Below are 144,179 nucleotides of genomic sequence, written 5' to 3'. Positions count from 1 at the left end.
GCTCCAGCCTGAACTGTCCCCATGCCACTCTGTCCTCAAGAACAGGAAGCAAGTCTGATTGGTCCCAGTCCCTGCCTCTGTTCAGCCAGTGTGCCCTGAAGGAGTGACTGTGGACTAGGCGACACACAAGATCTCATGCAAGGATCAGTGCACCCATTTGCAGGTGTGAATGGCCCCAGTAGAGGCCCCAGGGCCTCTTGGCTGCTTCTTTTGACAAATGGAGCTCCCTGAATGGCCAAAGGGCCCTCTGGGTATATCAACAAAGGTTTTAGTCCTGGGACAGAGGGATGGCAGCACCCCTGGTGCTGAGCCCTTGAGACCCCTCCCCCATCAGGTTCTGTGCTTGGGGCTAAGCCTGAACCTGGAAGAGGGACAGGTTCAGCTGGGTTAGTCTACAAGAGTCCACTCGGTGGAGACTCCCATCATATGGGTCACACAGGCTTGCATAGCCTGGAAAGGGGCCTTTCCAGTGTCTTCAGGGCTGTCCTGGGGCCAGGGAGAAGTGAGATCTAGGGAGCCAGGAGGGAGGAGGAGGCAAGGGCACAGGAGGAGAGTGTGCTACACTGGGGCTGGGGTGAGGGGAACCTAGAGATCCTGACTGGGGCAGTGTGTTCCCACCCTCTTGGTTAGCTGATGGATGAGTAAAAGAAATCTTTCTTGGCTCCATTTATAGATAAGGAAGTGGAGGAATGGGGAGAATAGTCTTGCCCAAATCAAAAGACATTGTGGACCAGACCCCTGGATTGCTGACTTGCAGCCTCCAGAGACCTGGTCCCATCCAATGCCCCCTCCTCTCCTGATCAAGGGATGCAGACAGGAGCCTAGGCTGAGGCCACTGCTGGGCCCCTATTGTACAGAGACGCAAATACACGTGTTTCTTTGCTTCCTCCCGGCACCAGAGTCTGCTGCCCCGGGAAGCCCTCCTCCAGAGCCTCGCGGTGTCCTGTGCCCCCAGCATTCACCTGGAATTGAAGCTCCTCAGTGAGGTCTAAGAGACATAAGAGGTCGACAGCAGGTAATGGGCTCCCCGGCCCTGTGCCAGAGCTGAGTGTGGGGTCAGGGCAGAAAATAAGAGCCTTCCCAGTCTCAGCACCAAACCTGTAAGACCAGCTTTTGAACCCCCTCCTCACTGGGGCTGTCACAAGGCTGAGATGTGGCCCACGCAGCCTTCCTCAGAGTGCCTTGCACATGCCGAGGGTTTACGTGGGGCAGGACATGGCCATCCTTTCTTCAACTTGGGGTGCAGGTCCGTGACATGAGCCCCATGCAGAGGTGCAGCTCTACTGAAGGGTCTAGTGAGCACCCTGAGAAAAGAGGAGGGGAGGGGTGGGTGGGTAAACAGTGGGACACTGGGAATGTCCTTTCAGAAGAAGAACAATTTAAAGGAATGACAGGGTCCAGGATGCGAGCACAGGAGGGTAAAGTGAGTCAAAGGAGTGAGAGACTAGACTGCAAGTGACAAAAACCAATTGACGTGAGCCAACATAAAAAGCAATGGATCAGCTCACGTGGTGGTCAAGTCTAAACTATTTTCAGGCATGGCTAGATCCAGAGGCTCTGTTCATGTTCTCAGGTGTCTGTCTCTCCATTTCATGGGTCCAGCTTTCTGTCCTGGCTCCTTTTTCAGGTGGGCTGTCCCTGTGTATTGAGAAAGATGGCTTCTGGCAACTCTGGCCCCCTGTCCCTGCCTGGGAAAGAGCACCTCTTTCCCAGAAGCTCCAGGAAGAGTCCCAGGATTGACTCCGATTGAACTCACTGGGGTCAAGAACCATTTCTTTAATTTTTTTTTTTAAAGATTTTATTTATTTATTTGACAGACAGAGATCACAAGTAGGCAGAGAGGCAGGCAGAGAGAGAGAGAGAGGAGGAAGCAGGCTCCCCGCTGAGCAGAGAGCCCGATGCGGGACTCGATCCCGGGACCCCGAGATCATGACCCGAGCCGAAGGCAGCGGCTTAACCCACTGAGCCACCCAGGCGCCCTCAAGAACCATTTCTGACCCAGAGGTTGTGGCACAGTCAACAACTGAACACTCACTGGCCGGGTCTTCAGTCACATAAACCTCCCTGGGACTAGACAGTCAAATCCCCAGAGCCGGGTGGCTTGGGTCCCCAGAAAAATATGACAGTGTTCTTCACTAAGAGAGAGGCTTGCCCCACGGGGAGCTGTTCCACAGGTGCTGCCATGCTCCTGGAAAAGGCAGGTCTCAGGATAGAGAGAACAGCCAGCTAGGGGCCCAAGTGTGCAAGGGATGGAGACAGAAGACAGGAGAGTGGTGGGGGCAGCAGCACCAAAGTGGGAGGCCACTGGGATGGGCCACCAGATGATATGAGCAACTAAGGGTGGATTTGGGTGGAAAATAGGGAAAGGCAATGTGGAATACGAAGGACCTGAAGGACACTTTGGGGCCATGGAGCTCATGAGATGTCTGCAAAGGACGGATGGTCGGCGGTGGGGGCCTCTTGTTAGGAGGGGCTCAGAGGAAGGGAGGGTGCCCAGTGTGATCATTGCACAGAAAGTGCAGGGTCCATGTGCCTGGGGCCCCCGTAGCAGCCCTTCTGAACCCTGTTGGAACCTGAGTCACCAGGGAGCTGAGCAAAAAGCTAAGGTCTGGGTCCAGGCCTCGGGACTGCGACTTAGACCACTGGGGTGAGCCTAGGTGGCATCTGGGCTTGGGTTTCCAATTTAGGGAAAGGGGGTGGAATCTGAGGGATCACGTTCAGCTGGTCAGGAGCACCATCCCCTCTAATCCTGGGTAGGCCTCGGCCTCTCCTGACTTCTAGCTGCTGCTGTCCTATTAGCTGGCCCTGCGGACAGGAGCTGGGCTGGCACAACGGCCCTGCAGCATGGCACTGGGCATCCCCCCAACCCCGCACACTGCCAGTAGCTGAAACTGGTACTGATCACCAAGTGGCAGACCTGGGCTGGCAGGGTGGGTGCAGCGGTCAGGCCTGAACCACCATGGTCCTGCTGTCTCCAGCCCAGATCTCCTGCCTGCCCCCTGGATGCCCACAGTTGCCCAGAACCAGAATAGCCTCAGCCAAGGCTAGCATCCCATTTTGTCCTTGGCCCTAATGACAGGGCCTCCTAACTGCCATCAGTCACAGGTCTCCATACTTGGGAGGTGGTTCATCTTATTCTCAAACCTTCTGCCTAGAGGACAATGACGGGCAGAGGAACTTGGCTTCCTTCTTCTCTGCTGGCAGGGAAGCTTGGGTGGGGCAGGCACCTGTGCTGGCTGTGCCCACCATCGTGTCCTCCCTCACAGCCCAGGCCAGGACAAGGTGGGGGAGACTCATGCTGGCACTGGGCCCTGCAGTTCCCAGAGGCAGGAGGCAATGGGCAGCAGGGAGACCCAGCCAAGACTTTAAAAAACTGAAAGAGCATGTGGAGTGACCACTTGCCCCAAGGGTCTGCAGGGTGGTAGGTGGCTGAAGGGTTTGCCCTGTGACCCCACTCTTTGCGCTGGGGCAGGATAGTGGCTGCCGGCCTGGGTCAGGGATATGGGCAGGCCAGAGGGGCTTCTCCAGTGATGCTCCCTCCCCTCCCCTAGCGTCCTTCTCCCCACCACCTGTAGTCTCTAAGAGAGATCATCTCCCATCTGTCACTGACCCCTAGCCCAGGCTCATGTAGCTTAGTATATGCACATATACCCACTGTTCTAGAACATTCCCTAGCTTCCCACTGCCCCAGAGCCTTCCTTTTACATGGCTGTCTTCATAGGAACATCCATCAAAGGCTCACTTGGTCTTAAGTACAACTATCACACATACTGGACGCCAGGGTGTCTCAGGGCAGAGGATCATTCTTCCCAACTTGTCCAATAACCCTCTGGTCCCGTGTGCACTTCAGACCGGCCAACAAGCAGAGGATCAACGCCTTGCTCAGGCCACACCTCGGGCTGTGCTCAGTGAGCCAGAGCCCAAGGCCTCTACATTTCCAATATCGTTGTCGCATCAACACAAAGTCTCAGTGAATCCAGAATAACTAACCTCTGCAAAGGCCCAGCCTGGTGTGACCTTGTACGTGCTGAGGGGCCCTGCTCAGCAAACCCGGAAAAGCCAGGGCTGCGCCCCCACCCCACCGCCCCCCCACCAGCGATCTCCAGCATCTTTCCACCTCTGCTCACAGAGGGAGAGATCGGTCGGTCCCTCGAGGGTCCCCGGCGGTTACCACTCCCGCGCGGGTAACTCCAACCTCCAGGCCTACCTCGCTAACATCCCGGGTCCCCTGGACCCTTGGGACCCCATCCAACCCAAGCCGCGCGCCGACCGCGCCCATCCCTACTCCACTCGGAAGAAAACGAGAGCGGTTCAAAGGTTTAAACAATTTATTGTGCCCCAAAAAGGCCGGCGGGATGAAGGAAGGCCGCGCGGCCCGCGCCCCGAGCGATTGTTTGTCGCACACCCAAAGGCGGAGGGTGGGGAGTGGGGAAAGGCGGCGGTGGCGGCCGCGTCCCTGCACACCAGGGCCTGGCCACCCCGAGGCCCCCGCCCAGGAAGGCAGGCGCGGCCGCGGCCATTGGCGCCTAGGGGCCGGTAGCCATGGCGACGGCCGTTGCCAAGGGCGAGAGCCAATAGGGGCGTCGCCAGGCCGTTTCAAAAATCTAAAGCAAAAGCAACAACAACAAAAAAACACACTCTACGGCGGCGGGGGGGGGGGGCCTAGGAGGGGATGGAGCGGGCCCGGGCCCTCCGTGCGGCTCAGAGCGGGGGCGGCGGCGGCCGGGCCGGACAACCGTACAAAACCTACATACACTCGGGGTAGAAAAACCGAAGGCCGGGAAGACCCGGCAGGCCGGCGCGCTCACTTGCGGCCCTTGGGCACCTTGGGGACGCTGGGCTTGGCCGCCTTCTTCACCTTCTTGCCCCCGGCGGCCGCCGCCTTCTTAGCCTTGCTGCCTTTGTCCTTCTTGGAGGCGGCGCCCTTCTTGTGCGAGCGCTTTTCGGGCTTCTGGCCCTTGGCCGGTTTCTTGTCCGCGCGCCGGGGGCCGGCCGCGCCCGGGGCCGCTTTCTTGGCCTTGTGCGCGGCGGGCGCCGGGGCGGTGGCGGCCGCCGTGGCTCCGCGCCGCTCGCCGCCGCCCTCCAGCTTCTTACGGTTGAGCTTGAACGAGCCGTTGGCGCCGGTGCCCTTCACCTGCAGGAGCGTGTCGTTCTGCACCAGCGCCTTGATGGAGTACTTGAGGTAGGTGCGCCCGTTCTGCTGGTCGAACCACGCCACCTTCTTGGCCTCCGTGTAGATCTTGGCCAGCGACGAACCGTTGCGCTCGCCCAGCCTGCGGATGGTCTCCACCACCAGCTGGCTATACTTGCCCGGCTGGTTCTTCTTCTTGTTGTTCTTTTTCTTCTTCGACGGGGACAGCGCCGCCGAGCCGCCAGCCTTGGCCGCCTTCTTGGCCGCCCCCTCGGCGGTTGTCAGCGGCAGGGCCTCCTCCAGCTCCACAGACATGGTGGCGAGCGGGTTGGTGGCGGGCGGGGCGCGAAAGCCCGGGGGCCGCGCCGGGAAGAGGAAGGCGAGGGGCCGAGGGGGCGCCGGGGGACTGGGGGCGCGCGGCGGCTCCAGGCGGGAGCGGCCGCGGCCGGGCCTGGGGCCGGGCGGCAGGGCTGGGGCGGGGGCCGGGCCGGCCGGAGCAGGAGGTCCCGGGCCGGAGCCGGGGCCGGAGCGGAAGGGGGTGTCGGGGCGGAGAGGGCCGGAGCCGGGACCCGGCCGGAGCGGAGAGATCCGCCAAGAGAGCGCCGCGGCTGCTGCTACCGCTGCCGTCGCCGAAGCTCGCTGGGCGTGCGCGCTGCGCTCTGGTGAGGAGGGCGCTCCGCTCCCCTTTTATAGCTCCATGGCGGACCACGTTGAGAACAACAACAGCCTGGTCTGGAGCCAGCGCCAACTTGTGCTTCTTGGAGCCCCTTCCTCGGCCGCTGGCTTCCCGCATCGCGCCTCCCGGGCACCACCAAACCCTCGGCCGAGCGCCCCGAACAGGGCCCGAGCCTGCGGCGCAACGGAGAGACGGCCTGCGCCCGGGAAGGGCTCAGCAGAGGGGAACAGAGGGGTGCACCCTATGCTGCGGGAGCGCTAGAGGAGGGGGGCACCCCGTTTGGGGGCAAATAGCGAGGGCCCCGGGGGAGGCCACGCGGCCCGGAGCTTTGCGGCCGGCAGCCAAGAGTGCGCCACAGCCATCCAAGCCCTGAGCGCGGTCTGGGAGCCCCCGGCCTGCCCGCAGGACGAGATTTAATTTGTCCGAACTAACACAGGGCACGCCCTCACGTGGTCGGCTGGGGCAATGTGAAATGTGCTAGGACATCTTCGAGGGGGGTCTCCGCCCGAGTCGGAGGGGATGGCGGCTTGAGGCTCCCTCCGGCTGCGCACCCGGGGTCTTGTTATACCTCGGGGGTCTGAGCCCCGCCTGGGAGGAAGTGGGGGACGACCGCAGGTGTCTCTCTGTGGACATTTCCAACCCGCACCCCGCCCTCCGCCCCCGCCAAACTGACGCTGATGCTCCCAGTGCCCCATTTCGTGGTGCGCAAGTAGCCGCCACCGTTCGCCCCAGAGCCAAATGGCGGTTCCACGGTGGAGCTAGTGGAGCGAGTGACAGGCTGCGAACCCCGAAGGAGTTCTCGGACGGGATGGGGGAGGGGAGGTGCTGCGGCCACACCCCTCCCCTTGTCGTGAGGGAAGGGCGATGGAGAGCGGGTCCTGGAGACTCCTCTTCTAGCCCCCCTCCCTCTCGTCGCCCGGCGAAGTCCTCCGCAGGGGCTTGTGCAAGTCTGGCGGCTCTGAGCTGGTCGGGGTGCAGCGTAACTGCTGCAGAGGAGGCGCCGAACAGCCTTTCTCGAAGCCGAAGAAGCCTCTACTTGGGGAAGCTGAGACCATGGGGAGACACCCCGGAGGAGAGCGGATCCCTTGGGAATAAGTGGTTTTTAGGCTCGAGCATGAATGGGACAGGGACGGTAGAAAATTGGGGTTCCTGGGGAGAGAGAGCTGGAAGCCGTGAAGTCCAGGAAGGGGGAAGCTGGCGTGGGGGTGGGGGATCCAGGCCTTCTATTCCAAGAGGCCCCTGTCCACACGCACCCTTTTCCCAGAGCAGGCACAGACCCCATTGGCCCCTCAGACAAATTAGTGAATAAGGCCCCAGAGAGGAGGAAATTGAGGCTGGGAAAGGTGAGACAGGATGGGGTTCCTTTGCAGTGGGGGGTGATCAGTGGCATTGACCCAGAGGAGGGCTCGTCTCCCAGGGCAGTGAATACAGCCCATAGGAGGAGGAAGATAAGCCCAGGTCCCTGCAAAGAAAGCCAAGTCCCTCTCCCAGGAAGGAGGACACACCCCCCCCCCGCCACACACACACACACACACACACACACACGAGTGAACTGTCTGTCAAGCTGGGGAAACTTGGCCAGCCTAAGACCTCAGCCAAGGCGAGAAAAGACCATTAGGAGTCTCCTAGCAGAGACTGTGGGTTTCTGAAAGTGGTGCTGGCTGAGCCCCGGGGGGGCGCCTGGGGAGCAAAAAGGTCTTGCAGAGAGGGCATGGCCTGAGCGAAAAATCACAGGTTCCGGAAATGCAGAGGCTGTAATGCAGTGAGAGAGAGAGAGATGGAGGAGTGTCCATCCAGGAGCCGAAGCCACCCAAGACGGAGCAGAAGGCACGGAGGTGGGTATGGCGACCCCCTAGCATGGTGGACCGGGTGCTCAGAGCTGGGGCTGGAACAGGGACACCAGGAAGAGAGCTGGCCCCAGGGACCAGCTGCAGGGGGAGGCAGCCCAGTGACTGGCCTGGAGGGGCTCCAGCTTGGTCTCTGAAGGGTCAGAGAAAGAGTAGAGGATGGTGCCCTTGCTGATACCCCAGCCTGGCCAGCAGGGGCACCCCCAGACTGCTGTTTGCCCAGCCATCCCAGAGAGAAGGTCGCTGGAAATGTGAATCTGGAGAGTTGGTGGCAGCAGCCTGGGTCAGGGATGTCTTCCCCAAGGTCCTTGCGCAGGGAAGAGGAGGATGTGGAAGTGGTAGGAAAGGGAGGGGTACTCGATGGGAGACAGGGGAAGAATGGTCAGAGAGGAAGGAGGGAACCAGTGGTGGCTGGTGTCATGGAAGCTAAGGAGGAGAGAGTTTCAAGAAAGAAGGGCTGGCCTGTCACAGTGCAGCCCATTCAGAAAGTGGATCAATCTATCGATCAGCAGAATGGACAGGTTCAGCAGAGCTGGAGAGACTGGCAAGTCTCCAGCCTCTGAGCCCCTCTGGCTGGAATCTGCCTGTTTTGCCCAGTGTTTTGGGGTGTGTGTGTGTGTGTGTGTGTGTGTGTTTAAAGATTTTTTTAATATATTTATTGGCAGAGAGATAGAGATCACAAGTAGGCAGAGAAGAAGCAGGCAGAGGGAAAGGGAGAAGAAGGGTCTCCAATCAGCAGGGAGCCCATGCGGGGCTCTATCCCAGAACCCCGGGATCATGACTGGAGTGGAAGGCAGTCGCTTAACCAACTGAGCCACCCAGGTGCCCCTTACCCAGTGTTTTATTTTTATTTTATTTTTTATTTATTTTTAAAAAATTATTTATTTATTTATTTATTTGACAGACAGAGATCACAAGTAGGCAGAGAGGCAGGCAGAGAGAGAGAGGAGAAAGCAGACTCCCCGCTGAGCAGAGAGCCTGATGTGGGGGTCGATCCCAGGACCCTGAGATCATGACCTGAGCTGAAGGCAGAGGCTTAACCCACTGAGCCACCCAGGCACCCTTGCCCAGTGTTTTAAAAACAAAAACAAAACAACTAAATTAGGTCCAGGATTGAAAAATCAGCCGATTTCAGATAAAAATGTGTCCAGATCTCAGCTTTCCTTTAAAAACAAACAAACAAACAAAAACAAAACAAAACAAAAAAAACCTGAAGATTCACCCTAGGTGGAGCCATGAGGAACGGGGCCTGAGTAACCATTACCCTTCTAGCTGGGCTAGACTTCCAGCACCTGGTCAGTATGGGGAGTGTGGCCAGTGTGGGGCAGACAGAAATTTCTCTAGCCCCTGTTGGCAGAGCCTAGCTGTGCCACCTAGCTGGAGGCCTATCTGTGATTGGAGAGGAGAAGGAATCAGGGGCGGGGGCAGACGTGTAGGCAAGGCGGTGTGACCCAGGCCATGGGGAGGATGCAGAGGACAGGGCTCGGAAGTTCACACCACCCCTGGTGGGCTCTCTGGCCTGCTGGTGGAGCAGGTGCTTTTGCTGGCGGGGAGAGAGTTGCTGCCTGTGCACCTGTGGAGCAGGGCTCCGGGAGACTAATTTTAGGGCCTTGGGAACTGGCAGAGACCAAATGGTTTCATCCCACTTGCCTGATACAGAGGTGGCCACAGGCTTGGGGGATGGAGGATAGTGGGTTCATCCAATTAGCCAGGATTCCAGGCCTGGGGTCCTGCCAGCTTTCAGGGATGCTTCTCAGAGCCCACACTCCCAGGTAGCCCTGCTATGACCCCTCTAAGGAAATGTAGATGGGGAAGGCCTCAAGTAACTAAGGAAAAATGATGGAGAAAGAAACATCAGAAGTGGCCAGGGCCTAGCAGAGATGAGCCCCTCCCACATCAGCCCTCCGGCTGGGCCAGTCTTGGGAGTTAAGTGGGAGGGGGCGGTGCAGAATCAGCGTGGGTAGGTGGGTCCTTCCTCCTTAGTGAGCTCCTCCTCCTTCAGTCCTGTGGCTCCAGAGGCCATCTAGACACCGATGACACCCCGTTTATGTCAGCCCTCATTCCTGTCTCTCTCCCACCCAACAGACTGGCCGCCAGCTGCCAACTCTACTGGGATGTCCAAGCATAGCTCTCTCCGGGTGGTGACCAAAACAGGCCTCTGTTCTCTCTTGAAAACCTGCTCCTCCCCAAGGTTTCACAGACAGTTCTAGCCCCAAAGCATAGGCTTGGCCTCGATTTCTTTTTCCCTCTACTCTCTCATTCAACCTATAGATTTCTTTCTCCTCTATTCCCAAACAGGTTCCTCCCCAAGCCCTGGAGTTCTCCACCCTTCCACTCTGGGGTCTCCAAGCCTCTCCACACAGCAGCAGCAGCAGCAGCAGCAGCAGCAGCAGATGAAGCCGCTAACACAGAAGTATGACTTCCTGCATTTCCCCTCTGCCCAAGGGCCTCAGGCAGCTTCTCACCGCACTAGGATGCGTCTACACTCAGCCACACTGGCCTTTTTGTTCCTCACACAGACCGCGGGGGTGGGGGGGCTTGTTCCACCACAGGGCCTTTGCACTTGCTATGTGGCTGACAGCAGTTATTCTCATCTCAGTCCTTGAGAGCCTCTTCAGGGTAGCCGCCACCTAGCCAGCCTGGCTGAATGAATACCTCTGGAGAATTCCTGTATCACATCACCCTGCTTGATTTTCTTCATAGCACTTATCATCACCAGACTCCATTTGGTTTAAAATATATATATTTTTTAGATTTTTATTTATTTGACAGAGATCATAAGTAAGCAGAGAGGCAGGCAGAGAGAGAGAGGAGGAAGCAGGCTCCCCGCTGAGCAGAGAGCCCAATTCGGGACTCGATCCCAGGACCCTAAGATCACGACCTGAGCCGAAGGCAGAGGCTTAACCCACTGAGCCACCCAGGCACCCCATCTGTTTATGTGTGTACCAGCGCTCTGTAAGAACAGAGTTGGGTCTGCCTTGCTCCCCACTGCACCCCAGCCCTGGGCACACTCCCCTACCCCCACCTGGTTGGCGCCCTGCTCACTGCCCTCTGCCACCTGAAGACAGTGCAGGTTTGCCCACAGCTGCCGCTCCAGGAAAAGTGGGCTGGGAGGCAGGAGTTCTGGTGGGGTTGGACCCCGGCACTCCCACAAACTTCACGTGTGACCCACTGCTCCCCCCGCAATGACTCTGCCCTCAGTTCCACAGTTTGTGAAAAGATGCTGGATGTGTGCAGCGCTCTCCAGCTTTGGCAGCCCAAGTCCAGACTTCTGAACAGAGAGGTCCTCAAGAGAAGGGAGGACCCGCAAGAATACAGCCTTCCTGGAGAATGAAACACAAAACAAAAGACCCCGGTGTAGAGCAGAGTGTGGAGAGTCTGGGTCTAGGATGCAGAACCCTGGGGCTCTGGGTGGGCTTCTGTGCTTCCGTCGGCCTCAGTGTTATCATGTGTAAAAGGGGTGTCCACCCTAGAGCTCCAGCAGAGGCACCTCTGCGCGGGAGGGTTTCCAGAAGGCCTGGGTGGGAGTAACCAGCCTCAGGGACAGGATTCTGAGGCCCTGCCGCCTGAGGGCCCCTCCCCAGGGAAGGCCCCGTTGGCTGTTAACCTGTTGAAGGCCAAAGAGTCTGTCTCCCCAAAACCTGTTTTAAACCGAGGGGTTGGCTCCATCCTAGGCCTGGACTGGGAGGAAGGGTGGCAGGGCCCAGTTTGGGATTTAAAATCTAGAGAAGCACTAATTACTTTTCAGCATTTAAAGGGAGACCAAGGGAAATTCACACAGCGAGACTGTGGGAAGGGTTGCCTTCAAGATGCAAACGTGTACTGTGAAGCCCTGAATGGGGACATTGTTAGGGGCCCTGACCCCTCTCCGCCTGTGGCTGGGCAGTGGGCTCTGAAGGGCTGGTGGGTCTGAGGAACCCCAGAGAAGCGGCCAGGGATCAAAGGAGCGGACAAGTCCGTGCTGAGGCTGAAAGGGTGCGAAATGTGGGGACAGAGAGGCCTCGCTTGGAGGGAACCGGCTGGCCCCTCTGGCCCGGGAGCGTCCCGGAGGAGGAGCTGGGCTCCAGCTCTGCAGGGAGAATGGGACACGGCCATGGGGCTGGTTCCTAAGCGCAGAAGGCCTGTGCTTTGGGCACCAGCAAAGCAGGAGCCCCACAAAGGGTTCTGATAGGATACGCATTGTATGAGGATAGAGCAAGTAGTGCTCATCAGGGAAGAAGCCAGAACTTGTGGGACCTCACGCCGGCCGCTTCAAGTGCTGTTTTCATTCTGAATTGCATTAAGGGAGAAGGGACGGCTGGCCCACGTGCACACACCTAATGATAAGGCCCACCGAGGTGACATTGCTGAGGGTGATCGGAGGTTTGAACCTGTCTCCAGAATTGAGGCATTCTCAATTCTCCCCGTCCATTCTCCAAGAGCCGTGAAGGCTGCTGGACCGAGCAGGGAGGGGGTGGGAGCCGGAGTAAAGGGAGCTGGGGGACTGGGCAGACCCTGATGTAAGTCACGCTGCCTTTCCCAGGCCTTCTTTTCCGCTATTTAAAAGTCCATTAGTTATTTGTGGTCTAAAATCCAACGATGGGAAGTGTGAACCCTGCCCGGCAGCCCCACGGCCCATACAGAGCCCAGCTCCCCGCAGCCCCTAGCTGGGCCAGGCTTGATTCGAGTGGCCCCGCTGGTGGGTGTGCAGTGCCGTTTCAATGCTTCCAGGACTTTCTTCACTAGCCAGGAAATGCCTAAGGTATTCATCCCATGACTGGGGTTTCTCTGTCAGAGAATTGTTCATTTTTGGTGACCTGTGGCCAGGGTGTCCTCAGAACCTGCCCCTGTGTCCCTATTTCCTCGACCCCTGCCCTGTGCCCCCATCTGGGGCCTGTTGCTGCAAGCCAGTGCCACCCCAGGGGGGGCACTCGGACCTCGGGGTTCGTTTTTCTTCCTTTTCATGTTCTGTAACTCCCAGCTTGTGTGTATGTGCTCTCCCCGGGGCCCCCCATCTCAGGGGCTGCCAGGACTCCTCAGGGCCTCCCCCCCCGCAACACCCTGCCACCCCCCTGTCCCCTCCAGTGAGCTGTGGGTCTGTGAGCTGTGGTCCAGCAGTCTGCCTTCTGCCAGCTTTTCTACCTTCCTATCCCATTCTTCATCCCTGTCAGAAGCCTCAGCCGCCTGCCCATCTGCCTGCCTGCCCCGGGCTCTGCGTCCTGGGGCCCTTGGGGCTTAGAAGTGGGGTCTCTGGCCAGCCCTCCAGCCCATGTGTGGCACAGACAGGGCCTGGCAGAGGCGCTCAGAACTTGAATGAGGGTTTGTGGGTTCGAAGGAGGGAAGGAGCCCTGGAAAAGCTGGAAAAAGGCTTCTCCTGGCCCCGCCTCTGCAGAGCTGTCCCCACCCAGGCTCACCCTTGGGTGAGGACCGAGGAGAGACGCTCAGAGGAGCTGGACCCCTAGTGTTAGGGAGGCAAGGCCAGGGTGAGAGGAGGGTAGCTTCCCACTGGAAGCCTTCAGGGGAATTCCTTTCCTTGGGGGCAGTCCTGGACCCCACCACCACTGCCCCAGGGCCAGCTTAGAGGCTGAGAGGCAGGGAACTGGCCTGGCTGGGGCTTGGGGACCCTGCAGCCTCGCCTCTGCACCGCCCCCCAAACCAGGGAAGTGCTGGCTCTGAAGGGGGCCTGCCCAGCAGAGCTTGGTTTCCTGAGGCAGGAGATGCCCGAACCGCCTCCCAGCCTCAGACCTGTAGTAGAGCTTGACCTCTCTTCCCCTGAAGCCTCTGTCCGAGGCCTGAGGAGCTGGGATGGGGTCAAAAAACTATTCTGGGAGGGGACCCCAGACAGCCAGGACAAAACCTGACCCACAAACCCCCTTCCTAGGTCTTCCTACGCCGTTAGCCTTGGAGGCCTGCTTCAGCCGCCACTGCAGCGCGATCCATTGGCTGAGGTGCAGGCGAGGGGATCTTGGCTTTATCTCCCTTTCTTAGAAGCAGTCTGTCTGTGGACCAACTTTCTTCCTGGGGAAGAACCGAAAGCCCTAACGGGTGGCAGAGCAGCCTGTGGCCCCCTGCTTAACAGATGAAGCCCGGGCGCCACGCTTGCCAGGAATCGAACATTCCTGGCATTGGGGGTAGGGGGTGGTGTATTTCTACCTCCACTGTCCAGATGAGGAAACTGAGGCTTCAGAGAGGTTCGGTAATGTCCCTAATGATATCGGGCCAGGAAAAGATGGCAAAGCATTTGCTGTTTACCCCATTGCCCGCCCCCACCCCCGACACTTTCTCATACTTGGCTTTATACCGCTGATCACTTTCTGGGATTATCCTGTCTCATGTCTGTTGTCCCCGCTAGAGCAGGGACCCTATCTAACTCACGGCTGCATAGGGCCTGGCACATAGTAGGCCCTCAATAAATATTTGTTGAATGAATGAGATGGGATTCAAACCCAGATCTGGCTGGGAGGCTTGTGCTTCCTGCACGCAGAGTTGTGAACTACACGGGTCACAACTCAAAAGTTGTGCACTGAGCCTGCTAAGCCACCTGGCAGAGCGGGCAGGGACCCCACAGTGTTGTGACCCCTTTGAAAACCCTAGTGGAATCTTTGATCATCTACTGTGATCTTTGTAATGCTCACAGAATTTTATTTCATACTCATTTGCTTGTCCCATTTGGGGATCCTGAAATTGGTCAGGAACAAGTTAATAAATGCCCTGGAAGTTCCCTCATGAGATGAGGCACAGCTTCAACCTAGACTCTGCTCCCTAACTGCCATTATCTGAGGGGGGCAGCAAAGAGTGGGGACGTTATGGCTGCACTGGGTAGCAGGTAGCAAAGATGGGCCACTTTGGACAGCCACATACCACCTGGCTCTGGTATGGCCTCCTCCTCCCCCAAGCTCAATCCAGTCCTTTTTCCACTTAGAGGCAGCCACAGAAGCTTTAAAAAGGCCAACTAGAGCTTCTTGTCCTGCTTGGACCCTTTGGCAGCCCCCTGCCAGGCTCTGCAGCCCTCAGGCCCTGCTGACCTCTTCGACTTTATCCCCCAGCGCTCCTGCCCTCTTTGCTGGGCACGGCTTTGGCGCCAGGCATCCTGCTTCCTGGCCCCCTTTCCTGACAGCCCCCCCCCAATCTGCACTAGCTCCCTCAATCCTGTCATCCTGATTCCTTTTCTCATAAGTTTCCTCTAGTTCTGTGAGCTTTTACTTGCTTGCTTCCTATCTGTCCCCTTGCCTCCAAGACCTTGTCTGTCTTGTGTAGCATCAAATGATGAGAATCTAGAAATGAATCCAACTCCTGGGCCTAGTCAGGTTCCAAAATGTTATCTGGGGAGGAGAAAAAAAGCCCAACCAAACCAATGCCTAATGTAGAGCCTGACAAATAGCTCTCAGAAAATGTGTTCCCTTCCTTTACTCCCCTCTCCTCAGGTAATCTGTCTGGAAAGATGTGGCCTTTGAGGAATGCTTTGGGACCATCAGGGATTGAATGGGAAGATTCTTAGCCCTGTCTTGTAGTCCCATCTGCCCTGCAGTACCCGTCCCCCCCAACCCCCACCTCATTTTACATGAAGAAGCTGAGGTCCAGAGAAGATGCAGGACCCACTCGGGCTGTTTGGATTATACTCCAAGTCTGATTCCCAGTCCAGTGCTCTTGCCCCACCTGACCCCCTTGTCTGTCCAGTTGAGAAAGCCTCAAAGTGAGTCTCCCTGTTGCTAATCTTCACAGAAGCCAGGTTTTCCCCAAGCCCCCATCAGATCCTGCCCACCCCTGCTGAAACAGGGCAGCTTCCCATCACACTTAGAATAAAATCCAAATGTCTCCCCAGAGCCGGTGTGTGGTCTGCGCCCTGCTGGTCTCACTCCTGTTCCTACCCCGGCTCCCCTTAGCTGCTGGCCTCTCTGTCCACGCCTCAGCCAGCCCAGCCACAGGCCAGGGCAGTGCCTTTGTGCTGCTGTTACCTCTCTTGGTAGACTTTCACAGGCTTTGTCCCTTTGTGCCAATCAAATTAATGTCCTCATGGAAGCCCTCCCTAAACACCCCATCTGAAGTAGGGTTACACGCCCCCCCACTCTTGCATCTTTCACAAATACTTTTCCACGTTTTCCTTCATAGCACTTAACATTACTTGAGAATTTTTGGATTGATCGACCTAGTTTCCCTGCCCCACCCTAAGGTCAGCCGGTCTAGCGTGTCTTCAGATCTTTTGTACCTGGCACACAATAGATGCTCAATAAACATTTGTTTGAACAAGTGAAATAAAAAGGGCCCTCCTGGGGTACAGAGATTTGGCCCGATCAAATCTCTTGGGGCAGAAAATGTCCCAAGTGTTAAACTAGGTGTCTGGAGCTCCAGGTGGCGGCGTTGAAGGCTAAGACCGCCTCTTCCCGCCCAACCCCAGCCCTCTTGACTGGCAGGGCTGCGAGAGCAGTTGGTACCCCGAGCTAGCATCTGCATGGGCCGCGACGGCTGGCAGCGGTGTGTGCGGTGCATCCTGGCTCCCCGCGCCCGGGCCGGGGCGTGTGGGCGGGACGGGCATGCCAGCCGGGGCCGAGGGACGGCTTGAGGTCTGGGGCGTGGAAAGGACCCCAACGCCAGGGTTAAAAAACACCCGTGGGGATGTGGCGACGACCGAGGCCACGGTCCACGGTGGGGCAGAACGAAGAGGGTTCCCGGACACGCTGGAAAGCTGCTCAGGGCTGGCTCCCGCGCTCCCGGCCCTACTCTACGGGGGAAGGAGCGGCGAGTGCCCGGCCCTTTGCGTGTTGAGCGGCCTCGGTCAGGGCCGCTCCAGAGCGGGAGTGGAGTGGCACCCCCCGCAACAGCCCCTCCGTTTCACGGGGGTCCCGGGCACTCGGGGCGCGCCTCCGTTCCCGGCCTCTCTGCCCCCGCGCTGCCGCGGGGCCCTCTGTTTGCCGGCGGCCGCCCTTCCTTCCCTCCCCGGTCCGCCCCGCCACCCCAGTCGCCCCCGTCGCCACCACCGCTGCCAGAAGTCAGACCCGCGCAGCGGCGGCTGCGAAGATGCAGCCCCCGCACTGCGCTCTGGGCGGCCGTTGGACGTTGGGCACGCGACCCGCCCCTGACGTCACCGTTACGGCGGCTCGGCCCCGCCCTCGTCTCCATGGAGACCAGCACGCTTCCCGGCGCCCTCCTGCCAACTGCGGTAGCGCGGCTGCTACTGCCGGCGCCTGGCGCTGCTGTGGACGCAGTGAGCCAGGGTCTCCCAGACCCTTATTAACATGCAGACTCGCAGACGGCCTTCTCTGAAGAGTGAGGCAATAGGTTCAGGGAGGGTCATGGGAATCCCTCCTTTATCAGGGTGATTCTTTTGCTCGATGAGGATCGTCAGCCTTGGGAATGGAATTAACCGAAGCCTAGGGAGTTTAGACCCTTGGGTATTGTTACTAGCAATCCAGGGCCTGCATTAGAACTTCGCTGCAGCTCGGTGCTCCTGAAACGTTGCTGATGTTTCCCTGGGGTGCAGCCGAAGCCGACTCCAGGGGTTTGCAGCCCTGGGCACAGATCACACAGATAACTTGCCCCGCCCCTCCCCCATGGAGCTGCAGTGGAGGTTCTGAGAGGGTGTTGTGTAAAGGGCCAATCTCCCCTCTGCTCCCCCAGGAAAGCCCCGGCAAAGACACTGCTTTGGGGACTGCCAATGAGCAACGAATCTTAGCCAGGCTATCACAGAAGCTCTGCAAAGCAGACACTGTCTTTGATCTTGAACTGGGAGGCTGAGAGAATATTCGAGCGCCCTCTGGTCTCTTCCACTTCAGGCTAGGCCACATCTAAACCTGCCCAGACAGTGCTCGCTTCGGCAGCACATATACTAAACCTGCCCAGACAAACGGCTGGTCTGGGAACACCCCCAGAATAGATTTTTAGCTGTTTAGAGTCCCAGCAGAGGAACCCATGGGTTAAAAATATACATACTGGGTGGGGCAGGCTGACCTGAAAGGTGACTTCTAGAGTGACATGGTGAAATGAAAGCTGGTGCACACCTGACTTAATGCAGCGCCAGCCAGCAAAGCTAGCCTCCAGAATGACCTTTTAGCTGATCCCCACTGACCACAGGCTGAAGGCACCATTCCTGATGCTGTCTTCAAGGCCTGTGCAACAAGCACCTGCTGGCGTCTCCACCTTTAGAATCTGTGTGGCCAGCCCCAGTGGTTATAATGAACGCTGGGGACCAGTGCTTCCCAGACCTGCCTGATCATAAAACCACCGGAGACATAATCACATGTAGAACATCACACTCTGTGGGTCTCAGTACCTGGCTCACACCCAGCTGTGAGATGCCCAGACTAAGCTCAAAAAAGCTGCAGCTAATTCATAAAGGGCTGAAGCCCCTTTCTGGCTGGCTTATGTGCTACTTATAACAACCTGCCTTTGTCAGTAACCCAGCATCCTACTTGGGCACACCAGTGATCAGGGTCCAAATTGTTCTGGGGAATCTGTGCCTCCTTCCTATCCAGGCGAGGCTTCCCGAAGGGCTGGGGTAGTCACAATTTCCTCCGTGACCATATTCATGTGCATACAATAGGGGCATGTGAAGAACAGCTCTGTGGGCTTCAGGCCTTGATTAAGAAAGGAAAAGGGGTTTTTCTTTTCCTACATAGAAATGCACAAAGTAGGAATAGAAATAAACCTCCGTGCCCACTAATACCAGTCTCTTGCCAACCTGTCATCTTACGGGGCCAGCAATGCGGGACTACAGTGACTCCTGGCTCCTTTCCTAGTTCAGAGGCTTTTGGCTCAAGGTTCCACCCAGAAGTATGGTTCTCAACTACACACTCAGATCACATGGTACACTCAAAAAAAAAAAAAAAATACCAGTGCCTTCTCTCAGACCAATTGAATCTGAAGTGCTGAAGGTAGGGAACTGGCATGACGATGTTTTAAAGTTCTAGCTCTCGGGACAAGTCTTAAGCATCACCGAGGGAGAGAATGACTATTTGGGGACATGTGTTAAATATTGTCTTGGCAGCTCAAGGTCTGGAGCCCAACAGAAGGAGATAAACTCCAGGGGCAGCCAGTGGTCGAAGGGGCAGGTTTCTGGGCAGCCCAGCTTCTGGAATGGCTGTGGGAGCCACTCCCAAGAGTAGAGAGAGATCTGAAGCTGGGATAAAAGGGAAGCACGGGGTGGGGGGAATCTCACTTCTCTGGACCACTTCACAGGGGAGAGAAGAGTGTCCCAAAGGCCTCCTCTCTCTTTTTAGATTTTTTAATTTTTATTTTTATTTGACAGAGACAGAGCGAGAGAGAGAGAACACAAGCAGGGGGAGTGGGAGAGGGAGAAGCAGGCTTCCCGAGGAGCAGGGAGACCCATGTGGGGCTTGATCATGACCTGCTGAAAGCAGACACTTAACGACTAAGCCACCCAGGCGCCCCCAAAGGGCTTCTCTTTTCCCTTCTTATACCTCCTTCCAGGAGCAAACCTGGCAGGTGTGGCCCATAGGCTCTCTTAAAGCATCATGGCCAAAGAAATCATCCCTCCTCATTCCTCCCCAACACGGCAAAATGCTCACCCTCTCTTCACACAAGGGAGTTGCAAGCAGAAGGCTACAAGAACTCAGAACTTGAAAGCTGCCAACCTGCTCTGAGAGCTGAGTTTATATCCCTTTGTCTTGCATGCCCTGTGACTTCCCAGGACTCACAGCCAGCCTCTGTTGCAGCTGGGAGGAGGGCTGATACCAAAGAGGTGGCCTTTGTGGGGAGCCGTGGGGTTTCTGTGAGGCTAAGCCCTATTTTTTTTTAAATTATTTATTTTTTTGACAAAGAGATCACAAGCAGGCAGAGAGGCAGGCGGGGGTGGGGGGAAGCAGGCTCCCCATTGAGCAGAGAGCCGATTTGGGGCTTGATCCCAGGACCCTGAGATCATGACCTGAGCGGAAGGCAGAGGCTTTAACCCACTGAGCCACGCAGGCGCCCCTTAGCCCTATTTTCAGGTTTGTGGATTTTAGGTACTAATTGCCTTTGACCTTTTCACATTAACCGGTGTCCTTTTTTAAATAAAATACACATAACATAAAATTTACCATTTTAATCATGCTTAGTGTACAGTTTAGTTCATCAAATATATTCACAATATTGTGCAACTGTCATCACTATTTATTTCCAGAGTGTTTCCATCGCCCTAAATAGAAACTGTACCAACTGCACCAACCAACCAAATATTAACTCTCTATTCCCCCTGCTCCCCAATTTTTTTTCCTTTCCTCTTTCCTCCCTCCCTCCCTCCTCCTCCTTCCCCCTTCCCTCCCTCCCTTTCCTTCCTTCCTTCTTCCTTCCCTCCCTCTCTCCCTCCCTTCCCTTCCCTTCCTTCTTTCCTTTCTCTTGACAGCTTGAGCGTGCAAGTGGGGATGGGGTTAGGGGCAGGGAGAAAGCTCCACGCCCAGTGTGGAGCCTGATGTGGGGCTCTCTCTCATGACTCTGTGATTGGGACTCCAGCTGAAATCAAGGGTCAGATGCTTAACCAACTGGGCCACCCAGGTGCCCCAGGAGCCCTTGCTTTTAGATGATCTTGACTAATAGGAATGTTTCTCAAAGAGACCATTGTAATTCTAGGTTGCTAGATTTCATCGTGTTTGGAAATATCCATAGATTCTGTCACACTTACCTATTTAAATTTAAAAGATTCCATTTCTTTTAGCTAAGCCTCTTTGGGTCCTTAGAGCCTGAGGGATGTGTCATGGAGTTGGGCATTCTGTGGGGTTTTATAGTGTACCTTGTTGTGCAGAAATTTTCTTGAGGTTGGCAGGAGACCCAGTGTCCATCTATTCTGTTCCATGGCCAATAACATATCCTAACATGGGAAGCTTTGGGTTAGGTGGTGAGCATTCTAACAACTTTTATTTTTATTTTTTAAGATTTAATTTATGTATTTGACAGAGAGATCACAAGTAGGCAGAGAGGCAGGCAGAGTGAGAGGGGGAAGCAGGCTCCCCGCTGAGCAGAGAGCCCGATGTGGGGCTCGATCCAGGACCCCAAGACCAGGACCTGAGCCGAAGGCAAAGGCTTTAACCCACAGAGCCACCCAGGCACCCCTCTAACAGTTTTTAAATGTTCAACCTGTGCCCACCAATTTGTGGCTGCTTCTGAGGTTCCTCTTAGCCACAGACTTTATCTACAAAAAAAAAAAAAAAAAAGACAAACATGCAAGTTAATATTTCAACAGTAACCAAAGGAGGTCATGGCTTCCTGGCCAAGAGAAGGCCCTTGTATATATCACCTCCAGCTTCCACCATGGGAACTCGCACTGGAGAAAGGAATCAGCAGACTGAATTCAGTCTGAATCAGCAGACCTCAACACATGGAGACTTCAGACTGCAGGCTCCACCTGAATGAAGAACTATACACTGTCACTAACCGTTCCCGTGTGGATCTTTGGACAGAATCCCGGCCTAGGGTTTGCCATTCATTAAACAAGAATTGTGGTCTGAAATAAACACGAGGGTGTTGGGCTCTGGGCAGAACGGTGTGACAGCCCAAGTTCACCTGCCCTGAACTCCCCCTGCCCCCAACTTCTATTCTACTTTCAGCTTCTTTTATTTAGCATAATGTTTTCAAGTTTCAAGGTGCACCCATGTCATGAACTTTATTCCTTTTTATGGCTGAATAGTAGTCCATTATATATTCCACAGAATACTACTCAGCCATAAAAAAGAGAAGAAGTATCTCATTTTGTTTATCCATTCATCCACTGAGGGCACTTGGATTGTTACCAGCCTTTGACGCTTGTAAATAATGCTGTTGGGAGTATGATGTAGGAGCGTCTCTCTCAGAGTCCCAGGTTTCAATTATTTCGGGTCTGCATCTAGTAGTGGAATTGCTGGGTCGTATGGTAATTCTCCGTTTATCTTTCAACACGTTAAGTCTTTGAACAATGCTAAGTATTTTCCACAGCAGCTGCACCATTTTACATTCCCTCCAGCATGCACAAGCGTTTCAGCTTCTCCACATCACTATGGGCCCTTATTTTTTATTTTGTGTAATAGCTATACTTGTGGATGTGTGGTGCTTTGGATTTGCACTCCCCAAGTGACTAATGACATTGAACTTCTTTCTCATGCGCTTATTGGCCATCTGCTTATCTTTGGAGAAATGTCATTCAGTCATTTTTGAATTGCATTGTTGTTTTAAGATTTTATTCACTTACTTGACAGAGAGAGAGAGACATCACAAGTAGGCCGAGAGGCAGGCAAAGAGAGGTTCGGGAAGCAGGCTCCCCGCTGAGCAGAGAGCCTGATGCAGGGCTTGATCCCAGGACCCTGGGATCATGACCTGAGCCGAAGGCAGCGGCTTAACCCACTGAGCCACCCAGGCACCCCAGAATTGCATTGTTTTGTTGTTGAGCCATCCAGCATCCTAAGATTTTGATAAAGACCGCACTGAATCTGTATGGCTTTGGGTAAAGTACTGTCGCCTTAATATTAAGGCTTCCAATCCATGAAGATGGGATAACTTCCCATTTATTTAGGCCTTTAATTTTTATCAGCAATGTTCTATACTTTTCAGTGTATAATTCTTTCACCTACCTGGTTAAGTTTATTTTTAGTATTTCTTACTGGGGCGCCTGGGTGGCTCAGTGGGTTAAGCTGCTGCCTTCGGCTCAGGTCATGATCCCAGGGTCCTGGGATCGAGTCCCGCGTCGGCTCCTTGCCCGGCAGGGAGCCTGCTTCTCTCTCCATCTCTGCCTGCCTCTCTGCCTGCTTGTGCGCTCGCGCACTCTTTCTCTCTCTGACAAATAAAATCTTTAATATTTCTTACTGATACTACTGTAAATGGAATTATTTTCTTAAATTTGCTTTTTGAATTGTTCATTATTAGTGTATAGAAATGCAACTAGGGATGCCTGGGTGGCTCAGTTGGAAAGCATCTTTCTTTGGCTCAGGCCATGGGATCAAGCCAGGGCATCAGGCTCCTTACTAGTGGGACGCCTGCGTCTCCCTCTGCCTGCTGCTATGCCTACTTGTGTCCTCGCTCAGTATCTCTGTCAAAATCTTAAAGAAAAAAAAAACGCAACTTAATTTTTGTGTATTGATTTTGTTTTGCAACGTCATTAAGTTTGTTACTTCTAACACTGTATATATTTCAAGGTTTTCTATGTGTAAGGTTGTGTCACCTGTCAGAGATACTACATTTCTTCCTTTCCAATTTTTAAGTCTTTACTTCTGGGGCGCCTGGGTGGCTCAGTTGTTCAGCATCTGCCTTTGGCTCAGGTCATGATCCCAGAGTCCTGGGACTGAGCCCCACTTCAGGCTCCCTGCTCAGCCAGAAGCCTGCTTCTCCCTTTCCCCCTGCCACTCCACCTGTGATCACTCTTTCTCTCTCTGTGTCAAATAAATAATAAAATCCTTTTTTTGGGGAAGTCTTTTACTTCTTTTTCTTGCCTAATTATTCTACATAGAACCTCCAGTACTATGTTGAATAAAGTGAGCATCCTTGTTTTGTTCCTAATTTTAGGGAAAAAGCTTTAAGGCTTTCACCACTGAGTATGATGCTTGCTGTTGGGTTTTCATATATGGCCCTTGTTATGTAAAAAAAAGTTTCCATCAATGCTAGTTTATTCAGTGTTCTTATCATGAAATGGTATGATGTTGAACTTTTTATTTTGAGCCATGATTGACACGTTTTGTCAGTTTCAGGAGTAGAGCATAACGGTTTGGTATTTGTATATACTGCAAAATGATCACAGTAAATCTAGTTAACATCCATTGACACAATTATAAATTTTTTTCTTCTGATGCAGGGTGGGGGAAGGGCAGAGGGAGAGGGACAAGCAGACTCCCTGCTGAGCAGGGAGCCCCATATGGTGCTCGATCCCAGGACCCTGGAATCATCACCTGAGTCAAAGGCAGATGTTCAACCAACCGAGTGACCCAGGTGCCCTGTGATGAAAACTTTTAAGATGTACTCTTTTGCAACCTTCAAATGTATAATACAGTATTAGCTATAGTCACCATGCTGTCCATCAGTTACATCACAGGCTTCTAACTGGAAGAATGTACCTTTGACCACCTTCACTTATTTCACCCACTGCCTGCCTCTGCCAACTACCAATCTGTTCAACTTTAAGAGTTTTTTTTTTTTTTTAAAGATTCCACATGTAAGTAAGATTGTATGATATTGTCTTCTTCTGACTTATACTTAGCACAATGCCTTCAAGGTCTACCTATGCTGTAATGAATGACAAAAATTTCCCTTTTTGCAGCTGTGTGTACACACACACACGGACCACATCCTATCCATTTATCCATCGATGGACACTTAGGTTGCGTCCATGTCTGGACGATCATAAATGCTGCTGCAGTGAACGTTGGGGTGCATGTCTTTTGAACTTGTATTTTCAGTTCCTTTGGATAAATACCCAGAAGTGGGACTGCTAGATCGTGTGGCAGTTCTGTTTTTTAATTTCTTGAGGAACCTCCACACTGTTTTCCCTAGTGGCTACCCAAGGGTTCCCTTTTCTCCACATCCTCACCAAATTTGTTATTTCTCAGCTTTTTGGTTTTAGCCATTCTGACTGGTGATAGCTCACTGCGGTTTTGATTTGCATTTCCCTGATGATGAGTATTGGTGAGCACCTTTTCTCATAGCTATTAGCCATCTATCTTTGGAAAAAGTCTATTCAGCTCCTCTGCCCATTAAAAAATTTTTTTGGCTATTGAGTTATATGTGAGCTCTGTGTGTGTGTGTGTGTGTGTGTGTGTATATGATATTAATCCATTGTCAGATGTATAAATATTTTCTCCATTATTTCTTCAATTCTTGAATAGTTCTCAAATGCTTTTTCTACATCAATTGATTCAAATGTGATCAACTGATCAAATTCTAGGATTTCATCAGAGAGAGAACACAAACAGGGGGAGCAGCAGGCAGAACAGGCAGAGAGAGAAGCAGGCTCCCCAATGAGTGGGAAGCTCAAGGCAGGACTTGATCCCAGGACCTCGGGATCATGACCTGAGCCGAAGGCAGTCAACTTAACCGAGGAGCCACCCAGGCGTCCCTAAGGGGTACTATTTAAACAAATCTGTATTAGTGTAACAAATTCATTCCCATTCTTCTCAAAAGTAACTTGTTAGCGCAAACTGAGATGAATGGAAACAGCAACACACATTTGTCTCCATTTATAATTCACTTTTTAAAAATATTTATTTGTGAGAGCAAGAGTAAGAGCACACAGGCAGTGGGGGGGAGCAGCAGAGGGAGAGGGAGAAGCAGGCTCCCTGCTGAGCAGGGAGGCTGACTCAGGGCTCAATCCCAGGATCTGGATATACCCATCTAAGGCGAAAGCAAGAGCTGGGCACTCAGCAGTCAGCTCAGCCACCCAGGCACCCCTTAGCCATCAGCTGTTAACTGTAAGTGGTTATCTCAGCGTCAGGATGGTTATCAGTTTTGGACGGATGGTTGTGAACAGAGGTCAAGGTCCACTTCCATGTCAGATTTAAGGTTAGGACCAGAGAATATGATCGTGGAAAAGGAGTTTGGTTTGTAGAAGTGAGGGTCACACATGTCCATAAACCAGAGATCTAGGCCATGAGGTACTAGCCATGGTGGAATTGTAATTGTGAGCTTCTGTTTTTGTTTAAAGATTTATTTATTTGAGAGCAACAGCGAGGGGCGGGGGGAAGTGACAGAGGAAGAGAATATCCAAGCTGACTTTTGCCCAGCGCACAGCCTGATGGTAGGGCTTGATCTCACGAACCATGAGATCATGACGTGAGCTGAAATCAAGTAGGGTGCTTTACCGACTGAGCCACCCAGGCACCCCAGTTGGGAGCTTCTAAAAATGCTACTGGTAACACATAAATGGGAGCCAAGAGCAGGCATGAGGAAAGGAACCCACTGAGGAACCGGAGCAGTGGAAATGTAGAAAAGTGGAGCGAAGTAGAATCCAAGGGTTTAGTCATGGGGGCATCTCTAGAAGCAATACCTACACCACGTCTCTGACTGAAGCACTACTATTCTATAAATTTGGTTCTAGGTGGCATACATTCAGTCCCAGCTAGAATACTGGGATGCAGGGCACCCTATTGCCACCCCCTCCTCTTCTGTGAGAAATCAGAAATCCAGAGCTATGGTATCTAAGTGTCAGCAACTATAAAACATAAGAGCGCAAAGTCCAAGTTAGCGCTCATACGCAGTTCACAGTTGGTCCTCTATAGGGACAGTGTTTTCTCCATTCAGCGTCCCCACATCCCATCACTGTGATCAAAAAACCAAAACCAAAAACTAGGGACAGGCACTGCAGGGCTGGACGTGACACGGCCTTTCTGCCTCAAAGGCACCCCATGTGCCCAGTTACGGAGGGCTCTTCGGCTTGATAAAGCACTGGCCGGGATTAGCTAACATGGTCTCTACTGAGCCAAGGGTCCAGAAGAAGGAAAAAAGACAGGGCAAAGGCAGATGATCTTTGTTCTTGTTACATTTTATTGGCATCACGTTCATCTCTTTACAGAAGAACTTGGCCCACACCCTAGAATGTAGACCTTTGGAAAAAGGGGAAGTGCTCCGTTAAGCAAGCTACAATGCAGGGGCAGATCCTAGGGAGGGGGCAGAACTGCCAGGGTTCCATACCAAAGAAACAGGTTAATGAATAGTGGGCAATACTGGGAGTTGGTGGGGAAAAGGAGAAAAAGGTTTGCTAACCTAAGGATACCACAACCCTGAAAGGAGTGCCTTCTAGAACAAAGGTAAAATCACTAGGACAGATCTGTTAGGATTTTCCTTTTCCTCTTATCAGTAGGATGCTGACCTAATAGCGGAGTTTCCAAGTATGGGGGGGGCAGGGGGAGGAAAAAATGAGAATTTTAGTTTCTGAAACAACGGCCATTTATCCATTGCACACACCACTGTATTATGCAAATCAACCTTTTGGAAAATTTAGACACAGAAGGGAACTAGACAGTTTTCCCCCTGGAGAGATGAAAAGCTTTTTGGCTCTTAAGTCTTTGATAAAAGGCGTACATAATTCTTGTGTCTACTGTACAGAATACTGCCTCTAGCTGGATTTCTGAATTCTGAGTAGCTAACACTCTGCAATCCAGACAGGGTTCAACCCTCCATCCTACACGCCTGCATTACAGGACTTAAACACATAATCCAAGAATTTCTTACACTAATTTATACATTTTTAATTGGTTGCATATATTAACATGTACTATAAGATTCTTTTCTAAGAAGCATTACATAATAAATGGATACTGTAAAAAGATCTGATTAGTTAAAAGTAACAAGCATTAACAGATACATACAAAACTCAGTCTGATCAGACTGGGTGTGAGCCTGTAATGAAGCATGGGGCACCAGCCTTCCCAAGTGGTAGCCTTCACAGGAGGAGGGGGTTGGGGTGGGGGGTAAAAAGACCACAAGACCGTTAAAAAAATCAGATAACTAATTAGACACAGATTAACTGTAAACAGTTCTCTCTCCCCAGTAGACGAAAAGAATAAGCTTCCGATGCCGACTCCACACCAGAACGTTTTCTACGGCTTGCCTGTCCCGCTGCCATACGAGGGCTGATGTGGTGGGTGGGCAGACCCCGATGGAGTCATCACAGGCCTGGGCTGGAGTCTGTCTGCTTGTGTCAGGGCTGTGTGTGTGTGTGTGTGTGTGTGTGTAAGGGTGTGTTTGATGGGGTTTCTTTTGGCAGCTGGATTCGAGAGATGACTTTATGTTTTGTTTGGAAGAGGAGAGGGGGCTTGTGTTGGAAGGCCTAAGTGTGTTCTTTGTTTGTGAAGGACTCTGCGCTCTGCTCTCACTGCCCCTTCAGCAACTGCAGCTCTCCGCCGAGGCCTTAGCCCGGTCGTTCTTGTCCAGTTTGATGGGCTCGGGGAATTCATTGTACAGCTCCACCTCTGTTTCCTGCACAGAGAGAGAGCGGGAGAGAGGTCTGTTACTGAGGCTATGGGGAAGCTCCGAGCTCTGCGGCAGCCTCAGTGGTGCTCTCCCACGGCTCTCGTGGGGCAGGGGGCTGGGGCAGACATAGCGGTGAAGGGAGGGCTCTGGCAGAAGGTGCTCAACTCTCAAGGGCCGAGCGAGGGCAAGACAGGTTTTATGACAACCCTGCGACAACGTGAAGAGAGAAACCGAGCGGAAGAGCAGCGATCGGCGCTGAGCAGTCAGGACACAGCTGACTCACGCTCTCCACCGTCACGATGGAAATCTGGTGGCTTAGGGACCACAGCCAGCTCACAGACGCTTTCTGAGCGCTCCGTAGCGTACCACCGCCAACACTCCGAAGTCAGACTTCAACACGGGCTAGATTTTGGCAGCTCTCAGCACTTCCACAAGGCAAGTGTGGGCTGGAGCATGAGTGCTACCTGCCCTTTCAGTCCCAAAACATTCCTCTAGTCCCGTCTGCCATTCATTTTTCTGGACTAACGGTCCACTTTCTTTTTCTTCTTTATTTATTTGACAGAGAGAGACAGCAAGCAAGAGGGAAAACAAGTAGGGGAAGTGGGAGAAGCAGGCTTCCTGCTGAGCAGGGAGCCCGCTGTAGGGCTCGATCCCAGGACCCTGAGATCATAACCTGAGCCAAAGGCAGACGCTTAATGACTGAGCCACCCAGGTGCCCCCCCCCATTTTCCTTTTCTTCCAAAGGCTTAGGAGGGTTTTGCCTCTAAATGCCCCATACTCAGAAACCAGCTATGGATGAACTGTATCAGCAACCGTGGTGAGAGGTCACAGGAGATGGACCGTGGTCAGTTTAGTGGGACTTTTTGCTGAAATAACATGGGTCCAGTGCACAGCAGCTATCCACTTCCTGGTATAAGAAAACAATTTGTCACTTAAACACTGAGAACCTAAGTGACAGGAACTGTTCTATAAAAGTAAAAACCTCCAAGGAATACACATGGGAAGAAGATCTACTGAGACAGACCACGGAGCGTACAATTCAGTGGTTTTTAGTGTATTCACAAAGTTGAGCAACTACCACCACTAATTCCACAGATTTTCTTCACTCCACGGAAACCCTGCCCCTATTGGCAGTCACACACTCTCAAGCCTTGGCAACCACAGACATCTTCTGTCTTAACAGACTGGCCTATCTTGGATATTTCATTTGATGGACACTTGTTTGTTTCTGCCTTTTGGGTATTATGAGTAATGCTATTATGAATACTCATGTATGAGACTTTGTGTGGACAAGTTTTTGTTTCTCCTGGGTATGCACCTAGGAGCGGAACTGCTGGGTCACAGGGTGACACGTTTAACTTTTTGAGGAACTGTCAGACTGCTTTCCAAAGTGGGTGCATCATTTCACATTCCCACCAGCACCTAGGAGTATATTTAATATGAAAGGCAAAGGATGTGAAAAATGATAGTTTTATTGAAGGACAGCACACAAGACCTAAAATAATAGCTGCTATGGACTGAATGTGTCTCTCCAAAATTTCTATGTTGAAATCCTAATCCCCAGGGTGCCAGTATTATGATTAAGAAAGTAATGAAGGTGAAATGAGGTCATTAAGGGTGGGGTCCTGATTTGACAGGATGAGTGTGTCCTTCTAAGAGGAGACACGGGGAGTGTATGTTTCCCCACTTGCTCGTGCTTGCTCTCGCTCTCTGTCAGCACAGAGGAAAAGCCACACACCAGAGGACACAAGGACAAAGACGGCAGTCTGCAAAAACCGGTGAGAGAGCCCTTAGCAGAAACTGAATTTGCTGGCACCTTGATTTTAAGCTTCTGGCCTCCAGAACTGAGGGAACATAAAGCCTGCTGTTCTGCTACCCAGTCTGCAATACTTTGTAACGGAACCCAAAGCACACTAGTAAGACAGCTCTAATGCAGAATCACAAACAGAATCTCAATAAGATTTTGTATTTGGGAAGGGTAAGGAAAGAAGGTGGAACCGCAATAAAATTCTCAGTCTAAATAGAAAATGCACCAAAATAGCCAAGGAAAAAAAAAACCCAAAAATGTTTTTTTTTGTCAGTCACTAGTCACCTGTCATGGAGGGAGACTTGCCTAGCAGAGGGGATACTACACTGTAATGGCAGTCAAATCACAACAGTCCAGGCAAGGAACACGCACGCTGCCGAACAAACTGGGCAGACCAGAAAAAGTTCCCAATATACACAAGCATTTAGTACACAAAGGTAATGCTTCAATCTACGGGGGAAAGTGGTTTATCTAACAATCTGCTACTAATATTTGAAACAACTGACTACTCTGCTAAAAGAAAAACGTGAGTCCCTAATTTCCTGCCGTAAGCAAAATAAGTTCAATTGAATTAGACAATAATCTAGACGTGGGAAATCCAGACATTTAAAATGACATACCTAACAAAAATTACTTTTTTCTATGCCCCAGGGAGACAACAGAGTTGGAAAAGTCACTTGCAATACCGGTCAAGGTAATTCCCGCTCACGGGAGCGATGGGCACCCGGGCCAGTGCCAGGTGCTGCCGGCGTGCAGCAGGGGCCCAGTGACAGGCAGCGAGGCAGCAGAGTTCCAGATGGCGCTGGCCACTTGCTGCTGAGCAGGGAAGAGAAAGGACTGAAGTACTACCGTCCTCGAGGAAAGCAATCTGGCACCATCTTTTGAAAGCACATATACCTTTCAATCTAACGATCTTACTCCTGAGAGACTAGTGTGTAGGAACAAAAAAGCATTCTAATAAGGCTACTGGGACAGCAATATTCACACCTAGGTGTGAAGGTGGGTTAAAGGAAGGGGGAGAGCAGGTGGCCAACACCTCGGGCCTACATCCTGTTAGCATCAGGGGTGCTCAGCAGGGGCTCCGAGCGTTTTGGGTGCATCGATTCCTTTCATCACAGAACACTCAGTCCAGCCCTTGGAACAACCAAGTTAGTTCCCTGCCCAGAGGTCCAGATGCCCTGGCCTGCTGAGAATCGGTGCTTTCTATAAACCCAGTTTCCTGGAGCTCGCAGAACCGCCTTGCCCTTTATAGCCACCATATGCCTCGTCAAGATGCTCTCCACATCTTCTGGTGTGCGCCTCGCCTCTGATACTCACCCGCTCCCGAGTCTGACATCACAGAGCATGGACGGTACCTCATGATCTGTCTTAACTCACTGGCCCCAAAGAGCTGCTGAATCAACAGAGCATTCCACTCCCTCATGCCAACAAAAACAGGTGAGTAAACAACATAAATGAGAAAGAAAACCTCACTCAAGGAATACAATTCCTAGAACTTCTGGTGATCAAACACAACCACTCAGGAGAACGCCAGGAACGAGCCTGTCTCATTCCATCCTCACAACCACCCTGCGGCAAGTATTATCTGACAGAGGAGGGCATGCAAGCTCAGAGATGAGAAAAACAAAACAAAAACCGAACTGGATCTAATGATGGGTCTGTCCCCTCCTTCAGCAGAGGGAGCCGTCTGACCGAGGGCTCCTAGAGGTCTCATCGGATAGCATGCAAGGGGAACAAGGACGTCCCCAAATAAGGGTGGCCTCAGCGCATCTTCGCTGCCCTTGCACTGTAGAGGGTCTTTACAAGCAAGTGGAATTTTCTGGAAGCTTTAGCGGAATGCCTCATGACCTTCCTAGATAAACACATGGGTTTTTCTGGCTACACAGAAGAAAGAGCTAAGAAAGATTAAGGACAAGAAAGCCAGGCAGGGGCTAGGCCTCCTCCAGAGGGAGCCAGACAGCTGCGAGAGACCCACCTGTTTAAGTGCATTCCGTGCAATTGTCTGGAACGCCTGCTCCACATTGATGGCCTCCTTGGCACTGGTCTCGAAGTAGGGAATGTTGTTTTTGCTGTAGCACCAGGCCTGTGCCCGCTTTGTGGCCACCTGGAAGAGGAAACAGGGTGTACATGTGCTCCTGACAGAAGCCGCTAGCACAGGTGAAAGGAGCAGACTGGATGAGGGTGGCAGGGGTCTGAGGAAGGGGGCGGCAGACCTGTCCAAGGTCACACTGCAGGCTTTGTGTAGCACAGCTAGGCCTCACACCTAAGTCCATTCTATAATCCATAGTTTCTGACCCTTAGCTGCACTTCTAGGCAGATGATGAAAGGAGCTAGCTGGCCTGGGAAGTACAGAACTGTTCCTCTTGGGACCTCAGAGGTCCCAGCCCAGGAAATGCCTGGCAGCTTGGTCTTAAGGTTTGCAGTCCCTTGCCATTACTGCTAGGGTTCCATCACCTGTGCCACAGAATTCGCAGCTCTCACTGACACCCTTGCCTCTCCTACCCGAATTCCTTCCCCACCCCAGCCCACTTTCAGGAACGAGAGGACTGTCACCTAGGAAAGGGAGAAAAAGAGATCAATGGCCAGAAATAAACCAAGCTATAAGAGTCCATGCTCCCAATCCCAAGAGAAATGCTATTTCAAAGTAAACCAGAGCAATTTTACTCAAAGCCCAAAGAGCAATCTTCTACATACACGGAGATCCAGGCAGGCCCCTGAAGTGCAGGAGCACTCGAGAAGGACAAAAACTAATTCCCTCCTTTCGAGTGCAGAAGGAGAACGGAGGCTCACAGGGCAGAGACGATGGCCCGAAGTCACAGCTGGCCTGAGACAGCATGGGCACTTAAACCGAGTCTCCTGGGTTCTGGTCCTCAAAAGGTAGCTGACCGGAAGACCAGTTCACGTTCCCACATGTACTTTTCTGGAGCCACCTGGGCTTCGCACAGAGCCCACCAAACCACAAGTCACCTTAGAAGCCAGTGCCTTTCACAGGAGAAGAAAACAGCAACAGGCCAACCAGAAAGCCACCATTCCCCAAGCTCCTCTAGGTGCCAGGGCTTTTGGGTACACTGTCATCTGATCCCAGAGTGTTCTTGTTACATAAGTCAAGATTCAGACTCCAAGAAATATTCCCAAGTAAAAAGTGCATGAGCCAGGCTTTAAATGGAAAGGTGTGAGGCCTAGCTGTGCTACAGCTTTAAATGGAACTCTGCCTTTAAATCCAAAAGGCCAAAACGCAACCAGCCTGAAGTCAAATTATTTCATGGCAACCGAAACAATGGCCAGCACAGGCAATTCCACAAAATGCACTTGGTACTCTGTTGGCGTAATTTCAAAAGGAATACCACTGCAAACATTCACTGTCCCTGTTTTGCCACAGGGGAAAGCAAAATGGTAGGCCTTGAGCAGATTAGGAAGCAAGGTCAAGGGCTGGGCAGGTAACTAGCTAGTTATCCCTCCCCTCTACCCCACTCTGGAGCCACACACATACACACAGATATACTGGGGACTGGTCCTTAGGCAGCATGGCTTTTTACCAATCAAAGCTAAAACAGTACCTGTCATCTAAAACTTAGCTGCCACTTTCAAAAGGCGGTCCAGAAACCACAACCTAAATGAGGGCAGATTCATAAGCCTCCACACAGAAGATTCCCATTATCCTTCAGCACTTACTTGTCTGTTTTCGAGGTCAATCTTGTTTCCCAACACAACGAAGGGGAAATTTTCAGGATCCCGGGGACTGGCCTGGATGAGAAACTCATCTCTCCAGCTATCGAGAGTTTTGAATGTGTTGGGGGCAGTAACGTCAAACACCAGAACGCAGCAGTCTGCGCCTCTGTAGAAGGCCACACCAAGGGACTGGAACCGCTCCTGGCCTGCTGTGTCCCAGATCTGCGAAGACAGAACATTATTCCTTGGGGGGCCCAGCACTAGGAGTGGGGGACATCAGAGGAAACGCGCTGCATCATGGAGCCACTGAGAGACAAGTGACCGCAGACCGCAGCACTCGGCAAGCAGAGCGCAGCACTGGGTACCCCACCCCGCCCAGACAGAGGGCGCATGTGAGCGCATGTTCTGTGGGGCGCGGGCACCCAAGTCTGAACCCTGCTAGAGAACGTTTTTATCTTGATCTGGGCAGTGGTCCAATTAGGAGACATTTATGTAAAATTCACAATGTGAACTTAAGATCTAGGTACTCTGGGAACTTTCTGCAGGTGATGGATACATAGGGAGGTGATTACATATGAACTGTACATTTAAATCTACATATTTTACCGTATATAAAGTTTAGCTAAAAATCACTTTTATTTATATTATGACTCAATAATAATAAAGCAAACAAAAACACTTGCCAAGATAGGTGAGGGGAAAGAACAAAAACATACTTTAGAATAGAGGCGAAAGCCAGCTTTTAATCGAAAGAACAACCGGGTACTACTGACCAGCTCAAAGAACTTCCTGTCGTTCATTGCCATGCTAAGTTCAAGAGCAAAGATGGATTTCCTTACTGCCCTAGATCCCTAACAAGGCCACCCTGGTCAACCTGAGAGATGATGAGTGTTCTGAGGAGTAGTTTCCACACCACCCAGCAAGTCACCAGGTTTAAGAAAGTGCTTGGGTCAGGGGCGCTGGGTGGCTCAGTGGGTTAAGCCGCTGCCTTCGGCTCAGGTCATGATCCCAGCGTCCTGGGATCGAGTCTCGCATCGGGCTCTCTGCTAAGCGGAGAGCCTGCTTTCCTCCCTCTCTCTCTCTCTGCCTGCCTCTCTGCCTACTTATGATCTCTGTCTGTCAAAGAAAGTGCTTGGGTCAGAAGCAGCAAACCATTACTTATAGCTGACATGGGTCTTTAACTGGTTTATTCACTGTTTGCAGGGAACCCACTGAGCTTCAGAATAACATAAGAACTTAGACCATCCTTTATAACCCAAATAAATGCCAACTTTATGTCTAAATCACCAGCCAACTACCCCAAAAGGCCCAGGTTTAAACCAAAATTGGAGGTGTGGACTGGGCCACTCTAGTTTCATTCCCAGAACCAAATTCTGCAGGATGGTTGAGCTCCCCTGTGAAGCAGTGGTGCCTCCCTCCAGGTGATCCAGAACACGTGGGGAACCTACCCAGTGTCACTAGGCCATACACAAACTGCGCTCCCAGTTCAAGTAGGAAGAGCACCAGAAAGGACGAGGATATGATGCCTGATTAGAATAAGTAAATATGCACAAGAGAAATAACATAGGACAGGGCAATAATATGGAATTTGCCTTTCTTTATCTACCAATGTAATCAAAGCTCATGATCTTCTACTAAATCTCCTAACACCTCCCAAAATATTCTCTGAAAGGAGTCCTAAAACCTAATGTGTCCTAAAAACCAATCCAGACAGTTGACTGGCTCAAATGACACTGCCACAAGCAGGGGCAGAGCCAGAACTTAAATACTGACGGGAGGTCTGGAAACAGCACTCAGAACCCCTAACAAAGGTCTAATGAAGCAATTATGACTACACACGCTAAACTCTGGCCCACAGACTGGGCAAGAACAGCCTGGAAAGGGACTACTGTGGTTACCAATGTTAGGGCCGAGCAAAAGTGCACATTTCAGCTTTTTGTCAAATAGTCAAGAGCCCAAGCGTTACTCTTAAGAGGAGGACAGTTCTGAGAAGCCTGCCTCAGCCTTTTCTCCCAATGTGCATGACCCTCCATAAGCAGTACATGAAACGTGGCTGCCAGGACTCTTGGCCACAACTCCGAGAGCAGAGAGCCTGACCCTGGCAGTCCATTCCGTTCCCAGGAAACCCCAACCACTACATACACTACACATGCACTTCATTCTGGGAAGAACCTTTCTAAACTAGGACTTGCCGTGACAGCCACAGGAGGTCAGTCTGACTGTGGAGTAGAGGTAGGAGGCTGTCATGAATGTCCGTGTGGGGAACAGGAGTGCTGAGGCCACTGGTAAAGGCAGCAGCCACTCAAAGAGAACCAGAAGGAAGTGAGAATGACTTCCATGTAAGCGTGAAGATCCATATGAACAAACTCAAAGGTAATTATTCTACCTGCCTCTCATCGCGATGGGAAACTGCATGCAACTTCCAACACAACAGACAAAGCATATATGTGTAGACAAAACTCGATCTCTGTTGCCAGTGGATAACCAATACAGGGACTGCTGGTGGTGTCTGCCTTTGAGCTTTTCTGCTTTCCCAACGTCCTACAGTGAATATATGTCTCCGAGTGAAAAAAAGGAACCCTTCGTCATTAACAGGGAGGCTGATCAATGGAGCGGGGAACTCAAGAGTTCCTCAAGAGCCTGGTCATACAGTAAGAAAACTAGAAACAGACCACCACTTCTACAAAGAGAAAGGAGGAAAAAACCAGAACTTAAATCTAGACCTTGACAAATTAAAAAAAAAAAAAATTTCCCCCCCATGAGAGGAGTAACACTGTTACTATGTAAACATTTGGGTAAGTAAAGCCAAAGCCAGAAACCCCCTGAAACACTCGGCACCCTCCCACACAGAGACCATCATGTGTCATTCTAGGTATCCACACTGCGGGGTTTTAAGCCGCTGCCTTCGGCTCAGGTCATGATCTCCGAGTCCTGGGATCAAGTCCCGCATCGGGCTCTCCCCTCTCTCTGCCTGCCTCTCTGCCTACTTGTGACCTCTCTCTGTCAAATAAATAAAATAAAAAAAAAAGTATTTAAAAACATATTGCTGCCAAATTTCCACAACTATAAAGACCTCAGTAATGAATGTTAACTTACAGAGCCTCTTCTGTATTTCTGATTGTTTAGGACAGAATCCCAAAAGGAGAATTACGTAAGAACTCTAGGACTCTTGAGAGACCCAAATGGGTACCTGGAATGCTCATACACAGAGAAGATAGAGTAAGGCACTAAGAAGTCAAGTTGAAAAACTGTGGTTATTCTTAACAACTTTTTTTTTTTAAAGATTCTATTTATTTATATGAGAGAGAGAGAAAACATGTGCAGAAGCAGTGGGGTGGGGGTGGGGGGGTTAGAGGTAGAGGGAGAAGCAGGCTTCCCCCCGAGCAGGGAGCCCAAAGCGCGACCCTGAGATCATGAGCCGAAGGCAGATGCTCAACTGACTGAGCCACCCAGGTGGCCTCTTAGCAACTTTCAAAAATTAATTTATCTTCACACCTAGAAAAGTACAGTCCTATGACTGTAATCTTTTAAAAATTTTAATATGAACTTTAATTGAAATATCTTATTTTCTGGGATGCCTGGGTGGCTCAGTCGTTAAGTGTCTGCTTTTAGCTCAGGTCAAAATACCAGGGTCCTGGGACTGAGCCCCAGATCAGGCTCCCTGCTCAGCGGGAAGCCTGTTTCTCCCTCTCTTTCTCCCTCTTCCCTGTGCTTGTGTTCCCCCTTTCCCTAGCTGTCATTAAAAAAAAAAAAAAAGTATTTTATTTTCTACAAAGCATACCCATGTATCTATTTAATACCCATACTCCAATGTGACAAATACTAACACTGCCACCATAATGTCAGTTTGATTTTTTTTTAAAAGATTTTATTGATTTATTTGACAGGCAAAGATCATAAGTAAGCAGAGAGGCAGGCAGAGAGGGAGGGGGAAGCACGCTCCCTGCTGAGCAGACAGCCAGATGTGGGGCTTGATCCCAGATCCCTGGGATCATGACCTGAGCCGAAGGCAGGGGCTTTAACCCACTGAGCCACCCAGGCGCCGCTTTTCTTTTTTTTTTAACAGAAACAGAGTTAACCCTTCCTCACAGAATTCCCTTTCCCTCCCAGACATAAATGGCTCCTGAGGAGTTAAATGCCTACATAATAGTAAGGATCTTGTACATCTTTTTGCAGCTTGCCTTTTTTCCAAAGTGAAGGGCCATATTATGTCTTAATACACATAATCTATTCCCTGGGCATCACAGCAGCAATGAGTTCTCTTCCTATGGCCAGAGCTCAGATTCCCTAGGCTCTCTTCCTAGACAGAGCACTGCACACACTCAACAAGGGAGAACAAAATGGTAGTCTCTACTGATAAGGTCTGCCTGGATACACTCCCACCATCAGCTTGAGAATATTCTACTCCCTATACTCCAGCCAAAGCTTAATTTTTGTCAGCCTTTTTCCCCCCTCCATGTCTGTACATTTATAGCAATATGCTTTATTAACTTTTTTTTTTCTTAAAGATTTTATTTATTTATTTGACAGAGAGAAATCACAAGTAGATGGAGAGGCAGGCAGAGAGAGAGAGAGGGAAGCGGGCTCCCTGCTGAGCAGAGAGCCCAACGAGGGACTCGATCCCAGGACCCTGAGATCACGACCCTAGCTGAAGGCAGCGGCCCAACCCACTGAGCCACCCAGGCGCCCCGCTTTATTAACTTTAAAATGTGGGGCACCTGGGTGGCTCAGTTGGTTAAGTGTCTGTCTTCAGCTCAGGTCATGACCCTGGGGTCCTGGGACTGAGCCCCGAGTCAGGTTCCCTGCGCAGCGGTAAGTCTGCTTCTCCTCCTCCCTTTGCTCCTTTCCGCCACCCCACCCCCACCCTGACCTGTGCACGCTCTTTCAAATAAATAAAATCTTTCTTAAAAAAGATTTTATTAGACGAACCATAAGTGACTCTTAATCTCGCAAAACAAACTGAGGGTTCCTGGGGGGAGGGGGAAGGGAGGGGGATTATGGACATTGGGGAGGGTATGTGCTGTGAAGTGTGTAAACCTGGCGATTCACAGAGCTGTACCCCTGGGGATAAAAATACATTATATGCTTATAAAAAAATAAAAAATGTAATAAAAAAAGAAAAAAAAAGATTTTTTTGAAAGAAAAAGACACAGCGAGAGAGGGAACACAAGCAGGGGGAACGGGAGAGGGAGAAGCAGGCTTCCCATTTGAGCAGGGAGCCCAATGTGGGGCTCGATCCCAGGACCCTGGGATCATGACTTGAGCCGAAAGATGCTTAACGACTGAGCCACCCAGGCACCCTTCAAATAAATAAAATCTTTAAAAAAAAACAAACAAACCTGTGTTGCACATTTAAATGAGTTTAAATAACTCGACATCAACAGATATTTGTAAAAAATGAGGAATATATTAGAATTTAAAGGCTACCTGGGTTTGCATTTTTCTTAAAATGTACATAAATTCTCACTTTCAACTCAGTAACTTTAGTATGTCATGTCTGAGTATTTACTTTTTTTTTTTTCCAATTTATTTATTTTCAGAAAAACAGTATTCATTATTTTTTCACCACACCCAGTGCTCCATGCAAGCTGTGCTCTCTATAATACCCACCACCTGGTACCCCAACCTCCCACACCCCCGCCACTTCAAACCCCTCAGACTGTTTTTCAGAGTCCATAGTCTCTCATGGTTCATCTCCCCTTCCAATTTACCCAAAAGCACATACCCTCCCCAATGTCCATAACCTTCCCCCCTTCTCCCAGCCCCCCTCCCCCCAGCAACCCACAGTTTGTTTCGTGAGATTAAGAGTCACTTATGGTTTGTCTCCCTCCCTATCCCATCTTGTTTCATGGATTCTTCTCCTACCCACTTAAGCCCCCATGTTGCATCACCACTCCCTCATATCAGGGAGATCATATGATTGTTGTCTTTCTCCGCTTGACTTATTTCACTAAGCATGATACGCTCTAGTTCCATCCATGTTGTCGCAAATGGCAAGATTTCGTTTCTTTTGATGGCTGCATAGTGAGTATTTACTTTTTTTTTGAAGGTTTTATTTATTTATTTGACAGAGATCACAAGTAGGCGGAGAGGCAGGCAGAGAGAGAGATGGGAAGCAGGCTCCCTGCTGAGCAGAGAGACTGATGCAGGGCTCGATCCCAGATCCCAGGGATCATGACCTGAGCCGAAGGCAGAGGCTTTAACCCACTGAGCCACCCAGGCGCCCCTGAATATTTACTTTCTACATGAGGGAGTCTTTGCTTTTAAAATGTTGTGGTATGACCACCTTTTAGTTCTACTGATGATAAATATATCTGTTACTATTTATGATCAGTAATTTAAAATAATACTTTATATTGAAACAGGACACTTTTCCCCCATATCCATAATTTACTTATTTTATGAGCAGAAGTTTAATCCCTTTCACCTATTTCTCCCATTTCCCATCCCTACCCCTCTGGCCACCACCAGTTTGTTCTCTGTACTGATGAGTCTGTTTTTGTGTTGTTGTCTGTTCTTTGTTTTTTTAGATTCCAAATATGAGAGAAACCATATAGTATTTGTCTCTGTCTGACCTATTTCACTGGGGATGATACTCTCTAGGTCCACCCATGTCGATACAAACAGCAAGATCTCATTTTTTTTTATGATGAGTACCACATCTTCTCTATCCATTCACCTGCAGACGGACAGCTGGGCTGCTTCCATATGAAATAAGATACTTACCGAATATTATTATTTTACTTCAAGTCTAATTTTAGTTCTAGAGAAGTTGGTGCTATCTCAAAGGCCTGGACAAGGTTTTATTTTTCTCTTATTTCAGGAAGATCACTTAACAGCAAACACTTGAGGTTTCTTTAGTGGTGCACAGCAACACTGCCTGTCTGTGAAACACCCACATGAAATTATTTCCATTTCCAACAAGCTTTTATGTAAATTTTCAAGTTTATGAAGTCTCTCTGAACAGTCAGGCTCAATATAATGACACTTGCACAACCTTGTTTTTCCAGCATGCTGTTATCCCGCCATGTGATCAAATCCAACATTCATGATTGCAGAGCAGTGGTACCACCTGCCTGAATTCTGTCTGTCCAGAGGGCCTGATGAGGTTGCTGCAGTCCTTCTACCAGCTCTCCTGGCCCTCGTGGCACACCACAGCCCTACAGCACAGTCACTCGGATGCCGCCCATCAGGGCAGACATCCACTTTATTCAACCAACCCCAGAAGTATCTGGAGTCACAGGACCACAGGGAATTTCTTTAAGCCACCCAATTGCTGGGATATTTTTCCAAAGAGCATTTTTTGATAGCACTGGGGAGGGAGGCAAGGGAGTATTCCCTGTGTCTACAGCAGTGCCACCTTGCCTCGTCACCTTTTTAAATTTGTAATTCCCTGAAATCAAACTCCTGGACATTAACAGTTTCTTCTGACAGCGGCGTGGTGATGTCTTTTGTCCAGTTTTCCACAGGGCTGATTGTTGACTGGATACTACTACGCATTATCAACATTTTTTCTGGTCTGTGGTTTTATCTGGGAATCTTGTTATTCAAATGTTTAATTTAATGGGGTCTACTATCAATCTTTAATCTTTTATGATTTGTGCTTTCTCTATTTTAAACATTTAAGGTAAAACAATTATTTTCATTTCTGAAGTTTCATTCTTTACTTGTTCCATTCAGGTCTTAAACCCTCTGGTTACTCCCCATCCAAAACAGAAAACCTCTGGCCCACTCCGTTTACTGTGTAACTCCCCCTTTTCCCTACTCTTCTGGAAGCTGACTCTTTACTCAGTGTCCAGCTAGGTGTGCCCTGTCTATGTGCCCTCCGTTCCCTTGATCTGTATGTCTCTGACAATATCACACTGTTTAAACTACCATGGCTTCATAGTAAGTTACCTTTACATTTTTCTTGCATACTTGATACCATCTAATGTTTAATACTGATTCCTAGCTTCTTCCTGAACAATATAAGGAACTGAAAACAAAAACAGAAACAAAAAACCCCCACAGCAACCACTATGCTTCCCCAACACATTAAATTACATAGGTCTAATCCTGGTTTTGTGTGATAGTTTGGAAGTTACATACTCTTACTATTAGGGTCGTAATTCTAACAATAAGTATTTGGATGCAAATAAAGTTTATCTCAGTTTATCTTATCTCAGACCTTTCTAAATGGAGTATTTTCCTTCTGCCTGATGTACATCATTTAGAATTTTCGCCATAGAACCTAAGGAAGTACGATCTCCTTCTCCTTCGAGGATATTTTTAGCAGGGACAGAACACTGTGCTGAAGGTTTCTTTCAGAATATATTCCACCGCCTGTTGATTTCCTCTGTTACTGCTGAGAGTCAACTGTCAGCCTCATTCCTGTTCCTTTTTAAGGTCATCATCTTCCTCTGGATGCTTTCGAGTTTGTCTTTTGTTACTGCAATTTCATTACGGTATGCCGAGTTATTTACCCATCCTGGAATTTGGGCTTCCTGAATCTGCGGACTGGTGCCATATCTATTCTGGAAAATTCTTAGCAAATACCATCTCTGATTCATTCCCTTTATTTTGAGATTAAAAGAAGTCTGACCTATCTACTGAATCCTGTCTGTACCTCTCTTTCCTACCATTCTTCCTTTCAGCCCTCTTCTGGGGTGTCCTCTCTGCTGCTAAAAACATTCTTGGATTTCCACCTTTTTTTTGATTATTGTATTTCATTTTTAGAAATTCTATTAACCTACATCACCTGTTTAGTTTCCTCTCTCCACAGATAACGTAAGACTGCCTTATTCCTTTAAATACAAAAACCACTCTGATAAGGGAGCTTTCCATTGGTTCTTGCCTTGTTTCCTTTCTTTCTTTCTTTCTTTCTTCTTCTTTTTTTTTTTTTTAAGATTTTATTTATGTGACAGAGACAGATACAGTGAGAGAGGGAATAAGCAGAGGGAACGAAAGAAGGAGAAGCAGGCTTCCCGCCAAGGAGGGAGCCCAATGCGGGGCTCGATCCCAGGACCTGCAGATCTTGACCTGAGCCGAAGGCAGACGCTTAACGAATGAGCCACCCAGGCGCCCCTTGCCTTGTTTTCTTATTTGGATTATCTTATTGCACACTGGTAAAAGCCTGTAAAAAATATGAGGATTCCTCAAGATCTAGGAAGATGATGCCTCTATCCAGAGATCATGGTTTTCATTTCCTTCTAAGTCTTTCAAGCTGGTTGCAATAGTACGAGGGTCAGCCTTTTGTTTCACCCTTTCAGAAACATGTTTTCTCCTCTATTGTTTCCAGAGTCTAGTGACTGTGGTTCTCCAGATGGTGTTCACTCCAGCAGTGCGGCGCTGCAGGGTTCCAGCTCAGTAGGGCATGTGGGGCCCTGCACCCAGGAAGAACTGGGCTCTGACTTCGGAATCAGCCCACACTGCTGTCAAAGCCACAGCCTGGCTCCACAGCTGTTCCTGCTGGTACAGGAACCAGCTTTCAGTCTGGCTGGTGCGCATGTTAAATCTGCAGGTAGTACTTTATGCCAGTATCCTGAAGGCATTCCATTTCCTTCTCCCTCCTGATGTCCTCAAGAACTCCTCTAATGTTCCTTTTTAAGTAATTTTTCTTCTCTCTAGTTGCTCTTACAATTTTGCTTTTGGTGTTCTGCAATTTTGAGTCTTCTGGTAATCTCAGTTTTCACAGCTTACTGTTTTCTTCAGTTGTGTTTAATATGCAGGTTAACTGTTCATTTGGTTTACTGCAATGACCACGTTTTCACTTCTTCAAGTTCTAAGTTCTCTATATCCTCATTTTTACAATAGTATCCTTTTTCATTATGGTTTCGATTCCTTTTTTAAAAAAATCTCTAGTCATTGTGAACATTTTTTGTGGTACATTATTTCCTCATGTGGCTATGACCTCATCTTCTGTCCTGTCCTGGCAAGTCTTCCTATAGAATGGTCTTATCTCTGCTTTTGTCAAGAATGACAGTCATTTATGGGTTTATGTCAAGGTCTTTAACATTTCTGTCCAATGTAGAGTATAAGCTCAGAACCAGACATGAGCACAGTAGAACTGAGAGTCTCCAACAAGAAAGCAAAGAGGCAAAGCCTCAAGCATACTTCATACAGGAGCTTTGCCACTTCTTTGGGTTGAGGGTATTTGATCCCGTTTTCAAAACTTTCCACAGTCCTGGATGAGTGTGAGAGTGAATGAGACAGAGTGAGAGTGAGAGAGAGAGAGAGAGAGAGAGACGGAGAGAGAATGTGTGTGTGTCTCCCCAAGGGAGTGTGCTAGTGGGAGTTCTAGCTCCCCAACCTTTTGTAGTCACATCTCCTGCCCCTGGCGAGTAATTAAACTCTAGTCTGGCTATAAACTTGACAAGCATCATGGCAGAAGCCCCCAAGCTTAGCACTAGCTTTCGGTTCACTCTTCTTTCCTGTAACCTGGAAATTTCTTTCTCTCTCAAGCTTGGCTTAGTAAAACTGTAGTCATATTTTGAACATCTCGGTGTATATGCATGGGGGAGGTGAGAAATGAAATCCGTATCAGCCCCATCCTGGATGTGTGAGTCCAGGAACGTCCAGAGTCCTTATCCTCTGGGAGCATGTCACAGCTTTAGTTTCATGTCTGTAAAAATGTCTACCTCTAACACCTGGATCATTCAAACATTTTGGGGCAAGCCTGGTGTTTGCTAGGACTACAGTGGAATAAAAATCACGTCTGTCTCTAGAGGTCTAGTCTGCCAGGGAACTCATTTAACACAGGAAGAAACAAGTGCCGTGGAGATAGGAGTTTCAGAAGACAACCAGGGACAAAAGCTGGAGACTTGGGGTGAAGACAAAGATGGGATGAAAGAGCTGGGATGGAAGCAGACAGGTTCAAGGACAGGTTTGTAAGAGCAGCACATGGTTTAGAAGGACTGACAAAAGACAAAAAAGTGAAGTACAGTTGTAGCCAGAATGAAAAGTCTTTCAAAAGGTCACATGAAGAAATGTGTATTTTAGCCTAATTGTTGCAGGGAAAAACCTTAAACGATTATGGCGATACACAAAAAAGCTAGCTGGCTTAACAGAAACACAACTTTGGTGGCTGTAGATAAGACAAGAGAAGCCAGAAAAATAGGGAAACTACATGAACAGCTACTGTAAGAAACTAGGAGAGACCCAAATATGTTTTGGGTCTCTCCTAGTTTCTAAAATACTATGCAGGGATATTAAGAAAGGAATGAGTTAGACATTTTGGAGACACAGCAAGACAGAGCCTGTAGGCTGGCAAATGCAGCAAAACACACACAAAAAACAAACAACAACAAAAAGGAACTCTAATTAAATTTGAACTTTGGAAAAAACAATGAAAACTTTCTAGTATGTCTCATGCAACATCTGGGTCGTACTTGAAGTCCTGTATTTTACCTGGCAATCCTACTTGCGGCCAATTATCCATGAATATGGTAATGGGAAATGAAGAAAAGGAAGGGAAAATGCCTAGGCATGAACAAAAGTTTCCGACCAAATGAAAAAGGCTTGGCTGGCAAAGTGGCAAAGACGTGTGCTTACCTGCATTGTAACTAGTCTGTCATCCACCATCACCTCCTTTGTCAGAAAGTCTGCTCCTATTGTAGCTTTGTACTGATTACTGAACTTCTTGTTCACATACTGGTTCATGAGTGATGTCTTACCAACTCTGAAATTGGAGGAAAACCACAAATATAGGTCAACTAGGAAGGGACGGAAAACAGATTCTGATACTTGAAGCTCTGAAGACACGGGCCTATCTTAAAGGAGAACAAGAACTGTGATCACAATAGAGAGCTGCCCCAGCCAACTGCCCAGCATTACTCATTCGAGACTGTATTTTCTCCTGGGATGAAAACATGGTGCACAGATGTGGGCCAGATGTTGAAAAGCTGCTTGTAAGTTTTGGTACAAGCAACTCAGATGGTAGAACCTAGTATTACTTTTTTCCTTCCAGAAAGATGTCAGCAAATACTCTCCTTCTAAAAGGAGCTACAGCAGTAAGATCACTCCACCATTCCAAAAATATCTCTGCTGTCTTGGGTGTCTCTCCTTTTAGGGGTTGCTACTCAGTCCAAGAAAGTAACAGCACAGGAGGAAGTCACCGGTTGCGAGCAGACATACACACCAGTCAGCCACCTGCTGCTTCGAAGTTTAAAATCTAAAGTGGAGAAAGAATCAATATTCCACACCAAATCAGAATTTCCTCAGAGTACGCTCCTCCAGAGGTGTTTTTCAGTAAAAAAACTCAGGAAGAGACGACATGTGGGGGGGGGGGTCTTTTGGTGATGAGATTAGTTAGGGCAGGCTGAAGACAATACAAAAGCCTTCAGAGTCAACGGGAACACCTTCCTCTCCCACCAAGGAACATTCATTTTCATATGCAGAGGACAGGGAAGTACATTTATGGCTTAGGGCAGTGTTCTCCAACCCGGGCCGTCTGGATCTGAATTTTCAGGGGGAAAAGCCAGGAGATCTGTAATCAAATAAAGGCCTGGTGATTCTTTCCAGGCAAGTTTGGGGCTAAAACAGTACCTTTCAATCCTGACAGCACACCAGAGTCATCAGGAGTAAGGGAGGGGAAGGGAGGGGAAGGGAGGGACAGAGACAGAGAGATGTGTGTATTTAAGTACTGCTAACTAGGCCCAACCCACTGGTCTGGAAAAATGCTAACTTCTAAAAGGCTCCTCAGGCAATTAAAAAAGCCGCCAGGGTAGAAAAACCATTGCCTTTTTAAAGGGCAGGGAGCTTTGGGATAAGGCGGCACACCTGCATTTATTATTATTATTTAAAAAAAAAAATACACAGCTTCTAGTTGGTCTAAGGTTTCAAAGGTCACTTCAGATGCTGAGTCTGAAAAGTCTTCCACAGAACCATAACAGCTACTGAAGAGCTGGTTACTTACTTAGTGGCAGATCTGGGATCAGAATCCAGTTCTCCAGACCCAGGTTCTTTGGAATATAGGCCCAAATCTGGCACAGCAGTGGGAGGATACTGCACAGCACATCCCAAACCCACAACTGGTAGGCATGAGGTCAGTGGCAACAAATGTACACAAACAGAACTCCCTTGTCTAACCAGCTTGGGAAAAAATTGGGAAAAAAAGGAATTCCATGAGACTAGTCTTGAATTTAAACAGCTACCCTTTCCCCTAAATCATGACAAAGAACAGGAAAGGAAGGGTTACAGAACAAGAGATCATTCAAATTGCTGCTGTGCCTGAAACAGCAGGAGACCTAGGGCCCTACAGCCCTGCTATTAGAGAAGAAACTGCCAAATGTCAGCACGTAGGGCACCAGCTTCCAGGAGGTCACATTTAATCCTAGCCAACACATTAGTTCAAACAGTGAGAAACACTTACCCAGAATCTCCCAGGATGATAACCTTCAGTAACACTTTCTTCCTAGAGGTCATCCTTCAAACTGAAAGGAGAAAGGAGAAAGCACTGTGAGAGTGACAGAAATACCGAGGCAAACCACGCCCCCCAGCGTAGGCATCAAAACCACCAAGAACCATTGAGCCCTGAACCTTCCCCACTGACTATTTCCCTGCCACCCGGGGAGACTGGATGGAGAGCAGTATCAGTCATTAGAACTCTGGCCCAAAGCTGGTTAGAATAGTGAGACAGGCTCATCCTGCCTCTCAGAGCAGTCTAGAAGAACATATTCTCCTCTTGGATGCTGAGGAAATAACTGTTTACAAATAAAAAAGGTAGGTAAGGAAGTGGGTTCAGTAAAGCCTGTTGTTATTCTTCTACAGTTTGGGAGAACAAGGTAGTCAAAACTAGGTCTTAGAAAAGCTACTTTTTAGTTTCATTTTTATTTATTTATTATTTATGTTAAAAGATTTTATTTACTGGGGCGCCTGGGTGGCTCAGTGGGTTAAGCCGCTGCCTTCGGCTCAGGTCATGATCTCGGGGTCCTGGGATCGAGTCCCGCATCAGGCTCTCCGCTCAGCAGGAAGCCTACTTCATCCTCTCTCTCTCTCTCTGTCTGCCTCTCTGCCTACTTGTGATCTCTCTTTGTCAAATAAATAAATAAAGATTTTATTTATTTATTTGACAGAGAGATCACAAGTAGGCAGAAAGGCAGGCAGGGAGATAGGGAAGTAGGCTCCCCACTGAGCAGAGAGCCCGACGCGGGGGCTCAATCCCAGGATTCTGAGATGGTGACCTGAGCTGAAGGCAGAGGCTGAACCCTCTGAGCCACCCAGGCGCTTCTAATTTTTATTTATTTTTAAAAGATGTGTGTGTGTGTGTGTGTGTGTGTGTGTGTGTGTGAGAGAGAGAGAGAGAGCGCGTGCGTGCGCGGGTGTGCGTGCGCACACAACTGAGTTCACACAGTGGGAGCAGCAGGCTCCTTGCTGGGCAAGAAGGCTTATGTGGGTGGGAATCGATCCCAGAACCCTGGGATCATGACCTGAGCCAAAAGCAGATGCTTAATGGAGCCACTCAGGTGTCTCTTAGTTTCTTTTTTAACCACCTAGCTTTTAGACGGCTGAGAGGCTGGCTATATGACTGTGACTTTATCTTGTTGCTAGTATTTGCTTCTGTAATAGTCTTAACATCTAATACTCCTCTGAGTGAATTAAGTGTTTGAACAGTCATTCCTGCCTTTTACTTAATATACCAAAAATCTGGGGAAAGTAATGCTGTAAAGAACATCTTTGAACTTCAGTTCAGGGATCATTTCCTTAGGACCCAGCAACAGCCATGGGGTGGGGTGCGGGTGGGGGGCACAATCTCAGAGTCAAATTCACAAGACTATCACAGGCCATACCCGGCATGCATCTACTGAGAAGGATTGGGACAGGAAAACAGCTTGTTGGCTGTTCTTTCAACAGTCCACACAGCAGATGGCTCAGGTATAGGGAGAGTGTGTGGGTTCAAGCCCTGACTTAAACCTTCACTGTTGAGAGGATCCAATCAGCTCTTTTAATAGCTGTACTGGTCCCTGGTGAGGAACACACACAGCCCAAAAGCCAATGTGCTCTGCAAAGCCCAAGCATGGGGCTCCATCGGGCGCTCACAGCCTCTCCCTGCCCAGATGCAATCACCAACCGGGAGACATTTTACCATGTAAGCCACAGTGCCCAGCAAGAGAAGTTGGCAGTCTGCCTTTATTGAGTTCCCCAGAAACAAAGTTAACCAAAGGTCAAATTTTCACACAGGCAAACGGGTTTTGTTAAACTTAACTTACAGATATTGTTTAGGAATGGGGTTACTGAATCAAAAGTATAAACATTTTCATGACTTCCACTAATTCACTTTCTTGAAGGATTTTCCAAATTTATACTACAACCACTGTTGCAGTGGTTAATAACTGTACAAGACTTAAATAAGAAAATGACAATCTTACTGAAACAAAGGAAATCTGAATAAATGAAGAGCTATCTCCAATAGGAAGACTTAATGCAGAGATGTAAATTCTCCCCTACTGAAACAATCCCAAGGGTTTTTTTGGAACTTGAAATAATTCTTATTTGATGAATAATTTTTTTCATCAAAATAAATTCACAGGAATCCCTCCCATTCCTCTCCTCTAAAAGAATAATGACAAGAGGGGGGCGCCTGGGTGGCTCAGTGGATTAAAGCCTCTGCCTTCAGCTCAGGTCATGATCCCAGGGTCCTGGGATCGAGCCCCGCATCGGGCTCTCTGCTCTGCAGGAAGCCTGCTTCACCCTCTCTCTCTGCCTGCCTCTCTACCTACTTGTGATCTCTGTCTGTCAAATAAATAATAAAAGAAAAATCTAAAAAAAAAAAAAAAAAAAAAAAAAAAGAATAATGACAAGAGGAGAGAGGACTTGCCTTAACAGTCTTGGAAAGTATGTTATAAAAATACAGTATTAAAGTATGGGGCTGGAACAGGACTAAACAGAAAAATAACCCAGAAATGAATAATTTGGACAAATATGGCATTATGAAATTCGGTAGCAAAAGGATGAAAAAAAATTCACAAAGTGAAGGCAGCCAGAAAAATCCTGAGAATTAAGATCCTTACACTTCATCCTCCAAAACAAAATGCCCTAAGGAGTAAATATTTAAATACAAAAATGAAGTTGAAAGGAATACAATTATTAGCAGGTTTTTCCTGGATGGGAGAATTAAAATAGCATTAATTAATTAATTAATTAATTAATTTCTTTATACTACCTTATTGTGACCTTTGGAGGAACACATTACCCTGAAACTGAAAAAGCTATTTCCACTTCGGAGAAAAATGTTAAGGTGCTGATTTTTCAAGTAAGTTTTATCATTACAAAATTAGTCCTTATTCATCATGAAAGATACATGAATGAGGATTTCATTTTCACTTAGGGCATGCACTCAACAGTGGATCTGAAGAAACCCAACACGTGGTTTCATCACCAGGATGTTAACGGCTTTAAATTGGCAAAGTTTAGAGCTAGGTTCCTGCACTTAACTGTTCTCCAGGATCAAGAATGGGACACTGGTTTCTAGAAAAAAGTAAAGAAAAAAACAAACCAAACCAAACCAAACCTGAGCACAACTTTTGCTACAAGAAGCTGCCCAAGCTGCAAGGGCTTTAAAATCTCCACTTGCAGTTTCTTCGCTACTGATTTCCGTCATCACCTTCATCGATTTCGGAAATTACTTCTTGAAATCCTACAAACTTAGGGGACACCTGGCTGGCACAGGTGGTACAGCATGTGACTCGATTTCAGGGTTGTGAGTTCTAGCCCTAGGCTGGGTGCAGAGTTTACTTTAAAAAAAAAAAAAAAGTTCCTACAAACTAGAAACTTGTAACTGGAAAACAGTTTTTAACACAGAGACCACTCCTTTTACAGGAGAATCTGAAACAGGCAAAGAGGAAATAAGAGCTGTACAAGGTCCCTAGCCACTGTGTTCCTTGGAAATGAACATTTCTGATAATACCCATTAATCCATTTACATATATCTTCTAATTTTCAGAATAAGGTGTATTCAGAACACATTTCCTTCCTTCTGCTTTCAAACCAAGCCTCATCAGTGTGTTTTGGAGATATTTCCTTGGAAGAACAAGCAATACTAACTACTTCATAAGCCGAATCCATTCTTTCCCCTCAAGTATAATTTTTTCTCGAATAATAAATCAAAAGCTAGAATCTTCCTGTTAGCCTGGAGCTATCACTCTCTTATCTCTGAAGCAGAGAAACCAACTGGCCATAAAGGCAGACACAACAAAGAAACCCCCATGTAGGTAAAAACGTCAGGAAAATAATATCCAAGAGTCTGGGCTGGGCAGGGCCAATGAGGTCAGAAAGGGTCCCACAGAGAGGTCAGGGGGAGGACAGCGAGAACAAAGAATTGGTCTGGGAAAAAGTGGAGGAGCAGGGAGGGAGTAGAAGTTGGCAGTCAGCAGGCCACTGCAAAGTGTGGCCAGTGCAGCTTTGTGTGGTGATCACAAACTCAAGGTGACTATGCTCCTGTGGAGGTGAGACTAGGGAGTTGCATATCAAGGAGTTGAAAGCAAAGCATGTGCAAAGCCACCACCACAACAGTGTAAAACACAGGAAATGAAGGTGAACCAGGTGTTGTATCATGTCCAAGATCACACAGCAATTGGGTGGCAGAGCTGGAATTGTTGAATGTGTCAGCCCAGGCCCCCAATACTTAACCATGCCACTCTGTAGTATCAGTTCTCACCGCCAAGAGGATTCTGGTTCATCAGGGCTGGGGATCAGTCCTTAAGGTTAGGGATTCTGAAAAGTTCCCTCTGGCAATTGAGGCGCACACACCAGATTTGGAATTACTGACTTGGGGTCTGGAACTGCTGCTCTGATTTACGTATGTGCCTGATACAGTGACGGCACTGACATTAGAGAAGCAAGGCTGCGGCAGTTAAACGGACTAGTGTTCGAGAGCCCATTAACAATTTTATTTGCGTGGTGTTGCCAAGTTGCGTACCTCTCTAGGTGGATCAGCTAGATCCTAATCAAACAACTGACTCTTCTGCTACTCTCTCTCTCTCCCCCACCCCAATTAAAGTACTGAATTATAGAAAATTCAGAAAGGTACACAAAAGAATAAGCCAAAGACAAAAAGGCATCCACAATTTCAACTCTTAGAAACAATCCTATTAGCACCAGGGTTTAGGTCTAATTTTCCTTCAAATAGTTGAGATTATACTGTTGCATCCTGTCTTTCTATATTAAATATCCTCCCATGCTCCTGGCATTAAGGTTACATGATACTGCAGCATATGGATAATCCCACTATTACTGAGCATGCAATTATTTTAAATTATGTATACAATCTGATCACACAAATGTGTTATCACTCAGCAAAACAGTTAAGACTATTTTAAAGGCCCTTGAAATTTACTGACAGAATTATTTTCCAGAACAGCTTTATTAACACCCACGCCATCAGTGAACTAGAATTTCCATTTCGCCATACCTCAGCTATCATTAGCACAAATCATTGTTAATCATATAGCTAGAAAAGAGGGTCAGGTCAGCTGGTTCCATCTGCATCTCTTAGATCAGCAGAGGTCAAGCATTTCAACCAGAAACCTCTCAGTTGTCTGCTGGTCTTTGCCTATTTTACCTAATATAATGTGATTTATTGCATACATAGTCTACATATAGCATTGAGAAGGAAGCATCATGGGGATACAGATTTCAGAAGTTATAGGCTTCTGAGCAGATTCAAAAGTACCATTCTAAACTATAACCAGCATGAAACCTCTCCATCCCATATTCTTCCAAGACTCCGTGCTATAGCTATACCTGACCATTAACCATTAAAGAAGACCCAGAAGGGGTGAATGGGGTGGCTCAGTTGGTGAAACGCCCACCTTCGACTCAGGTCAAGATCCCAGTTTCCTGAGATAGAGCCCCTGTGTCCCCCATATCCGGATCTCTGCTCAGCAGGGAGGCCAGCTTCTCCCTCTGGCCCTCCCCTAGCTTGCACGCATACACACACTCTCAAATTAAATCTTTTTCCCCCCCCCATTATTTATTTTTTATTTCTTTTCAGCGTTAACAGTATTCATTGTTTTTGCACCACACCCAGTGCTCCATGCAATCCGTGCCCTCTCTAATACCCACCACCTGGTTCCCCCAACCTCCCACCCCCCACCCCTTCAAAACCCTCAGATTGTTTTTCAGAGTTCATAGTCTCTCATGGTTCACCTCCCCTTCCAATTTCCCTCAACTCCCTTTTCCTCTCCACGTCCCCTTGTCCTCCATGCTATTTGTTATGCTCCACAACTAAGTGAAACCATATGATAATTGATTCTCTTGGCTTGACTTATTTCACTCTGCATAATCTCTTCCAGTCCCGTCCATGTTGCTACAAAAGTTGGGTATTCATCCTTTCTGAAGGAGGCATAACTCCATAGTGTATATGGACCACATCTAACTTATACATTGAAGGGCATCTTGGTTCTTTCCACAGTCTGGCGACCGTGGCTACTGCTGCTATAAACATTGGGGTACAGATGGCCTTCTTTTCACTACATCTGTATCTTTGGGGTAAATACCCGGTAGTGCAATTGCAGGGTCATAGGGAAGCTCTATTTTTAATTTCTTGAGGAATCTCTACATTGTTTTCCAAAGTGGCTGCACCAACTTGCATTCCCACCCACAGTGTAAGAGGGCTCCCCTTTCTCCACATTCTCTCCAACACGTTTCCTGTCTTGCTAATTCTCAAATTAAATCTTAAAAAAAAAGACAACGCCAACCCCGCAGTCACCCTGCCCTCAAAACCAATGAATTCAAGGCTCAGAGCGAGGTAGGCAAGCAATATGTGCTAAGGTTTTGGAGAAGGTCACAGGGAGGGAGCAGGAAGCCATATACTACCAACTGTGCTGGCCTCCAAGCTGAACAGAGTAACGTCTGCTGGAAGTAGATTCTTTCAACTTTCCAAATGGAGCAATCTTCTTAGGGCCTACAGAGTGGAAAAAGCAGAGCCTATGAAAGATCGAGAAATAAAGACCACTTTCCTGAGTGCTCTGTGCTGGGCACTACACTACAGGTCATGCATTTAATCCTCAAAACGAGGCCGTAAGGTGGAATTCTCATTTAACAGACAAGGAAACAGGAGTTTGCAGGTGGTCCCTGGATCTGTAAAAACACTCAGATACGAGATGGGAGCCCAGGACCGATTACAAAGTGCTTCATCTCAGTCGCTACACTGGGTTGATCACCAAGATCAAAAAGACGTGTCATGCTTCAAAATAATCCACAGGGTGAGACAGAGAGCACAGCCCAAATGCCACGGGCTGGTAACAGGCTGAGCAATGGGTGCAAAGGCTGCCTGCACTGTTCACACTACTTTTGCACGTATTTGAGATTTTCCATAATAAAAAACTGTAAATGCAATTCATACTTATAACAAATTAGAAAAATCTGAAGGAAAAAATAAAATATGTATAAATTTATTTTCATTGCTAAAAATACAGTGACAAACTTTTACGGCAAATGTGTCCCAGATTCAGGCTTGATAATCATCTTTGGTTATCCGTGATAATTAGCCTTTGGTTTGGGGGCAAGCATACTGTTAGTTTTGCCACAATAGAAATCTTAGATTAGAAACATCTGGCACATACCTTCTAAAAAGGAAGCCTAAATAAAAAAATATGTTATGACTTTGGTAATAACCTCTTTTTGAAAAAAATATTTTATTTATATTTTGGTGGTGGTGGGGGAGAGAATGAGCAGGACAGAGTGAGAAGCAGCAGACTCCCTTTTGAAGAGAGAGCCTGTCCAGGGGCCTGATCCCAGGACCCTGATGAGATCATGACCTGAGCTGAAGGCAGCCACTTAAATGACTGAGCCAGTCAGGAGACCAAGAAGGTTTTTTTTGTTTTGTTTTTGTAAGGAGTCTCTATGCCCAACATGGGGTTTGGACCCACAACTCTGAGATCAAGAGTCATGTTCTACCAACTGAGCCAGGCAGGCCCTCCAGAAGTAACTTGTTTTAAGATCAGTTTGAGAGAGAAAGGGAGAGGGATAATACGAATTTGGATTCCTCCAACAGAGCAGCTTAAGATGGAAAGAGAAAAGCTTGAACAAGAGGATTTTTCTTTTTCTTTTTCTTTTTTTTTAAAGTAAACTCTACCCTCGAACTCACGATTCCAAGATCAAGAGTCCCACGCTCTGCTGTGTGAGCCAGCCGGTGCCCCAAGAGCAGATTTTCAACAAACAGTATCACCCGCCAACTCCAATCCCAATGGCTAAAAGGCACTACATAAGGGTTCTAGAGTAGCAGGAGACAGCCATAAAAGGTCATAAAGGTAAATAAAAACAATTCTTAACAGCACCTCTAAGCCAGGAGGTAGAAGGAAGTTATGCTGGCTACAGAAGGTAGGTTTGCTTCACGGGAACAGGAACCACAGGTAACAAGAGAAGGAAAACTAGCTACACAAAGGCCCAAAATAAAAAATTACCAAGTGTGTCTCTTGAAAACTCACAGTGTGCTTGTCTTCAGGCTAAGCATCTTACCTGTATCATCTCATCTGGGTAAGCGTGAAGATTAAGATAACTTAGTGTTACTTTTGGACAGGTTAAGGGTGTTCATTGTGTCCTTTGGGGATGGGAGTTGGGAGCGTGACTACTTTAACAATCCAAGGGTTAGCAAATCCAGGAAATACTCTACTAAAAAAAGTGGGGGTGGGGGGAAAGGACAGGGGCGTAACAGACTGCCTGAGTTAAAAATGGCTTCAAAATTCTAGGCCCAGAAGAAAGGCAAGAAAATAACATCTCAAATGATGTTCTGAAAGCTCCCAAATTAAAACTGAAGCCATAATTTTTTAAAAAAAGATTTTATTTATTTATTTGACAGAGAGAGAGAGACAGGCAGGGAACACAAGCAGGGGGAGTGGAAGAGGGAGAAGAAGGCTTCCCACTAAGCAGGGAGCCCAATATGGGGCTTGATTTCAGGACCCCGGGACCATGACCTCAGCCAAAGGCAGATGTTAACATCTGAGTCACCCAGGTGCCCCTGAAGCCTAATTTCAAATGGTAGCAAAAATGTCCCTCCAATAAGGGAATGAAAAAAATGGAAGTTGGAGTTGTTTGGAAACCCCATGATCAAATGGTCCACATGGACCAGAACTAGGTCCAGGTCCAGCAACATGAATGGGAGAAGAATGCAGGCCACTGCCACATACTTCCAGGAGGGGATGCAAGGTTCCACAGAGGAGGATGCTCATCTGGGCAGGGGCAGGAGTGGAAAGACTGCCAGGCTGGAAGCAGGAGGGCAGAGGATGAGTGGGGGCCTTTGACCAAAACCCTTTCTGTGGAATCATGAAGTCACTTTGGGGGAAGCTTGGGGAAATGCTGGTGTTCTAGAAACTCAGACAACAGGCTCAGATTGGAAAGCAGAACTTATCAACTGGTTGGTATGGATCACTACCTCCGAATGCACAACAGACATTTAAACAAGTGAGGCACCTTTTTACTTTGAACTAGCCTTTGTCTTGTTTTTATTGAATAAAGTCACTTGCCTGGGTCTGGAGCACCTTCCATCCCCTTCAATCGGCTAAGGTCTAATACCCTTCATTCAACACAAGTGTATGTCAGAATAATTCTAAAGTCTTAAACCTAGTTTCTCTACTCCCAGGGTTTGAAGTGAGTTTTTTCTTTCCCTTTCAGGTTGAATGCTGCCTTCAGCAGGAAGCCTACTCTAGCTTCCCCAGGGACCAAGACAGATTCCAGCCTTCCTTCCACCAGTTTCCACTACATCCACCCAATAAATGAAGAGATACTGTGGACAGGGCTAAACTGTGACTAACCCAAAGTGGAATCTGCCCAAAGAGGAAGCCCACACCTGGGACATGGACAGCTAGGGGCAGTGGGCAGGCCCTGTGGAATTTCTTGCCGTGCTGAAGCAGTTTGTACTCTGGAAAGTTTAAGAGTCACTGGTTTAACAGAGTCCAGGATCTGGACTGAAACATGTATTTCCAAGTCTAGGAATAATACAAGCTCAGTTGAATTTTATCATATTCCCCTTTCCTCCTAAATAGAGAGCCTGGAATAATCTTGCAGTCAAATTCTACCCCCCCCCAATTTTTAAGTAAAGGGGTGCACCTGGGTGGCTCAGTCGGTTGTGTCTGCCTCTGGCTTGGCTAAATGATCCCAGGGTTCGGGGACTGACGTGTTTTGTTTTTTTTTTTTTAAGATTTTATTTATTTATTTGACAGACAGAGATCAGAAGTAGGTAGAGAGGCAGGCAGAGAGAGAGAGATGAGGATACAGGCTCCCTGCTGAGCAGAGAGCCCAATGTGGGGCTTGATCCCAGGACCCTGGGATCATGACCCAAGCTGAAGGCAGAGGGTTTAACCCACTGAGCCACCCAGGCACCCCCCACCCCTCCCCGGGACTGAGTTCTACACATCAGCATCCTTGCTCAGCAGGGAGCCTGCTTCTCCCTCTGCCTGACACTGCCCCTGCTTGTGCACTCTCTCACAAATAAATAAAATCTTTATAAAAAGTAAAATACAAATTTTTAGTAAAATCTACCCCAACGTGGGGCTTGACTTCACGACCCCAAGATCAAGAGTCTTGAGCCAGCCAGGTGCCCTTATTTTTTAGAGAGACACTGTATTTAGCTGTATCTCAAATTTCACGGCTAACTGAGGCCTTGTTTTTGCTAGGATTTTATGACTTCGGTCTAGATGCCTGTGCTAAAATGGGAATGTCAGCATTCACCGGACACAGAGGGCTACGGTATAAAGGGCAGTCACGGTATAAAGGGTAGTAACAGATGGATGCGCTTGTCTTCTAGGGTTTGTTGTCTGGCAGGCAAGAAGACCATCATTTCACAGGGCAGTATAAGTAACAGTACTTTAAGGGAGAGAACACTTATCAGCAGAAATACTAGAACATTTTCAAAAGCAAGACTGAACAGCTGTACATGCAATGCCTGAGAAGGAGTGTCCACTGCTGTCAAAACTAATCAGTCAGAATGGTTAACTTGTTTGCCATCTCTTACAAGCTTCAGAGAAGTTCTCAGGAAGCCCAGTGAGAAATGTTACAGGACTGAAGTGAGAAGGAGCAAGGCTCTGAAGCGTCAGGTCTGAGACGCCGGTGGGCCACCAGAGGGATCAAAAGGGGCTGTCTGGGCCTGAGAGCATGAAGTCACCAAGGCTGGAGCTGGCACACAAAAGCTAGAGCCCAGCCTGCCATGGGCACTCTCCACAACCATGCGAGGCAGGTACCTAGCCTAGCCTCGAATTTCTCCAGAACATGCATCATTTCTACCCCATATGCCCTGTATCTCTCGTGTGTATGCCACCCCACCCCCGGGGCCACACCCCCTGCATGTACCCACTTCGTGTACCAGGGGCCTGCTCATCTGGGAGGGGGCGGCAATGTCTAGGCAGTCTGGACAGCCAGTCTTCCTGGGCACCACTCCCCAAACGCCAGAGCATCTGGGTCCCAGGGCCCCCTTTCATCATACTGAATCGTAACTTCCAGCGCATCTGCCTGCCACCGAATGCAGACAGAGAAAGAGAAAAGTTCTCCAAGGCAGTTTCTCCTCCACCCCTGAATCCCCAATTCCAATAGCACGCCCCAAAGGAGGGCCTGGTAAACTACTACTGTATCCAGCACGGTAGTTACTGAGCGCAGGTGGCTACTTAAATGAAGTTAAATAGGGCCAAATACAGTTCCCCAGCCACACTAGCCACATTCTAAGTGTGTGACAGCCATCTGTGGCTGGCACCTACCATACTGGACAATGCAGATATAGCACATTTCCATCAGCATAGGAAGTTCTATAGTATAGTACCAGTCTAAACACTCCTGGAACCTTTCCCTAGGATTAATACACAGTCCTCAAACATCTTAAATCTCAATTTATGGCCATTCCTTGTTTCATTACCACCTTATCTTCTGTCTGCTTTCATTTTTTTAAAGATTTTATTTATTTATTCGAGATAGAGTGTGAGAACAAAGAATAAGTGAGTGTGCGCATGCACACTTGAATGGGGGAGAGGGGGGAAGCAGGCTCCCCATGGAACAGGAAGCCCAATGTGGGGCTCGATCCCAGAACTCTGGGATCATGACCTGAACTGAAGGCAGAGTCTTAACTGACTGAGCCACCCAGGGACCCTGTCTTAAATTCTTAACAACTAATAAAAATACTTGTTCTTCAACAGCAAACTATAGATACTACTTAATGTCTGAATTTTTCATTAGAACACCACAGCAGGATAATGCTGCATCATAACCACTTCAGAGAATCTGTGGCCATTTGTCCTGGCAGACTAGGGGTGCACAAACACTATACGAGGTTCTCTGCAACCCGTCAAGGGGAAAGTTCAGTTAATGGTTTCACACACCAGCTTATAGGAAAGGAAGTGAGTACAGGAACAAAGGAATGCTCAAATCGGAGAATGCAATACTGTCGATAACGTAAGGAACACTGAGGACACGAAACTGAGGGCATTGATCAACTGGAACAGCCCTAACAGATTTCTTGCCCGAGTAAGATGAAATGATGAAACATCAACCAAATCTTAAAATCCTTCTCTGAGAAGGTGGGAAACTCTGCCAGTGACAGTTTAGACAGTTTCATCAGACTGAAGAAGGTCCTGTTAGGAACTGTATGCAATTCTGTGCGGCAGGCACATGTATTTTACTCCCCAGTACTTTCACAGGAACCATGGTGAACTAAGGTGTTTCATATAGTTAGATTTATATTCCAAAACAATTCCTTCCTAACCCCTTCTCGAAACAAGATGTCAAAGTAAAAGAAATGCAGTCTGGCAAATGATAAACTAGCTCCACACTGGAACTTTTAAAAAATTAATTTATTGTTTGAGAGAGAGAGAGAGAGATCGAACATGAGCAGGAGGGTAGAGGAAGACAGACAATCCCAAGCAAACTCTGTGCTCAGGGCAGAGCCCAACTCAGGGCTTGATCTCACAACCCTAAGATCACGACCTGAGCTGAAACCAAGAGTCGGATGCTTAACCTAACTGTGCCACCCAGAGATGCCCCCACACAGGAATTTTTTAAAGCTCTAAAATAAGTATAACAAATAACGTAAATGTAGTATCATACCTGTTCAGATTAGATGTCAAAAAGTTAACTCCCACCACTCAATGGACACACGACCCAGAAGTCCCAAACAGGGAAACCTGGGCAACGCTGTATGGTACTGCCACTAAGAAAGAAGAAGTCAAAGAGGGAGGGTGAGTTACATCAGATGGAAAACAGATGTGTCCTTTTCCCTCCCAGTAGAGGAAGGATGGAGACTAATGGCAGACAGATTCAACCAGAAAGACAAGACAAACCAGGACAAACACTGTTCAAATGCAGGTGAGGTGAAGAGCCTCACTAAAGCCAGGCAGCCTACAGGTTCCCATCTTAACACAAACAGCGGCCAGAAGTCATGGCACACTATACATGTCAAGGCTGCATTAGCACCCTCTCTCCTCTCTAGCATTCCTGCTATTCTCCCATGAACACACCCCAATCAGGGTTCTCTCTGTATGGCAGCCCACTCCTCACACATTTAACTGAAGGGTAAGAGGACTCTCAATGGCTGCTGGGTCTTCAGGATATCCAAGAACCCTTTCAGTACTGAAGGTATTCCTGTTTCGCTGAAAAGGTAAACTTCAATTTCAATTCTTTCACCACCACACCAACCAACCCCACCTCTCCAAAGAATAAGAGCCGTTAAAAAAAGGGGGGGAGTGCCTGGGTGGCTCAGTGAATTGAGCCTCTGCCTTCAGCTTGGGTCATGATCTCAGGGTCCTGGAATCGAGCCCTGCATCGGGCTTTCTGCTCTGTGGGGAGCCTACTTCCCCCCTCTGCCCCTCCCCGCCTACTTGTGATGTCTGTCAAATAAATAAAAATCTTTGAGGGACGCCTGGGTGGCTCAGTTGGTTGGACGACTGCCATGGCTCAGGTCATGATCCCGGAGTCCCGGGATGGAGTCCCACATCAGGCTCCCAGCTCCATGGGGAGTCTGCTTCGCTCTCTGACCTTCTCCTCGCTCATGCTCTCTCTCAAATAAATAAATAAAATCTTAAAAAAAAAAAAATCTTTGAAAAAAAAAAACAAAAAAAAAAACAACAACAAAAAAAACACAACAGGCACAAAATGAAGTCACTTAGGCTAAACCCAGCATCACCAAACTGAGACTTAATTATAGTTCGGGCCGCTCCCAGAAATGGAATCTTAAACCAGTCAGTCCGGAATTACCTGGTCAACACTGGTGAGGTAACCTGCCTGACAGACCCCAGCTGTAGCCCACAGGAGATCTTGTCACAACCAATGCACTTACTACTAGTGTAACTTCCCTGACCCACTCTCTACTGCCTAAAGAAGTCTTTATTTTGTACAGCTCCTTGGAATTCCCTTCTTTGCTAGATGGGACGCTGCCTTATTCATGGCTTCTTGAATAAAGCCAGAAAGATCTTGAAAACTTACTCAGCTGAATTTTCCTTTTAACAGATCAAAGGAATCAGAAACTGTGGCTATATAGCATTTCTCTCTCTCTCTGATATTAGAAGGAGGGTGGGGAAGTTACCCTTAGGGGAAATACAAGTCAGAGCAGCAAACTCTTATCCAATGTGTATGGTTCTACAGACTTTTAAACCCTTGATTCTTTCTTCAAGTCAGAAACTAGGAATGCAGGAGTACCGCAAGTCTGAGAACTTATCTGAAGGGCTGAAGCTCAGTGGCTACCATGCTCAGAAGAGATACTCAAAGTAGAAAATGCTTTTAAGTACATTAGCTTTAAGGGGCGCCTGGATGGCTCAGTCGGTTAAGGGTCCGCATTCGGCTCCGTGTCCTGGGATCGTGCCCGCACTGGCCTCCCTGCTAAGTGGGGAGTCTGCTTCTGCCTCTGCCCCTCCCCTTGTGTGCTCTCTCTCTGACTCTCTCTCTCAAATAGATAAAATCTTTTTTTTTTTTTTAAAGATTTTATTTATTTACTTGACAGAAAGAAATCACAAGTAGATGGAGAGGCAGGCAGAGAGAGAGAGGGAAGCAGGCTCCCTGCTGAGCAGAGAGCCCGACGCGGGACTCGATCCCAGGACCCCGAGATCATGACCTGAGCCGAAGGCAGCAGCTTAACCCACTAAGCCACCCAGGCGCCCCTCCTTTTTTTTTTTTTTAAGATTTTATTTATTTATTTGACAGAGAGAGATCACAAGTAGGCAGAGAGGCAGGCAGAGAGAGAGAGGAGGAAGCAGGCTCCCTGCTGAGCAGAGAGCCCGTCAAATACATAAAATCTTAAAAAAAAAAAAAAAACTTCATATGATGACTCCAAAATACATGAACAGATTAAGCCTAATATGCAATCACTGGGACTTAAATTCAGAAAAGCCTTACTACCCAAACCATTTTTTTTTAAAAATATTTATTTATTTATTTGACAGAGAGAGAGAGATCACAAATAGGCAGAGAGGCAGGCAGAGAGAGAGAGAGGAGGAAGCAGGCTCCCTGCTGAGCAGGGAGCCCGACGCGGGACTCGATCCCAGGACCCTGAGATCATGACCTGAGCCGAAGGCAGTGGCTTAACCCACACTGAGCCACCCAGGCGCCCTACCCAAACCATTTTTAAACAAGCATTCAAAAAGTTGAATGTGGAAGAAAAGAAGTAAAACAGTACTACAGATTCTCACATTCTGTAAGCAAATCTGAAATTAAAAGCAGCATGGGATGTCTCTAGTGGGAAAGTATGCATTATTTAGACTCTAAATCTAGAGCACTTTCTTTTGTGCTGACTCCAGCCCTCCCCTGCGGGTGACCCAACTACAAGTCCTAGAGAACCCCTGTCTATGGATACGCAAATGAATTCTAGCTGGAGAATTCTATTTCCCCTGAGCAAGAGCCAGTTTTGTGCTCACGTGCATATTCCTTTCAACTCTACTGACCTACACTTAATGTCTGTTCTTTGTATTCTTTGGTTATAACATTTTCCCCATTTTCTCAATTAATGAGAGAAAATCTTTGACATGTATTCATTTCATATTTAAATGACAGTATGATCTTACCTTTTCTTGAGAACTACCATAATCTTAACAGCTAACATTTCTAACGAAGTTTTAAGTGTGTTTGGTTTATCTTCAGAGGCAAAAAGCAATACTCGTAAGAAGAGAATGGGGATAGTGTTGAGATTCCTAATACTCCAAAGCTGGTCATACAAAGGTCGGTCGGAATGCTATGACTTCAGGAGTGTTCTCAATACTATTTTCCAAGAGCAGCTCAGATCTGCTCCGTATTCAGATGCAAGACAAACTGGGACAACAGACAAACCAAGGGCTTTGGGACCCAAGAAGACCCGAGAAGCTGTAGTTCAAATCAGGGCTTTGAAACTTACTAGTTGGGCAAGTTGAGGTAAATAATCTGTCCTCCTTGGGCCTTTTATAGTAAATTCCTAAATCTGTAAAAAGTGGATAGTTTTATCTTTCCGTGCTTCTGCGAAGAATGAGAATGAAGATATAAAGGAACTAGAGACACCAACAGCTCATTACTATTAGGCCCAGTATCTCCCCACCTCTTCAATTTCTGGAGCTATTACTGGTTCCTGGTAAAATGGAGTAAGTCCCTTATTCACCCAGTACAACATTCTTCAATTCAATTCTTCAACCAATGCAATTACAGAACATATATTAGTCTTCACTCTTTGTGTTGAGATGAGCCCCACAACTGAGGAAATTTTCCAAATACAGAACTTTAAATTAAAACATATCCTTTCTAATGAGCTCTGTAACTACCTTTCACAAAGGGAGTCCAGCCACACCCAGAGATGGGAGACTCCAGAGGGAAGAAAGCCCAGGCTCAGGAAACTCCTTAAAATCACAAAGTTCTCAAATTTTTCATGGAAAAGAGGAGCCGTGTAATTATTTGCCTTATGTTAAAAAAAAAAAAAGAAAAAAAAAAGTAATGTGTACTTGGATTTTTTAGGAAGAGAAGGATAGAGGATTAGTCTTCCAAATTTTATTTTTCTTAAGTTAACACTGATTCTTTCTTAAGGCATTCATTTGACAGCAGAAAGAGTCAGGTCAGGAAACATGGGAGACAGATGGGGGTGAGGAACCCCCCATCATTTTAGAGCTGGCTAAGTACAGGCATGCTCACATAACGGACAGATGACTGGGCAACTGACTGATAACTGGCTTATTTATGACCCCTACAATTTCTGCCTCTCCAGTGTATCTGGTGAAGGATACAGATGATAAATGTAAATGCCCCCTGGGTATCTAACAGAGACCCTGAGCTTATTTAAAATTTAGTCCTATTTCAAGATTGTCAGAAATGCGGGCTAAGCAGATTTCCTAGGTACCACACCAAAAGCACAACATGTAGGACTGACAGACTTAACTTCATCAGGATTAAGAACTTCTGCTCTTCAAAAGATGCTGTTAATACAGTGAGAAGACAAAGTTGGAGAAAATATGTGCAAACCACGTATCCGACAACAGACTTAGAACTCTAAAACTCAGTAAGAAAACAACCAACTCAATAAATAAGCTAAAGAGTAACCGATAGTTCACCAAAGATCCCATGAGATAAAACTATCAACATGCCTGAATGGCTAAAAAAATATTTTTTAAAAAAAGATTTTGTTTATTTATTTGACAGAGATCACAAGTAGCCAGAGAGGCAGAAAGAGAGAGAGAGAGAGAGAGGGCAGGGAAGAAGGCTCCCCCTGAGCAGAGAGCCCGATGTGGGGCTCGATCCCAGGACTCTGAGATCATGACCTGAGCTGAAGGCAGAGGTTTAACCCACTGAGCCACCCAGGCGCCCCTAGTTAAAAAAAATTTTTATGACCATACCAACTATTGGTGAAGATATGGAACTGGAAGATGTGGAACAATATTGCTGGTGGGAATGTAAGACAGAAAAAACATTTTAAGAATTAAAGATACATTTTGGGGTGATGAAGATATGTTCTGGAATGAAAGAGTTATGTCGGTTGCACAATCCTGTGAATATACTAAAAAGCACTAAAAAAATATACTAAAAAATATACTAAAAAAGCCACCTGGGTGGCTCAGTCAGTTAAGCATCTGCTTTGGCTCAGGTCATGATCCCAGGATCCTGGGATTAAGTCCCATATTGGGCTCTCTCTACTCAGCAGGAGCCTGCTTCTTCTCTGCCAACCACTCCCCCTGCTTGTAATAAAATAAAATAAAAATAAAATCTTTTTTTAAAAAGTGCTAAAATGAACCTTGAAGGAATGGCAACGATTCCCCTCCTAAGTATCTACCATTAAGGCATATGTCCAGACAAAGACTTGTACACAAATGTTCACAGCAGGGTTATACGTAACAGTCAAAAACTGGAAGCAAATGTTCATCACTTGGAGAATAAACTGTGACCCATCTTTATAAAGGAATAAGATTCAGCTACAAAAAGGAATGAACTCTTGACATTTAACATGGACGGAACTCAAAATGATGTTGAGTAAAAGAAGGCAGACAGGGGTGCCTGGGTGGCTCAGTGGGTTAAGCCTCTGCCTTCGGCTCAGGTCATGATCCCAGGGTCCTGGGATCGAGCCCCACATCGGGCTCTCTGCTTGGCAGGGAGTATGCTCCCCCCCCCCCTCTGCCTGCCTCTCTGCCTACTTGTGATCTCTGTCTGTTAAATAAATAAATAAATAATCTTTTTTTAAAAAAAGAAGAAGAAGAAGAAGCCAGACACCTCTCCCCTAAAAGTACATCTACTGTACATGCATGTATACACACACAGATTCCACTTAAATGAAATACCAGAAAATGTAAACTAGAAAGCAAGTCAGTGGTTGTCCGGGAATGGGTAAGGAAGGGGCAGTAGGCAGGAGGGAAGATTTATAAAGGGGCTTAGGAGACTTTTGGGATAACGGATTGATCATCTTGATTGGGGTGACAGTTTCAGAGATAGACGCATACATCAAAACTCAACATGTATAGTGTAAACATGTACAGTTTACTATATGTCAATTATACCTCAATTAAGCTGTTCTATAAAAAAGAGAAGGTGGGGGCACCTGGATGGCTCAGTGGGTTGAAGCCTCTGCCTTCGGCTCAGGTCATGATCCCAGGGTCCTAGGATCAAGCCCTGCATCGGGCTCTCTGCTCCGTGAGGAGCCTGCTTCCTCCTCTCTCTCTGCCTACCTGTGATCTCTGGAATGTCAAATAAATAAATAAATAAAACCTTAAAAAAAAAAAAGGAAGGTGATCAGAGGTTATCTGCAGATATTTGAGGGGATGACATGGAAGAAGCAGTGACCTTGCGACACTTCCCACTTCATTCAGGATGTCAAATCTGAGCTCCAGTAAAGGCTTTTCTTAATTTTCTGCAGCACACACATTTGTCACGTGTTCTGTTAGCAGTTAGAGTCACATTACATACAGAAACCTTCCACCCACCCAAATCTGTCCAAGGGGAACATTCTCTCCTGTTCTCAGACTCAAAACTATTTCCATGTTCCTCTACCCTAAGCATTACATCTGATCTAGTCCTACCCATAACTAATCTTCCCCAAACCTCTTCTTTTCATTTGCACAACTCCAATTTGAATCCTCATTACTTCCTGACTATTTCCTCAGCCTCAGAGCTGCTCTGCTCTAGTTAGCCTGCTTTGCTATAAATACAAGGTGTTCGCTACCACAGTCAGAGCTCCTTGGGCTAACTCTTCCAGCCCTGCCATGCTTGGCCCCAGCTCCCTTTTGGTCTATTTGCTTACCACATCCGACTTCTCCTTCTACCGTAACCTGCCTCTTCGTACTTTCCCCGCCCCAGCATCTACAAGGAGCATCTCTGCTGCACCATGACCCAAACCCAGCAATTCCTGAGAAGACTAGAGGTAAACAACTGATGAAAGAGAATACCCACTAGGATGACTATAATCAAAAGGACAGGCACTAACGAGCGCTGATGGGCAATGCAGAGACACAGAACCCCACACGCTGTTGGGCGAAGGTGAACCGGTGCGGCCACCCTGCACAAGGCTGGCAGTCCCTCAGAAAGTTAAACAGAGTCACCCTATGACCCAGCAATTCCATTTCTGGAGACAAACCCAAGAGAAATGAAACATACATCCCCACAAAAACCTGCATACAAATGTTCACAGTGTCATTATTCACAGTAGCCAAGAAAGAGGAAACCACCTAACTGTGTAGAGCATCTGGCGATGAACAGAGACAAGCTCTGAGTAAGTATAATCACTGGACCCTTGGGGAACCTGAAGAAATCAAAAAGGGAGAGATGAGAACCCATGAGGCGTTCCAGAGAGATGACAACCTTCCCTCCCATTAAGCCGGGCTGGAAATGAATTCCCTAAGATTCTCTCCAGTATCCTTCTGGTAATTCTTTCCAGCCAGTCCACGTGAGTGATGAGTAGTGCCGAGACAGTCTGGACTGCACACACTGTTCCCATCCCCAGAAAGAAACAGCTCTCTTAGCCACAACTTTCTCATTTAGCCTAACTCAGTCCCCTTCCAGTGCTCTAGACTCTTCCACTTCTGACTCTGCCAGGGACACTGCTTCCAAGCGGAAGGGCCTTCCTGCCTCTTTCTCCCACCCACCCTCCCTAACGCACCTCAAAAAACAAGGCCTCCTGGGGCACCTGGGTGGCTCAGTGGGTTGGGCCTCTGCCTCCGGTTCCGGTCATGATCTCAGGGTCCTGGGATCAAACCCCGCATCAGGCTCTCTGCTTGGTGGGGAGCCTGCTCCCCCCGCCCCGCCTGCCTCTCTGCCTACTTGTGACCTCTCTGTCAAATAAATAAATGGAATCTTTAAAAAAAGAAAAGAAAAGCCTCCTAAACTGAACAAATCTGTCATCAGTTGGTCTCTCTACCTAAACAAGCAAAAAATTAACATCAATACTGATGTGCTCCACTGAATACAGACATTTGAAAACGGCAGCCTCGGTACATAAGAAATGTTTATATAGCTGTTTAACAGCTAAGTTCTTAGGGGTCCCTGGGTGGCTCAGTCAGTTGCATGTCTGACTCCTGATTTCAGCTCAGGTCATGATCTCAGGGTCATTGAGTTCAAGCCCTGCACTGGGTGTAGAGTCTACTTTAAAAAAAGAGAAAGAGAAGAAAAAAGAGGAATACAGAAGGAATGACTGAAATTAAAAAAAATCATTTTGCATTCCTTAATGAAAATGAAAGGTTCAGGTCAAGATCATCAATGATGCTAATGCCCCAGGTGAAAGGTGGATGGGAAACTAAAGATTTACATGTCACCAAAACAGCACCTCAAGAGATCACTTCCTAATCACAAGAGGCTGCAAAGGACACATACACAGCTGTCACCATCTTAATATAGTGATTAAACTTACCTTCACTAATAGTGGGACAATCAGACATTATGAAATAGTCTCATCAAAAACATATAACCTAAATTTATCCAAGCTTTTAGATCTAACTTCCAGTGCACAAGAAATAGCAGGGCTAGTGGTGCACATTAAGTATCAAAGGAACATTGTTAAGACAACTGGTTTGGGGGCACCTGGGTGGCTCACTCTGTTGAACGTCTGCCTTTGGCTCAGGTCATGATCCCAGGGTCCTGGAATCAAGCCCCGCATTGGGCTCCCCGCTTATTGGAGAGCCTGCTTCTTCCTCGCCCACTCCCCCTGCTTGTGTTCCCTCTCTAGCTGTCTCTGTCAATTAAATAAATAAAATCTTTAAAAAGAAAAATACAACTGGCTTGATCTTTTCAAAGTTAAAGGTAATGACATAAAAGGAAGGGGGGGAAGGGACCACATCTAGATGAAAAGACTTGAGCATTTACGGGTGAAGTGTCATGATAATATCTAATATACTTTGTTTCTTTTTTTAAAAGGTTTTATTTATTGGGGGGGCATGAGCAGGGGCACAGGGAGAAGGAGAATCCCTGCTGAGCAGAAGTGGGCAGAAGGCAGATGCTTAACTGACTGAACCACCTAGGTGCCCCTCTAATTTACTTTGTTTTAGTTCAACCAAAAAACAGGGAGCAAATAGAGTTGACCCTTGAACAACACGGGTCTGAACTGTGTGGGTCCACTAATATGTGGATTTTTTACAGTATGGTACTTATATGTATTTTCTCTCATTATTCTCTTAACATATTCTTTTCCCTAGCTTACATTATTGTAAAAACACTGTATACAGTACAGTATATATTTAACATACAAGTGTTAATCGACTGCTTATTGGTGAGCCTTCTGGTCAATAGTAGTCTATCAGTACTTAAGTTTTTGGAGAGTCAGAAGTCATACTAGAATTCAACCACAAGGGGGGTTGGTACCCTTAAACCCTGCACTGTTCAAGGGTCAACTGCTGAAATTAGGTAGGAGTTTGTGTGTGTTCGTGTATTTTATGATTCTATTTACTTGAATTTTTTCATAACAGAACATTTAAAAAAGAGACGGCTACTCCACGTTAGAGGAAGGGAAGCTTCCTGAAGCAGTGCTGTTAGGACATGCTCTCTGGTCAGATTACAATCTGGTTAAAGAGTTTCTGATACTGAATCCCCAGGATTCCCCAACTTTACCAGGGGCTGGTAAACCTGCCAGGGAACCTCAATATGCAGAAATGCTTCAAACAAAACCTTCTGAAGTACTTCAAGGTGTGCTTAACCAGCCCTGACTACTAATTCAGATTTAAGTAATCCTGCACGTCATTATATAAGTCCCTCCTGTTTTTTTGTTTTAGAGGGCTGCAGGGTGGTAAGACTTTAGAAAGCTAAGAAGTGTGGGAAAAGTTTGTAATAAAGAATACATAACATCATTTGCTTAGTTTATTGTGTTGGGGCAGAAGGGCCTGAAAAGATATGAATACTGGTAAACATTGTAATTCTTGGGGAAAGGTGAGCAGAAACCTTGAAATTTCCATTTTTGCCCTTCCCTTGCCCTTCCTCCTTACTCTTTTTCATCTTTAATCTTCATACAACAAAACCTACCTGTAGCCTAGAACAAAATGACCCATCCTTTTTAGTTCAATATTGCCAGAAGTATCCTCACCCCAGAGGTTTTCAAATTTACTAACAAAGTTATAGAAAGCATTCTTACTGTATTATAATTTATATTATGATTTACTGTGGCAAAATATAAATAACATAAAATTTACCATTTTAACCTCTTTTAGCTTTATAAACAAATTCTCACAGCTACAATTCAACTTTCTTCCTCGCATGTAAGAAAGACTTCCCAGCCACCTCTTCAGGTTGTAGGGAGGATTCCATGTGCAAATCAGTAAAGCAGCTTCGTAAACAATGAAACACTTTACAGAGATACACAAATTTACCTGAAGTCAATGTAGGACTGACTGTAGTAAATGACACGATTTTGCCTTGCCACCCCCTCCAAAAAGAAGATTGGATTTAGAAAGATTTCAGTTGCCACTAGTCCAAAACATTTTTGAGTTCATTAACCTCGAGAATAAGTGTTCTCCTGCAGTTCTCACTCACCCAAAAGCGACCATCCTTTCATTTCTACATCTCACTTCTGCTACAGTTGCTGAATGACTTCCTCACTTTTACTCAAAGGCTTAACCATCAAAAGCCTGTTGGTTAGGTGACAACGGACTTTCAGAGTCACCCAGCTGTTCACAAACCAGACACTAGTTCTCTGAATTATAAGCTGTATCTGAGAAACACGCCTGGGTGGTTCAGTCAGTTAAATGTCTGCCTTCTGCTCAGGTCGTGATCCCAGGGTCCTGGGATGGAGCTCCCCCTAGGGCTCCCTGCTCAGTGGGGAGCCTGCTTCTCCTCTGCCCTCTGCTGCTCCCCCTGCTTGTGCTTGCTCTTTCTTTGTCAAATAAATAAATAAAATCTTAAAAAAAAAAAAAAGTATCTGAGAAACAGAGGTATATAAAGTATCAGTATAAAGATGCTCTGGGACCTGTCTTTAGGAAAGAGTGACTCTATTATTAATGCCAAATTTATTAGTCAGGGTTTCCAAAGAAAACAGAACCAACAGAACCACCAAGATGGAGGAAGAGAACCTAATGGCTCTGCTGGGACCATATATAAGCTCACAGTTTGCCAATTACCTTCAAGGGAGATTTAAAATATGTTGTTAAATATAAACTTCATACATACAAGATTAACCTATGTAACAATGTATAAGATCACATAAATACATACAGAATTATATATATACACACACATATAGAAAGTTTATATATGTGACATTTATTACATGTAAGTAGCTCACACAATTACAGAGACCAAGAAGTCCCAAGATCTGCAGTCTAAGGGCCTGACAACTAGGACAGCCAATGGTCTAAGATCCAGTCTGAGTTTCACAGCAGGAAAAAACCTTAAAACAGAGGTGAATTCTCTTTTGTTCAAGCTTTTTGCTTTACTCAGGACTCTTCACAACTGGTCAAGGGCAATCTGCTCTGCATAGTCTACAGATTCAAGTGTTAATCTCTTCCAGAAAGACCCTCACAGATACATCCAGAGAATGTTTTAACCAAGTACCTGGGCATCCCTACCCCAGTCAAGCTGCCACGTGAAAGTAAGCAGCCGGCCAGGGCTAGATATGAAAAGCTAACAGAAGCTCAGCCACTTGAGGTTTCAGGTAAAAAAAAAATGCGGAACTGTAACGTTTAAGCACAAGGCCCAGCTCTTCAGGCTGAAAAGGAAATGCTAAAGAACAGAAATGTCCGAAGTTTCACAACACTTTGCTTCTCTTTCAAAAGTTACTGAAAGGAAGGTTTAACAGGACTGAAACTGTGCTAGTTAAGATTTTGGCAAAATAAAGATCCACCTGCCCAACTGGATCACCAATGCACAGCTTGCTCGGACAACATTTTATTTTATTTTATTTTATTTTATTTTATTTTATTTTATTTTTTTAAGATTTTATTTATTTATTTGAGAGAGAGGAGGTGAGAGAGAGCATGAGCGAGGAGAAGGTCAGAGGGAGAAGCAGACTCCCCGTGAAGCTGGGAGCCTGATGTGATCCCGGGACTCCAGGATCATGACCTGAGCCGAAAGCAGTCGTCCAACCAACTGAGCCACCCAGGCGCTCGGACAACATTTTAGAGACGTCATTACGAAGTACTAATTCAAGGTGGAAACACAACACTACCATGAAAACAAGGAAAAAGGATGGACATTTCATATTCCGTAACTCCACATGCTTCCCCACCACATGACACTGCATGGCTGAGCACACTATGAGGTGGTAATAAATACATGATTTACGAATCACATTTCAAGGTCAGAGATCTGTCCATTAAGATGCAGTCTGGATTTGAGGGGAAGAGTTTGGATGAAGAAAAGGTACTGATCTTAATTTCCTCATCTGTAAGAACATCACACTGCGGTGTTGTGGTGATGGCAACATCACCATCTATTTCCAGAACTTTTTCATCACAGCAAACAGAAATTCCATACAGATTAAGCAGTAACAACCGAGGTCCCGCTCCTCTAGCCCTTAATAATCTCTACTCTACTTTCTATGAATTGTCCTTTTCTAAACAGCCCATGGAAGTGGGATTACAAAGTATCTGTCCTCATCTACAGTGTACCTCAGCATGGTGTTTCCCAGGTTCAACACATGGCATGCATCAGAACTTCATTCCTACAGTGACTACCATGCCATTGCATGTAAATAATACCACATCTTGCTTATCCTTTTTTATTAATTTTATTTAAATTCGAGTTAGTTAACATATACTGTATTTTGCTTATTTTTTTATCTGCTGATGTAGGTTGCTTCTACTTTTTGACTCTTATTCTGTCATGAACAACAGTGTATCAGTATCTGTTCTGAGATCCGGTTTTCAAATCTTTTGGGTGTATACCTAAAAGTGAGTTTCCCAAGACATACAGTAACTCAGTTTACATTTTTAAGGAACAACCAAACTGCTTTCCATAGCACCAGCACTGTTTCAACTTAACAGCAATACACAAGGATTCCAATTTTCCAGGTCCTGCCCAACACATGCTTTTTAAATTAATTTATCTGACAGAAAGAAAGCGCAGGAAAAAGCACAAGCAGGGGGAGTGGCAGAGGGAGAAGCAGGCTCCCCAGGGCTCAACCCCAGAACCCCAGGATCATGATTTGAGCCAGAGGCAGACAAAGATGCTAAGGCTTAACTGACTGAGCCACCCAGGTGCCCTCCCCTCCCCAGCTGTCTTTTATTTTTATTTTATTTTTAAAGATTTTATTTATTTATTTGTCAGAGAGAGAGAGGGAGAGAGAGTGAGCACAGGCAGACAGAATGGCAGGCAGAGGCAGAGGCAGAAGCAGGCTTCCTTTTTTTTTTTTTAAGGTTTTATTTTATTTATTTGACAGACAGAGATCACAAGTAGGCAGAGAGGCAGGCAGAGAGAGAGGGAGGAGGAGGCAGGCTCCCCGCTGAGCAGAAAGCCCCGACGCGGGGCTCGATCCCAGGACCCTGGGATCATGACCTGAGCTGAAGGCAGAGGCTTTAACCCACTGAGCCACCCAGGCGCCCCAGAAGCAGGCTCCCTGCTGAGCAAGGAGCCCGATGCAGGACTCGATCCCAGGACGCTGGGATCATGACCTGAGCTGAAAGCAGCTGCTTAACCAACTGAGCCACCCAGGCGTCCCCCCAGCTGTCTTTTAAATAACAATCAGTGTGAAGTGGTATCTCACTGTTGGTTTGATTTGTATTTCCCTAATGACTAGTGACATGCATTTTTGTTGTGTGAATTAGCCATTTGCATACCTTCTTTGAAGAAATGTCCATCCAGGTCTTGTGCCATTTTAAATTGAGTTTTATGTTCTTGAGTTGTAGGAGTTCTTACATATTCTGAATACTAATTCCTTATCAGATATATGATTTACATGTACTTTCTCTTATTCTGATTGTCTTTTTACTCTCTTAATAGTGTCCTTAGAGTTTTTAATTTTGATGAAGTCCAATTTACCTGTTTTTCCTGTCACTGCCTGTGCTTTCAGGGTCATAGCCACAAAATCACTGTCAAATCCAATGTCATAATTTTTCCCCTGTATTTTCTTTCAAGAATTTTATAGTTTTAACTCTTAAAGCCTTTGGTTTGATCTAATTTTTGTACATGGTTAATAGATAAGGGTCAGGGGCGCCTGGGTAGCTCAGTGGGTTAAGCCGCTGAGAGGGAGCCTGCTTCCCTCTCTCTCCCTCTCTCTGCCTCCTTGTGATCTCTGCCTGTCAAATAAATAAATAAATAAAATCTTTAAAAAAAAAAAAAAAAAAAAGATAAGGGTCAAGCTTACTATTTTGCAGGTAGAGTTTCCCAGGACCACTACCATTTGTTGAAGACACTGTCCTTTTACCACTAAATGGACTCAGCACCCCTGTGCAAGTTCAACTGATCCTGTACATGAAGGTCAATTTCTGGGCTCTATATTCCACTGATCTACACATGTGCCCTTATGCCATACCACAACATTTTGATTACTGTAGTTTTGTAGTAAGTTTTGAAATCATGAAGTGGGAAACTTCAACTTTGTTTTGAGCTTTCAACAGTGTTTTCACTATTCAGAGTCCCATGATTTTCTAGCTGAATTTTAGGATGCGTTTTTCTATTTCTGCAATAAACAGTCACTGAAATTTTATTGCAATGAATATGTAAATGGCTTTGGGTAGTATTGTCATCCTAATAAAATTAAGTTTTCTAAGCCAAAAACGTGACCTATCTTTTTATATCTTCTTTAATTTTTCCCAGCAGTTTTATAGCTCTCAGTTTACAGGTCTTTCATACACTGAGTTAATTTTTTAAACTCAGTTTTTAAAAAAACTTCCAGTAGAGTTAACATGCAGTGTTATATTAGCTTCAGATGTATAATATAGTGACTCAACACTTGCATACATCATCAGGTGCTCATCCTAAGTGCACCCCTCAATCCCCATAATCAATTTCACCCACCACCCCACCTGCCTCCCCTCTGGTGACCATGAGTGTGTTCTCTAGAGTTAACAGTCTGTTTCTTGGTTTGTGTCTTTTTTTTTTGCCTTTGCTCATTTGTTTTATTTCCTAGATCCCATATATGAGTGAAATCAGATAGTATGGTCTTTCCCACCAAGCTGATTTTGCTTTTTTTGGTGCTATCGTAAGTGGAACTGTTTTCCTGGTTTCCTCTTTGGCTAGGTTCATTTTAAGTATAAGAAATGCAACTGGTAGGGCGCCTGGGTGGCTCAGTGGGTTAAGCCGCTGCCTTCGGCTCAGGTCATGATCTCAGGGTCCTGGGATCGAGTCCTGCATGGGGCTCTCTGCTCAGCAGGGAGCCTGCTTCCTCCTCTCTCTCTGCCTGACTCTCTGCCTACTTGTGATCTGTCTCTGTCAAATAAATAAATAAAATCTTTAAAAAAAAAAAAAAAAGAAATGCAACTGGTAAAAAAAAAAAAAGAAAAAAAGAAATGCAACTGGTTTTTGTGTGTTCACCTTCTCTCCTGCAACTTTGCTGAATTAGTTTACTAGTGCTGTCACAGGTTTTTATTTTCATTTTTCAGTATGAAATCTTTAGATATTCTACATATGTAAGATCACGTCATCTGCATCTACTCTTTCCTTTCCCATTTGGATGTCTTTTCTCTCTTTTCCTTGCCAAACTGCTCTGGTTAGAAATTCCAGTACAGTTATGAATAGAAGCAGCGGCAGTGGGCATTCCTGCCTTGTCCCTGAACTAAATCAGAGGAAGCACTATCATATCAGTCTTTTACTACTATGATGTTCACTGGGTGCTTTTCGTATATGGCTTTTATCATGCTGAAGTAACAGTGCTCTATTCCTAGTGTTTCGAGTCACGAAAGACTGCTGAACTTCATCAAAGGCTTTTTCTGGATCAGTTGACATGATCATGTGGGTTTTTTTTGTTCCTTTCATTCTATAAATGTGTACTATACTGATCACTTTTTCGATGTGCAATCATCCTAGCATTCCAGGAACAAATCCCACTTACTCGTGGTGTGTATAATCCTTTTAAAGGACTGCTTAATTTGATTTGCTGGTATTTTATTCAAGATTCTCAAATCATTTTATTTTTAAGGGCTACTGACCTGTAGTTTAATTTTTGTAGCATTTGCTTGGTCTTGGTTATCAGAGCAATGTTGGCTCATAGAATGATTTAGTAAGTGTTCCTCCCCTCTTTGATTTCTGGGAAAAACGAGAGGACCAGTTAGTTCTTTAAATGTTAGTTAGCATTCACTAGTGAAAACATCAGGTCCAAGGTTTTTCTTTACCAGTAGATTTCAGGTATTCGATTTGATCTCCTTACATGACAACAAGTACGATTTTCATTGAGTTGGTTTTGGTAGTTTGTGTTTCCAGGAACTTATTAATTTTATCCAGGTTATAAAAATCTGTTGCTGTACAAATGTTCACAGGACTCTCATAATCCTTTTATACCCCCTGTAGAATAGGTAGTAAATTCCCAATAAAGTTCATTTCCAATTTTAGAAACGCGAGTTGTTTTTTTTTTTTTTAAGTCAATCCAGCTGGGACTGTGCTCAGACCAGGGTGTACTTGAGATTCCTTCCTTCTCCTCCCCTTCTGCCCTCCCCACCCCCTACTTGTGTCTGCTCCCTCTTAAATACATAAATAAAATCTTCAAAGAGAGGTTTCTTTTTTCCCCCCAATGTTAGCATTTATCGCTATGAATTCCTCCCTTAGCACTGCTTTACTGTGTCCCATAAGTTTTAGTATATCGTGTTTTCATTTTATTCATCTCTAAGTATTTAAAAATTTCCCTTGTGATTTCATCTTTGGCCCACTCCACTGGATCTTTAAGAGTGTGTTGTTTAACATCTGCAAATCTGTGAATTTTCCAGTTTTCCTCCTGTTACTGATTTCTAACTTCATTTCACTATGGTCCGAAAAGAAATTTGTATGACATCTATCTTGCTACCAAGACTTACACTGTGGCCTAAGAGCAGGTGTGTCCTACAGAAGGTCCCATGTGCACTTGAGAAGAATGCCATGTGCTGTTTCTGGGTGGAGTCCTGTGTGTGTCCCTTAGATCTGGCTGGATTATTGTTACTGAAGTTCTCTATTTCCTCACTTCTGTTCTCTGGTTCTACCCACTCTTGAATATCACTGTAAAATTATCTACTTCTTCCATCAGTTCTGTCAATTTTTGCTTCATAGAATTTTTTTTCATTTTAACTGTTCTTAAAGATTTTATTTATTTGACAGAGAGAGCGAGCATAAGCAAGGGGAGCTGCAGAGGGAGCAGGAGAAGCAGCCCAATGTGGGGCTCAATCCCAGGACCCTGGGATCATGACCCCAGCCAGAGGTAGACACTTAACAGACTCAGCTACCCAGGTGACACTTAGCAGTTTTTATTTAAAGTTGCATATATGATTATTCTACTCCTGCATCTTCTCAATTGTTTCTTTCTTATATATGCCCTTTTCCTTTCCTACTTGGCAAAATCTGGCTTTGTGTTCAAGGACTTTTTGGCGGTCTTTATCCAGTTTTAGTCTAGTGATAACCACCTTGCTAGAGTGAACGCCACACAGAGAGTTGGGCCATCCGCCTTCTCTTGCTGTACCGGTTCAATGTAGAGGACACGTCTCTTCCTGCAAACCTGGGTTAATTTGCCAATTTGCTGACCTTCGTAGTGTCCTCGCACAACCTGCACTCCATCACCCTTTCGGATGGGCACAGATCGAACCTTGTACTTCCATCTCAGCTCTTTGGAAAGAGGGAAAGACATGATCTTCCTGCGAATGTGGGATGGTGCACTTAAATGCCGTTTACAGTTTTTGCTCTGGTCAGAAGTCACAAAGGGATTAAACTTCATGTTGGCCAAGGGCACTTCAGCGATGGCCACAAAGGGAAGGGCTGCTTCATATAATTTCCTGTCATTACATGTGTAAATGTTTACCACTATTTTATCTTCTTGCTGTACTGAACCTTTTATGTTCTTCTTTGTCCTTTGCAAATTTTTCCAATTTAAAATCTATCTTGACTCATCTCAGTACAGCCATCCCAGCCAGCTCTCTTTTGGTTACTATTTATGAGAATTCTCTTTTCCCACTCTTTCATATTCAAATTTTTTGTGTCTTTGGATCTAAACTGAGTCTCTTATAAATAAATAATTGGATCAGGTTTTTCTAGCCAATCTGCCAATCTGTCTTTTTGGAGTTTAATGCATTTATATTTATAGAAACTACTGTTAAGGAAGGACTTAATTCTGTCATTTTGGTGTCTGTGTTCTGTAAGCCTTACAGCTTTTTTGTTATTCTGCACCACTATCTTCTTTTGTGCTCAGCTGATTTTTTTTTGGTAGCAAAACACTTTAAGTCCCTTCTCATTTCCTTTTGTGTGTACTCTACAGCTATTTTATTTGTCATTATCCAGCAGCTTTACAGATGTTAATAATGTACCTTATTGTGTTGTATGCGACAAAACCCTTTCCTACAATACTGTGATGCCAACAGACATTTCATCATTTTGAGACCAGAGTTTAAGCAAAAGGAAATGAATATTTTAAGTGTAAACGGTGAAGTAGTTAAAGCCAGAAATTATTACAGATTTCCAAACTAGAAAGGAAAAGCCCAGTGAAGCACAACAGATTTTAATTTTCTATAAAGTAAATATTACTTTCTAATAATCCACCTAAACAGAAAGCTCTTGGAGTCCCTTGGGTGGGGGAGGCATGGTGAGTGGGTGGCTCAGTCAGTTAAGTGTCTGACTCTTTCATGATCTCAGAGTTTTAAGACTGAGCCCTGCACAGGGCTCCCTGCTCAGCAGGGAGGCTGCTTCTGATTCTCTCCCCACCCCCACTTCCCACTTTCTCTGAGAAATAAACAAATCTTAAAAAAAGAGCAAGAAGTCTTAAGACCAAAAAGTGAGAAAACCCTTGTAGATTATCCCCAGCATTACTAGCCCATTTCTTGCCCTCCATTACTGCAATGAATTACAAACACCTATCTGGTCCCCTGGCTGGGCCTAGGTTTTTGGTCATTAAAGCCCTAAAAGCTGGTTTTTGGTGACCTGATGGACTCTGGTACCTGACAGGTTGTTTTCTCCTTTTTTTTCTTTCCATCTTGTTTTCTTTTTTCTTCATTCTCCATTCTTTTGTTTTTCCCCTTTTTTTTTTTCTATTTTCCTTTTTCTTTTTGGTTCTATTTTCTTCATTGTCTTTTCTCACTTTTTAATTTTATTAGCATAATTAGTAAGCATAATTTTATTTTATATCATTAGTATTAGTGTTGTTAGCACAGTTGGCACTGCCACTTAGAATGCTTAGCAGATCACCATGCAGTAGGGCCTTGCAGCCATCTCTGGTAACTAATTACCCATATCTACAATTATGAGCTCCAATTATGAGACCACTGGGGAAGGTAACTTTGCAATGGTGGAAGTTGGCCCAGCACATCTTGACGGGGACAGAGGCTATGAAGGTCATTAAGGAGAGTCAGCAGAGCTCCTCCAGTTTCCAGGCACTTTTCCATGAAGCACTTTCTATAAAGCACACAGCACAAAGACCCTGAATCACACCAATATTGTAAAGCAGAGGTGACTGACACTGAGGAAGCACTATTCCTTGCCTGGGAGTACGTTAGTGGAGGAGACCTGTTTGATTGTTTACAGTGGACCATGGCCACATGACAGACAAAGAAGCCAGAGGCAAATTCCAGCAGCTAGTAGCCACTGTGCAGTAGGGCATAATCCACAGGGACCTGAAGCAGAGGAACCTGCTCTGTGACACTCGAATGAAAGTAAAAACTGCAGACTTTGGCCTGAGCAATGAGTTCACCACTGGCCATAAGCAGAAAACCTATTTTAAGAGCCTCCCTTATACTACCCCAGAACCCTTCCTGTGCCAAAAGTACAATGATCCCAAGTCACCCTCTGCCCCACACTCCCCCCTTCACCCACACTGATGAATGTGTGAAACATGCTAATCATTCTGTCACCATGGTCACTGGTGTCCCTGCCTTTTGTGGGAGAGAACTTATGAGAGCTATGAAAGCAGATCCTGAAGGGGCAATACCATATTCCAATATCCTTACCTCTTGAATGTGAAAACCTCAAGAAAACTATGACCCTCAACTCCAGCAATAGAGGAACGTTAGAAAATACTATGAGGGATCCATGGATAAATACGGCCAGAAGGAGAAACTCAGATCTTTATACATAAAGTGCCTCATGACAAGAAGGACTTCCAGGGTGACCAAGGTCATGATGAACATGGGCTATGGGTGGGATCCAGGACTCAGGAACAGCACTGAAAGTACCAGAGTGTGATGGCCACCTCAGTGACACCAAAAAACCTAAGGTGGAGGGCCACCCCCATGATAGCAAGTCCCTCCTCCCCTTCTGCTGACCCTAATAACTGCATTCTTCCCCAACCTAGCAGGTTCAGCAGGTGTCTGACAATACAGTAAACAATACATGCGGCAAGCCTGCTATTCCCACCTGGCTCTGCAAGGCGGAAAATCAGTGGTAGAGGAGTACCAGAGCTCAGAGCAGAAGCCCATGGCACCTGCCAGTCCTGCACCTAGTCTGTCAAGGACCACCCTCCCAGCTCAGCCCCCTACCAGTGGCCCTCGGACCTCCTCCACCTATAGCAGCAGGAGCACAGCACCAGAGGGAACCAACTGTCCTCAATGTGTGTCGGTAAGAAGAAATCCTTTGCAAACCAGACAGCCGGATGGCATGACCCAAACCTCTCCCTCCTGTCACAACCAGGGCCAACAGAGACGGCTGCCAGGCTCCTCTTTATTCTAAGACACTTCTGTTTTAGGCTGTCCAGCAAGAATCAGAAAAGCAAACAAAATATAGTGAAGACAACTGAATCTCTCATGGTGGATGGCCAAGGCAGAAATCAAATCAAAGACCATGGAGGTTGACTTGCACTCCCTAAATTTTAGATGAAAAGAAAGAAGATGCTGAACTCCATCGAGCCTGACAACACAGTACAGATCAGCCAGAGACTAGGCACAAAACAGCTGCAGACGGGAGCAATATAAGTAGTACAGGCTGTGTGTGCGAGATGCTTGGGGAAGAGGACTTGGTTATTACTGATAAGGAAAGATTTACTTTTGCCACATACCATTTGTTTTCCGTATGTCTATTTTCCCATTATTCAATTCTTCATTTACAGGTATTTTGTGTATTTAGTTGAATTTTTTTTAAATTTTATTTATTTATCAGAGAGAGAGAGGGAGAGAGCACAGGCAGACAGAATGGCAGGCAGAGGGAGAAGCAGGCTCCCCGCCGAGCAAGGAGCCCGATGTGGGACTCGATCCCAGGACGCCGGGACCACGACCCGAGCCGAAGGCAGCCGCCCAACCAACTGAGCCACCCAGGCGTCCCTTAGTTGAATTTTTAATGTAATTTTTTCCAGGGGCTCTGCATCATTCCTTCTTCAGCTGAAGGAACAGCCACGAAATGGACTTTTGCTGGGTGTCTCCGCGAAGTGAAAACTACTGGGGGGTCTTGCTCCTGCAGTTAAATGTTCCAGCCTAGGATGACACGTCACATCGGCTTACAGCTCACTGGCTAGAATGAGTCACACCATACAAGAAACTGAGGAGTGTGATTCTGTTGTGGACCTGGAAAGCACACAGTTGGAAATATTTGGGAACTAGGGTGAGTTTTACAGTGGCTTGCTGTAGTAATAATAAATGTAATTCTTAAGATATTATTTACCTGAGAGAGAGAGAGATCAAGCATGCACTCAAGTGGGGAGAGGGATACAGGAAGAGAGAGAAGCAGACTCCCTGCTGAGCAGGGAGCCCAACACAGGTCTTGATCCCAGGACCCCAGGATCATGACCTGAACTGAAGGCAGGCACTACATGACTGAGCCACCCAGGTGTCCCTGGCATCCATGATTTCTGATGAGCAATCAAGTGTGAAAATCTTTAGAATTCCTTATATATGACAAGTTGATTCTCTTGCTTTCAAGTTCTTGTTGCTTTGCAAATTCAAGTTACAATTTGACTGTAATGTGTCCTGGCGTAGATTTCTTGAGTTTATCCTCCTTGGAATTCATTAAGCTTCTTCGATGTGTAAATTCATTAAATTCTGGAAGTTTTGGGCCATTTGATTTTCACAAATGTTTTGTTCCTCTCTAAATATTCTACCTCTGGAGCGCCTATGAAGTGTATTGGCATGGATGATGATGTCCTGCAGATCTCTCAGGCTGTGTCATCTTTCGTAATTCTTTCTTTCTTTCTGTTCCTCAGTCTGAATAATTTTGATGGTCTTCAGCTTGCCAATCTTTTCTTCTGTCTGCTCACATCTGCTGCCAAACCCTTCTAATAAATTTCATTTTGGGGCACTTGGGTGGCTCAGTTGGCTGAGTGTCTGACTCTTGGTTTGGGCTCAGGTCATGATCTCAGGTAAGATTGAGCCCTGCACTGGGCTCCCTGCTCAGCAGGGAGTCTGCCTGAGATTCTCTCTCCCTCTCTAAAATAAACGAATAAATCTTTTAAAAAATTTTCATTTCAGTTACTGTACTTTTTTTTCTGCTCCAGAATTTTCCCTTTTTATAATTTCTTTCTTGATGGTCTCATTTTGTGCAGACATTGTATATTCTCAATTGCCTTTAGTTCTTTGTCCATGATTTCCTCTGGCCAAGTATTTTAACACAGTGGATTTAAAGTCTTTTATTTATTTGTTTGTTTTTAAAAAGACTTTATTTATTTATTTGACAGACAGAGATCACAAGTAGGCAGAGAGGCAGGCAGAGAGAGAGGGGAGGAAGCAGGCTCCCTGCGGAGCAGAGGACCTGGGATCACGACCTGAGCCGAAGGCAGAGGCTTTAACCCACTGAGCCACCCAGGCGCCCCTAAAGTCTTTTTTTTTAAACAAGTTATTTACTTATTTATTTTAGAGAGACAGAGAGAGCGCACAAGGGCAAGCAGGGGAGGGGGAGAGGGAGAGAGAAGCAGACTCCTTGCTGAGTATGAAGCCCAAAATGGGGCTTAATCCCACGACCCCAGGATAATGACCTGAGCCAAAAATCAAGAGTTGGGACGGTCAGCTACGCAGGCACCCCAATTTAATGCTTTAATTTTTAATTCCAATGTCTAAGCTTCCTCTGAGATGGCTTCTGTCCAGTTCCTTTTTTTCCTGTGAATGGGTCACGTTTTCCTGTTTCTTCATATGCTTCATTTTTTTTTTCTTGTTGAGAAATGAACATTCTGAGTATTATAATGTGGTATCCTGGAAATCTCACTCCCCTGTTCCTCAGGGATTGCTGATTGTTATTTGCTGAGAGCTGGAATTGTTCATTTGTTAGCGCAGCACTCACTTAGGAAAGATCAGCACTCTATCCCTTCATGAAGTACATCTCCATCCAATCAGGTTCCACAGCTCCAAGATAGTTGATTCCAAAATACTCTTTCCAGGTCAATGGCTGACTTTGTAGAGGGACTGACTTCTAATGCTTCCCCCTCAGTCATCTTGTGTGACATCACTGTAGTCTATAGTCTTTTAATTTAAGTATCAGTGAACTTGTCTAATTTTCACACCCTGACCAAACTTATTAAAGCCTCTGAATCACTGCTAATTCTCTCAGCAGAAAATGCATGCATATTTTTTGGATATAAGTATGATTTGTTTTCTAGTTTTAGTAAAGGATCAGGATGAGTCTTTCTCCTTAAATGTTACCATCTTTCTTGAGGTGCCTGGGTGGCTCAGTCGGTTAGGCATCTGCCTTAGGCTCGGGTTGCGGTCCCAGGGTCATGGGATCCATTGGGCTCCCTGCTCACTAGGAAGCCTGCTTTCCTTGCTTGTGCACTCTCTCTGGCATATAAATAAATAAAATCTTTTTTAAAAAATGTACCATCTTTCTTAAATCTCTTGCGACTACAGAAGACCATCACAGGAAAGGAAATGATAAGCAGCAAAAGACAAAGATCATCTAATAGCACAGATTGAAAATACCAAACTGGTGGCTCCTGGGCTTAAGTACTGTTCAAAATACTAAAAGTGGTATGTGAGTATTAAGAGAGAGGTAGCTGACTGGGAGCATGACACAGAATTTACTTTAGGAGTCTTTTTATTCTGGGTACAACTGTCTGGTGCTCTGAAGTTATACTTCAGAGCTGGAGTTAATACTTCGAACTCTGTGCTCAGAACACATTAGGGACTTGAATATTTGCTAAACTATTTAGCTTCCTTTGTCTTAATAGAGGCAATTTTCTGGAAGCATGCATAAGAAAGGATACAAAGAATGCTCCATACAGGTAAAGTACTTAGTTCTCACTCTAGAAACCCTCTCTCTCTAAAACATGGCTTTTTGGGGGATACCTGGGTAGCTCAATCAGTTGGGCATCCGACTTTTTTTTTTTTTTTAATTTATTTACTTGACTGAGAGAGGGAAAGAAGAAGCAGGCTCCCCACTCATCAGGGAGCTTAATACAGGGCTCAATCCCAGGACCCTGAAATCATGACCTGAACTGAAAGCAGACCCTTTACCAACTGAGCCACCCAGGCGTCCTGGGCATCTGACTCTTGATTTCTGCTCAGGTCATGACACTGGGCCATGCATGGGGCTCCACCTCACCACAGAGTCTGTTTGTCTCTCTCCCTCTGCTCCTCTCCCTCTCAAAAAATCTTTAAAACAAGCCTTTTTTGAAGCAATAAATTATCAGCAGGATATGCTGGGAGTTAAAATGTTTGGGAAATAAGGTTCTAACAGTCAGCAATTTCCCCCAAACACAGTCTTCCTCCAAAAACAGCCAAAATACCTCAACAATTAATCTGTCAATGGCTATGAATATGAACAAGTTTTCACTATGACATTATCATTGGTTAGGAGCAATAGGGGGAAGTTTGGAACTTCTATTCAGTTATCACCAGAAATGGATACAAATAAGGGTACCAAACCATGCCAGCACTGCCCATGCATCTTTGGTTAGCGAGCAATCTTATTTTTTTTGGAGCAGTTAGCTCTGTTTCCTCTTTCACCATTGCTGCTGCGCTTGCAAGCACAAGATGCCTGCCTCCATCTGCACAAAACCTGTCAAATAGGTGTCCCTACTTTTAGAGCCACGGTCACCATCTTAGACGAGGCTTGCACATAACCTACCTATGCTATTTTAGTTGTAAATCCTTTGAACTAGAATAATGTCCCTCATATTTTATTATTTCCTTTCAAATATGTAAATATGGGTGTGCCTGGGTGGCTCAGTGGGTTAAAGCCTCTGCCTTCAGCTCAGGTCATGTTCCCAGGGTCCTGGGATCGAGCCCCACATCAGGCTCTCTCCTCAGTGGGGGACCTGCTTCCCTTCCTCTCTCTGCTTGCCTCTCTGCCTACTTGTGATCTCTATCAAATAAAAAAAAATCATAAAAAAACCAAATATGTAAATATGGACAGATTATCACAATGAAATGTGGTTAATATGAAAATGAAGTACCACAAATATGTCTGCCTTTGTTCACATCACAGTACTTACTACCTCGTCTCTTGAATAATCACATACCCCAAAAAAACAAAGCCTGCCACACCGAGTAGCAGTGTATACCACGCCAGCTTTCTTACTGTATTCAGCCCCAATCTTTCCTCCTCATTTTTGAGGCCTACCATCCTCTCAAATCTATCACCTCCAATCAATCACTGCCAAGAATCTAGACGCCCTACCCAAATTAACATACTGGGAAGGTAATGGGCCCACTTCTCTCCTTTCCTTGATACAACTCTCTCGGCCAAGAAAACCCAAGTGGTAAAAGAACTCTGCCCCTACTTCACAATACATATTCAAAACATAAACACACAAAGGCAGACTTACATGTATGAAGAGTGAATATTCTAAAATGTAGCTAGACATTTTTGAAGTAGGGTAAAGAACAAGACATGCTCCCATTTGTGTTTATTAGGTTGAATCCTATGAAAATGTCATTTTTGTAGGTCAAAACCAAGCAACTTTATAGGGTTCAATGTCTCTATGGTACAGGAGGGATTAAGGTAGGAAAATACTTGTTTTCAATGTTTCATTCTGTACAACTGAATGTATGAAGTTTATCATTACCTCTTCACATCCAAAAACTGAACACCTGTCCAGAAGCCTGCTATCACATCTTTTCACAGTACATCATCCCCTTTTGTGGGTGGCTCCTCATGTGTCACACAGTCAAAAAGAAAAATTCCTTCAGCACAGGAACTATCTTACTCCTCTGGCATTTCCCTAACACAGCACCTGCTACAAAGCATCCTTCGGATGCCTGCAGGTCTGAATGACTACATTTCCACCTCCCCTGTCACTGGGGTAGAACCAGTTCTCCACCACAGCAGCGGGAAGCAGAAAGAACAACTCACTTCTCAGATTCTGACATGCACGGTTTGATCTTCGCCTGTGAACAACCACAGGTAAGGTTATTCATTAACTATATACACCATTTGTCTAGGCCGAGTGTACATTACCAGGCTGACCAACAAGAGCTCCTCACTCCCCTCCCACATCCCCTTCCCAAACTCACAAGGGAAATCTTGCTATTGCTGCACTTCTCCAGTGGGCTAACAGAAGTCTGGCCACAAGTCTTCACAGAAACAGCATGCCTTTCTCTCCCCCAAGTAGATCATGGATGCTCTGTACCTCCAGATGACTTTACGGGCACACAGAACTGCAAGCCACAGAAGACAGCAGGTGTCCAGTCACATGCAGACAGGATTTCATGTTGTTGTCATGCAGAAATGATTAGCTACAACTTTAAAAGATAAAAAGCAAGGGAAAAAAGGGAAGAACTGGCTGACCAAGTGCGCTTTTTTCCTACCTGAAACAATCGTTTCTCTCAATTCAAACTGCTAACATTTTTTCAACATCAACAGCCCTGAAAATAAAGACTGGCCCAATGGTCTACTTTTTTTTTTTTTTTTTTTTTTGACAGAGAGAGATCACAAGTAGGCAGAGAGGCAGGCAGAGAGAGAGAGGACGAAGCAGGCTCCCCGCTGAGCAGAGAGCCCGACGCGGGACTCGATCCCAGGACCCCGAGACCACGACCCGAGCCGAAGGCAGCGGCCCAACCCTCCGAGCCACCCAGGTCTACTTTTTATCTGTAAAAAAATTAACTCCCTTCTTTTGTTTTTTATTTTTTTAAATATTTTATTTATTTATTTGACAAAGAGAAATCACAAGAAGGCAGAGATGCAGGCAGAGGGAGGGGGGGAAGCAGGCTCCCTGCTGAGCAGAAAGCCTGATGCGGGGCTCCATCCCTGAGCCAAAGGCAGAGGCTTTAACCCACTGAGCCACCCAGGCACCCAATTAACTCCCTTCTTATTTGTTACAATTAATTAATAAAAAGAAAAATTTCTGAAACTCATGCCAAGTCTGGGACACTGATACGGAATCGGCTATTAAAACCCTCCACCAGAAGTGACAAAGAAATCTAATATGTCAAAGTTAAACAAGAAAAGTTGGTTAAAAAACCCATCCAGAGCACAGATTATGAATTGTGTATGTTCAAATACTGCAAGAAATGACCAGACATGGCAAAACATGAAATGCATAAAAACTTCATGAACATAAAACCTAATACTTGGTTTCCAAAAGTCTTTTTGCAACCAGTTGGGTTACAAGGACTGAAAGATATGTACCACTGTCCCACCAAAACCAAGGCTCCTTAGGGGTCAGAAACCAGGTTTTCTACTATTTGCAGAGCTACTACCTTGCCCAAGGCTTGGGATATGGTGGTGCTCAAGAAAACTGACTGGATGAACAATTATACATTATTTGTCCCAGATACACAGGGGAGAGAACTGAGCTGCCTCCCTCTGCCAGAACACCTTAGAAAAAGTTTCTTCTAAATTTCTTGATGGAAGAAGCTGCCAGACAAAGTGATTAAGAGCCCAGGACAAGGGGTAGAAAGAAAACCAATTTAATGAGAAGTAAACATATTCTGAGCCTAATGCTGACAGAGTTTTATGACAGACGGAAAACCGCTGAGCTTGTCAAAATGTATTATGAAGCAGAAGCAAGTAAGACAATGATACTACTATCCCAGAGACAAAGAGTGTATCAGAAAAGTTAAAAAGAGATACATGTAGGTAGGTAATCAAGTGTGTGATAAAAAAGATTTAAAAAAAATTTTTAAAAAATAAATAAAAATAAAATTAAAAAAAGATTTTAGTCAGTGAGAAAAGGATGACAATGTAGCGAAATACTGCCACATATTTGGAAAGATTCTGATGTCATACTGCATCATACATAAGAATTTCAATGTGCTAAGTACTCGGGGGGGGGGCACTGTTTTTATTGCCCTTTGGATAGGGAAGGCCTAGTATAGTAACTAACATGAAACCCCCAAATCAAAACAAATCAACCACGTTGACTACAGGAAAGTTTCTTTACTACAAAACACACCATTAACCAAACCAAGCCATGAGAAACAAGCCTGGAATGTTTACAACATGAGAAAGGGTCAATATGCTTGCTATATAAAAAGTTTAGGTTAAAACAAAAACCTGCCTCACTTGGGCTTTAGAGAAAATAGTCAATTCACAGAAGGAAAAAAATGGCTATTATTTTTTCAAAAGCTTAATCTACTCATCAATAAAATGGAAATGAGGTATCATTTAAATCTTTCCCACTAGTTAAACTGGCAGCTATTAAGAAAATCGACAATTGGGGAAGCAAATGGGTGGCTCAGTGGGTTGAGCCTCTGCCTTCAGCTTGGGTCATGATCTCAGGGTCCTGAGATGGAGCACCGTTTTGGGGGATCTCTGCTTGGCGGGGAGCCTGCTCCTCACCCCCCGCCTGCCTGTCTGCCTACTTGTGATCTCTGTCAACTAAATAAATAGATAAAATCTTTTTTCTTAAATAGATAAAATCTTAAAAAAAAGAAAGAAAGAAAGAAAACTGACAGTTGGCAACTACATAAATTGAATTCTCAAGCTACAAATGTTAAGTAGACAACCTTCTTGGAGGCAGTATGGTAATGAATGCCAAATTTTAAGTATGAATAACAACTACAAGGATATGATCACACAAGTGGATGAAGATAAATATTAACTGTCTTCTTAAAAAAATTTATTTTTAAGGAATCTCTAGACATAATGTGGGGCTCTAACTCACAACCCTGAGATCAAGAGTCACAAGCTCCACTGACTGAGCCAGCCAGGAACCCCTTAAATAATTTTCTAAAACAGGAAAGTTGAAAAGTAACTGAAACATTCATTTAGAAGATGGTTAAACTTCAATATTGCAATATTATACAGCCATTTAAAAAAGTATGTACAGGGGGTGCCTTGGTGGTGCCGCTGGTTAAGCATCTGACTCCTGGTTTTGGCTCAGGTTGTGATCTTAGGGTCATTACACTGAGCCTTGCGTGGGCTGTTCTCAGTGCAAAGTCTGCTTGAGATTCTCTCTCCTTCTTCCTCTGCCCATCTCCCCACACACCTGCAGGTGCGCATGCACATACACACACACGCCAATAAATCTTAAAAAAAAAAAAAATCCAACAACAACAGTATGTACTGACAAAGAAAGGTGTGTAGTACATACAGAAAAGTTTTTAAAAAGCAAGTTACAGAAGAGTGTGTACTGTGTCATTCCATTTAAATATGAACATATAAGTCTGGAAGTACAGCCACCAAATTATCCAGAAGGGTGATAAAGAACTATTCACTTGCTTCTCTAATCTAGAAACAAGTTCATTTTAGGAAAAATCTGACCACCTAGGGATTTCTGGGTGGCTCAGTCAGTTAAGCATCTGCCTTCAGCTCAGGTCATGATCCCAGGGTCCTGGGATTGAGCCCCACATCGGGTTTCCCGCCTGTCACTCCCCCTGCTTGTGCCTGTGCTCACAGTATCTCTCTCTCTCTGCCAAATAAATTTGTTAAAGTATATTTTAAAAAATCTAAAAAAAAAAAAAAAACAAAAAAAACCCACAAACCAAAAAACTAACCACCTACAGTGAGCTTACTTTTGCCCCTCATAAAAAAGTGAACAAGCGGGACTCCATGTGGGCTATAGTTTTTGAAATGGCTTAATCGGTCCTCAAAGTTTGGTGTCATCTTGCCAGCTGGGATATTGCAAAGCCACTGCAGTATGATCAAGAGCCAAAGAAAGCCAAAATATGAAAGGATCCTGAGGATAGCCAATGCATTACTCTCATCTTTCAGAAGTGCAAATGGAAGCTTGGTAACTTACCTAGAGAGCCATACTGTGGCCCTGCTTAAAGAAGTCTCCAAAATCCTACTCTTCTGGCCTACTGATTTCAAACAAAAAAACGTGAAGAATTTACAGGTATTTCTTTTTTTCAGCCAGAGAACACAACAGATGCACACACACATACACACACCCCAAAAGCCACTTGGAGAATGTATTTTCATTCTCTCTTTCAAACAATTAAGGAAAATAGATAAATTAGTTTAGTATCTACCCTGAAGCCCCTCTCCTAGGGTAGGGTAGAAAACATATATAAAATGTGTATAAGACACATATATGAAATTCGAATAACAGGCATTCAGTGAAAGCTGAGGAAAGTATGGGCTGAAGTGACCAACAAAAAGCTTTAAAAATTGAGCTGGTGGGGGCACCTGGATGGCTCAGTGGGTTAAGCAGCTCCCTTCTCAGGTCATGATCTCGGGGTCCTGGGATCGAGTCCCGCATCGGCTCTCTGCTCAGCAGGGAGCCTGCTTTCCTCTCTCTCTCTGCCTGCCTATCTACTTGTGATCTCTCTCTGTCAAATAAATAAATAAATAAAATCTTTAAAAAAAAAATTTGAGCTGGCGGTACCTGAGTCAGGCAGGATGCCAAAAGACAACACAGAATGAAGGGAAGTGGCAGGAACCAAGCTGAAGGAAATGGGGCAACAAAGTGTGGTATGAAACAGGTAAGTAAAACAACTTCGGGTTAAGTAAAACAATACAGGGTGTGCGTCAGAGAAAGGACAAAACCAGGAAGACAAGCCAGAGGTGGAATGTGGAGGTACATACCAACGGCAATAGAAAACCAAGGGTTCTGCAGGCAGGGAAGGTAAAGAACCGAAGGAGTATTTTTAAGACTATCTGATAGTACCTTACAAGGAGGACTGCAGGGGTGGGGGTTGGAGTGGGTGGTAGGGGTGAGAAATCAGTAAATCTATAGGTTTGTAGGTTTCCAACACTGAAAATGTGGAAGGCAAGGGACCTCTCAGACTCAATTGTTTCTTTCACACCTAGTTCTGCAAAGGGTATTTTGGAGGCACTTAAATTGAGATTATCACACATCACTTAAAAGAAACATGTCCTAGGATGGAAAGGTGATCTGTGAGTAAGGCAACTTTTGTATCCTTTTCTGCATTTAAACTGCCAGCAACAATCTGCAAATGAGCCACTCCGTTCTCCAAGAGCTATTACTACAGGCAAGTCACTGTAAAACTCACCCTAGTTCCCAAATATTTCCAACTGTGTGCTTTCCAGGTCCACAACAGAATCACACTCCTTAGTTTCTTGTATGGTATGACTCATTCTAGCCAGTGAGCTGTAAGCCAACGTGACGCGTCATCCTGGGCTGGAACATTGAACTGCAGGAGCAAGACCCCCCAGTAGTTTTCACTCCGCGGAGACACCCAGCAACGGTCCATATCGTGGCTGCTCTTTCATCTGAAGAAGGAATGATGCAGAGCCCCTGGAACACTCACGCTGCACACACTGGGTGTGTGCAGAAAATAAAGCTAAGGGGCTTTCAACCGTTTTGAGGTTACTTGTTGCTGCAGAGTAGCCTTACCTATTCAGTCTCATACTGCTGGAAAAATGACTGCCTGAAAACTTGTATTTCAAAAAGAAACAATAATCAAAGCATCTTTCTTTTATTTTTTAGAAGATTTTATTTGAGAGAGAGAGAGCAAGAGAGAGCACAAGCAGGGGGCGGGGCTAAGAGAGGGAAGCAGGCTCCCCACTGAGCAGGGAGCCCACTGTGGGGCTTGATCCCAGGACCCTGGGATCATGACCTGAGCTGAAGGCAGACGCTTAACCAACTGAGCCACAAACCATCCTTGCTCAAGAAAAACAAAAACAAACAAACAAACTCTTAAATAAAACTGAACAATATAATTTACACTGACCTTCCAGATGTGATGTTATTTTTCTCACCACTATTAGGGTTAAAGAAATATCTGACAACTTGGAATATGGAGCACCAATCCCACTGCTGGCCTCCATGATACTGAGCACTTCCTTTTGGGTCATTTCCTCATCTGGAAAGAGATAGTCACAACTCATATGCTGCTTCGATTGAACTCTAAGTGAAGCTTAAACAAGGAAATTGCTGATCTCCCTAAGAGACTGATTATATATAGGCTCTGTTCCATGCATCAGTCATGTGGGGTGGAAGGGGAAAACAAAAAACAAAAAAACTAAGGCAACTTTTACAAAGAAGCAAGTTCCTGGGAAAGCAATTCCTGTTGAGAACGTTGTAGTCCAGCCCAATAGATACATGACTGTGCCGTGCCCCAATGCTCTCAAGCTTTCTAAAAGCAGGTACCAAAGCAAGCGGAGTCTTTAGCCAGGTACCTGGATGATGGGTTTCTTTTTCCTTCTTTTTCTTTTCTTTTCTTTTCTTTTTTTTTTTTTTTGGTAAAACTGACTGGAAAGCAGATAGCTAGTATAACAGTTACACAGAACTATTCTCAACAGCTGAAAGTTTGTTTCTTTTTAAAATATTTTATTTATTTATTTGACAGAAATCACACAGAACTATTCTCAACAGCTCAAAGTTTGTTTCTTTTTTAAAAGATTTTATTTATTTGACAGAAATCACAAGCAGGCAGAGAGGCAGGCAGAGAGGGAGGCAGAGAGAGGAGGAAGCAGGTTTCCCGTTGAACAGAGGACCCTGGGATCATGACCTCAGCCGAAGGCAGAGGCTTTAACCCACTGAGCCACCCAAGGGCCCCATCAACAGCTCAAAGTTTTTGCTAGCAACCCTAACTTATCTCCAGCATTTACCTAGTAAAATAAGTTGTCCATAAAGTAAGAGGAACCCACAATGGGTTGGCTGGCTCAAGAGGAAAACCAAACTGTTTTTTCTCCATCCCATCCCTCCCAAGCCAACTATTAATTTGTGTTAAAGACACTTCTGAGGAAGTACCTCTTTGAAGGCTTAAACACATTTGTATTTGAATCCTACCCAGTCCCACTAATCTCTCAAAATGTATTTCTCTAGGTAAATTATAACATCAAAGTCATTCCTTTTTTTTTTTTTTTTTAAAGATTTTACTTATTTATTTGACAGAGAGAGATCACAAGTAGGCAGAGTGGCAAGCAGAGAGAGAGAGAGGAGGAGGAGGAAGCAGGTTCCCTGCCAAGCAGAGAGCCCAATGCGGCACTCGATCCCAGGACCCTAAGATCATGACCCGAGCCGAAGGCAGAAGCTTAACCTACACTGAGCCACCCAAGCGTCCCCATTCCTTATTCTTAACTGGGGTACCACCTGCCTTACTCATTAGGGGTCATGAGGTTCAAGTGAAAGGATAATGTCCTATCCTAGCATTATGGGGTGAAGGATCACTTCGTTAAACATAAACTCTTCAAGAAGGCACTGGAGTGCCTCCCCTCCCCCATTCCATCTGGCCCCCAAACATACAGTCATTCCCAATTTGGAGATATTGCAGCTTCTCCATCTGCCTTAGCATTTCCCTACCTCCATTCATTTGCTTATGCCATTCCCTCCAACTATAATGGGTTTCCCAAGTCTCCTCTCCATACCAAAACTTCACTCCACACCGGCCTAACCCCAGCCCTTTGAACACTTCTAGCATTTTCTTTAAGCTATTTTTACGGCTCTCATCCGCTTTGTTTTTACAATTATTCCTAAACCTCCAGTGATCTTTATTTTATGCTCCCTATAGCTGCCAGCAGTGTTTTCTTATACTAGACAATAAAAATCTGTCAAATGAATACAGAACACAGTTTAGCATTCAGGAAAGCTCTACATATTAATCACTGGCCCAGAAGCATAACTTACATGCTACAAATAGTAACTTACTGTGCAAAGTTAGAACTGGTGGGAAAAAAATTAAGTTTACTGAGGAATATTTCAAGATCCATCTTAGAATGATTTATCCCTGCCCCCCCAGAAGTTTGGAGGGTCAAGGGTAAAATCATGTAATATTATTGTCCCCAAACACAGGTCTATAGCATATGTACAAAAAAGCTCAAGATCACTCAGCCAGAAAGCTATTGGTCAAACACCAATATCTAAATGGCCAGTCAGAACATGCAAACAGGCCTATTTCTAACATGTGTATGAAGGAATCCAGTATTTTAAGAACTCAAGTGTCAGATCAAAGAAGAGTCTGAATGAAGGTAACGTTTATTATGGCTAGATTTATATCCCACAGATGATACTTTTGGGCCAATTCCACCACCAGGAATGGATCCAGATTATAAATGCAAAAACTAATCCACCAAGGGCAACTACAGAGGACTAACTACTCACTGGACTGAAACCATTCTGCTTTTCTAACCCTATGAGGTTTACAAGACATTTACAAGAGGCTGTCTCAAACTGTAACATACTTGGCTGTAGAAACAACTTCTCTACTCCCTCAAGGACTGCCTACACTGGTAACTGAATGCGGCCATTAAAAAAAAATGGGTTCCTACCAGAGGGGCAAAAAAATGAAAAAGAAGACAAGTGTTAGCAAAGACATGGGAGTATGTGGAATTCTCAAATGCTGCTAGTGGGAGCATAAGCGGCTGCAACAATAGCATAACCAACAGTATCTGCCAGGGCGTTAACAGACACCGGGATGGGATGAAGTGAATCCCTGCCAAACTCATACACTGAAGTCTAAGTCCCATTTCTTCAACATGTGACCACCTTTGGAGACAGGGCCTTGAAAGATGGGACTGAGGTTAAATGGGGGGTCATGAAGGTGAGCCCTGATCAGTATGACTGATGTTCTTCTAAGAAGAGACTAGGACACAGACGGGTACAGAGGACAGAACATGGGAGGACATAAAAAGACGCCTATCTACAAGCTAAGAAAAGAAGTCTCAAAACAAATCAACCTGACCAACACTTTGAACTTGAGCTTCCAGCTTCCAGAAATATGGGAAAATAAATTCATTTTGGTTAAGCCACTCAGTCTGTGGTATTTGTTACAGTAGCCCCAGCAAAACAATACAGATACATACCCTAAAACTCAGCCTTTCCACTCCTCGGATTCACATAATAGAAGTGTGTACATGTATCAGTCAGACAGACACAAGAACATTCATACAGCATAATTTTAACAGCCACAAATTAAAAGCTACCCATATAAGCATCAATAAATTAATAAATACATTATGGTATACCACCTAATGGAATATTTCTGGGCAATGAAAATGGAGTTTACAACTGCACTCTATACAAAATCTCACGAACAACAGATCAAAAAACCAGACACAGAAGGATACAAAGTGTGTAACGCTACTTACACGAAGTCCAAATCCAGCAAATCACACTGGTGATTTAATAGTGTTAAAAAAAATCAGACTCATTACCCTGGAAGGAGGGGAGGATAACAACTTGAAGGAGGCACAAGAAGGCTTCTAAGTTTATAAAAATTCTCCAAGTTCACTTATTTGTGTGCTTTTCTTTCTTTTGTTTTGTGTGTGTGTGTGCTTTTCTTAAGTATGTTCTACTTCATATTCAAAGTTTACTCACAAACAAAAATGAAAAATTACTTAAAAATAAGGGCACCACTATACTTGTCTAGTGTCACCATGCCAAATAATTTTTTTCTTTTTTTTTTTTATTTGACAGAGATCACAAGTAGGCAGAGAGGGAGGCAGAGGCAGGGGGTTGGAGCAGGGAGTGGGGGGTAAGCAGGCTCCCTGCTGAGCAGGGAGCCCAATGCTGGGCTCCATCCCAGGACCTGAGCCGAAGGCAGAGGCTTAACCCACTGAGCCACCCAGGCACCCCAAGTAACTTCATTCTTGAACTGAATGCATCACGTTCTTTACCTGTTGTCATTAAACATCTGAAAAAACACAACTAGTCTCATGATCCCCAGCTTCCTATCCCTTTATGAGAGATTCCACAGGTCAAAGACGCAAGACTGTTCAGCTTCCCCCACCACTGTTAAATTCCCACACCATATTTTATTCAACTTCACAAAACAAAGATATTAAAGTATACATTCACAGGAAGAAAACAACCAGTTAACACAATGTCTTCCTGTGGATAGTGAATTGATTTTTTTTTCTTTCTACTTCTGTGTTTCCTTAGTTTTTTTTTCTTAAAAAGAACAGACTTGTTAAAAAAAAAAAAAAAAGAACTTCTTTAATCATCAGCAAAAGAGAAATGTCATTTTATTTTATTATTTATTTTATTAAAGATTTATTTATTTATTTGAGAGAAGAGACAGGGAGCGAGCACATGCATGTGGACACAAGCAGGAGGAAGGGAGAGGGAAAAAATCCTAGAGCAGACTCCCTGCTAAGCGCAGAGCCTGACACGGGGCTCTATCCCAGGACACCAAAATCATGACCTGAGCCAGAAATCAAGTTGGCCACTTAACCTACTGAGCAATCCAGGCACCCGAGAAATGTAATTTTATTTTATTTTTTTTTTAATTTTTTAGAAAGATTTTATTTTTATTTATTGGACAGACAGAGATCACAAGTACGCAGAGAGGCAGGCAGAGAGAGAGGAGGAAGCAGGATCCCTGCTGAGCAGAGAGCCTGATGCAGGGCTCGATCCCGGATCCCTGGGATCATGACCTGAACCAAAGGCTGAGGCTTTAACCCACTGAACCACCCAGGTGCCCTGAGAAATGAAATTTTAAATAAAACGTAGTAGGTAGTGTGTGACTGGCTCAGTAGGAAGAGCACGAGACTCTTGATCTTGGGGTTGTGGGTCCTAGCCCCATGGTCAGTACAGAGATAACAAAAACATAAAACTTTAAAAAAAATAAATAAATGGCAGTGGAAGAGAGGCGCCTGGGTGACTCAGTGGTATTTCAGCTCTGCCTTCAGCTCAGGTCCTGATCTCAGGGTCCTGGGATCGAAAGCCCTGCGTCCGGCTCTCTGCTCAGCAGGGAGCCTGCTTCCCTCCTCTCTCCCCCTACCTTTCTGTCTACTTGTAATCTTTGTCTGTCAAATAAATAAATAAAATCTTAAAAAAAAAAGGCAGTGGAAGAAAAATACATTTTTTTTTACAAGGAGTCAAATGCTAAGATCTTTAAAGGCATCATGTACAATCAAAAAGGCAGAATGGTGCATTAGAAATAGCTATGTGCGGCGCCTGGGTGGCTCAGTGGGTTAAGCCGCTGCCTTCGGCTCAGGTCATGATCCCAGGATCCTGGGATCGAGTCCCGCATCGGGCTCTCTGCTGAGCGGAGAGCCTGCTTTCCTCTCTCTCTCTCTCTCTGCCTACTTGTGATCTCTCTCTGTCAAATAAATAAATAAAATCTTTAAAAAAAAAAAAGAAAAAAAGAAATAGCTATGTGTTGGGGCGCCTGGGTGGCTCAGTGGGTTAAGCCTCTGCCTTCGGCCTGGGTCATGGTCTCAGGGTCCTGGGATTGAGCCCCACATCAGGCTCTCTGCTCAGTGGGGAGCCTGCTTCCCCCTCTCTCTGCCTGCTGCTCTGTCTACTTGTGATCTCTCAGTGTCAAATAAATAAATAAAATCTTAAAAAAAAAAAAAAAAGAAATAGCTATGTGTTTCAGCAGACATAGATTAACATTCTAGCAGCTGGACCACCTGAGGACCCAGAACTAGCTCATGCAGAAAAACAGAAAAGGCTACTACCCTCTCAGCATACAGAGATGCTGTGTGGACCAAATGAAATCCTATGTGAATGGTAAGCACTACACAAACACCAAAAAGCATTTAAAGACAAATACCATGTAAGAAGGTTTTCTACAAAATGTTAATACTCTTTAACAACCGTCAACTGAATGGCAGAGGTCACAGGACTTAAGAGTGGCTGTGAACTTGTGGGCTATCCAGATGACCCAGAGTTATTTCAGATCTGTAAGTACACAGAGCACTGTTGGTAGACTGACCAAATACATATGTTAGAGGCACTACTTTTTATAAAGTCTGTGCTATTACAACTGGGTTTTTATTTTTTCTTTCTTTTAAGATTTACTTGACAAAGAGACAACAAAAGAAGGAACACAAGCAATGAGACTGGGAGAGGGAGAAGCAGGCTTCCACCCAAGCAGGGAGCCTGATGTGGGGCTCGTGGGGCTTGATCCCAGAACCCTGGCATCATGACCTGAGCCAAAGGCAGACGCTTAATGACTAAGCCACCCAGGCGCCCCTACAACTGGGTTTTTAAAAAGTTAATTCGTATTGGCTTTATCATACATTCCCAAATTACTCCAATTAAAAGCTCACCAAATGGAAATAAACTTTAGATCAAAACTGCATACAAAAATTAGAAACCAACGATAACTATTTAGCTCACAATGTAATTTTTGAAGGATTACCGAACTGAGCTGGGTAACTCCAGGAAAGAGAGCAGCAAGCACAAGCCATCTTTACTTGCAGGGTCAGGGAGAACAGAGACGCTTTTTCACCATGTCTGGCAGCAGTCACACAAGCAAGTTCATTTTGAGAGCCAAGTGAGGTTACAGAATTCCTAACATTGCCCAGGTCCCCAGGCTTCCCTTAATATGCTTCTTTGGATTTGCTCTGCCCTGACAGCAAGCAGTCCAAGTCCACCAGGAAACGGACAACAAAATCAGCTAGACTGAACTCCACGGCAGTGATGACATCACCAAAACAGCCCAGTAGAGGCTTGAGGTCCCCTGCATTAAAGTACAGCATCCTCAGGCAAATGAGCAAGGCCAACACTGTATGTCACCACTGGAACCAACTCCCAAGCTTTCTTCCTCCCCCACAGAGACATTTTGCAAGTAGCTATTCTTAAATTTGTTTTTGAAATCACAGCCTGAGTACTAAAATTGAAACTAGTCAGAGGCACTGCTGAAAAGCCTGCTCTGATTTCACCCACCACACATCATTTTTACCTTTGATTCACAAGTCACACTGACCACAATCACCATTAAAAAGTTTTAAAACATTAATGCAAACTATTTCTCTGTGTTTTTTAGAAAAGGCAGAAAACAGAAGGGAGATGTGAGAACAAATAACTGAAGGGATCAACACGTTGTAAAATGTGTCTGCAGCAAACTGCAGATCCAGAAGCACAGATATCTACTAGATGGCACTAACCGATCGATGTTTGGTAACCCAGGAATGGATGGCTGAGAATAAAATGGCAAACTTACATGGGAGATAAGAGTCAGCAAGAAAGCCAGCAGCCGCAAGGCAGTATGTGTGGGGGGTGCTCATTTCTAGAGCTTCAGTCTCCTTCAGAGGATGACATCAGTACCAAGGGGAACCACCGGTTAGCCTTACTCAGGAGGATTCCTCCTCCTTACTCCCCAGAAAATCTTGCCTATAATTCTTAGTCCAGTATCTAGTCAAATACCCAGCCTTATTTGTTGTATCGAACAGATGCACAGTTACACAATTTGACCACAAAAGTAACAGCAAACATGTCAAATTTCAGAAAGGAACAGTGCATAGGAAGACTATCATAAGAGTGTGGTCTCGGTTTGCTACCCCTTTGCACAGAAAGGCTAATACCAAATGTAAGGGTAGAAATGATATTAGTACAATTCTCTTTGGAGATTTATTAGAAGCTAATCAAATAACCAAAACCTTCTGCTTCACTTGGTGGTGGGGTCTGGAATCAGATTCAAAGCCATACTTTACTATAAAGCAATGTTCTTTGATTATGGGATTTGGGGGCTTAGGCCTGGTTGGCACAAACAAAACAAGCAAATGCCCAAGTGATTGTTAACAATTACCTGGAGAGACAGACTACACAACTATTTTTAGAGTGCTTTCTCCTACATTCCACCCTTCCATTTGTTTACTCATGCACTTCTACCACGAACACAAAACTCATCTCCTTTTAAAGGGGAGCCAGAGCAGTTGCACAAGATGCAGCAGCACAGGGCTTTATTTAGTAAAATACTGGCATTATAACTGGTGGGCACTATATTAAACTTTCATCATCAGCTGAAGGAAAAAAAAAATCCAGCATGCCAAATGTGCCTTTGCTCAAACAACACCGTAATAGCAGCAAATATCTGCAGTGTCAAATAGCAATGACATGAACTCCCTCAAGTGAACAACAAAACACCACTAGAGCCAAAGGAAAAACTAGTGTTGAAGGTTTCTCTTCCAAAGACAAGATCAATTTGAAACTGTAACATTATCTTCCATACTCTCCACAGCAAACCATACAAATGCTGTTAAATTAACAAAGCCGTCAAGTTGGCTTCAAGAGTCTGGTGTTCTACAAGACTGCCTACTATGGATTCACTTGCTGAGATGAGAAACAACTCCTCTTTCCAAAAGCCTCAGGTTCTTCCACCAAGCCATTCCACAACAGAATTCCTGGCTGTGATCACACACCATTTTTAAATTCCTTTAGGACGATAACCACACCTACGTCCCTGACTCAATAAGCAGTAATGTCTAAGAAATGGTAGATGCTCAAAACATCTCAATGAATGAAAAGGTGCTCATCATTACTCTCCTCTCTAAATTCAAACATCATGTAAGACTACCATACTATTTACTCAAATATATCAGTTTAGGTAGAACAGTTAAAAAAAAAGAAATTAGAATACAAGAGGGTTGGGAGGACTAAGCTTAAGCGTGGATGGTATCTTCAGAAGTATTCACAACTCACCTTCCAGTTCTTAGACTCAAATCTGAGCAAACTCTCCCAAGTCTGAAGAGAAACACACTAATAGGAGACTCTATTAATCCATAGATGAGAAGTCATGCGGCTAATCAGCTGCTTAAGTCACAAGGAAGAGACAAGAGCCTGTTCTTTTGGAATCCAAAAGAAGACAGAGTATTTTCAACAGGAAAGAACTAACTGGCCAGATACTCATGTACTAAGGTTTTAAGAAAGGTTCACATGGCAGGATTGGCAGGCATAATTCGTTTGACAAAACATTTACGTAACAACATTTTTCAGACCTCATTTAAGCACTTTGCTAAAACTGTAGAGCATCTAATATTAGCACTACACTACACAAAAAACCTGTGTTAAAAGTCACAACCGCAAATGGAATACCTCATGATTTTAAGGTAGAACTAAGGTGGCTGTAAGGTAAAAGCAGAGCATTTCAAATAGGATCACTAGAAACAAAGGAGGCACAGAGAGGAAGACACTGGGTGGCAAAAGACAGATCACAAACTTCAGGAGCATCGGAAAGCAGTGCTACCCGGAGACCAGTCGAGTACAGTACTCCGGAATCTGACTGCCTCAGCTTGAACCTTCGCTACTTAACTTAGTTACCTGTGTGACCCTGGCCAAACAACTTAATCTCTCCGTTCTTTAACAATAATGGTACTTCAAAGGCTGTTCTGAGCCTTAAACGTAAAACTCCTTGCAGTGGTCTTGCCACGCTGCCGAGACCAACCAGCGCTCAAATGTTTGCTATTATTCTTCTCAATTTTCCACTCTTAACGAAAGAAACACTTGACATCAAGCTTTAAGGCAGTAAGAAGTCCCTCAACGCGGTGGAGACCAAACCCCATCTTTCCCCCGGTAAGTTTGAAAACTTCCTTCGGGATCTACCACAACAGACTTAAGACAAAAAGCTCCCTGTCTCCCGGAGCCAGAGGCGTCTCACATGTATACAAGTGCTTGGGGCGAGCCCAATGCACGTGACCTGACTCACTGCCTTGACTCAGTTGCCTTCGGAGAACCTCTCTCACTAACAGGGTCAGGCTGTTCACTGAAGATACAGATGGGAACGTGGCTCAGCCCTGGGCGCCTGTTAGCAAGGCCCGCGCGATCCGGGGCGCCCGGGCTAGCGTCCCCAGGCAAGGCAGCGGGCGGGGTCGACTCCGACAAACTCCGGCTCGCTGCTCCAAGGGACTCAGCCCAATAGCGCGTCCCGCAGCGGCGCAGGCCCCCAGTGTCCAGAGGCCACCCAAATCAGAAGACCCTCCGGCTTGGTTCTTGACGCTACCAGCAAACGAAGCGTCCCGGACCGCCAATCTGCGGTCGGCAACCCGGCCAGAGGTCACACCCGAAGACCTCTGACCTCCCCACGGCCGGGTGCGGTCCGGGCCTGCTCTTGGGCCTTGCGGAACGCAGGGTTTCCCCGCGAGGCCTCGCTGGGCCTAGAGCTTGCCCAAGATAGGGACGACGCGAGGCCCGGGCGACCGAGAAGCTGAGGAGGGGGATGGGGCCAGGCCACCCGCCAGGCTGGGCCCGCTGCTTACCGCGGCCGCTCCGCTTGGGGCTCCGGGCCGGGTGCGTCGCTAGGGCTCCCGCCGAGGAGGAAGTACAAGGGAGGACAGGGGCTAAAGAGAAGTCCAAGTTCCGGTTCCAGCGGACTCCTCGGCACTCCCCAAGCCTTCAACGCCGCCGCTGCCGCCGCCTTGGGCTTTATGGCCAAGACTCCGGCTCCGCTCCCACTTCCGCCACCGCCGCCGCCCCGAGCGGAAGTACTTGTCACGAGACTCTCGACGCCTAGAGTGCGGGGGAGGAGCCCCGCCTCAATCTTGCGTCACGTTCCGGCCGCTTTGGGGCTGAGCCTGGATCACGTGGCACAAACATGTCTGCCCCCAATTGGTTGTTGCCATCTTTGAGGCTTGTACAATGAGAAGAACGGCGCCATGTTGAATCCGCGCACGGCTGTCTCAGCCGTCTCAGCTGTCTCCCCTTTCCCTCCCACTCCCGCGTTCCCCCAGAATAATGAATGCCGGGGAAGAGAGGACGAGAGCAAACTGGCTCTTAAAGTACTGTCCCTCTGCAGAAGGCACCGATCAGTCAACTAAGTAGTCCTACTGTGTGCCTTGAGCTCTTCAGAATCAACGAAGCTTGCATGCTCTAGGCGGAGACTTTCTCAGGGGGAGGTCTCTAAGCGGTGGGAGATAAAAGAGTGGTTATTTGACAAACTTACATTGGGTTGAGGAAGAGTACCCATATTTGCTGAGCCCCTACCAGGTCCCGGTAGTACACCTTTGGAACATCTCCGTTTGTCCTTAATCACTTAAGGAAAGATTATTTTCACCATTTTGCAAATACGGAACAGAGACCCGCTACAAGTGGGTTGGACTTTGCTCACACAGTGGTAGGATGAGATGTGAAGGAGGTTGGATGTCAATGTGCATGATCTAGTCGACTGATAATGTACTAATTGTGTAACAGAGTGACGGAGACATGGAGGTGAATGAGACGTTGGTCTGGTCTAAGTAAATGGAAAACCAGCGTAATTCAACTAACATGAGGTTCCTCCTTAGCGAGTCACAGATGCACCAGGTGGAGTTGTCTCACAAAGTAAATTTATTTGCAGCAAATAAGGAGATCGCTGGGGAATAACTTAAAAATCCGTGGCTCCTAGAGCAAAGGGGAATGGATTCTTTTTATTTAGGGTTAGGATGACTATTTAGATAGGGGAGCCTTGTCATCTTATGTTAGAGGCAGGCAAAAGGAGGTGCATGTGCCTTAAGGAAACATGCCTATACATACATGGTATGTTATGTATATGAAGCCTTGTGCTCCTCCTTGGGTGGGGACTTTACTATTAAAATGAGGTTAAGGGTAAGTCTTACCTCATTTTACCACTCCATGGTCCATCTGCATACCTATGAGTAGGGGGATAAGTTCAAACTGGTCTGGGTGGTCTGGGCAGTTATTATTGCCGTTTGTTTGTGTTTGTTTGTTTTTTAAAGATTGTATTTATTTGACAAAGGGAGAGAGAGTGCACACAAGTAGGCAGAGTGGCAGGCAGAGGGAGAGGGAGAAGCAGGCTCCCTGTTGAGTGGAGAGCCAGATGTGGCTTGATCCCAGGACCCTGAGCTAAAGGCAGATGCTTAACTGAGCCACCCAGGTACCCTGACTGAGGGGTATTTGGGTTTCCATCAGGGAATGTTATGCCCCTCAGGTCTTTTGCCTGAGTTAAAAGATAATGGTGGGGGGGGGAGATAAGCTGGAAAGAAGAGTCTAAGGGAAAATGTGGGACAATGAGTACAACAAGCTGGTAGGCAGTAAAGGTCAGGCTTTGGAGTTCAGCTGGTGACAAGAGCTCAAGACTCCCTGAGCTTAGAATCAAAGATGAGGCAATAAAAACTGTACACTATAGAGCTCTTAAGAGGGTGGGATACCCTATCAAAGACCTGCCCCATCCAAACTCATTAAGATCAACTCAGAACTTTATCTCCATCTTCAACAACATACTCTTCTCATAGTCTTTTCCTGTCTTGGTTCATGAAAACTTCATTCTTTCAGTTGCTCAGTCCAGAAAACTTTGGAACCATTCTTGTCTCTGGTAGCAGATTGAATAGTGACCTGTAAAAAGATAAGCCTAAATCCTGGAACTTGTGGATGTGACCTGATTCAGAAAAAGGGCATTTGCAAATGTGATTAAGGATCTTGAGATGAGAGCATCCTGGACTATTCAGGTGCATCCTACATCCAATGACAAGTATCCTTAAAAAATACACACAGAGAAAAGAAGTCCCTGTGAAGATGGAGTCAGAGATTTGAGTGAATAGCCACAAACCAAAGAATGCTGACAGACCAGAAGCTGAAAAGGACCAAAAAAGGGGGCGGGCGGTTGATTTTGAGTTTTCTATTTGAGGTCTAAGAGAGAATACATTTCTGTTGTTTGAAGCCACCAAGCTTGTGGTGATGTCTACAGCAGTTCTGGAAAATGAATTTAACTTCCTTCTGTCTTGTGCCCCTCATCTACAGCCTTCAAAAGAGATTCAGAACATGGATACTTCTTACTATCTCTGCCATTACCACCTGGTCTCAACCTCCATCATTTCTCCCCTAGAGTACTGCAAAAAATCTTGGTTTCCTGCTCCCACATCACTTCTTACCATTTCTTAACACAGCAGCCAGGGTAATTCTATAAAAATGTCAAACTGTCATTCTCATGGTCAAACTCTTCCCATAAATCAGACTAAAACTAAAAGCTTTGACCCCCAAATACCTCTCTGGTATTCTCCTTCTAATATCCCCTCAGATCAGCCTGTTAAAACTATACTAGTTTATGAAGAGAGAAGGCACACATTTAACTCAGGCCTTTACACTTGCATTTCTTTCCATCTAGAAAACTCTTCCCCTAGATACCTGTATGGCCACTCCCTCACTTTTCTCAGGTCTTGACTTAAATGTCATCTTCTCAGTGAGAATGTCCTTTCCTATTGAAAATGAAAGTTCCTTTTCCTATCAACACTTAGACACAAAACACCACTTGCTATTTTTCTGCTTGTCTTTTTTTTTTTTTAAGATTTATTTATTTGAGAGAGAGAGCGAGAGGAAGGGCAGAGGGAGGGAATCTTCAAGCAGACTCCCCGCTGAGCCTGGAGCCAGATGCAGGGATAGATCCCATGACCATGAGATCATGACCTAAGCTAAAACCAAGAGTCAGACACTTAACTGACTGAGCCACCCAGGTACTTTCTTTGTTTCTTTATATTGTTTACTTGCTTATTGCTTGTCTCTCCCACTAGAATGGCAGTTCCATAAGGGCAGGCACTTTTGTCTTGTTTCACTCATCCCTGATCCCTAGAACAGTGCTGGGACACAATAGGTGCTCAATGAGCACCATTTGCAGAGTCTTCAGGGGAATGAAACTTGAAAATCATCTCAAAGACCAAGAATTATGGAAATTCCACCCCATTCTGCAGCCATACAAAATGATAGGTTTGAAGATAAGCAATTAGAGAACACAGGAAAAGGCAAAGCCTCTCTGCCTTCTAAGAGAGGCTGACTGAGAAAGCTATTCAGATGTAAATGTGGGCCATTTTTAAAAAAGATTTTATTTATTTGAGAGAGAGAGAGGGAGAGAGACCGACCAAACGGGGGAGGGGCAGAGGGAGAGGTAGACTCCCCACTGAGCAGGGAGCATGACTCAGGGCTTGATCCCAGGATTTTGGGATCATGACCTGACCTAAAGGCAGATGCTTAAACAACTGAGACTCCCAGGTGGCTCCCCAAATGGACTGTTTCTTATGGAAAAGGAAAGATGACGCAGAAGAAACCCACAAGCCAAGAGGATAGAATCAAGAGCTGCAGAGAGGGCGCCTGGGTGGCTCAGTGGGTTAAGCTGCTGCCTTTGGCTCAGGTCATGATCTCAGGGTCCTGGGATCGAGTCCCACATCGGGCTCTCTGCTCAGCAGGGAGCCTGCTTCCTCCTCTCTCTCTCTGCCTGCCTCTCTGCCTACTTGTAATCTCTCTCTGTCAAATAAATAAATAAAATTAAAAAAAAAAAAAGAGCTGCAGAGAATATTCCCAGGGAGCAGGATTGTACCCTAATCAAAGAGCTGGCGGGACGCCTGGGTGGCTCAGTTGGTTAAGCAGCTGCCTTCGGCTCAGGTCATGATCCCAGGGTCCTGGGATCGAGTCCCACATCGGGCTCCTTGCTCGGCAGGGAGCCTGCTTCTCCCTCTGCCTCTGCCTGCCTCTCTGTCTGCCTGTGCTCACTTGCTCTCTCTCCCTCTGTCTCTGACAAATAAATAAATAAAATCTTTTAAAAAAAAAAAAAGAGCTGGCAATGTCTGTCTAACTGGATTTCAGAATTGCTATGGTTCAGTGATAAGTATGTGACTCCTGTTTTCCCCGTTTTTGGAACAGAAGTGTCTGCTCTGGGGACACCTGGGTGGTTCAGTTGGTTAAGCGTCCAACTCTTGTTTTCAGCTCAGATTGTGATCTCAAGACTGTGAGACTGAGTCCCGTGTCAGGCTCTGGGCTCAGCCAGAAGTCAGCTTGGGACTCTCTCTCCATCTCCCTCTGCCCCTCCCCCACTTCAAATAAATAAGGAAATTTAAAAAGGAAAAAAAATTGTCTGCTTTGGTTATCTCAAGCCTGTTAACTCTGTTAAGTTTCTGGAGAGCCAAAAACCTGTCTGTAGCTTACAGGTCTTCAGATCAAAAAGAATAGTACTCAACAGGCTTTCTTGAAGAATCATGCCTAATCTGTACCTGGACCTGATTTATAACATAAGATCCATTGTGAGCCAGTGATGTTTTGGAATGAGATGTTAAGGGTCCTTGGGAGTACCCTTATATATTTTTCATGTGGAAAGAATGTAACTAATTTGTGTCCAGAAGGTGGACAATGGTAGGTTAAAGATGGTGGTAAATTCTTTGCTCCTCCTTTGGGACATGGCATCTACTTCCCTTCCTTTCGAATTTGGGTTGAACTTCCTGACTTATTTGGCCAAAAGGATATAGCAGAAGTGATCATAAGAAGCTTTACAGTTTTGGGACGCCTGGGTGGCTCAGTGGGTTAAGCCGCTGCCTTCGGCTCAGGTCATGATCCCAGGGTTCTGGGATCGAGTCCCACATCGGGCTCCTTGCTCGGCAGGGAGCCTGCTTCTCCCTCTGCCTCTGCCTGTGCTCACTCGCTCTCTCTCCCTCTGTCTCTGACAAATAAATAAATAAAATCTTTAGAAGCTTTACAGTTTTCACCCAGCAGTCTTGAAATGCTCAGGCCGTAGAAGCTGCTCCTCAGGAAGCATTCTCAATGCTTTGTGAAGCCCAAACCATTACAGGTGTTCTTACCAACAGGCCCACCTGGGCCCCCAGCAGGCAGTCAACATTAATTGCCAGCCATGTAACTGTATCATTTGGGAGGTCCAGCCATGTTAAACTTCAAATGACTGTCGCCCCAATGAAAAGCTGACTGTCATCATACAAGAGACTCCAAGTGAGACCTACTCATTTGAGCCCAGCCAACCTTCAGAACCAAGAGAGGCTAATAAATTCTTATTTTAAGCTGCTATGTTTGGGGCTGCTTTGTTACACAGTGATAGAGAACCAAAGTAGGGCCTATAGAAAATGAAGGGGAAGGGAAGAGTTATATAAAAGACCTTTGGTAGAACAGGTTTGGGTTGGGGGAGACAGACCTCAGAGTTGTTAGTTAAGGGAATGATGACATGATGACAGCTATTTTAAGAGTGTTCCACTAAACTGGTGTCCTGCTGGCAGCAAGAGAGGAGGAAGCCCAAACTGGGACTGCACGTGAGGCGGCGTGGACAGGGAACGTCAGGGATTGTGACTCACTGATTTGTGCATAAAACTCATGTAGGAAGTTTGTCACATCAGTGGGACATGGATGGGAACTGGTACTATTTGATTGAGCTTGCAAGGTCAGAGAAAGAGAAGATCGGTGCCTGGAAGGTTCAAGGGAGGTTAAAGTGAAGTTAGGAGTGAGGAGTTCAGTTCCGGAAATACTGACTCAGAGGACCTCTCTGGAACATGTAAGTGGAGATGTGGTTGAGCCTGAGGCAGACAGGGGACAGTTAGCAATCTGGGTCCCTCAGTGTAGTCTGGGCTGACAATAGAGATTGGAGAGTGGTGATGGGTAGAATAAGATAGTCCATAAAAGAAGTCCAGGAGTGTTTTATTCTTTCAATAAACTATTTACTGAGAATCTCTCATGTGTTAAGCATTGTTCCATGCTAAGAACATGAGAAAAGTAAAGCTTCTCAAGATCCTTACTACTTTGTGTAGTAAACGACACATAAGTAAATACCCCCACACATAAAATTTCATTTAAATTTCCATCAAAGGGGGGCGCCTGGGTGGCTCAGTGGGTTAGGCCGCTGCCTTCGGCTCAGGTCATGATCTCAGGGTCCTGGGATCAAGTCCCGCATCGGGCTCTCTGCTCAGCAGGGAGCCTGCTTCCTCCTCTCTCTCTCTCTGCCTGCCTCTCTGCCTACTTGTGATCTCTCTCTGTCAAATAAATAAAAATAAAATCTTTAAAAAAAAAAAAGAAGTGATATTTAAAAAAAATTTTTTTTCCATCAAAGGGGAACTGGTTAATTAAGCCACAATACATCCAGTCAATGGAATACTATGCAACTATAAAAAAAAATGAGAGAATTCTCTATATGTTGATATGGAAATATATCTAAGATGTTATTAGTTGACAAAGCAAGATATAGAATTGCATATATCATAAGTTTCTTTTCTGGAGGGGGTAAGAGTGAAGGTAGAAAAAGAATTATACTTCAGCAAATAAAAAATGTGGTTAATCAGAGCAATTAGAATAAAAAATGAACCAACACATGCCCATCCCTGGGTGGTCTCTGGTCTCTGGTCCTCTTTGCCTGGAATGGCCCTACTACCATGGTCTTCGAGGCCCTACATCATTTGATTTTTATCTATTTTTCGTGGATTTATTCATGCAACAAGCCTAAGTTTGAGCACTTACTGTGTGGCAGGCACTGTTCTGAGCTCTGGAGAGAGAGCAGTGCACAAATTAGACAAAACCCCTGCCCTCGTGGAACTTAGGTTCTAGTGGCAGCCCCAGAATATAAACAATATAAATAAGTAAAATATATCGTATATTATTAGATGGTGTAAGTGTGATGGAGAAACACAAAACAGGGAAGCAGGGAGGCGAAGGCCCCTGCTCCAGCTAGTCTTCCTTTCTCCCCGATCAGTCAACCTACTCCTGCCACACTGGCCTTCTTACTTCTCAAATACATCAGACTTGTTCCACCATTGTCCTTCTTAGTTCTTCTGTCTCGACCGTTCCCCCTCTCCCCCACTCTCAAGATCTTGATATGGCTGTGTCCTTCCTGTCATTTCAGTCTCAATTCGGGTCCTCCTGGATCACCCCGTCAAATGTTATTTCCCAGTTATTCTTTGTCCTCCAACCTTGTGACATTGTAATATTTCCTCCATATCTTCTCTAGATGCAAGAGGAGGAGTGGGAGCTGTCTTCCAGCAACAGCTGTTTGCTATGGAAGTGGGAGAATAAACAGCTTTCTGCACCTGCTACAAATACAGCATGACAAATACTACATAAAGGAAACAAAGGAGGGGCGCCTGGGTCGCTCAGTGGGTTAAGCCTCTGCCTTCGGCTCAGGTCATGATCTCAGGCTCCTGGGATCAAGCCCCGCATTAGGCTCCCTGCTCTGCTCCTCCCTCTCTCTCTGCTTGCTGCTCTGCCTACTTGTGATCTCTCTCACTCTGTCAAGTAAATAAATAAAATTTAAAAAAAAAGAAAAGGAAATAAAGGATTGAGGGTGGCCACGGAGAGCCACCTGATGTAGCCTGGGAGACAGAGTGGTCATGGAGGGCTTCCCAGAGGAGGCAGTACCGAGGTGACTCACGAAGGGTAAGAAACAATCCGCTGGGCAAAGGTGGAAGGTGGTTACTGCCAACAGAGGGACAGCTATGTGCAAAGGTTTGGAGAAAAGACAGAGCATGTCATAACTCACTCCAGAAACTGCTGACTGTTCAGTGTTCCTAGAGAACAGAGTTAGAGGGGAGGAAGCAGGAGCAGGAAGGAAACCAAAGAAGAAAGAGCAGGTCATGATAGGTTGTGAATGCCTTTGATCTAGATGTTGAGGGGACCTTTTCCTGTTTTCCTGGTGTTGACGATCGAGATACAAGATTGAGGACAGAGTTGAGGATCTCACATTTCAGGATGATTAAGGATGTCTGCTAAGACTGGGGAAAGAACAGGCACTGCCCCAGGAGTATACGGAGAAGTGGCAGGACTGGCCTGACCACAGTCACTCACCCTCCTCTACACACAATGAGCAAAAGTGTGGGAAGAGCTGAGACAGGGAATCCTTGTAGGTCCAGGGTCCACTGGGGAGTATTGGGGTTTTCCCCTCCCCCACAATTGCCAAGGTGAGTGGGTTCTATAAGACTTACTCTTTAAGCTGGGGTGGGGGGCTACAAACAAGATTGATGAGCATCTCATTTCCCAGTGGAACCCTAATTAGGCAGCAGATGTACTGATCCTCCCCTCTGTGTCCCTGGACGGGGAAAAGAGAGGGACATAAGGACAAGAGCCTCATAGAATGAGTTGGGAAGTATTCCTGTACTTTCTTGTTGAAAACTGGACATTTTAAATAATTGAATGTGCAACTCTAGATATCAGATTCTCCCCCTCCTCAAGGTCTGTTGTCATTACTGCTTCTTCTGGTAGTTGTCTGTTAAGTGACTATCCTGAAATATAATTTCTGTATTCTTTGTCTTACTAAGCCACAGACATCTATTTAGTTAGCTTACTGATCAGCTAATGATTGGACAAAAAAATTTTTTTAAAGATTTGTTTATTTATTTATTTGACAGAGATCACAAGTAGGCAGAGAGGCAGGCAGAGAGAAAGAAAGAGGGAAGCAGGCTCCTCGCTGAGCAGAGAGCCCGATGCAGTGCTCGATCCCAGGACCCCGGGATCATGACCTGAGCCGAAGGCAGAGGCTTTAGCCCACTGAGCCACCCAGGTGCCCTGGACAAAATTTCTATAAAAGCCTGGAATCAACAAATCTCCCAGTTGGCCGGGGGGCTCTGAGTGTGTATTAGGATACACTTTCCATGTGCAGGCAAGCAGTTACTACTCCACTTAGCATTCCCTTGCGCACTGCTTCAAGGGCAACCAAAAGGTGAGAGCTCAGGATTTTTTGTTTTGTTTTGCTTTGCTTTTGTTTTTTGTTTTGTTTCGTTTTTATTCTTTCCTGAGCACGTGCATCCCTGGGCACACCTATGCGTGTGCATGAACTTTTAGATTTCCTAGAATATGTCGAAGATTTCAAAGCCCCTATGGACATATATTCCCTAACTCTTCCTTTTTCAGCCTCTTTTTTTCATCTATTGTGTGACCCAACCCTTATCTATTGCCTCTACCAGTCACAAAGTTAAAACACTTGGCCTGTACATTCTTTTTTAAACATCCCCTAGGGGCACCTGGGTAGCTCAGTTGGTTCAGCATCCCACTCTTGATTTTGGCTCAGATCATGGTCTCAAGATCATGATCTCAGGGTCGTGAGATGGAGCCGTGTGTGGGGGGTGGGGGGTAAGGGGGGGGTCTGAGCTCAGTGGGGAGTATGCCAGAGATTTTCTCTCTCTCCCTCTCTCTTTTGCTCTCTCTCCCTCTCTCTTTTGCTCTCTCTCTCTCTCTCTAAAACAAATAAATCATATATATATATATATATATATAATCCCTAAAGAGGAAAATTTTCCACAGTGGGTGAGCTCCAAGTGAAGCCAAATACAGTCTTGCCACTTAAGTCGTTTAGGGAACCACAATCAAGTCAGATAATAAAAATCATTTGGAAATACATCTTTTTTTAAAAGATTTTATTTATTTTTTTGACAGAGGGAGATCACAAGTAGACAGAGAGGCAGGCAGAGAGAGAGCGAGAGAAGGAAGCAGGCTCCCCACTGAGCAGAGAGCCCGATGTGGGACCTGATCCCAGGACCCTGAGATCATGACCCGAGCTGAAGGCAGAGGCTTAACCCATTGAGCCACCCAGGTGCCCCAATTGTTATTTTTTTTTAAAGATCAATTTATTGATTTCTGAGAGAGAGAGAGAGTACAGTGGGGAAGAGCAGAAGGAGAGGGCTACAGGATCTCAAGCAGACTCTGTGCTGAATGCACAGCCTAAAGCAGGGCTTGATCCGACAACACTGAGATGACAACCTGAACCCAAATCAAGAGTTGGACACTCAACAGACTGAGCCACCCAGGTACCCTACGGGTTGTTATTTTTGAAGGCTCTTGACCTGGAGAACAAGAGATGGGTCTAGGGCAAGTTAAAATGTCATAAAACTCATTGTTCTTACTGACACTCACCTTTATTCTTGAATAAATGTTCTTTAGGTTGGTCCAAGCCTTTGGCTAATCTCCGCACCCCTCAAAAAGTGGATTCTGATCATTTTTGCCATTTTTCTGGTTGATTTTTTGGAGGAGACAATTTTTTGAGTCCTTACATTGCCATTTTCACTGACCTCACTCACATGTACTTGTTCTTTAAACTTGAAAATGAACCCTGAACTTTTCCAAATAAGACTGATTATTCTAAAGTATGATGTTCTCATGACTGAATTGCATTCTACTCCATGAATAAACGATTGTTTCTTTAAGAACCACCTTCCAACTGTCGAACATGTTGGAGGTAGAGATCTCCAGGGATATGCTGGAGCCAGTGTGACCCTCAAGATCCACTTGCATACATCTCTTCCCAATTCTCTGTTAAGTGTTCATTGGTAGCTTGAAACCAGCCATGGTGGAAATGCTTACACCACAGAAATTGGCAATATGTTTCTCTCCGCCCCAACTGACAGGTGGCTGTTAAACATTCAATTGCACATCACTGGGGGCTGATACCATAAGAGAAACCCATACTAGGACCACGTTTTATTCATTTGTGTATCCTTAAGACTCAGCAGAGGACCAAGCACACCGTGAGTGATCATGATTTTTTGTTCTTTTGGTGTACATGCTTCTTAACAGGGTTAGATTTCCAATTTGAATATTATTTTATAATCTTTCTTGATTCAGCAAAACTTCAAAGTTTATAACACATTGAAACATAATTGTCCTTATTTAATGGTTGCAATTTTCCTTTGAATGAATGAATCATGATTTCTTCAAGTCCTTCCATGTTGATTTATTATTAGGTTATTTCTGATGTTTCACAGTGATGGACATCTTTGTGAAATTACCATTTTATATCTTGTTACAACTCCTTTAAATCTGGGAACAGGTTATCTTATTAAAAAAACAAACAGCAACACCTGAAGGATGCCTAGGTGTCTCAGTTGACTAAGTGTCCAACTCTTGATTTTGGCTCAGGTCCTGATCTCAAGGTCATGTTTTTGAGCCCATGTCAGGCTCCACACTCAGCATGGAGTCTGCTTGTCCTTCTCGCTCTGCTTCTCCCACCACTCATGCTGTCTCTTAAATAAATAAGTAAGATCTTTAAAATAAAAACACCTAAGATAGAATGAAAACTATAAATGACCTCCTAGATCATTAATTCTTTTATATACTGAGTGTCTTTTCTAGGCCAAAGTCTAGCAGCTGTTACAGGGACTCAGGAATATCACTGGCCTGAGTCTCACATTTACAAACAGGTCCTACATTTAGAATTCTACTGATGTCTCCAAAGGAAATTACACCTGCAAAACAGTGGTACTCATGATATAATTCTATCCCGAACCAGACTCTGGTTCTGAACCAGGAATAATCAGGGTATACTTTTAAGTTGTTCTAATAGAGGAAATAAATATTTGCACATTAGAAAGACAGAAGTTTCTTCATCTATTAATAGTCCTGCTTTGCAGTATCAGGGAGCCAGCCTTCAAATATATCATTGGTCAACTATTCCTAGGCATGCCCCAGTCTGCTCAGTCCAATGTGGCTGACTGCCTATTGGAAGTAAGAAAATACCTTTTCTCTTTTTGGAGCCCCTGAAGTTCTGTATATCACGTGCTCCCACATTCTATAGACCAGACTTCATCATATTGCCACACACACGCAGCTGCAAGGGAGTCTGGGAAATGTTGTATTTGACCTGGTTGACCATAAATACAGCTAAAAAGGGTGCCTGGATAGCTCAGTGGGTTAAAGCCCCTGCCTTCAGCTCAGGTCATGATCCCAGGGTCCTGGCATTAAGCCCTGCATCAGGCTCTCTGCTTGGCAGAGAGCCTGCTTCCCTCCACCGCCTCTCTCTGCCTATCTGCCTACTTGTGATCTCTGTCTGTCAAATAAATAAATAAAATCTTTTTAAAAAAATAGCTAAAAATTGATTATCATGATAACAAAAAGTAGAGAACTGATTTGGAATAAAATTAACATTTTCTTCTATAGTTTTTAATACCTTTTGAAATGAATTAATACTTTTTATGTTCTATAAATTTATAAATTAAAACTTTTCTATATTCATTTTTAAAATATTCCAGTTATACTGCATCGTCATTTTTTTGTTAAAAGCATTAAGTTGGTAAACTTAAACCTTTAAATTGTACCAGCAATTTTGCTACCCTGTTTCAGTCTTCTTCCACTTTCTTATATGCCAGGAGATAAAAAGAATTGGACCCAACCTTGCTCAGCTGTGTAAACAGACAGGGGAGACCTAATCTCTGCCCTCTTGGTCTAGAATGGTAGACAAATGTGGAAAAAAATAATTAGAGAAGGTATACATATAGAAGCCTAGAACAAGACTTTTCCCGGGGAGGTAAGAGAAAGCTTCTAAGAAGAGGCAATCCAGAGGCTCCTGGATGGCTCAGTCATTAGAGCATGTGACTCTTGATCTCAAAGTTGTGAGTTCAAGCCCCACATTGGGCATAGAGCCTACTTTTTTTTTTTTTATTTGACAGACAGAGATCATAAGTAGGCAGAGAGGCAGGCAGAGAGGGGGTGAAGCAGGCTCTCTGCTAAGCAGAGAGCCTGATGTGAGGCTCGATCCCAGGACCCTGACATCATGACCTGAGCTGAAGGCAGAGGCTTTAACCCACTGAGCCACCCACACGCCCCAGAACCTACTTTAAAAAGAAGAAGAAGAAGAAGAAGAGGCAATTTAAATTCATCTGGTAGGAAAAGTAAGAATGTTACAGACAAAGGGCTCATCTTGAGCAAAGACATTGAGTGATGCAAGTACCCCAGCAATTCAGTTGAACACAGGATTGGCGGGTTGGATAGGGGCTGGAGATGAGGCTGGGAAGATCTGCTGGGCCCAGGTATTGGAGATGCTTCGTTTGTCTGACTGTGGTATATATGATAAACCGACTTCCATTATCCATTCTAATCTCCTAATGTGCCTTCATACACTCCATAGGCTAGAAAACCAAAAGTTTCGCTGCCTTCCTTGCAGGCAGAATTCTGGGTAAGATTGGCTCCACCAGTTAAACACACGGATGCAGCTAGGAGTGAGGTGGAGGCCATCATTTTGCTTCTCTGGTTGTAATTGCTGGCTGGCATGGCCTGGGAGATACCGGATTTCAGCAGCAGTTCAGCTTTGTGGGAGATAAAAGATTGGAAGTTGCAGCAGTGGCAAAGGCTTCCTTATATCCATCCGGTGGATCATAGTTCAGGTAACAGTCTCCTCCTGACTTCTCTGCTTCCTGTGGGAGAGACTGCAGCCCCAGTGGTTGGCCAGTTCTGCTGTGTCATTCTGGGAGCCGGCTTAGAGGCCCAGCAAAGCCATTCCTCTAGGCTCGCCAATGATTTTATAAGTGTCTAATACTTTGCACGAAATCCCCTTCTGATTAAAATTGCTAGAATAGGTCCTGCTTCTCATAACTAAACTGTGATTAATGCAGAAGATATGCAACTGGAACTGACTATCCAGCTGCATCCCACCTAAAATGTGGCCCCAGCTCAGCCTCTGGCTTATGTTCTGGAGAGCCTGTTGCTGTTATGCCCAGAGGCAATGTAATCACCCCCTACCAGAAAGCCCCCACGGCCTGGCCTTCTGTTAAGTGAAGAATAGGTCACTTCTGAGGGTGAGTTAGGGTAAGCATAAACAGAGCCTTCTTGGCAGAGATCCTGCTTCTGACAGTATCAGTTGTAGGGGTGGGAAAATTTTCCCTTCTTCCCTTCTAGGTTCTTTGATCTAATAATCAAACTGACATAAGACAGATTAACAGGCAGAAAAACAAATCTACTTTTATACATACATAAGGGAGCCCGAAAGATAGGATACTCAAAGGTAAGTCAGGCAACTGAGGCTCATGTGCCATCCTGAGCTAAAGAATGGGATGGGGGTCTGGGGCTTCAAAGGGGAGGAGGGTAATACAAAGGACAATAAGAAGAGCAGATGTTTGGTAATTAGGTGTTTGCCCTGCTATACAGATAGGCCTTTCAGCTAAAAAGTTATCTCTGGTAAGAGCCGTCTTTCTTAGCCAGGCTCCCCCCCAATTATTTTAGGTAATTAAGGGACAGGTAAAAGTTTTTTTGAGTCTGCTGGGTCTTGATTGCCTTCAGCTCAAAATAATCCATATGCCAAAGAGAGCATGTTCTCATGTTCCTCCCTTCCACACCAAAAGTAGGGGTTGTACAATCCTGGTCATGACTCAGGCCACTTGAGTCTCTGCAAAATCCTACTGAATGGGTTAGAACACCTATTATTAGAGAGATTTGGGGCCTCTTTCATTTCCATACAAACAAAGCCATGGACATTATATCAGAGACTGTCGGGGGAGGGGTGGTAGTGGATACACAGAGAGGAGGGAGGGATCGCTCTGCATCCACCACCCCACTGTGGTACACAAAATAACACTTGATTTTGTAATTTTGATTTTTCTGTTTCAAGTTTTTATTTTAATTCTCATATGAATGCTTTTTTTTTTTTAAGATTTATTTATTTATTTATTTGACAGACAGAGATCACAAGTCAGCGAGAGGCAGGCAGAGAGAGAGGAGGAAGCAGGCTCCCTGCAGAGCAGAGAGCCCGATGCGGGGTTCGATCCCAGGACCCTGGGATCATGACCTGAGCTGAAGGCAGCAGCTTAATCCACTGAGCCACCCAGGCGTCCCCTCATATGAATACTTTTAAGTTTAATCATTGTTCATTTCTTTTAAGGTAGAGTAGAAAAATTTAATATGTGAAATAAAGCCAATTTCATGAGTAGTATTTCTTCAGGACATGTTTATTTATTTTATTTTAATTTTGTTTCAAATATTTTATTTATTTATTTATCAGAGAGAGCGAACATGCACACAAACAGGCAGAGTGGCAGGCAGAAGCAGAGAGAGAAGCAGGCTTCCGGCAAGTAAGGAGCCGATGCAGGACTCGATCCCAGGACCCTGGGATCACAACCTGAGCGGAAGGCAATGGCTTAACTGACTGAGCCACCCAGGCATCCTCTTTAGAACATGTTTAAAAGGCAAACCAGGGACGCCTGGGTGGCTCAGTTGGTTGAGCAGCTGCTTTCAGCTCAGGTCAAGATCCCGGCGTCCTGGGATCAAGTCCCACATCGGGCTCCTTGCTCGGCAGGGAGCCTGCTTCTCCCTCTGCCTCTGCCTGCCTCTCTGTCTGCCTGTGCTCGCTCTCTCTCCCTCTCTCTCTGACAAATAAATAAATAAAATCTTAAAAAAAATAAAATAAAAGGCAAACCAATTAGGGGGAATTATTAGGTAAGTAATAGTAGAGCTGGCATGCAGACATGGTCAAGACCACGCAAGTGTCATGGCATTTCCTTCGATTCAGAAAGCCCAATGCAGGATCACAGTGAGTCCTCCTGACAACTGTAGGAGTTGCTTATTTTGAGGCCCCACTTTAGAATGGGGAGTGAGGGTCGGGAAATAGAAATGACCTGTCAGGGTCACACGGCTACAGTGGTCAGTGACAACGTTGAGATTCATTCCTGGCCGATGATCTCTTCACCCTTCTCCCACCCCCGCTTTATTTGTCATATACAGACTCTGAAAGCCACCAGTAATAACTGGATAACTTTGGAGAAGTGAGAATTCTCCCAGCCCACTTCCTCCTGGTGGCTGTGGTCATCTACCAGATCCCAGTTCCCCTCTGATGGGGGTGGTCTGTTGCAGAGAATGCTCAGAAGATCTGCCGGGTTTGGGCCCTGGACATCTAACTTGGCTGCCTCCTCCAACATGCCAGGCTGGAAGGTTCAAGGCCAGGAAGGTGGGAGGGGCCTGTCTGGGCCTCTGCTCCTTCTCCTTGCCCTTGTCTCTGGACTACAGTCTATATTTCAGGAAAATAAAAGAGAAAGGACAGTGGGGATGGCATAGGGGGTTGGGATGCTGTCTGAGCACAGGCTGAGAGTTCCTTCTCCAAAGTCAGTGACTCACGTGGCCCCAGGACTCAAATTCAGAGCTGTTTGAGGCAGCAAACGGAAGAGGGGTAAGATCCAAGCCAGCCTTCCCAAGCATCCAGTGGCCATAGATGTACCTCCTGGGCTAGAAGTTTCGATGCTGTCCTAGGTTGCAGGCTGGGGGGCCCTCGGATCCAACCAGCAGGGAAGGAGAAGGTCTTTTTGGGCATGACTGAAGCCCACTGCTCTTGCTCCAACCCAAACAACTTCTGTTTTATGTCTTAGATTCTAAAAGCAGTTTGAGAACCATTGCCCTAGCATCTTCTAGGCCTCAAGTTTAAAGAAATGCTTGCAGGGCCTCATTCAGCCACTGGTTCCTAAGCCATTCAAGGCAGAAATCGATGAGTTAGAGGAAGGGAGCAATGGCAGGTGGGGACAGAGGAGCCTGGAGAACCAGGTGGGCATAAAGGATACTGGGTCTCAGAAGCCAGCTTTTACCAAACCCTCTTCTTCTTCAAGATTTTATTTTTTGAGAGAGAGAGCATGAGCAGGGGGAAGGGCAGAGAGAGAGAGAGGGAGAAGCAGACTCCCAGCCAAGCAGGGAGCCTGACACATGGCTCAGTCCAAGGACCACGTGATCAAGACTGAGCCGAAGGCAGAAACCCAACTGACTGAGCCACCCAGGTGCCCCACAGCAAACCTTCTTAAGTGCCTCCCATCATTCCCCTAACTAGCTTAGGAAAAAAAAAACCACATTCATGTTAAAGTATACGTAAAGTGTATTATATATATATACATGTATATATATATAAAATAACTTCATATATATATATTTGTATATATATATAATAACTTCATATATATATATATTTTAAGATTTTAGTTATTTATTTGACAGAGAGAGGGCACGCGAGCACACAAGCAGAGGGAGTGGCAGGCTGAGGAAGAGGGAGAAGCAGGCTCCCCACAGAGCAGGAGAAGTCTGATATGGGACTCAATCCGAGGATTCTGGGATCATGACCTGAGCTGAGGGCAGTCACTTAACCAACTGAGCCACCCAGGCACCCCTCCCCATGATAATTTACGAATTACAAACACTGACTTTCCAGTGGAAAAACCTGGTGGACATCTACCTTAACCAAATGATCACACTTAATATCAGCAATATTGAGATAAAGTAGCATTAGGGACCACCTGACAAGATAAATTGAGACAGTTCACATACAGCATTTCTGCCAAAAATGTAAAGCCTAGATCTATCTAACAAGAAGGAAACATCAGGCAGGTCCCAACTAAGGGACAGTCTACAAACTAACTGGCCTACGCTCTTAAGAAAGGTCAGAAAAGGGCGCCTGGGTGGCTCAGTGGGTTAAGCAGCTCCCTTCTCAGGTCATGATCTCAGGGTCCTGGGATGGAGTCCTGCATCGGGCTCTCTGCTCTGCAGGGAGCCTGCTTCCTCCTCTCTCTCTCTGCCTGCCTCTCTGCCTACTTGTGATCTCTCTCTCTGTCAAATGAATAAATAAAATCTTAAAAAAAAAAAAAAAAGAAAGGTCAGAAAAGACAAAAAGGGCTAAGAAATTGTTCCAGATTAAAAGAAACTAAAGGGACATGAAAACAAAATGCAATGCCTGGTTCTGACTGGATCTTGGGCTGGGGGGAAAAAAAGAGCCATTAAGGACATAAATAGGACAATGGAAGAACATGAACATGGGCTGTGAAGTAGATTATAGTATTGCATCAATGTGAAATTTCTGATTTTTGGTACTGTACTCTGGTTTTGTAAAAGAATGCTTTTCTGCTTAGGAAATAAACCCTGAAGGTAGGGGTAAGTATAAAGCTGTTTTCAGTGTACTCTTAAGCTGAGAGAGAGGGAATGATAAGGGGAAAAAAAACCTTATAGAATAATAGATACTTGGGGTGCCTAGCTGGCCTAGTCAGAAGAGCATGCAACTCTTGATCTCAAGGTCGTGAGTTCAAGCCCCACATGGGGTGTAGACATTAGTTAAATAAATAAAGCTTTATTTATTTATTTTATAAGTAAAACTAAAAAAAATACATACTCGAGTCAAACAACAGAGAGTAAAGGAAAGGTAAGAATTTCCCCCAGTCTATGGCCTCCCAGACACAAGCACTGTCTTTGATATTTAAAGCAGTTTTAAATATTATTTATTATTATTAAAGCAATACACATATATAGATAAGAAATAGTAGTACTCAAAGGGCTTTAATAAAATCCAATGCCCCACCAATTCCTGATCTCAATTATGCTCCATGGAGCAATACTTTTGACTATCTGCTTTTCTGGCAGTTACCTTTATAGTTCTAAATAATCTATTCATGGATATAGAAATGATGTTATCATTTCTATATGATGTTATCATTTCTATATCATTTCTGCTCTCTGTGAGACCCTGTACCCTGTCATTCCCCACTCTTTCCAATAGAGTTTTTAATCACTATTTTCTGTCCTTGTAACTTTAGGCTTCATGTTTTGTTCTGTCAAATCTAGACTGTATCTAAGTTCCAGGTTTGTCAGATATGGCTGTTCTGGCACTACTCTTCCCTTTGCCTCATTCTCCTACCTTCCTACTTCCGTGATCTGTGATTTTAGTTACACACTGTTAAACTGGATATTATTATGTTTTGTTCTGTAAACCACAATGGTCTTCCTTGCTGATTCTGTAGGTTGGCTTTCAAAGTTGAAAAGTCCATAACTACTGCTATGATTAGGACTATGTAAGCATTTTTACCTGCACAACCAAGCAGTATACTATGGTTACATTTCTTTTCTTGGGCAGCCTTTGACTTTGCTTGTATCAACTACTTTTAGGGGTGCCTGGCTGGCTCAGTCAGTGGAGCATGCAACTCTTGATCTCAGGGTCTTGGGTTCAAGCCCCTCATGTATAGAGTTGTGCATAGAGTTTACTTAAAAAATAAAATAAAGGGGGACTGCTGTGTGGCCCAGTTGATTAAGCATCCAACTTGATTTCAGCTCAGGTCATGATCTTAGGGTCATGGGATTGAGTCCCTACACGGGGCTCCACACTCAGTGTGGAGTCTACTTGAGATTCTCTCCCTCCACCCCTACCCTGGCTTGCACTCTCTGTCTCAAGTAAGTAAATAAATAAAATCTTAGAAAAAATAAAGATAAAAGGAAATAAAAATCAACTATTTCTACTTAACAGCGTCTGAAAGGTCTTCCATTTTTTTCAATGACCGTATGGTAATTTGAGTCTATGGATTTGAATTTTTTAAATTAAATTAAAATTTTTATTGAGGCAAAGAACATGTAACATAACATTTGCCATCTTGACCATGTCTAAGTGTTTAATTCAGTGGCATTAAGTACATTCATACCGTTCTGCAACCATCACCATCCTCCCACAGAACTTTCCCATCATTCTGTACTAAAACTCTTTACCTATTAACAAATAACTTCCCATTTGACCCTCCCCAGAGCTTGCTAACTACTGTTCCACTCACTCTATGAATCTGACTATTTTAGGAACCTCACGTAAATGGAATCATAGGAGAGGGAGCAAAATACATGATCAGAAAATATGTCACTTTGGCATGTGGATTATTTTGAGCTGAAGGCAATGGAGACCCAGCAGACTCAATAAAAACTTCTACCTCTCCCTTAACTATTTAAAGGAATTTAGATAGTGCTCCTGGCCTAGAAAGAGAGCAATTACCAAAGGTAACTTTTTACTGAAATATTTACCTGTATTTACCTGTATAGCAAGGCAAACACCTAATTACCTAACATATGCTCTTCTCATCCTGTGAATCATCCTCCTCCCCTTTGAAGCCCCAGGTTCCCCCTGGCCCCACCCCATTCCTTAGCTTAAGAAGGCACATAAGCCTCAACTGACTTACTTGTCTTTGGAATCTAATGGTCTTTGTGGGGCCCCCATATGTATGTTATTAAATACTTACCTCTTGTTAATCTGTCTTACATTAATTCACCAGCAAAGGGTAGAGGAAAGATTTTTCCTCCCCAACAGTTGGCACAGTTGGCAGGATGAACCACTAGCTGGACTCTGCTTGCTTGGAGGCTGGTGCAGCAGAGAGAGCCTGGGATCTCTGATAAGCATCACCAGAAGGTAAGAATTCTTACCACTTCAGTCTCCCAGATCTCTGCCTAAAGGGACTGGTGGACGTGAGAGTGGTGACTCTTCTTCTCCCCTCTTTTTTCCTTTTTTAAATTTAGGTAAGTGGAATAAAATATTTGTGTAACTGGTTCATTGGCTTTATTGACTCTGCTAAAGAATTGTTAGGAATACTCTTGATTTTTGTTGATCCTTTTTCTCCCAGAGATGGTCACTGATTTCCTCTGTCTCGGTTGTGTCATTTGTCACGAGGAAGAAAGCCATAGGGAAGAAAGCAGGCGTAGGTTTGTAAGCCTGCTGTTTGACCTGGCCTCACAGTACAGTGACTCTATGGTCACCAGACCAGCGTTCACTTAGACAAACATTGTTGTGGGTTAATGTGCACATGAAGTAAAGGAAGGGCTGTTGCTAAGGGACATCTTGGCAGCCAAAGCCACAAAATTGGGGCACATGGCTCTAGCACTTTAAAGCTATTAAGAGTGATTGCCACCTAACTCAGAGACTCCTGTGTTAGGATAAGTTGGTCACAGAACAGGTTAGACAGACCACAGGTTACCTGTCAAGCTCAAAAAAATTCTGCGTAATGAGGCAATCTGTAAACGACCACACAATCCCTAACCCTGGGGCACATCCCTCCTAGTCTGGCTCTGAGACCCAAGGATTAATGAAAGCTGTTAATGTGCATTTAAAAAAAAAACAAATGAGGTTTCCCTTTTGCCGTGTTGTGTCTTGAGGGCTTGGTTTTATGGAAAGTGAGGATATTCTCTATGTGGTCTCTGCCAACTGGAGGGTGCATATACTGGTGGATAGCCATGCACTGTGGATCTGATAAGCAAATTCTCTTTGTCCTGTGTACCAGCTTTCAAGGGAATTTGTCATAAGGGGTCCTGGTCCATAAGGGGTCTTTGTTGTCTCAATGTCTGTTGTCACTAATTTGGCTGGACAGAAATATGAGTGTACCCCATTCGCAGCTAGATATTTTTCAGGCTAACTTTGGGAGTGAACTTTTTGGATGTTGTTAGAGCAGCATTTTTTGGTACTCTCCTTTGGAAACACCTCCTGAGTTCATGGTTAGGTCATAAAAAGGCTTACTGCGGGGGGCGCCTGGATGGCTCAGGTGGTTGAGAATGGTCATTCAGCTCAGGTCATGATCCCAGGGTCCTGGGATGAAGCCCCATATAAGTTCCCTGTTCAGCTGGGAGCCTGCTTCTCTCTCTGCTCCTCGCCCCTGCTTGTGCACACTGTCTCTCAAAAAGAAGGCACAAAAAATTATAATGGATAACCTTAGGAACCCTCTTAAGATGAAAGAACACAAACTAGACTTAAAACAAAAATCAAACACAATGTGAATTTCTTTTCTTAAAATCTGGCCCTGGGGAGCCTAGGTGGCTCAGTGGGTTAAGCCTCTGCCTTCGGCTCAGGTCATGATCTCAGAGTCCTGGGATTGAGCCCTGCATCCGGCTCTCTGCTCAGGAGGGAACCTGCTTCCCCCTCTCTCTCTGCCTGCCTCTCCACCCACTTATGATAGATCTGTCTGTCAAATAAATAAATAACATCTTAAAAAAATATATATCTGGCCCTGTCTGTCTATTTTAACTTTCTTTTTCCCACAAGATTTACAGAGACCACTCTGGTCTGATCTCCAGGCCCATGATATATTGGTTACTCATGTAACTGCTGAAAATCAAGAAGTGAATTTAGCAGAAGCACCTGGGACAGGGAATAGGGCTTGGTTTGGTGGGCTGTACAGTCAGGCTCTGACAGCATCAAACTTTCCTACCAATGTTCTTTGCAGGCATATTCTAGAACCACATCCAAAGAATTCATGTTCCGAAGATGGCAGAAAATAAAATTTCATGTTATCCCTTCCTTTGCAAATCCAGACTTGTTCATTTTTGATCCTTTCACCCCAGGGATAATTATAACCTTCTTGCTTGCCTAGTTTTGTGTCCTAAGAACTTGGTTTGGCTTTCTGCCTGCCTGGGTTGTCCTTCTTTTGGTTACCTGTGGGAGTGACTCTGGATCTTGGGAAGGGGATATCCTTTGCACTCTCTTCGGGGGCCCCTTTTACATCAAAGGAGGGAATTTAATACTGTCAGGAATATTTACTGTTTGTTCTGGCTGAAAACTGACACAATACAGGCATACCTTGGAGATACTGCAGGTTTGATTCCAGACCTCAACAATAAAGTGAATATCACAATACAGTCCAATGATTTTTTTCACTTCCCAGTGAATGTAAAAGTTACATTTACACTATCCTTCAGTCTATTAAATGTGCACTATGTTAAAAAATGTACATACCTAATTAAAAATATTTTATTGCTAAAAAATGTTACCCATCACCTGAGCTTTTGGGGAGTCATAATCTTATTGTTGGTGGATGGTCTTGACTCGATGTCGATGGCTGCTGACTGATCTGGGTGGTGGTTGTCCAAGGCGGAGTTCACTATAGCAACTTCTTAAAATAAGACAACAATGCCACATCGATTGACTCGCCCTTTCACAAACCATTTTTCTGTAGCACAAGATGCTGTTTGGCAACATTTTACCCAGAGTAGAAATTCTCTCAAAACTGTAGTTAATCATCTCAAATCATGACACTGCCTTATCAACTAAGTTCATGTAATATTCTAACTCCTTTGTTGTTATTTTAACGATCTTCACAGCATCTCCACCAGGAGTAGATTCCATCTCAGGAGACCACTTTTTTCATCATCCATAAAGAGCAAATCCTCATCCCTTTAAGATGCTATTTCCACCCCACCCGCACTTACTTCGTCCCCTGAAGTCTTGGTCCCTCAAGGTCATGAGGATTGCAGTCAACTTCTTCCAAACTCCAGTTAATATTGATTTTCTGACTGCTTCCCATGAATCACAAGTGTTCCATTTTTTTTAAAAGATTTTATTTATTTATTTGACAGAGAGAGATCACAAGTAGGCAGAGAGGCAGGCAGAGAGAGAGAGGAGGAAGCAGGCTCCCTGCTGAGCAGAGAGCCCGACGTGGGACTCGATCCCAGGACCCTGAGATCATGACCTGAGCCGAAGGCAGCGGCTTAACCCACTGAGCCACCCAGGCGCCCCACAAGTGTTCCATTTTTTAAAAAAGACTTTATTTATTTGACAAAGAAAGAGCGTGAGCACACAACCAAGGGGAGAGGAGAGGGAGAAGCAGTGGGGAGCCTAATGTGGGACTCAATCCAAAGACCATGGGATCATGACCTGAGCTGAAGGTGGACGCTTAACCCACTGAGCCACCCAGGTGCCCCAAGAATCACAAACATTCTTAATGGCATCTAGAATGGTGAATCCTTTCCAGAAAGTTTTCAGTTGATTTTTGCCCAGCTCCACCAGATCCATTATCTATGGCAACTATAGCTTTACATGGTGTACTTCTTAAATAACAGACTTGAAAGTTGAAATCACCCCCTGATCCCTGGGCTGCAGAACAGACATTGTGTTAGCAGGCATGAAAACAGCATCTCATCGTATCTCTCCATTGGAGCTCTTGCGTGACCAGGTGCATGTCAATGAGCAGTCATATTTTGAAAGAAGTCTTCTTTTCCGAGCAGTAGGTCTCAATAGTGGGCTTGAAAAATCCAGTAAACTATGTTGTAGACAAAAGTGCTTTCATTTGGGCCTTTTGCTCCATTTATAAAGCAAGTCAGAGTTGATTAGCATAATTTTTTTAAAGATTTTGTTTATTTGAAAGAGAGAGGGAGGGAGAGAGCACAAGAGTGGGGAGGGACAGAGGGAGAAGCAGACTCCCTGCTCAGCAGGGAGCCCTATGCAGGACTTAGCCCTGGGACTCTGGGATCAGGACCTGAGTGGAGGGGGCGCCTGGGTGGCTCAGTGGGTTAAGCCGCTGCCTTCGGCTCAGGTCATGATCTCAGGGTCCTGGGATCGAGCCTCGCATCAGGCTCTCTGCTCAGCAGGGAGCCTGCTTCTCCCTCTCTCTCTCTGCCTGACTCTCTGCCTGCTTGTCATCTCTCTCTGTCAAATAAATAAATAAAATCTCTAAAAAAAAAAAAAATTAATCAGCCACATGTGACTAACAGGACCTGAGTGGAAGGCAGTCGCCCAACCAACTGAGCCAGCCACTTGCCTGATTTAGCCTAATTCTTAAGGGCCCTAGGATTTTCCACGTGGTAAATGAGCATTGGTTCAACTTACCATCATTGAGCTGCATGAGCCTCTAACAAGAGAGTCAGTTTGTTCTGTCCTTTGAAGCTCTGATGCCAGGCACTGACTTCTCTCTAGCTCTGAGGGTCCTCGATGGCCTCTTCTTGCACTAGAAGGCTGTTTCACCTGCACTGGAAATCTGTTGTTTAGGGCGGCCACCTTCATTCATGATCTCAGCGAGATCTGGGCGATGTGCTGCAGCTTCTGCACCAGCACTGGCTGCTTCACTTGCTCTTTTCTGTCACGGAGACGGCTTCTCTCCTTCACCCTCATGAACCACCTCTGCCAGCTTCACACTTCTCTTCTGCAGCTTCTGCACCTCGCTCAGCCTTCACAGAATGACAGGGAGAGGGCCTTGCTCTCTGTGAGGCTCTGGTTAAGGGAATGTTGTGGTGGTTTGATCTTTCATCCAGACAACTAAAACTTTCTCTGTATCAAAATAAGGCTTTTTTGCTTTCTTATCATTCACAGATTTATTGGAGTAGTACTTTTTTGTTTCCTTCAAGAAATTTTCTTTTGCATTCATAACTCTGACTGTTAAGCATAAGAGTCCTAGCTTCCAGCCTCTATCCCAGCTTTCGACAGTCCATGATCATGAAGCTGATTCATTTCTAGCTTTTGACTTAAAATGAGAGATGTGTGACTCTTTTTTCACTTGAACACTTGGAAGCCATTGTAGGTTTATTAACTGGCCTCATTTCAAGTGTGTTGTGCTCAAGGAATAGGGTGAACCGAGGAGACAGAGAAAGAGATCGGGGGCAATGGCTGGTTGGTGGACGAGTCAAGAACACACACGACACTTGTCAATTAAATTTATTGCCTTACGTGGGTGCATTTTGTGGCGCTCCAAAACAATTACAGTAGTAACACCATAGATCACAGACCGCAGATCACCATAACAAACATAATAATAATGAGACAGTTTGACGTATTTTAAGAATTACCAAAATGTGACACAGAGACATGAAGTGGGCAAGGTGCCAACAGACTTGCTCAATGCCAGGGTGGCCTCGGATCTCTAATTTGTAAAAACGACAGTATCTGAGAGGCATAATAGAGTGCAGCACGATAAATGAAGCATGCCTATATTTAAAAGGAAGTATTTTTTTGTTTGTTTCAGACCTTATCTCCTAAGGTAGAATAAAATTATGTACCCCGAGGGAAAGAAAAACATTCTAATAAAGGTGTATGGGTGTGTCAGTCCTTCATTATACAGACTACAAATCAATTCTTTGAGGAATTAAGGATGACTGTCCTTACCTTACAAATCTATGAAAAACTAGAAATACAGCTCTAGAGGCATTTCAAACCCCACCTATTCCTTTTTACCAATCCAGAAACCTAAGTACTATAGGAATTCTTACTTTAGGAAACTAAAGTTCTTTTTTCCCCCTTTTTTCTTTTCTTTTCTTTTTCAAGGTTTTATTTATAGGAAACCAAAATTCTTGAAAGAATTCACATTAAGACTACTTGTCAAGAACAAACAAAAATCGGGCGCCTGGGTGGCTCAGTGGGTTAAGCCGCTGCCTTCGGCTCAGGTCATGATCTCAGGGTCCTGGGATCAAGGCCCGCATCGGGCTCTCTGCTCAGCAGGAAGCCTGCTTCTTTCTCTCTGCCTGCCTCTCCATCTACTTGTGATTTCTCTCTGTCAAATAAATAAATAAAATCTTTAAAAAAAAAAAAGAACAAACAAAAATCATTTTTTAAAAGATTTTATTTATTTGACAGAGAGAGAAAGACCAAGAGAGGGAACACAAGCAGGGGGAGTGGGAGAGGGAGAAGCAGACTTCCCGCTGAGCGGGGTGCCCAATGCAGGTCTCAATTCCAGGTCCCTGGGATCATGACCTGAGCTGAAGGCAGATGTGTAACGATTGAGCCACCCAGGCACCCCAACAAATAAAAATCTTAAGTGTGTTCTAAAAGGCTTTAACCATCTGAGAAGACAGACTTATCCCAATTGTTCTTTTATAACGTGATTTTTACATTATCATATCTATTTCATGGCTAAAATTTAAAAATGAGACTATAAGGTTTCTGTGTCTGTATTTTCATGTGTCCAAATATGTATATTGTAGATATGTGGCATTTTATCCCTGTGGGTGGTATCACTAAAATTAACTTGTAAAAGAACTTTATTTAATTGTTTTAAAGAAAATGAAATGCTTATATAATTAAGTTCTTAGAAATACAACAGAAAGTAACCCAAATAATTTTTATGTTCAATTGATCTGGAAATATATTTAGTATTAAAGCTAGTTTAAGTTTGTTGGCTTAATTAAAATAGCCATACCTTCAGAGTTATCAGCATAAAATATATTTTTATTCTACCTAGGTTTACCAAAAGTCAAAAAACCTCATGCCATCTCCATTCCAGAATTTGTCATCAAGAAAGATAATTTAAGGTGATGGTTCCCTTTTTAATGTTTCATGAAATTTTCCTTTCTAAGCATAATTGTTAAGAACAAGTGAATTAAATAGATGTAAGATAACAGTTTATAAATCAGCATTCCATCAATACTTATGTTTTTTTTAACTTTTTCTACAATGAAGATGGTATCCCACCTTCTTTTTTTTCCCCCAATTTATTTATTTTCAGAAAAACAGTATTCATTATTTTTTCACCACACCCAGTGCTCCATGCAAGCCGTGCCCTCTATAATACCCACCACCTGGTACCCCAACCTCCCACCCCCCCAATACTTATGTTTTATGTTATGTCTACTTAAATACTTTCCCCAATTTTTTTGGTATCTTAAAACTAGTTTTGGGGGCACCTGGGTGGCTCAGTGGGTTAAAGCCTCTGCCTTCTGCTCCGGTCATGATCCCAGGGTCCTGGAATCGAGCCCCGCATCAGGCTCTCTGCTCAGCGGGGAGTCTGCTTCCTTCTCTCTCTCTGTCTCCTTCTCTGTGATCTCCGTCTGTCAAATAAATAAATAAAATCTTTAAAAAAAACTGGTTTTGCTATGTTAAATTAAATGATGTATAGTCATCAAATATCTAGATCATTTCCAAATGAGATAAAATATTGAATGCATTTTTAAAAGATTTAATTTATTTATTTGATAGAGAGAGACTCAGAGCATGCACAAGTAAGGGGAGCAGCAGAGGGAGAGAGAGGGAGAAGCAGGTTCACCACTAAGCAGGGAACCCAATGTGGGGCTGGATCCCAGGACCCTGGGGTCATGACCTGACCTCAAGGCAGATGCTTACCCAACTGAGCCACCAAGCTGCCCCATAATACTGAATATTAATTATTTTATCTCCTGCCTATAAAAGCCTTCCTTTAAAAAAAAAAAAGATTTATTTATTTATTTTGGAGGGAGAGAGAGTGCACAGAAGGGAGGGGTAGAGGGAGAGAGAGAATCCAGGCAGACTCCTCCCTGAGCACGGAGACTGATGTGGGGCTCCATCCCACATCCCTGAGATCATGACCTGAGCTGAAATCAAGAGTTGGATACCCAACTGACTGAGCCATCCAGGTGCCCCCAAAACCTTCCATTTTGTATAGCTCCTTGGATACTGTTCTATTCATGAAACTTTCTAATCAGATGTTCAAATTTTACTCAGTTGAATTTTTTTTAATGGAATTAAAGATATTTGGGTCTTTTGGTAAACATGTCTTGTGTCATGTTGAAAGATTATACTGTGAAGAAGCGTATGTTTCCAGAAATTATGAAATGTATTCATAAATTTGCCAATCTAAAGAATACAAGTATAATACAATTCAAAATTGCTTATTCTTAGTTTTCACTAGAAATCAAGACTTATAAGGGTTAAGAATTCTAATTAACATATGTAGTTAAAGTTACTAGAAATAATAAGGGAAATATCTTCATGTGCAAGGAAAGTAGGATGTATGTTTTTGGTAAGAGATGGTATAAGAAAAGGAGATGAATTTTTGTTGAAGGAAAAGAAAGTTGTAGGTTTGTGGAAAAGCAATCTTTGGAAAGAAATTTTAATGGGTGGTCAAACTTGCTAACAATTAATTAACATTTAATTTAATTAATTAAATTTAATTAAGTTGAATTTAATTTAATTTTATCATTATTTTAAAAATATTTTACTTATTTATTTATTTGTCAGAGAGAGAGAGCACAAGCAGGGAGAGTGGCAGGCAGAGCAGGCAGAGGGAGAAGCAGGCCACCAGCTGAGCATAGAGTTTGATGCAGGACTCCATCCCTTGACCCTGGAATCATGATCTGAGCCATCCAGGTGTCCTGTATTTTATTTTATTTTTTAAAGATTTATTTATTTTGAGTGTGGGGGGAGAGAGAGAGAGAGAATGTCCATGTTAGCAGAGGGGGAGGGGCAGAGAGAGAGAATCCCAAGCAGATTCCCTGCTAAATGCAAAGTCAGACAGAGGCTTAATCTCATGACCTTGAGATCATGACTAGAGCCAAAACCAAGAATCTGCCAATTAACTGACTGAGCCACCCAGGCGCCCCAGTTAAGTGAGTTTTAATATTAAAAAAAAAAAAAGCTGGTGCAAAATTAGAGTTGGTTTTCTCTTTCTAAAAAGGACAAAGTTTTCTTGGACTTTTGGTATGCTATTGGTAACAGACAGCAAAAGAAGTTTACCTTTTAAATAATCTGCACAGAAAGCGGAGAGTCTGTGTTTTACCAAAATAGTTTTCTGTGCTTTACTATGTCTTTCATTGGTTTTGCTCAGAACTATATAACATTTTGTATTTGCCCTTAATATCTTTCGTCACTTTGGTTCAATAGATTATTATTGTTTCATAGTGATCTGTGATCCTATTTGGTTAAGTGTCCAAAGCACTTGATATTTTTTTTGAAGCTTTTATTTATTTATTTGACAGAGAGAGAGAGAGATCACAAGTAGGCAGAGAGGCAGGCAGAGAGAGGAGGAAGCAGACTCCCTGCTGAGTAGAGAGCCCGATGTGGGCCTCGATCCCAGGACCCTGAGATCATGACCTGAGCTGAAGGCAGAGGCTTTAACCCACTGAGCCACCCAGGCGCCCCCTACTTGATATTTTTGACAAAGTCTCCGGAATCAAATTCTCAGCACAATCTTTTTTTTTTTTAAAGATTTTATTTATTTATTTGACAGAGAGAAATCACAAGTAGATGGAGAGGCAGGCAGAGAGAGAGAGAGGGAAGCAGGCTCCCTGCTGAGCAGAGAGCCCGATGCGGGACTCGATCCCAGGACCCTGAGATCATGACCTGAGCCGAAGGCAGCGGCTTAACCCACTGAGCCACCCAGGCACCCCAGCACAATCTTTTTTGACTGCAGAACCACCTGGGTGGCCCGGGTGGATGAGCATCCAACTTTTGGTTTCAGCTCAGCTCATGATCTCAGGGATCGAGCTCTGCATTGGGTTCCCTGCTCGGTGTGGAGTCTGCCGAAGAGTCTTTCTCCCTCACCCTCTCCCACTCGCACTTGCTCTCTCTCTTTCTCTAAAATAAAGAAAACTTAAAAAATATGTTTTGACCTCAAACTAAGTTTTGAGCACTTCCAGAGGGTCCTGGAGTATCTCAAAAGATTTGTTCTCTCTCCCTACAAAAAGAGAGCTGTTAATACCAACCGGGCTTCTTTAGTATGTTAAATTACAGGGAAAGAATTATCAAATTAATGATGATAAACCTTCTTAGATTATATTGTATGTTATTGATATTATTAATATCAGTATTCTAGAAATCGTATGAAATTCCTAAAATTCTTATATGTACCAGTATTACCAGTCATAATTCTAGTTACTGGGATGCCTGGGTGGCTCAGTTGGTTAAGCCACTGCCTTCAGCTCAGGTCATGATCCCGGGGTCCTGGGATCGAGTCCCACATCGGGCTCCTTGCTCAGCGGGGAGCCTGCTTCTCTCTCCGCCTGTGCCTGCCACTCTGCCTGCTTGTGCTCTCTCTCTCTCTCTCTGACAAATAAATAAATAAATCTTTAAAAAAAATAATAATTCTAGTTACTACCTTAAAATATTTTACGTCATACAAATAACCACACTTATGTGTTAATTCCACAATAATGAATGCTCGCTCATCAGATCTTTAACAATATGGGCATTTAAAATGCTTTTGTCATTTACAGATAGTTGTTTTACTCTGATGCTCTGCAGAGTAGTCTTGAAAAAGTACTTCTTCAAGGAGATTTAAGGGAAGAACCCTTGACAAGTTCAGGTTTCTGATAACTTGAGACTATAAAACTGGGCTGGGTAATGGGGGCCTCTGGCTGGCTCAGTCAGTAGTTTTCTCTTAATTTTAAGAAATTTTAAAAATATTTTTTGAGAGAGAGAGAGAACGCAAGCAGAGGGAGGGATAGAGGGAGAGGGAGAACCAGACTCTCCACTGAGCAGGGAGCCCAAGGTGGGACTCGATCTCATGACCCTAGGATCATGACCTGAGCTGAAGGTAGACACTTAACCACCTGAGCCACCTTTGTGCCCCTTAAAAAAATTTTTTTTAATTTTTAGAAAATTTATTTATTTGAGAGAGAGAGAGGGTAGGTCATGTAACTCTTGTTCCCAGCCTTGTGAGTTGAAGCTCCATGCTGGGTGTGGAGCCTACTATAAAATAAGGTAAAATACAATACAATACAATACAATACAATACAACCTTTACCAAAACAAAACGAAACTGTGCTGGGTAAGAATTTCCAGAGGCAATGAAAAACTGGATTCAGGTAGAACAAGTATTAATTATTTGGAATGATGGGAATGCAAGCTGGTGCAACCCACTCTGGAAAACAGCATGGAGGTCCCTCAAAAAGTTGAAAATAGAGGGGCACCTGGGTGGCTTAGTGGGTTAAGCTGCTGCCTTCGGCTCAGGTCATGATCCCAGGGTCGTGGGATCGAGTCCCGCATCGGGCTTTCTGCTCAGCAGGGAGCCTGCTTCCCTCTATCTCTCTCTCTGCCTGCCTCTCTGTCTGCTTGTGATCTCTCTCTGTCAAATAAATAAATAAATAATCTTTAAAAAAAAAAAAGTTGAAAATAGAGCTACCCTATGGCCCAGCAATCGCACTACTGGGTATTTACCCTAAAGATACAAATGTAGTGATCCGAAGGGGCACCCGCACCCCAATGTTCATAGCAGCAATGCCCACAATAGCCAAACTATGGAAAGAACCTAGATATCCATCTACAGATGGATGGATAAAGAAGATGTGGTATACACACACACAAACACACACACCCCAAATATTACACAGTCATCAAAAAATGAAATCTCACCCTTTGCAACAAAGTAGGTGGAACTAGAGGGTATTATGCTAAGTGAAATAAATCAGTCAGAGACAGACAATTATCATATGATCTCACCGATATTTGGAATTTAAGAAACAAAGCAGAGGATCATGGGGGAAGAGAGGAAAAAAATGAAACAAGATGAAACCAGAGAGGGAGACAAACCATAAGAGACTTTTAACCTCAAGAAACAAACTGAGGGTTGCTGGAGGGGAGGGTGGTGGGGGGATGGGATAACGGGGTAATGGATATTGGGGAGGGCATGTGTTGTAATGAGCACTGTGTATTATATACAACTGTTGAATCATAGACCTGTACCCCTGAAACAAATAATACATTGTATGTTAATTGAATTTAAATTAAAAAATAATTTAAAAAAGGAATTTGTGATTTAAAAAAATTAAATAAAGTAGATTTGGTTAAAGCAAAAAAATTATTTGGAAATGAATGATTAAAATTTTTATGACTTTTGGGGAACATTTTATGGATTTTTGTTTCTTGAGATTTAAGGAAACCTTTTTCTCTTTTCTCTCAAGTTCTCAACAACTTGGTAAGATATATCTTTGTAAACAAAGATGGAACAACTTTTCTCCCTACCTGATCAGTCTAGAATTTGGTAACTCCTAGTGAGTGAGTATTCTTATTTTCATGGCAACAGAATTATTTGCATAAGGTCAATAAGAGTCTGTTCTCCTTGTAACAGGACACAATTGGAAACATAGATTATATTACCAAGGCTTTGACTGGAATGTCACATTTGAGAGAGGTGTACAAGGACTCTGATATGACCAGACAACATTTCTTTAAAGTTTTTTTTTCTAAGTGATCTCTACGCCAAATGTGGGGCTTGAACTCACGATCCTGAGATCAAGAGTCAGATGCTCCTCTCTCTGTCTGAGCCAGCTAGGTGCCCCCATGACCAGACAGCTTTAAGGGACTAACACTGACTTTATGGAGCCAATAAAGCCCCATGGAAAAATTGGCCTGGTACCTTGCTTACAGGGTTCCTGGGAGGCTTACCAGGTGAATAAGGAAGGTCACATCCTGGCAGGTGCAGGACTTTTAGGATATTCTGAAAATCTCAAAAAAAGAGGAATTCACCCAAATCTATAGGTACTGCAGCTACAACATGATGCTAGTCCTTAGTATGGCTTGTTAACCTAGAGAAGCTTTTAAAAGTTCAATCTGAGGGATGCCAGGGTGGCTCAGTCAGTTGGGTGTCTGTCTTCAGCTCGGGTCATGATCCCAGGGGCCTGGATCCAGCCCCACATCAGGTTCCTTGCTCAGTGGGGAGCCTGATTCTCCCGTTCCCTCTGCCATTCCCCTACTTGTGCTCTCTGGCTCCATCACTCTGAACACTACATCAAGAACTAATGATGTACAGTATGGTGACTAATATAATATAATAAAAAAAATAGAAAAAGAAAAGTTCAATCCAAGATTCCTTATGAAAAGTTCCAGCAAAGTAGATTTAAAAGAGCCTACAAGGTCAATCACTATTCTTGCTGCACTTATGTATATGATCAGGCCAAGCAGATTGAAATTAGACTTGGTTTGCAGATGCATTAGTCTTGCTGTGGTTATCTTTGATAAAAATGGGGGTGATTGTAGAGAGAAAATTATGTTTCATTAATACACCTTTGTGGATATCAAATTCTAGTGCTGTTAATTCTCTTTGAGAATTTGTTTTCTACCTGTAAACTGGATCTTGACTTTTTCTAGTTTCCTCCAATTTTTGACTAAATTCTCCAAAAGAATGTTTCCAGCTTTCCTCCTATCCTTCTGATATGGAATCCTTGAGAACTAAAACTGTCATTTTTCTGAAGCCATGAAAGCTAAAGTTGGACAACCTGATATGAACTTCAGAGAAATCACCACAACAGCTCATGTATGGACAATCAGACCTGTTGCAATGTGACCCCTCAGTATGATCACCAGTGACATTCAAAGTACAACTCAGAAAAATCTGTCAGATTGCCTCTGCCTGAAGAAATTTTGAGCCAGGCCTCTAGAAATCGTCCTGTCTCACTGCCTTCAGAACTCAGAGACTGGGTTTATAATCTGTTCCAATCATTAATCATTGTTTTTCTTTTGTTTCCATAGAAATGCCTCTTGTAACACAGCCCTAACTTTGGGGGCCCACCTGAATCACCACCTCCTGAACTGAGAGACAGAACTGTTTAACTGAACTGACCTATTCTCAGTATTAAGAGAGTGGTTCAGTGAGATGGAGCAATCTACCAACTCAATTTCAGGATTGTGAAACTTCTTGGGGAAATTTCCAAGGTGGGACTGGGGGGAGGGGCAGACTGTGACTGTGAAATATGCCATTTTGGCTGGTGGGTTATTTTGAGTTGAAGGCAGACTCAAGAAAAACTTTTATTTCTCCCAAATCACCTAAAAGGATTTAAATAGGGGACCTGGTCCATAAAGAGAGCTATTACCAGAGATAAATTTTTATTTGAAAGTCCTATCCGTAGGGCAGGGCAAGCGTCTAATGACCAGACATTTTTTCTTCTTATTGTCCTGTGACCTTCCTTCCCTTTGAAGCCCCAGGCCCCTATCCCATTACTTAGTTCAGGATGGCATAAAATCCTCAACTGATGGGCTTGTCTTTGGGTCTCATGTTCTGAAGGACTTTCTCTATGTATGTGAGTAAATGTTTCTTTCTTGTTAATCTGTTTTATATCAACTTACCAGCCAAAGAACCTAGAATGGTGGAAGATAGTTTTTTCCTCCCAACACATGCAGTGTTTTTTCTTTCATCCTTTTGGCTTATTTTGTTTAGTGCACTTCCCTCAAGTTTCATCAGTGTTTTAGCATGTGTTAGAATTTCCTTCCTTTTTAAGGATAAGTAATATTCTATAATATTATATGAATATACTAAATTTTGTTTATCCATTCATTCAGTGATGGACATTTGGGTCAATTATTTGGGCCATTTTTGGCTCTTGTAAATAGTACTACTATGAACACTGGTGTACAAAAATTGTTTGAGTACTTGTATTCAATTCTTTGGCAATATACTCATAAGTGGAATTGTTGAATCATATAGTAATTCTATGTTTAAATTTTGATGAAGTCCAATTTATTGCCTACACCTTTTGTTTTATATCCACAAAATCATGGTTGAGTCCACTGTCAAAAGGATGTTGGGCTTTGTTTTCTCCTAAGGGTTTTATATATAGTCTTACCTCTTACATCTTTGATCCACAGAATGTAGATTTTATAACTTGTTAATATAGTGATCTTCAAAAAATATCAACCCGGGGCACCTGGGTTGCTCAATCAGTTAAGTGTCTGCCTTCAGCTGGGGTCCTGATCTCAGGGTCCTGCATAGGGCTCCCTGCTCAGCAGGGAGCCTATTCCTCCTTCTCCCTGTGCCTCTCTCCCTGCTTGTGCTCTCTCACTCACTCTCTCAGATAAATAAATAAGTAAAATCTTAAAAAAAAGTATCCTAGCCTGCAGGGTTCTCTGTGATTTGGTTAACACTTTTCTGATTTCAACAAATTCTAGGAACACAGCCCACACCATGCTGTTTCTCAAATATGCCAAGCACATTCCCACCTCAAAGCATTTATATTTGCTATTCCTTCTTCCAGGAGCACACTTCCTTCTTATCTTTGATTATTCATCCCCTTCTCAAGGAGGTCTTTCCTGAGCACCTTATCTAAAGTGCCATCTTCATTTCTATCCCACTACCTGCTTTTGTTTTCTTATTAGCATTTGTCATTGCCTAACATGTTATTTGTTTCTTCCTCATGTTCCCCCAAAAGAATATAGACTTTAGGGGAGCAAAGATCTTGGCCTCCCTCTTACTATAACAGGATCCTCAAATTTTTATTTAAATACATAGATGCTCAGAATAAAGGCACTTAGTGGTGGGCAATGGGTGAAAAACTTCTAGGTCATATTCTTAAAAATAAGGAGTGTACCTCCTTTTCTCTCTCCCCACTTAAGCCTGGCTAGAGTTGGATGTGGTGGCAACCGGTATTAGACTATTTAGATGATGACAACTCCTTGGAGATGAAAAGCTATAAGTCAGATGGAACCTAGGTACCTACTGATTTCTTGAATCAAGGCTGTTAAAAGGGGCATCTAGGTGGCTTGTCAGTTGCGCATCTGCCTTCTGCTCAGGTTGTAATCTCTGGGTCCTGGGATTGAGCCTCACATCAGGCTGCTTGCTCAGCGGGGATTCTGCTTCTCTCTCTCTCCCTCTGTCCCTCCCACCCACATATTCTCTGTCTCTCAAATAAATAAATAAAACCTTCAAAAAAAAAGCTGTTGAAAATCTTGGATTTTTTCTTTTTTTTTGAGAAAGAGCACACTTTATTTGAAAGAGAGCATTGTTTATAACCAAAAGATGAAAGCAGCCCAAAGGCATCCTACATACCATGTTCTAAAAGATACAAAGTATGATGGGTAAAGAGGATTAAGAGTACACATAATATGATGAGCACTGAGTAATGTACAGAATTACTGAATCACTGTATCATAGTACTGAAACTAATACAACACACACATTAATTATACTTGAGTAAAAAACATTTTTTAAAAGATTTTATTTATTTGACAGAGAGAGCACAAGGAGGCAGAGGTCCAGGCGGGGGGTGGGGAAGCAGGCTCCCCGCTGAGCAGAGAGCTCAATGTGGGGCTCGATTCCAGGACCCCGAGATCATGACCTGAGCTGAAGGCAGAGGCTTAACCCACTGAGCCACCCAGGTGTACCTAAAAAACATTTTCTTTTTTTTTTTTTTCCTAAAAAACATTTTCAAAGATACATAGGATGTTTTGCTAAGAAAGATCAACTGGAATATGTATTCCTTTGGGCGCCTCCCCACTCATATCTCTCTGAGGGGCTGAGACAATCCTACCCATTTCTTTGAAGGCAACTGTGGTTCACTAAAGACAGAGCCACTCAAGGGTACCTTCTTGTTTTTCATAAAAACACTTTTAGAGGCACCTGGGTGGCTCAGTCATTAAGCGTCTGCCCTCAGCTCAGGTCATGATCCCAGGGTCCTGGGATCAAGCCCCACAGCAGGCTCCCCACTCAGCGCGAAGCCTGCTTCTCCCTCTCCCACTCTCCCTGCTTGTGTTCCCTCTCTCGCTGTGACTTCTATCAAATAAATACAATTTTTAAAAAATAACCCCCCCCAAATTTTTAGATTTTTTTCTTTGAAGTCTCCATTTGTTACTTTCATTCTACGTTCTCTCGAGGCCATCAGACTAGCTTCTATACAGATGGCCTTGTTGTCAACACCAGGGAGGTCAGCTTTAGCCATGATCAAGTCGCCTATGGTTACATCAGCAGCAGCCAGCATCGTCCTGCTTGCATGAATCATCCTTCTTGGTCCTTTCACTGGGCAGGGGGACCTTGCTCTCCCTGTCAGTGCGGCCTGATCTGATAAGTGCCTGATGGCAATTTTTTACTTGGTTTGTGGCCACGATAACGCGCATGTCTTCCCTTGAATTAAATCTATTCAACTGCTTCCACAGCTCTAGTATTGTTGGCTGAATTTCTCTGTCACCCCAGAATCTGAGTAATATTCTTTTGTTCCAATAGCATCAATTTCATCAATAAAAATGATGAATGAGGGGCACCTGGGTGGCTCAGTGGGTTAAGCCGCTGCCTTCGGCTCAGGTCATGATCTCGGGGTCCTGGGATCGAGTCTGTGTCGGGCTCTCTGCTCAGCAGGGAGCCTGCTTCCTCCTCTCTCTCTCTGCCTGCCTCTCTGCCTACTTGTAATCTCTCTCTGGCAAATGAATAAATAAAATCTTAAAAAAATGATGAATGATACATGTTCTTCAGCATCTTGACACAATTCCTGTGAAAGTCTGGGTCAATCACCTAGGTACTTCTGAGTCATTCAGAGCCAGCTATGCTCAAGAAAGTGGTTGAGGTTTGGTTTGCTATTGCTTTGGCTAGTAAGATTTTACCTGTGCCAAGTGGACCATACAGAATGACTTCCTTAGGGCTTTATACCTGGTTTTTTTTTTTTTTTCATAATATTCCGAATGAGCAAGAGGAAAGCCACAGATTCCTCGATTTCCCTATTTGGTAGTCCGACCCCCCAGTAACAGCACAGATCTCCTGGAGGGACTTTTCACCTTTGTCGCTGTGACCACAGGATCCACGTCACCGCATCACAGCATGTACCTTGTGGTTGAACAGGGCCGAGCAGCTGGGTTCCAGCAGACTGTTGTCTATGAATGAAAAATGCTGATGTGGTGTTCTCAGCGCACAGATGTAGACACAATGGCATGTCTTTGATCATCACTGACCTCTTCCAAGGCTCCTACCAACATTGTGTAGGAACTGGCTGCCCTCAGATCATTCACCTTTGATCTTTCCTCCTTGCTTTTCTCCTAAAAGCTTCATTTATTCCTGATTTCTAATGAATTCTTTTTTTTTTAAAAGATTTTATTTATTTATTTGTCAGAGAGAGAGGGAGAGAGAGCGAGCACAAGCAGAGAGGCAGGCAGAGGCAGAGGGAGAAGCAGGCTCCCTGCCGAGCAAGGAGCCCGATGTGGGACTCGATCCCAGGACGCCGGGATCATGACCTGAGCCGAAGGCAGCTGCTTAACCAACTGAGCCACCCAGGCATCCCTCTAATGAATTCTTCCTCCTCTAACTTTAATAATTTTAACTGGCACTGAATGTGAGGGTTATCAATGGCAGTTTGCTGACAAGTAAGTATCTGATCCCTTTGTTGCCTTCTTTTCACAACTCTAGTTGGTACACAAGGTTCATATTTCTTTTCTGTTTCTTTGTCATCCTTCTTGCTACCTCCAGGACCATGACCACCACTACGCTGACCCATCTTGCTTGGGCCACCCGAGCCAAGATTGGACTTTTATGTGGAGACACATTTTCATCTTTTTAAAAAGATTTTATTTATTTCTTTGAGATAGAGAGTGAGAGAAAGAGAAAGAGAGTACACTCAAGTAGGGGGAGTGGCAGGCAGAGAGAGAGGGAGAACCAGGCTCCCTGATGAGCAGGGAACCCAGTACAGGTGCAAGGGTTGATCCCAGAACCCTGGGATCATGACCTGAGCCAAAGGCAGACACACAATCGGCTGAGCCCCCCAGGTACTCCAACACATTTTCATCTTAATAAAGTAACTATTATTTTGCATCTCTGTCACAGTAGCTGTATCTATTTCTTATCTCTGAGCTTTCTACCCACTGTGCATCAGCCAAGAGAAGGGAGGAATATCAACCACAGTGATCCACAAGTTCTTATATTAATCTCTGTGTATTTCCAGTCTTAGAATGGGGAATGGAAAGGGAAAAAAAATCCAAAACATCATTATTCCTCCTGCATAGAAGCACATTACCTCAACTATTTATAAAACTACATATACCCATGCATGCAAAAAAACACTAGAAGAAAATACTTATAAATGTTAAGTGGAGGGGCGCCTGGATGGTTCACTTGGTTAGGTGTCTGCCTTTGATTCAGATCATGATCCCAGAGTCCTGGGATCTCTCCCTCTCCCTCTGTCACTCCCTCTGCCGCTCTCCCAGCTTGTGCTCTCTCATTCTCTCACTCTTACTCTCTCTCAATAAGTAAATAAATAACATATTAAAAAATGTTAAGGGTGAAGATTCAGTGGAAAGAATTCAGGGAAGAAAAAGAAGTACTGTGAAAGAGAAAAAAGAGAAAGAAGCTTTTTGGATGTGGAAATGGAAAGAATAATGATGCAATTTTCATGAAAGTCATTAAATCTGTCATTCTTATTACATTACAGTAACATAAACACCTTAACGAATCCACTGTGGAGTCAGATAAAATTTTTCTCTGAAAGTATTAGAGAGAATGATTGTGCTTGTTCTGTGCTTCCTGAAACATGTGCAGTAAAACGGTATTCCTGAGACACAACCATGGCAAAAAGAGCTTTATCTGTGGATGAATACATTATCTCTCCCTGGAATTTTAAAGGCGCTGAGAAATCCTGCAGTTAGGAAGCATGATTCACATTCCTCAATGAAGCTTTGCCGTGACAGGCATTTTTTATTGTTCACATCTACACTCTCTTCTTTGTTCTTACAACCTTGATTTGTTCAGAGCAACATGCCCAGTTAAAGAACCATATTTTCCAGCATTCCGTGCAGCTAGAGGTGGCCGGGTGACATGGTTCTAGGCAATGAGGTGGAAGTGGCAGTTGCTGAGTGAAGCTTCCTGAAGAGTTCATAAAAGAATGACCAACTGAGTGCCTGGGTGGCTCAGTCAGTTAAGCGTCTGCCTTTGCCTCAGGTCATGATCCTAGGGTCCTGGGATCGAGTCCCACATCAGGAAGTCTGCTTCTCCCTCTTCCGGCTGCTCCCCCTACTTGTGCATGCACGCTCTCTCTCTCTCTCTCTGACAAATAAATAAATAAATCAAATCTTAAAAAAAAAAAAAAAGAAAGAAATATTGTTGCCATTTTCCCTTCCCATTCAACACCTTGGCCAAAACATGTTTGTGACTGTGACAGAGGACACAAACCTCTGAAGATCAAAGACACAGGATAAGAGAAACTGACCAAAACTATAAAGGTAGCTGCAGCCTCTGATGCTTTCATGGGTTGACTGTATTTCTCAGAACTTCTCAATCCATGAGAAAAAGGAAATCTCTATTTGGCTAAGGTACTATGGGTTTCCTGTCAAAACACAGAAGGAGTGTGGGTCCTATTGGCGCCATGGGGTAGCCACATTTGTCTAAATCTTAACTTTCTGTACAAAAGAGAGAAAGCAAGCCCTCATTTGTTTGTTACATGTACCAGAGACAAATAGCCATGTGCACTGTGTCTGGGTTCTGGGTAAGGAAGGAGGAGAGAACTGTCATGCTTTGAAAATGCTGAGTCTGAGATACTCCTGGGATAGCCACATGTGGAAAACCAGGAGAGCATGGGATAGGTAGGTCGGGAGCACAAATGCACTGTAAGCAACTCGGGGTTGCCATGAAATAGTAACTGCTAATCTATTTTTTAAAGATTTTATTTATTTATTTGACAGAGAGAGAGAGTGATCACAAGTAGGCAGAGAGGGAGGCAGAGAGAGAGGGGGAAGCAGGCTCCCCGCCGAGCAGAGAGCCTAATGTGGGACTTGATCCCAGGACTTTGAGATCCTAACCTGAGCGGAAGGCAGAGGCTTAACCCACTGAGCCACCCAGGTACCCCAGTAATTGCTAATATTTATTGAGCATTTAGTACAGGTTGGGAACTTGGTGAAACTCTGATTACATTGCCATATTTAATACCACTAATATCCCCGAGTAGTATGTGTAAAGGGGCCCATTTGTCCAGAGGCACACTGGCAAAGGCTCAGGAAATGGTCAATTATTTTAGGACAGAGGACTGATACTTCTTTCACATTGAAATAGATGATCCCAAGATCAATGCTAATTCTGGAACTGCTTCTCCTTTATTTTTTGAGCATTGGAAACACATTTCTGGATGATTTTTAAGGCAGAACTTGGTTTGAATGCTAGTTCAGTGCTGCCATTGTTTCCCATACCAACCCTAAAAACAGAAAGATATACCAGAAGATGCCACTAAGAATATATGTCTATAGTAGAAAGGCATTCATTCATTCATTCAACAAATAGGTTTTAAGTGTCTTCTGTTTGCCAGGCCACACCTCTTATTGCCCCTCCTCTTCTCAAAAAACAGACAAAAACAAAAGACCTCCAAACAAACAATAAAAACCCAAATCAAAAAAGCAACAACCTCCCCTCCTCCATATAACTAGCTTTCAAGAGGGCTCAGGTAGTCACATGGATATAGAATAGAGCTGTTGCAGCAAGTACTATTGCATTTTTAAAAATTATGTTATGTTAGTCACCATACAGAAGTACTATAGTGTTGACCTTGAAAATTTTATCTCCACAAACTGAATCTCATGGATCTTCATTAAATTCACGGTTACAGCTGAAAAATGCCACATTTTTTGCTATTGTCCTTTAATAATATGATAACCTTATAAAGGAACTTCGTGTGATTAAATCATATATTTAAATAATTATGAACTTATCTTTCTTCCTATTCCTGTTCTTCACCTTTTCATACCTATTGCTTTTGTTAGACCAGGAAATTACTGTTACCAGTTTCTCTGTGGAGATATTTTATGCCTAGGCAAGTGTCAAGGACAGAAAAAATTTCCTCCCATCCTCCTAAGTTCTCTAATAATTAAATCAACATAATACACATTAATAGGGGTAAAAAAGTTAATTTTGCATATACAGAAGCCCCATAAAAAGGTGAAATCCAAAAACACTCAGGCAGTTGAGGCTTATATGCCATTTCTGAGCTAAGGAATGGGATAAGGGTTTGGGACTTCAAAGGGGAGAAGGGCAATTCAAAGGAAGATAAAAGCAGATGTTTGCCCTGCCATGCAAGTAAGTCCTTGAGATGAAAATCTAACCCTGGTAATAATTCTCTTTCTGGGCCAGGTCCCCCTATTTAAATTCTTTCAGGCAGTTGAAGGAGAGGTAAAAATTTTTCCAGAGTCTGCTAGGTTTGGACTGATTTCAGCTCAAAACAATCCACATGTCTGGGGCGCCTGGGAGGCTCAGGTCATGATCTCAGGATCCTGGGATGGAGTCCCACATCGGGCTCCCTGCTCAGCGGGGAGCCTGCTTCCTCCTCTCTCTCTGCCTGCCTCTCTGCTCACTTGTGATCTCTGTCTGTCAAATAAATAAAATCTTAAAAAAAAAAATCCACGTGTCAAAGTGGCAGGCAAACTTTTGGGGTGGCATATTCAGAAGCTCGTTTGTCTCTCTAGCCATGTGGGTCCTCCTGGTTTTGTTTTCCAAGATTTTATTTTGGTTAATTCTTTTTATTGACATATAATGTATTATTTGCCCCAGAGGTACAGGTCTGTGAAATCCAGATTTTATTTTTGAGTAATCTCCGCACCCAAATAGGGCCTGAACTCACGACCCTGAGATGAAGACTCTCCCCCTCCACCTACTGAGCCATCCAGGAGCCCCAGGACTACTCATATGGATCTCAAAACGAAACAAAACAAAATACAATGTTATAACCATACACATTGTTCTGGGCTTTGCTTTTTTTCACGTAATATACCTTAGAACTTGTAAACTGCTGTTTTGCTCTCTCTAGCAATAGCAAGTTATTCCTTCGGGAAAAAAATGGGCTCTATTTAATTACACCCGATTACTCTGGTTTCACGGCTTAAAAGAGGAAAACGTTGTCTTTGTCTACCCGAGTCAGTTTGAGATTACTAGGAATCCCCGTTTTGTCCTCCTTTCTTAGCCGTTGGGAGGAAAAAAATCCCTTAACGCGAAACAACGAGAGATTAAGCCAAAACTAACTTCCAAGAATAGCAGGAGCGACAAGGCCACGGAAAGGACCCTCCCCCGCACACTCCACCTGCACACAAAGACCCTGCGTACAAGGCCCTTCCGCCCTGCGGCTGGGGCGGGGCCGAATCC

The 144,179-nt window shown here is 45.1% G+C and overlaps 2 protein-coding genes and 3 pseudogenes across 2 annotated transcripts; all 5 read right to left on the bottom strand.

Annotated features, from left to right (window-relative positions):
• Positions 1–4,310: 4,310 nt before the first annotated feature.
• LOC122909149 (histone H1.10) lies at positions 4,311–5,553 on the bottom strand. The gene has a single exon (XM_044252890.1). It carries the CDS (start codon positions 5,444–5,446, stop codon positions 4,805–4,807), a length of 642 nt encoding a protein of 213 aa, XP_044108825.1. The 5' UTR covers positions 5,447–5,553; the 3' UTR covers positions 4,311–4,804.
• A 21,669-nt stretch (positions 5,554–27,222) lies between these two features.
• On the bottom strand, positions 27,223–101,192 carry RAB7A (RAB7A, member RAS oncogene family). Its single transcript, XM_044252889.1, has 6 exons — positions 100,989–101,192; positions 46,312–46,372; positions 44,493–44,619; positions 32,967–33,185; positions 31,270–31,398; positions 27,223–27,493 (listed from the first exon to the last, which is right to left on the bottom strand). Exons 2-6 carry the CDS (start codon positions 46,362–46,364, stop codon positions 27,398–27,400), a joined length of 624 nt encoding a protein of 207 aa, XP_044108824.1. The 5' UTR covers positions 46,365–46,372; positions 100,989–101,192; the 3' UTR covers positions 27,223–27,397.
• On the bottom strand, positions 39,669–41,858 carry LOC122909147 (annotated as a pseudogene).
• On the bottom strand, positions 76,113–76,590 carry LOC122909148 (annotated as a pseudogene).
• On the bottom strand, positions 101,070–139,563 carry LOC122910177 (annotated as a pseudogene).
• Between the last annotated feature and the right edge of the window lie 4,616 nt (positions 139,564–144,179).

The sequence above is a fragment of the Neovison vison genome, chromosome 6, assembly GCF_020171115.1.
Source record: "Neovison vison isolate M4711 chromosome 6, ASM_NN_V1, whole genome shotgun sequence".
NCBI classification, from domain to species: domain Eukaryota; kingdom Metazoa; phylum Chordata; class Mammalia; order Carnivora; family Mustelidae; genus Neogale; species Neogale vison.
This window is presented reverse-complemented; position numbering and strand designations above follow the sequence as displayed.

Excerpts from the sequence above, each read along its gene's own strand:
- RAB7A (XM_044252889.1), bottom strand. The coding sequence starts at position 46,364 with ATGACCTCTAGGAAGAAAGTGTTACTGAAGGTTATCATCCTGGGAGAT. Across the intron at positions 31,399-32,966 it reads TTGACCTCGAAAACAGACAA|GTGGCCACAAAGCGGGCACA; the intron begins GTAAGTGCTGAA and ends TTCCTCTTCCAG. Across the intron at positions 27,494-31,269 it reads CACGGAATGCACTTAAACAG|GAAACAGAGGTGGAGCTGTA; the intron begins GTGGGTCTCTCG and ends CTCTCTGTGCAG.
- LOC122909149 (XM_044252890.1), bottom strand. The coding sequence starts at position 5,446 with ATGTCTGTGGAGCTGGAGGAGGCCCTGCCGCTGACAACCGCCGAGGGG.